The sequence below is a fragment of the Zootoca vivipara genome, chromosome 9 (genome assembly GCF_963506605.1).
Source record: "Zootoca vivipara chromosome 9, rZooViv1.1, whole genome shotgun sequence".
Taxonomy (NCBI): domain Eukaryota; kingdom Metazoa; phylum Chordata; class Lepidosauria; order Squamata; family Lacertidae; genus Zootoca; species Zootoca vivipara.
In genome coordinates, this window is record NC_083284.1 from 73,831,439 (window position 1) to 73,945,845 (window position 114,407).

A 114,407-nucleotide genomic window follows, 5' to 3' on the forward strand; every position below is an offset into this window, starting at 1 on the left:
TCAGAAGTAAAATAAAAAAATTCCTTCAGTAGCACCTTAAAGACCAACTAAGTTTTTATTTTGGTATGAGCTTTCGTGTGCATGCACACTTCTTCAGATTATCAGATAACTTCTTCTTCAGTTATCTGAAGAAGTGTGCATGCACACGAAAGCTCATACCAAAATAAAAACTTAGTTGGTCTTTAAGGTGCTACTGAAGGAATTTTTTTATTTTACTTCGATCCAGACCAACACGGCTACCTACCTGTAACTAGCATAGTCAGAATAATGGCAAGTAGATATTCAAATGTACAATTATTGTACAATTTATTGAAAAATGATTTTTGGTAACTGCACTGGGTGGTGGAGGCTCGCTAGGGTTTCATGCAGGAGCTTTGCAGAGCTACTGGTACCTGGAGATGCTGGGGTCCTTCTGCATGCAGGACAGATGTTCTGCCAGTGAGCCACCACCGTTCACCAAAGGGACTGGCTGAGGTTGACTCACTGGAGCTGTTCTCCTAGTTCCAGGGTTTAAGGGCCAGAAGTATAAAGCAGCATCCTATGTTTCTGAGGAGAGGGAGAGGGAGGGGAGGGGAGGGAGGAAGGAAGGAAGGAAGAAAAGAGGGAGTGGGAGGGAGAGATGAAGGAAGGAAAGAGGGGAGAGAAAGAAGAGTAGGAAATAAGGAAGTGAATAAAGAAGGAAAGAAAAAGAAAGAGGGAGAGAAGACAGAGATAAAGAAGGAAGGAAGGAGAGGGAAAGAAAGAATAAGAATGAGGGAGAGGAAGAAAGATGGGAAGGACGGACGGAAGGAAGGAAGGAAGGAAGGAAGGAAGGAAGAAAGAAAAGAGGGAGCAGGAGGGAGAGAGGAAGGAAAGAGGGGAGAGAAAGAAGAGTAGGAAAGAAGGAAGGGAATAAAGAAGGAAAGAAAAAGAAAGAGGGAATGAAGACAGATAAAGAAGGAAGGAAGGAGAGGGAAAGAAAGAATAAGAACGAGAGAGAGGAAGAAAGAAAGGGAAGGGGGGGTCGCCGCCTTGATTCAGCGCCAGAAAAGAGCGCGAAGGGACCCAGGGGCAAAAAGCATTTCCCGTGCAGCGTGAGGCAGCGGGTGTCCGTTTTAGGAGACGTGCGTAAAGCCTCAGAGTTGCACGTTTGTGAGGCTGAGCTGCTGCTGAGCTCACATTCATGAGGCTGAGCCGCGGCAGGAGGAGGAGGAGGTGAGGCAAGAGGAGGAGGAGGAGGAGGCGGCTTGCCAGGTCGGTGCCCGGCAGCGCCGTACGGAGAGTCCCGAGCCTCTGGGACGCAGCAGTGCTCTGTAGCACTTTGAATCCTCCTCCTCCTCCATACGGCGCTGCTGGGTGCTTTGTCTGTGCTTCAGCAGCAGCAGCAGCCGTTTCCAGGCGCCGAGCCGTGGCAGGAGGAGGAGGATTCAAAGTGCTACAGAGCACTGCTGCGTCCCAGAGGCTCAGGACTCTCCGTGCGGCGCTGCTGGGCGCTGACCCGGCAAGCTGCCTCCTCCTTCTGCTGTGGCTCGGGGTGCTCCACGCAGCGCTGCTCCGGCCGCCTTTCTACCCCCCCCCCCGCCCCCAGTTGTTTGTCGGCGCGGCACTTCAGCGGCAAGGTCCCGCTGCTGGGTCCCACTGGCTGGGGCGCTCGGCGGGCCACATGACGAGGTCTGGCGGGCCGGATTTGGCCCCCGGGCCTTGTGTTTGACACCCGTGGCATACAGTCTAAGATAGCATCTCCTGTTGACGCTGTCACAGTAAAATTTGTTATGAACCCCACAAACTGAGCAATTGATATATCAAACACCGGGTTTGTACCTATGAACCCCAACATTTGGGATTCCCCTGTGTTGAAGTAGCAATTGCTCAGTTTGTTGGGTGCTGTAAAACACGGGGTTTCCGCTGCTAAATGCTGCAAAACAACTGCAAAACTTTGGCACCAGTTTGGAGAGGACCCCAGATTTGGGGGGTTTGTAGTTAATGGGGCCCTCACTCACTTGAATATATTTGCTTAGGCCACTGGCACATTATGAATGTGCTTTTGACTGAATCCGGCCATTGGCCCAAATAGTAGCCCAGTGCTATCTGTTTTTGACCTGTAGCAGCTTTCCAAAACTCTAGCGGAGGAGGACCCTCTCCAGACCAGATGCCTGAAAGCCTCTTAATGGAGATGGCATGGGTTCAACTGGAGACCCTCCTGCCACTGCAGGGGGTTGGACTAGATGACCTTTGGATTCCATTAAATAGGCAAAGCATGTACTTTGGAAAAACTATTGCTGAATCGCAAGGATCGTTTGAAGGCTGTTTTTCTCCCAAGTATCTCCTCCCTGTGTTTGCGTACACTACATTTAAAGTATGATATAAATAATATACTTAATGATTATTATTTTTGTAGTTCTTTTGGCTTCCATATTATTATGGGAGATCACGTGGCTGGTGCCACATGATCCAGCCATCTTCCAGGTTGCCTCCATACCACACTGATTTTGGGATGATTTGAATGTCAGCAAAATTTCCTTCAACTAGCCTTGATTCAGATAGCTGTTTCTCTTTTTTCAAAGTAGTGTATGCAACGTACTCCAAGTGAGCCAAATGCTGTCAATAAATTCAGTCTGCAGCAATCGGGCCCCTTATATGCCTCACCTTGTAAGAGATTTAAAAAAAGAAAAACAAAAAAAATTGAAATAATTAAAGAAAGGAAAAAACACCTAGCAAACGCAACTCCTAAGATGCTAAGTAGGTTCAAGTTCAAATTTCAAATCATAAAGTAAATATCTATGCATGTCAGTTTCTAATTTTGTTCATGATACTTGTTTTATGTGTAAGTGTGCATTAAGGTGGATTTCTAATTAAGGAACTAAGCAGCTAGTCTTAAGTCTGCTGTTTTTGAAAACCTAAAAAAATTGTTTTTTAAACCCATATAAAGTAAAGGTTATTTTGTATATTAACCTTATTTTTTATTTAACTGATCTCTGGTCCTCTTCTTTTGCTGACAACCTTCCTAGAAACTCCATTCTTTGATCCTATCCTATCTATGCCAGTCATAAATGAATAAATGCCAGGGGTGGGAATTTGGCAACTTGTTGATTTTATATGAACCATGAGACCATACCAAATTGGGGTAAAAGTGTCCGTTGTCTTTTGATCCATTTCCAATTTTGCTCCTCCATCAATTTTTCCAACAAGGACACCTGCCAAATTTGGGTGTACTATATATCTTTCCTTCATGGATCACTACCTTGTCGTGGCGAAGGGGCTTGAATAATTCAGAGAAGCTATGAACTATGCCATGCAGGGCCACCCAAGATGGACAGGTCATAATGGAGAGTTTTGACTAAACGTGATCCACCTGGAGAAGGAACTGGCAAGCCACTCCAGTATCCCTGCCAAGAAAACTCCATGGACAAAGACAACAGGCATATAAAAGTTATGACGCTGGAAGATGAGCCCCTCAGGTCGGAAGGCGTCCAACATGCTACTGAGGAAGAGCGGAGGACAAGTACAAGTAGATTCAGAGCTGATGAAGCAGCTGGGCCAAAGCCGAAAGGACGCTCAGTTGCGGATATGCCTGGAAGCGAAAGGTAAGTCCAATGCTGTAAAGAAAAATATTGCATAGGAACCTGGAATGTAAGAACCATGAACCTTGGTAAGCTGGATGTGGTCAAAAATGAGATGGCAAGAGTAAATATTGACATCCTGGGCATCAGTGAACTAAAATGGACGGGAATGGGCGAATTCAGTTCGGATGACCATCATATCTACTACTGTGGGCAAGAATCCCGTAAAAGAAATGGAGTGGCCCTCATTATTTCTCTATACACTTTCTTAGTAGTTTCCTGGATTCTCAGCCATTTTCTGAACATTTAGTGAATGAAAATGTCTAGTTTGGTTGTATAGTTTCCCCAGTGCTTCTTTCAAGCATGGCTGATTTCTGCCATTTCTCCTCCTCCTCTGAACACTGTAAAATTCTGCTGAATTTTAGTAGTACTTTAGCAGGAAGCCTGTTGACTGAACCAGAGAGGTCATTTGAAGGCCTCTCTTCCAAGCATCTCCTCCCTACTGTTTATTTACATATCTGGACTGGAATGTATTGATATACTTAATAATTATTGTTGCTAACATTGTTATGGCTCTTGACATGCCTTTATCATCCCATTAATCCTTACCAAACAATGGCACAATGGTTGTCTGGTGAAACACCAGCCCCATTTGTAGGACATAATGTCCTTTTATTATTTCCTTGGGGCACACCCCAAAGGAAAGCAGCTTTGGGCAAGTCCGAAATCTGGAGCTGGGTGCTTTGAAGATATACTGGATTTCTCCAGTGTGCATGCACACGAAAGCTCATACCAAAATAAAAACTTAGTTGGTCTTTAAGGTGCTACTGAATGAATTTTTTTATTTTGCTTCGACTCAGACCAACACGGCTACCTACCTGTAACTGGATTTCTCCAAGACAAAGAAGGAGTTGAAGTGAGAGCCCCTTGAAGTGCCTTGTGGCACCTCAGGTGCTAAAACAGGCATCCCCAAACTTCGGCCCTCCAGATGTTTTGGACTACAGTTCCCATCATCCCCTGACCACTGGTCCTGTTAGCTAGGGATCATGGGAGTTGTAGGCCAAAACATCTGGAGGGCCGCAGTTTGGGGATGCCTGTGCTAAAACAACAACAACACAGCTACAAACAAGTGTTTCCTACAAGGAGAAAATGTCTCTAAGCTACCTGGCATTTGGGAAGAAAGATAAGCCTATGGGGGAAATGATGACTCGCTAGCATCCGTCATTCACTAGATAACGCTGAGAAGCCATATTGCAGAAAAATCAACCACAGAGCAACCACCTCAGATCAATTATGTTAGATATACCCTTTGGGAAAAGATAGCCACAAATTGAGACCGGTATTTAATCTTAATCTTCCCCCAAACAAGGACACCCATCAAATTTAAGCAAATTGATCCACAGCATGCACTTAAAGCACACCCAACACACCTTTAAAGCACCTGACTTTCCCCAAAGCATCCTGGGAACTGTGGTTTCCCCCTCACTGAGCCACAATTGCTAACATCCTTAGCAAATTACAGTTCCCAGCATTCTTTGGGGGAAGTCACATGCTTCAAATGTATGGAGTGCACCTGCCCTTTTGCTGGCCCTGTTGTACTTTGAAAAGAACAAAGTGACTTCAACTGATGCGAGCTCAGATAAGTTATGATTATTAGAGGTAATATCTTTCTTCCATAACAAAGGTTATTATTAGCTACTGTTCCCTAAGATGGGATTGACCTTCCAGCCCTGTAATTAGATCTTTTATTATTTCTCTCTTCCCCGTTGACACCACCAAATGCTTCATGGGAGCTTCTGTATCCTCATTCTATTCCAAAACAGGGTTTGCATTACAACTTGTCTTCTTGTTGTTGTTTAGTCGTTTAGTCATGTCCAACTCTTCGTGACCCCATGGGCCAGAGCACGCCAGGCACTCCTGTCCAGTGACACATGGTATTAGAGTTAACGGGTAGAATAAGGCCACAACTTTATTGGTTAGAGCAAGTGAGAGGTATTGGCATAGGCATTGGACTCTCTAGCAAGCGTGACTCCACCCCGCTCAGCGGGGGGGGGGGGGTCATATCGGGTTAACACCCCAAGGAAGGAGCCTGTTGATGCAAATACAACTGAAAGCTCCCCCTGGTGCCACCGGGGGTCGTGCCATGGCCCTAGCCACCAGCAGGGCGTCGGACAGGATCCACGACCGCCGGATCCCTTAAGAGGATACCCCTATAAGAGGAGGGTTGTATGATGGCCACAGCCAGTCCTCGAACACACCAGACAACTCCATATTCCAATGCCTACCGCCACCCGAGCCAAAAGGCTCGCCGCCAATACCCTCACCGCTGTAACCAAGCCCTAATGCTTCGTGTGATATCAGCTAGCCAGATGTCGTTTCCTTGATTTGAAAGATGCACGCCATCATCACGGAAGAGAGCCGCCTCACTGAACCGAATTTCAGGGTGCTCCACAACATGGCCCTCCATGCTACGCAGTTTGCGTGCCAAAACGCGATTCAACAGTTTCCTGGATTTCTCCAAGGCCCGGGGGTTACGGCTGTTGCGCCACACTCTCCTCTTGAGCAGTGTGGACCAAAACAAGGTTGTACCAGGGGACAAGGCAGCAAGCCCATCAAAGTCCTTCTTTATATTGAGCAATAAGTCCACGCTCTTCCTGTACGCAAGATCGTTTCCCCCCAGCTGGATAATGATGACATCAGGGGGACCGCAAGCAGCAGCTTGAGCCGTCACAGCAGGCATCAGCTCTTCCCAACGCATACCACGCCTTGAAATCCAGGAAACACGCACATCAGCTGGCAAACCCAGGTTGTTGCCAAGGCCACGATCGCAAGCCCGCACTCGCGCCCAGTGCACGATGCTGTGCCCACAAATCCAGACTTGGACTGAAGGTGAAGCTGCAGAACGAAGGGAGGAGAAAGAGAGGTAAGTGGCTGCAAGCTAAAGATCCTTACGAATGTACCCCTTATAGGCGTTCGACTTCCAACGGCCCAATTCCTTGATCCTGTCTGTAGGGAGGCCTAAATGTGCTGCAGAGGTAGCAGCCCCTATCCTAAAAGAATGGGCGGCATATTCTTTTGCTGGAAACCCGCATGCGTCAATTGCCATACGCAAGACACGCGTTAATTGGTGCCTCATCAGCCGAGAACCGTCCTCATGAATGAATAGTGGGCCAGCGCCAGCAGGTCTCAGGCACAAGTAATGCCTAGTGTCCTTTACAGGACAGGGACCTTGATGCTTGGAAGCTGCTAACTTTAACCAGGCACCCTTGCCACGCTAATCAGTTTTTGAACTCCAAATATGCACTAACAGTTCAGCGCTGGATAGCAGAATGTCATTTAAAAGAAGGCCACAGTAGTTATTGTCTGAATGTTTTTCCACCACCATCTCCCCGACCCTGAGGGCCCCAAAGAAGGAGATGGCATAGGCTGCAGAGAGCAATCGTGCTTCATATCTAGACCAACAAATAGACCTCAATTTTTGGCGAACTAGGCAGAGAATGTCATAAGTTATCGGCCTTCGCCCTTCAACTTTTGTGGGCTGGAGCCTGCCCCAACCATCAATCGCCCTGTGGACAAGGGTCCAGAGAGAATAGAGATTTACTGAAAAATGTGATTGCAGCTGAATGTATTTTTAAAGTTTTTGCTGCCTGCCCCAAAGTGTACTGTTGTTCCAAATATTGTAATACGTGTTCTGTAGTAGGCGGGATGTTGTGTGCGAGGGCTAGAACTTTGCACCGGTAATCCATAAAATTACACCAGACTTTGTTGTAGGACCGAAGGGTAGAGGGGGCCACGGAGGCCAATACTCCCTTAACCCAGCCAGATGGGTGGGGTATTATTAATCACGTTGCGTTTCCAAGGCTCCAGAGGTGGTCCGGGAAGGGTTCTGACCACTGCTGACCTAGAGGTGCTAATGACCAGAAGCGGTCCATCTGAAATCGAGATAAAGCATCCGCTATGGGGACCCAGGTGGTGCTGTGGTTAAACCACTGAGCCTAGGGCTTGCTGATCAGAAGGTCGGCGGTTCGAATCCCTGTGACGGGGTGAGCTCCCGTTGCTTGGTCCCAGCTCCTGCCAACCTAGCAGTTCGAAAGCATGTCAAAATGCAAGTAGATAAATAGGAACCGCTACAGCGGGAAGGTAAACGGCGTTTCCTTGTGCTGCTCTGGTTTGCCAGAAGCGGCTTTGTCATGCTGGCCACATGACCTGGAAGCTATACGCCGGCTCCCTCGGCCAATAATGCGAGATGAGCGCGCAACCCCAGAGTCGGTCACGACTGGACCTAATGGTCAGGGGTCCCTTTACCTTTACCTATGTCATTCTTTATCCCTGGAACAAACTTGGCTGAAAAAAACTATGTTACATTCTAGGCAGAGCATCACAAATGAGCGGAGCAAACTGGAAACCCTATCAGAACGCGAGGAGCAGCGCAAAAAGGGGTCGAACTGGGGGCTGCCGCGCTCTTTTGAAACAGGTAGCCCTGCCCACAGCTGGCCCTATTGGCCAGCCAGGGCCCTGAGTGCGGCAGGTATAGGTGGAGCAGGGGGCCGAACATGCCCCCCTGCTCGGTGCGTAGAGTGGGTCCTGCCCGCAAATTCCCCCCTCTCTGAAGAGGAGGGATCTTCTCCTTGTGCCCTCAATCTTTCCCAACATATGTGTTTTACTCCTGCCTGTGATGACACCTGAAACCTATTTTGCATTTACCAGAACTTCCTGGGTAGCAGTTCTCTGCATGGGAAGGCAGAAAGAGGGCAGCATTTTTATGTGTGAATCTGCCTTGTGTGTGTTGGGAATCCACCCACTCGCCTCAATATGCATACAGTAGTTTCATTTACTCCTGTGCCAGTTCCCATCCAGGAATGACTGGCTTTCTTCCAGGTCCTTCTACAGCCCATACTTCCGAGTCTGGCAGCGTTTCCAGTCTCTTAGGTGTGGTGGATGAGATGCATGGCTAGCCTGTTTGAGGGACCTGTCCCTCCAGGAAGCTGGGCCCTTATGCAAATAAGCAGGGGAAAGGAACGTTTCCCATGCCCAACTCCCACACCAGGAAAAGAAAAGAGGCGAACCTCACAAGGTCTTGAAGGAAATAGCACAAGTTATCAACAACACACCCCTTCATGGATCAATGCCTTGTCGTGGCGAAGGGGCTTGAATAACTCAGAGAAGCTATGAGCTATGCCATGCAGGGCCACCCAAGATGGACAGGTCATAGTGGAGAGTTTTGACTAAACGTGATCCACCTGGAGAAGGAACTGGCAAGCCACTCCAGTATCCCTGCCAAGAAAACTCCATGGACAAAGACAACAGGCATATAAAAGTTATGACGCTGGAAGATGAGCCCCTCAGGTCGGAAGGCGTCCAACATGCTACTGAGGAAGAGCGGAGGACAAGTACAAGTAGATTCAGAGCTGATGAAGCGGCTGGGCCAAAGCCGAAAGGACGCTCAGTTGCGGATATGCCTGGAAGCGAAAGGAAAGTCCGATGCTGTAAAGAAAAATATTGCATAGGAACCTGGAATGTAAGAACTATGAGTGGAGGTAAGCTGCATGTGGTCAAAAATGAGATGACAAGAATAAATATCGACATCCTGGGCATCAGTGAACTAAAATGGAAGGGAATGGGCGAATTCAGTTCGGATGACTATCATATCTACTACTGTGGGCAAGAATCCTGTAGCAGAAATGGAGTGGCCCTCATAGTCAACAAAAGAGTGGCAAAAGCTGTAATGGGATGCAATCTCAAAAATGACAGAATGATCTCGATACGAATCCAAGGCAGACCTTTTAACATCACAGTAATCCAAGTTTATGCACCAACTACCGGTGCTGAAGAAAGTGAAATTGACCAATTCTATGAAGACCTACAACACCTTCTAGAAATGACACCAAAGAAGGATGTTCTTCTCATTACTGGGGACTGGAATGCTAAAGTAGGGAATCAAGAGATAAAAGGAACAACTGGCAAGTTTGGCCTTGGAGTTCAAAATGAAGCAGGGCAAAGGCTAATAGAGTTCTGTCAAGAGAACAAGCTGGTCATCACAAACACTCTATTCCAACAACACAAGAGACGACTCTACACATGGATATCACCAAATGGACAGCATCGAAATCAGATTGATTATATTCTCTGCAGCCAAAGATGGAGAAGCTCCATACAGTCAGCAAAAACAAGACCTGGAGCTGACTGTAACTCAGATCATCAGCTTCTTATAGCAAAATTCCAGCTTAAACTGAAGAAAGTAGGAAAAACCACTGGGCCAGTAAGATACAATCTGAATCAAATCCCTTATGAATACACAGTGGAAGTGAGGAACAGGTTTAAGGATTTAGATTTGGTGGACAGAGTGCCTGAAGAACTATGGATGGAGGCTCGTAACATTATACAGGAGGCAGCAATGAAAACCATCCCAAGGAAAAGGAAATGCAAGAAAGCAAAATGGCTGTCCAACGAGGCCTTACAAATAGCGGAGGAGAGGAGGCAAGCAAAATGCAAGGGAGATAGGGAAAGATACAGGAAACTGAATGCAGATTTCCAAAAAACAGCAAGGAGAGACAAGAGGGTCTTCTTAAATGAGCAATGCAAAGAAATAGAGGAAAACAATAGAATGGGGAAAACCAGAGATCTGTTCAAGAAAATTGGAGATATGAAAGGAACATTTCGTACAAAGATTACCATAATCAAGGACAAAAGTGGTAAGGACCTAACAGAAGCAGAAGACATCAAGAAGAGGTGGCAAGAATACACAGAGGAATTATACCAGAAAGATATGGAGGTCTCGTATACCTCAGGTAGTGTGGTTGCTGACCTTGAGCCAGACATCTTGGAGAGTGAAGTCAAATGGGCCTTAGAAAGCATTGCTAATAACAAGGCCAGTGGAAGTGATGATATTCCAGCTGAACTGTTTAAAATTTTAAAAGATGATGCTGTTAAGGTGCTACACCCAATATGCCAGCAAGTTTGGAAAACTCAGCAATGGCCAGAGGATTGGAGAAGATCAGTCTACATCCCAATTCCAAAGAAGGGCAGTGCCAAAGAATGCTCCAACTACCGCACAATTGCGCTCATTTCACACGCTAGCAAGGTTATGCTTAAAATTCTACAAGGCAGGCTTAGGCAGTATGTGGACCGAGAACTCCCAGAAGTGCAAGCTGGATTTCGAAAGGGCAGAGGAACCAGAGACCAAATAGCAAACATGCGCTGGATTATGGAGAAAGCTAGAGAGTTCCAGAAAAACGTCTACTTCTGCTTCATTGACTATGCAAAAGCCTTTGACTGTGTCGACCACAGCAAACTATGGCAAGTTCTTAAAGAAATGGGAGTGCCTGATCACCTCATCTGTCTCCTGAGAAATCTCTATGTGGGACAAGAAGCTACAGTTAGAACTGGATATGGAACAACTGATTGGTTCAAAATTGGGAAAGGAGTACGACAAGGTTGTATATTGTCTCCCTGCTTATTTAACTTATATGCAGAATTCATCATGCGAAAGGCTGGACTAGATGAATCCCAAGCCGGAATTAAGATTGCTGGAAGAAATATCAACAACCTCAGATATGCAGATGACACAACCTTGATGGCAGAAAGCGAGGAGGAATTAAAGAACCTTTTAATGAGGGTGAAAGAGGAGAGCGCAAAATATGGTCTGAAGCTCAACATCAAAAAAACCAAGATCATGGCCACTGGTCCCATCACCTCCTGGCAAATAGAAGGGGAAGAAATGGAGGCAGTGAGAGATTTTACTTTCTTGGGCTCCTTGATCACTGCAGATGGTGACAGCAGTCACGAAATTAAAAGACGCCTGCTTCTTGGGAGAAAAGCAATGACAAACCTAGACAGCATCTTAAAAAGCAGAGACATCACCTTGCCGACAAAGGTCCGTATAGTTAAAGCTATGGTTTTCCCAGTAGTGATGTATGGAAGTGAGAGTTGGACCATAAAGAAGGCTGATCGCCGAAGAATTGATGCTTTTGAATTATGGTGCTGGAGGAGACTCTTGAGAGTCCCATGGACTGCAAGAAGATCAAACCTATCCATTCTTAAGGAAATCAGCCCTGAGTGCTCCCTGGAAGGACGGATCGTGAAGCTGAGGCTCCAATACTTTGGCCACCTCATGAGAAGAGAAGAATCCTTGGAAAAGACCCTGATGTTGGGAAAGATTGAGGGCACTAGGAGAAGGGGACGACAGAGGACAAGATGGTTGGATAGTGTTCTCGAAGCTACGAACATGAGTTTGACCAAACTGCGGGAGGCAGTGCAAGACAGGAGTGCCTGGCGTGCTATGGTCCATGGGGTCACGAAGAGTCGGACACGACTAAACGACTAAACAACAACATCAACAACACAACCACCACTGCCCCCAGTTCAAACTATTTGCTGCTGTGTCTAACCTGGTACAATATACGGTAGCAGCTCTTCTGTCAGAGGCCAGAGGTACTTCCTGCCCCCTGAGATGCATTTGCAAGTGCTCTGAAGAGCTTATCCCCAAAGACAAAAAAACTTCATTCAAAAGACAGTAGTGATAATTGCCTCTGATGGAGTTGCACACACACAAACACACAGGTGGAATGCTTTTGTAAACACGCCATACTGTTCTCCATCAGCACCTTGTGAGATTCACCTCCTTCCTTTTCTGTCTGTATGCGCATAAGCCTTCCCCCTGCTGAGGCTGCCTAGAGGAGCAGGAGATGGATTTCTGCCACCTCACTCATGGCACAGGATAGTCACTTTGTCTCAGGGGTTATTTCTCTTAATTCCACCTGATCCCAAAGGCAAACATTTGCTTCTTTCCACTTCTGTGCAGTTCTATTGTGTGCATGATGTATGTTAATGCCAGCTTGTTTTTCATTCCCACCACTTTATCAAGACTACTTCAAAGTCAAAGATAAGTGTACAGAAAATAGAAGAACAAGAACCTTTTTTACATAAACCCGGATGAGAGTGATCCCTAAATCCGGGAGTGGAATACTGGCAAATGCCAAGAATAACAGGAAGCAAGAATGTCAGCTGGGGCAAATGCAAAGGGTTTTGGGTAGAAGGGTTTTTCCCTGTGCTGAATGAAACTGGAAGAGACAAAGCTAGCAAAACAGCTACAGTACTTGGGCAAGTATTGCTAGTATTGCTAGAATATCTAGTATTGGGCAAGTATTGCTAGAATATCTAGCAATATCTAGAATAATTCTAGTATTGCTAGAATATATCCATCCATGGAGGAGGGAGAAAGATTGTTTTCTGCTGCTCCAGAGAAGCGGACACGGAGCAATGGATTCAAACTACAAGAAAGAAGATTCCACCTAAACATTAGGAAGAACTTCCTGACAGTAAGAGCTGTTCGGCAGTGGAATTTGCTACCAAGGAGTGTGGTGGAGTCTCCTTCTTTGGAGGTCTTTAAGCAGAGGCTTGACAGGCATATGTCAAGAATGCTTTGATGGTGTTTCCTGCTTGGCAGGGGGTTGGACTGGATGGCCCTTGTGGTCTCTTCCAACTCTATGATTCTATGATTCTATGTATAGTACTGTATAGGAATGTCCCCATTGCGAAAATCTTGAGAATTATTTAAACAATATTGAGCTAGATGCATCAATGCCCTGACTAGGTATTTTTGTTCCCTAAATAATGTTTGATCAATACCATGTAAATGGGACGTGGGTGGCACTGTGGTCTATACCACTGAGCCTAGGGCTTGCTGATCAGAAGGTCGGCGGTTCGAATCCCCGCGGCGGGGTGAGCTCCCGTTGTTCAGTCCCTGCTCCTGCCAACCTAGCAGTTCAAAAGCATGTCAAAGTGCAAGTAGATCAATAGGTACCGCTCCGGCGGGAAGGTAAACGGCGTTTCCGTGTGCTGCTCTGGTTCACCAGAAGCGGCTTAGTCAGACAGACGTCGGCTCCTTCAGCCAATAAAACGAGATGAGCACTGCAACCCCAGAGTTGTCCACGACTGTACTTAACGGTCAGGGGTCCCTTTATCTTTAATAGCATGTAATAAAGAACAAAGACTTGAGAAACCTACACCACCACCCCAAAACCACGTCATATTGTTGCATACCACCCTAATCTCCGAGTGGTGCAAGATTTAAGGGGTCAAGGGCCCCACAAAACCCCACCAAAAAACCCATAACACTATTTTTAAAAAATCTAAGCACACTACCACCTCAGCAAATATTCATAATGAAAAAAATTAACACCTGATAGCTCAGGCCTCAACAACTTGTCATCCACCAAGTGATAATACCGTATAAGATGGGGGACACCTGGATTGCCAGTAGTACATGTGAAGAGTAGTTAGGGAACCACGATCATGAGTTGTGATGCAGCAGCAAAAAAAGCTAATGCTCTTCTAGGCTGCATCAAGAGAAGTATAGCGTTCAGATCAAGGAAAGTAATTGTACCACTTTTGGTGAGACCCCACTTGGATTCCTGTGTCCAGGGCCACAATTTAAGGAGGATATTGACAAGCTGGCATGTGTGCAGAGGAGGGCAACCAAGATGATGAAGGGTCTGGAAACCAAGCCTTATGAGGAACGGTTGAGAGAGTTGGGCATGTTTAGCCTGGAGAAGAGGACCCTGAGAGGAGATATGAGAGGCGTCTTCAAATATCTAATGGGCTGTCACATGGAAGAGGGAGCAAGTTTGTTTTCTCCTGCTCTGGAGGGGAGGACCTGGACCAATAATAATAATAATAATAATTTATTATTTATACCCCACCCATCTGGCTGGGTTTCCCCAGCCACTCTGGGTGGCTTCCAACAGAAATATTAGAATACACTAATTTCCTAAAGATCAAAAGCTTCCCTAAACAGCCAATAGCTTCAAGTTACAAGAAAGGAGATTCCGACCAAACATCAGGAAGAATTTTCAGACGGAAAGAGCTGTTTGAAAGAGGAATGGGTTCCCTTGAAAGGTGGTGGGCTCTCCTTTGTTGGAGGTTGTTAGATAGCCATCTGTTTTGAATGTTGAGGTTCCTGCACTGCAGGGGGTTGGACTAGATGACCCTTGGATACCTTACAACTCTACAATTCTATGAAGTCAAATGTAGCCCACCAGGCATATCTGACGGGCCCGCTGAGCTGCCCATGAGACTACTTAGGAGGATAGGAAGTGCACCGGAACATCTGTGTGGATCAGGGCATGGCTGAGATGCTGGAAGGAGTAGGGCCTCCAGTACCTTACAGAGATACACTTCCCAGTCCCAAGTTGCTTCCTAGTTGGAGCAACTTCTCATCCTTTCAAAGCTCATCAAAGCCACCCTGAAACAGTCAGAAGGGAGACAAATGGGTGGAACTGAGATCACAAATAAAGATAGAGGAGTTCCCACAGGAGATGCTTGGGCTGTGAACGCATTACACCCTTGAAGCAAATTCTTTCCCTAGTTTGTTAAGCATTGCTGAGAATTGTAACTCTGTGAGGCCTTAACTACTTTGCCCAGAACTCTTTGAGGGAAGTAATGTGCTTCAAAGGTATATACTGTAGTGTGTGTACACAGTTTCAGGGGAACAACATGGCCCGCTGCTCCCTCTAGTGGTTAATGAGAGGCTGTGTCATTAAGGAGGGAACCCATGCCAGCCTCTGTGACAACATTGGACTTTTGGCACCTGATGTTTTAAGCAGGCATTTTAAGTAAGCATTCCCATTTTTATGGTTTAAATGATTTTATCTTTATTTTAACCTTACTGTAACCTCTGGTGTTGTGCCAGAGACATTGTTGAAATAAATTAAATAAATCAAATCAAATCAAAATTTTATTGCATTAGCCGGTTGGCCATAGCACATAACACATAAAACAACAACAATAATAATAGCAGTAACCTACCGCTATTATACAGAACATGTATCAAACACTTACAAAACATTGGATATAAAAACATGCAATATAAAACAGAATTTGGTAAAAACTAGGATGCATCATGTGTGTTTTGTCCACTGGGGAATGTTTAGTGAAATCCGCGTCTAGAGAAAATTAGCCAGTTGAGAGAGCTCTGAGTTTCAGGGCCTGCAAGATATAAATGGCCACTCCGTGGGTAACCCTGGGGTTAGTGTCCACCAATAGAAATTGCATGCGGTCGTCTTCCAAGGCGATAAGCAAAGGAATTAGTATGAGGAGCCTTGGTCTTATTGCGTCGCAGAGAGGGCAGTGAAAGAAAAAATGGATAAAATACTCTATCTTTCCCTTGTTGCACGGGAAAGAGATCAGGGGGAGTGTTGGAAAGTATACCCTGTAAAAATGCTGTGGGAATGGACTGGAAGCAGGCAAGTGTGAAGGCCCTTCTTTGTGAAGGGTTCGTCAGGTCGCTCAAATAGTGAGCTATAGTTCTTACTGCCTTCACACGAGGATACCACGTGGATAGGTTGGCCGCATTAGATAGGGCCAGGGCCAGCGCTTCGTCCCTATCTAGAATCCATTTACGGATTTTATCATTGTCCCAAGCGATCAGAGCGGAGAAAGCTGGGAGGGAATAACGTTCACAGATGGCCTCCATGCCTTTTGACCAAATGTGGCTGCCAGTAAAGGCTAGAAAGGCTTGTTTGGCAAGAAGCGAGTTTGGGGCTTCTGCAAGAGATTTATAATAAGTGATTATCCTGAAAATTAAATAAATAGTTCAGTTTATGAGTTTTTAACAGGGACCCAGGTGGCGCTGTGGGTTAAACCACAGAGCCTAGAGCTTGCCGATCAGAAGGTCAGCGGTTCGAATCCCCATGACGCGGTGAGTTCCCGTTGCTCAGTCCCAGCTCCTGCCAACCTAGCAGTTCGAAAGCACCTCAAAGTGCAAGTAGATAAATAGGTACCGCTCCAAGCTGGAAGGTAAACGGCGTCTCCGTGTGCTGCTCTGGTTCGCCAGAAGCGGCTTTGTCATGCTGGCCACATGACCTGGAAGCTGTACGCCGGCTCCCTCGGCCAATAATATGAGATGAGTGCCGCAACCCCAGAGTCGGTCATGACTGGACCTAATGGTCAGGGGTTTACCTTTTTATGAGCTTTGCACAGTGGTACCTAGGTTCCCGAACTTCTTTCTTGACAAAAGTTTTGGAACATGAGCACTGAAAATCCGGAAAGGAATGCTTCCATTTTCAGACGCGCCTCAGATGTCAAACGGTTTCTGCTGCGTGGTTTTCAATTGTCTCAATGGAATTGAGTTTGATATTCTTGCAGTCCATGGGACTCTCAAGAGTCTCCTCCAGCACCAGAATTCAAAAGCATCAATTCTTCAGCGATCTCTTTAAGAACTTGCCATAGTTTGCTGTGGTCGACACAGTCAAATGCTTTTGCATAGTCAATGAAGCAGAAGTAGATGTTTTTCTGGAACTCTCTAGCTTTCTCCATAATCCAGAGCATGCTTGCTATTTGGTCTCTGGTTCCTCTGCCCCTTCGAAATCCAGCTTGCACTTCTGGGAGTTCTCGGTCCACATACTGCTTAAGCCTGCCTTGTAGAATTTTAAGCATAACCTTGCTAGCGTGTGAAATGAGGGCAATTGTGCGGCAGTTGGAGCATTCTTTGGCACTGCCCTTCTTTGGGATTGGGATGTAGACTGATCTTCTCCAATCCTCTGGCCACTGCTGAGTTTTCCAAACTTGCTGGCATATTGGGTGTAGCACCTTAACAACATCATCTTTTAAAATTTTAAATAGTTCAGCTGGAATATCATCACTTCCACTGGCCTTGTTATTAGCAGTGCTTTCTAAGGCCCATTTGACTTCACTCTCCAGGATGTCTGGCTCAAGGTCAGCAACCACACTACCTGGGGTGTATGAGACCTCGATATCTTTCCGTTATAATTCCTCTGTGTATTCTTGCCACCTCTTCTTGATGTCTTCTGCTTCTGTTAGGTCCTTTCCACTTTTGTCCTTTATTAGGTAATCTTTGTACGAAATGTTCCTTTCATAGCTCCAGTTTTCTTGAATAGATCTCTGGTTTTTCCCATTCTGTTGTTTTCCTCTATTTCTTTGCACTGCTCATTTAAGAAGGCCCTCTTGTCTCTCCTTGCTATTTTTTGGAAATCTGCATTCAATTTCCTGTGTCTTTCCCTATCTCCCTCGCATTTTGCTTGCCTTCTCTCCTCATTGGACAGCCACTTTGCTTTCTTGCATTTCCTTTTCATTGGGATGGTTTTCGTTGCTGCCTCCTGTTTAATGTTACAAACCTCCATCCATTGTTCTTCGGGCACTCTGCCCACCAAATCTAAATCCTTAAACCTGTTCCTCACTTGATTTGGGCGCACTATATTTAATAGGGGGTAGATAGCGGGGGTGGATTCACTGTGCTATTAATTGGTGGTGTTAATTGGGTGGGTCCGCTAAAAGGGGCAACAAAGTTTAGTGAGCAGGAAGAGTCTGTGGCAGAGTGCAGTTCAGATTCTGAGGCTAAAGCAGAGGCGGGGGGGGGGGGGGAGAGAGAATAGGCTGCAGAAGAATCCAGGGAGTTTTTACCTCCTGCTGCAACCAACTCCCCTCCCTGCTAGTCTCCAAGAACATGCAGAGAAATGAAAAGAGCAGAACAGAGATTAGTTGTGCACAGACACAGTTTACATAGCTGCCAAGTCTCCCGTTTTCCCCGGGAAACCCCCGTTTTTAAAGGCGATTCCCGCTGTCATCCCGAATGGCAAAATATCCCATAATTCCCCCGGATTTCTTCTGGTGCTGCTCTGACCATGTCTGGGCACCGGAAATCGGGCAGCGCCGGCACTGGAAGTTGCTTCTACGCATGTCCAGACATGCGTAGAAGCGACATCCGGTGCCGGCGCTGCTGATCCCGTATTTTTCTAACCGGGACTTTGCAACTATGCAGTTTGAGACTGCTTGGGAAAAACCCTGGGGAGGAGGAGCCTTATAGAGGGGTGGGAAGGTGGGGACCATCAGTTCTCACAACTGTGACATCAGGGCAAGACCTATTAAGAAGGATTGCTGAGACCACTTGGCCTGAATGGTATTATGCTTTACTTGAGTCAACTTCACTGACATTATTTTAATCCTGATCTGTGTTTGACTCCAGCCCTGTTGTCACGGTCCGGTCGGCGGGCGTCAGGACCAGAGGCAAGATGGTGGTGAAGAAGCAGGGTCGAGGAGCAAGGCAGAGGCGAAGGTCCACGGGGCACGAAGCAAGGCGAAGGCGAAGCAAGGGTCCAAGGAGCAAGGAGCAAGGCGAAGGGTCCAGGAACAAGAAGCAAGGCGAAGGTCCACGGGGCAAGAGCAAGGCGAAGGCGAAGCAAGGGTCCAAGGAGCAAGGAGCAAGGCGGAGGATCCAGGAACAAGAAGCAAGGCGGCAGCAAGGCAAGGGTCCAAGGAGCAGGAGGCCAGATGCAACCAGGCAGCGATAGCGTTGCTGTGGCAAAGAGCTGAAGGGAAATGCTGGGCTTTTATCCCTCCCAGCTCCTGCCACCAGGTGCAGTGAGATCTCAAGTGGCCTCACCTGGGTGACTACTCCTTGCCTCTCCAACACAAGCTGAGGACTTCACCTGTGTGGCCGCGCTTTGCTTCTCCAGCACAAGCTGAGGCATGCCCCAGCTCTGCAAAGCACTACAGGCCCCAGAGCCTGACTCCTGCCCATACTCCTGACACCTGTGTTTGACTCCAGTTGCTGGGAACTTAAGCCCTACTGGAGATATTGGATTTATTTCCAAGTGGAAATGCATAGGATTGTGCTTTTAAATGTTTCTCAACAAGCTGTTCAGGGTAATCCAGAGCAGTGCTGAGGCTGCCTGATGGCCCAGTGCCTCATTTGCTTAGTAGCACCGACCAAGTTTAAGGCATGATTTTAAGGTAACTTTGTGCATCTTATTTTTATTGCTAAATTTAGTGTCTCGTCTCCCCATTTTTCTCTGTCTCTATAGTTCAGTGTCCCACCACCCCCTCAATGCATGCATTGTAACATAACTTCCTCTGGTTTAGGTTTTGATTCCCCCCCCCCTTCCCTTCTGTCATGACTCAATGCAGCTGCAATTTCTGGCTGCCCCAGTGCCCTTGGCAAGCACATCCATCGCCTACATGCAAACTCACTTCACCTCATGTTGGAGGCTGTCACAGAGCCACCCTTTGACAATACCACATTGTTGCACTGAATGCATCTCAAATGGCCATCAGCAGAGAACAACGTGGAATGGTCAGGGACAACATTTCCTACCTACACTTCCTCTTTTTCTCCTTTCTCATGTTATAAGAATTATAAGGTCTCAAATATAGGATAAATGTTCATAAATGCACAAGGTAAACACACATTATATAGAATACATAAACCACATGTCTGAAATAGCAATCCTGAAGCCATCTTGACTCTTAAAAAACCCCAAATATTTCCTCTGCAGAAGGAAATGTCTTGGAGAAACCTTTCCCAGTATATCTACCCCCCCTCCCAGAAATCCTGTTTTGAGGGCATATTTGTGTATGAACAGGGTGGGCCTGTAACCTGGATTCAAGAACTAAAGTATTTACCATTTCAAAAGAATGGTCAGACTGCCCAGGTAATGGAATCCATAAAACATTTTCAGGTATCCTGGCAGGCAGGGGAAAAACCACACCCTCAAATTTCTGTTGGAGACCACCTCTTTCTGTGATCCTTCTATGATGGTTTTAGGGTGGCCTTTGGCTAAGAGCTTGGGCAATGTCTAAAGTCTTTAAAGGTTCCTGCATACTTTCTTCTTGGTCTCTCACCTCCTTCGAGTGAGTGGAGGGTGAGGGACTCTGTTACAACAGAAAAAGAAAGATCTGCCTTCGCTGGAACCTGCCTCCATCCATTCTTCTCTGATCAATCATGGACTTAGGGGACTGAGAGCCCCTTGGGGAGTTGGGCAGTGAAAGCCAACCACCATTTTTTCTACAAAACTCACTTCCCGTTTTATGACTCTCCATATCCTTAAATATCACATAGAATGTTTGGAGATTGGGCATCCTTCCCAATAAAAGAGAGCAAGTTCTCTCTGAATTGGACTGTTTGAAGGTTCACACAGCCTACCAAAAGAAGCTTGATTCTAAGCAAAGGATAAAGACAGATTCTGCAAGCTCACCTGAGTGCTGCTTCAAAAAATCCAAAAACACTAGCCACATTAACCACAAAAGATCTGTGCTTGATTTTGCCGATGAAGAGAACTGCGTTATCTTTCTACTCACTGAAAATGCCCCCAAAACTCTGGCCCAAATTTTGAGTCTCCTGCCTATCTTGCCTAGGACCTCTTGAACAAGGGAGGTGACTTTTGGAAACCTGGCTTTGAAATCAAAGCATAGTGGGTGTAAGGTGCAGTGGCGTAGTATTGGAGGGGGTGGGGAGGTGCCGCCCCAGGCGGCAGGCTGGGCAAGGGGCAGCAGGCTGGACGGGGCTGACCACCTCCGACGGCCGCTGCTGCCACGCGACGTGGCCGCCACCATCGAGGTGAAGCCCCAATGCAAGCAAGACTGCCTCACTCCGCAGTTTGCTCACGGGGTTTGCCACGGCACCGTGTCACATGCCTCCTATGCGCGCATGTGCCTTGACGCGTGACACATGCGTGCGAGGGACACCCTGCCCCTCAGCGGTGTGCCTTCGGGTTTGCCGCCCTGGGCAGCCAGGTGGCTAGCTATGTCGCTGGTAAGGTGAACCAATAAAAATAACCACAAAGCCCTATCCAGGCATTCAAAACAGGGGTTATAATGACCTGAGGGAGGGAAGTGGACTCACAGTCGTCCCCCCCAGGTGCCCCACAAGGGAAGGGAATTAAGAAATAGTAAAGCAAATAAAGACAATACGGTGGTACCTCTGGTTAAGAACTTAATTTGTTCTGGAGGTCCGTTCTTAACCTGAAACTGTTCTTAACCTGAAGCACCACTTTAGCTAATGGGGCCTCCTGCTGCCACAGCGCCGCCAGAACACGATTTCTGTTCTCATCCTGAAGCAAAGTTCTTAACCCGAGGTACTATTTCTGGGTTAGTGGAGTCTGTAACCTGAAGCGTTTGTAACCTGAGGTACCACTGTACAGAAATGGCCAGAAATAAATAATGCAGCAAATAAGGACCAAGGAAATGAAGTCAAGCCTCTCCCTTCATACTATCTTCAACTATTGTCCTAAACTTTCTCCAGCACCGATACCTGAGAGCTAAATCATCCATTCTGAGTTACCAAAATACATAGCTAATACCAGAAAAGAGGGAAAGGAAGTAAGGGGGGGGAGGGCACAGGAGTTGAGTGGAAGTGGCACCCTGGAGGTTTCATATTAGTTACTGGCATACCCAGACCTTTCGTGCTGTGCAGAGGTCAGCTGAAAGAGCAGAAAGAACTTGTCACTGTTTCTACTTTACTGAATTTTATCAGGGGGAAACGTCACCAGTGTCCCTGTAAATTCTCCAAATGTTATGTACCGTAAGCACATTCCGTTTCAGCCTCATCCCATAAACAAATGCCATCACGGCCAGTCCAGTTAGGACATTACCAACTGTTCTGTCCTCAAAGATGGTTTTTTCTAATGCTCTTTATCGGTTAAGAGGTTTCTTGTTCTTTTTATCAGTCAGTTTACTCAGGGCTTTTGCATTCTCACATCAGTCCAGGTAAACAAGGCCTTCTACACAAGCATCCTCTTTGCACATCAAAGGTTTCATTAGCCAGGACCTTCCCACATGATTCCTTTGTCTCATCAAAAGTCAGCCTCACCCACAGGCAGCTCCTAAGCCTCAGAAAATCTGACACACAGCAGGGTTTCCCCCACCGCTATCATTCATACTTGTCCATTGTGACTGCACTAGGATTTGCTGAATCTCCACATTGACAACTTTAAAGAAAATACTTGAGGAGGGCTAGAAAACAACTCTGCCTCACCACAAACTTCAATATTCAGTGTTGTTATTGGCATCTGTCTGTCTAGTCAGCTCCATGAGGTTGACTGGTCTCTATTCTGAACTTAAAAATGGAAAGCGTAATGCTGGTGGTCAAAAAAGAGATTTAATTTGCTCTCAAGGCAAATCTAAAAAATGTAGTATAAACACTGACAATTGGGAAACACTGGCCTGCGAGCGCTCCAATTGGAGAACAGCCTTTGCCAAAGGTGTCATGGGCTTTGAAGACACTCAAACTCAGGCCGAAAGGAGAAACATGCTAAGAGGAAGTCACGCTTGGCAAACCCTCACCGTGATCAACTCCTGCTGGGAAACTTATGTTCCCACTGTGGAAGGACATGTGGATTCAGAATTGGCCTCCACAGTCACTTACGGACTCACTGTTAAGACCATGTTTGTGGAAGACAATCTTACTTAGTTAAGGTAAAGGTAAAGGGACCCCTGACCATTAGGTCCAGTCATGACCGACTCTGGGGTTGCGCGCTCATCTCGCATTATTGGCTGAGGGAGCCGGCGTACAGCTTCCAGGTCATGTGGCCAGCATGACAAAGCTGCTTCTGGCGAACCAGAGCAGCACATGGAAATGCTGTTTACCTTCCCGCTGTAGTGGTACCTATTTATCTACTTGCACTTTGACGTGCTTTCGAACTGCTAGGTTGGCAAGAGCTGGGACCGAGCAACAGGAGCTCACCCCGTCACAGGGATTCGAGCTTCTGATCAGCAAGCCCTAGGCTCAGTGGTTTAACCCACAGCACCACCTGGGTCCACCCACAGCGCCACCTTGGTTAAGAGGGATCACCAAAGAAAAAGAAGTTGGCACTTGTCTGTCTCGTCAGCTCTGTGGGGTTGAATGGTCTCAGAAATAGTGACTGTTCCAGGGGTACTCTGAATTCTTAAAGCTAAAAAGGGACTTGAATCCAACTCTCCCCAAGCCCAAGTTTCTAGGCACGTGGTTGCCTCCCCCCCTGCCAAAATCAATGATGGCTGGCTGCAAAAGTATGCATTTGTCTGCTTGGGGGTATTTTTAGGACCCACCTTATTTCTGTGATAGTAAGTCATTTTAAATTGCTTTTAAATATTGTGTTTTGGGGTAAATGGCAGAACAACAACAGCTGGGGCAGAAGCGTAGGGAGCCCCAGTGACACCTGAGTCACTGTGTCCCTCCCAGGCACCCTCCAGGTGGAAGGCAGATGAAGGGGAGGCAGTGGGCGGCCGCCAGCCCTGTGCTGCTTTTTCCGGAAGCATGGGGCCTGCAGGGCACTCGAGTCAGCACATCACTCCCAGGCGCATCCCGCCCTTCAGCTGGAGAGGGATCAGAAGAGACTTGGTGGCTCGGGTGCACTGCAAGGCCAGTGCCACTCACAGGGTCAGCGTGTGCCAGTTTGTGTCCTTCTTGGCTGACCTCTGGCAGCTGGGGGGGGATGCAGCAGCTTGGTACGCTGTGAGCCTAGCCTCACTTTGGGGAGTGGCATGCTGGGCTCTGTGGTGCCTTGGGATCTTCCGTGCCACCGCCAAAGGTAAGTGCCGCCGGGGGCACTCTGCCCCCTCCAGTTACACTATTTAGGTGGGGAGCTTTATCCTCCAAGTCATCTGAATTAAGTACTCCTAGTTTAATTTTTTTTAATGATAAGGAGTGGCTTTCTCTCTTGTCCTAGCAGAGCTCCGTGAACCTGTGTCATGGAGCAAGCAGCCAGTTAGCATTCTCTTTCTATCTCTTTCTCTCTGTCTCCCCCCCCCCCCCAAAAAAAACAGGTTCCACCAATCACAAGGATCGTTAGAAACAATGTCGGAGGTTTTTGTCCAATCCCAGTTCTCTTGCCACCCAGCAACATTTTTACAAGTTCGTTTAAAGGGCTTGTTTGGAAACAAAGTTCAAACATGGAAAAGAAAGAAAGGTAGCATTGCCCCTCAAATATTTTATTGGCGGGGCAAAGTGACCTGGGCTCCTAGGAGTTGGCACTTATGCCTCTGGGGGTGAAGGGCGCAAGCCTCGGCAGTGTGTCTGGAGGTCCTGGGTTGCCCAGATGACAAGACCCCCATCCCGGCCTCACTGTTGTGGTCCAAAGGAAAGCAGAGCAATACATTTGGCACCAGCTTGCCTACAGGTGTTGCTGGAAGGAGTCGTACAAGGCGCCATCCAACCGTCTTACGGACTCCACTCCAGATATGTGTAGGTAGGGCTTACTTCCTTAGCCTTTTCTTCTCCTGAAGAAGCCTCTGTGAGGCAGTGCTTTGGTATGTTTTCCTTTTGCTAGATGGCTACCTTCCCAGGTTGACCAGCCCCATCTGCCTTCCACTTCCCTCTACAGCACATGCAGAAACCACCTTCTTGACCAATGGACCCACTCTTGTTCTCATCCGCTCAATCTGCTGGAGCCTGTCTTCACAAGCAGGGGAAGTCCGTAACTCCCTCAGAGTTTGAGACCCACCAGCTCCCCTCACCTGGTTTAGCCAGCCAGTCGAAGTGTGGCTACTGTCACCTGGTGACAGGTTCTAGGAGCCACAGGTGAGAGCTGAGTGCAAGATGGGGACCAAAGGTGGACAAACTACCCCAGAAGACAGATTGTATGACCATGTATAAGACAGCATAGTAGTTACCTACTTTGAATTTCTGCTCTGGCTCTTGTGGTGCCTCTTGGGCCTCATTCTGAAACCACTGTTTCCTTCTCCTTTTTTGTAACTTATTCTGTCTCGGAGCTTGGTAGTATTTATAGCTCCTTTGCAATCTCAGGAGCATCTATCAAAACTTGTTGAAAATCCGCATCACACCTGCAGACCAGAAAGTCATGATTGGCTTGCAGTTGGCTTGTAACTGAATTTAAAGGCCCAATGTGAGCAGCCCTGTGGCAAACCAGCCCCAGATAACAAACTCACACCTTTGCTCACCTACCTTACAGATCAATGGTTTTGTGCCAGGGCAGTGCTGGAAAGCACTGGGTCCATAATCATTTGCAATTCAGTCAACGGAGACAGATGTAGTCTGTGATTTGATTTTTGATGGCCCAGCCCATGGGAAACTTCAAGATGGTTTTACTTGATCCAATATGCTCACCTGCATGTATCCTTTCTTAGGCACTCCGTTTTCTCTCTCCCTCTCTTTTTGTTACTCTCTCCTCCCTCCTTTCCTCCCAGCCATTTGGCTTCCTTCCCAGTCTCCCAGATTGTTCCTCTTTCCCTTCCACCCACTCTTCTCTCTGTTCAGCTGCCTGGGAGTTGATCTGAGCCTTGAGAAGCAAATAGAGCTGAAAGAGGGAGTGAGAAAGAGTGTTGCTTGCATCCCCATTTTTCTCCTTCACTCTCGCCACCTTAAAATGAAGGGCATACCTGCCAAGTTGCTGTCAGAGAAATAAGGGACCGGGCTGGAAATAGCAAACCGGAAGTAGCGCTGCCGCCATTTTGGAACTGGGCGGAGCATGCTCAGAAGTGACTTTTAATGCTGCTTTGCCCAGTTCCAAAATGGCCGCCGCGCCAGAATAAACCGGGAAAAACAAAAAAACAGCTGGAAAAATGGGGATTTCCCGGGGAAAACGGGAGACTTGGCAGCTATGATGAAGGGGGTGGGGTGGGGGCTCTCAGAGGCTTCATGGGCACCAAGGGAAGTCCTTAAGGGTGACTGTGCATCTGCAGACCCCAGGTTGAGGATCTCAGTTATGCTGCCCTCCAAGCTCAACCAGCCCTCTAACTGCAGTCCACAGGAGGCTGGTTTGCGTATCACTTAAGAACTTGCACCATAAAAAAGTGATGTCCTTGAGGTGAATTGACATGGAAGTTCCATTTATGGTCTCTGATGCTTGTTGGCTGATTCACATAATGAGTCTTCACCCGATTCTGCAGCCATCAAGAGATGAATATGCATTAAGGGTGTTAACAGAAAAATGCACTTCTAACAGCTGTTGCACAGAGACTGTTTGAAAAAGTCAGCAGCCCTAACATGAATGTATAATCCAGCCCCAGCTGTCCCTAATTCTGTGCAATCCTAATTATAAATGCATTGTAGTAAGCTGCTCTGAGCGAGGTGAAATCAAGGACTGGGTCCAGTTAAAGAGACATGAAATTCTCAAAATGACTTACTACTTCCCGCCCATTTAGGCTTAAACAAAATTATACCATGTTAAAATCTGTAGCAGCTTTTGAGTGATCCCAGCAGTTTTTGTTAATTGCTTATATAAATATAAACATTTAATTATGAAAATATTAATATAAAAATAGTATTTTGATATGGCAGTAAATTTATGTAAAAAGAATTAAGGAATAAATGGGAGGTCAGGTATAAAAGATAATGAGATTTTTATTTTTATTGTAACATGAAATTGCAATCACAAATTTATGTCATAATTTTTATCTTATTAACAGATTGTGTAAATTTTATTTTCTTATTTTTTCCCTCCCCTCTTAAGTTGTACCCCTTTTCGGTATTGGTTTTTTTTTTGGTATGTATGTATGTAATAGGCATGGGACTAAGCATGAAAATAATAATAATAATAATGTGAAGAAGAAAAAAGAATAGTTTCAGGTTAAGAACGGACCTCCGGAACGAATTAAGTTCGTAAGCAGAGATGCCACCGTACCTAGACTTCAATTACATTGCTTCTCTCTGTTGTAAACAAAATCTGCCCTTATTCCCTGATGGGGTATATAAGAGCCCTTATGGAGTCCTTTGTAGGTTCTCAATCAGTAGGAGAAAATAACAGAGGCCAATCAGAGAATATTGAGAAGCAAAGCAGCTAGTAAGCCTGATCTTTATTGAACTGTTGCCACAGGGTGCTCCCCTCACACGCAGAAGAGAGGAGGAGGACCCAGAACAAAGGTGTTCCTGCCCTTATACAGACATTTTAAATTGCCTGCCCTGGAGTCCAAGACCACCTCCAGAAACCTCATACATAGACCACAGAAGGGATGTAGCCCAAATACATCATACCTACATCACAGAAAAGGCGGTCTACAACAGAAATTTGAATCTTGTTGTTTTTCATGTCTGCCAGGTTATCATATAATGCCTTATCTTATTGCCTTTTCTGGTAGTCCAGCCATTCCTTTGATATGCTAATCACTTAATTCCTGAGACAATGGTAAGGTTCACTCACCCCCTCCCTCCTTGCAGAGAAACATTTGGTCAGTTTGGGAGTCAAAATGGTTTTCGGGACTGTCTTCCTGTGCTGCTTCAGACATGTGGTTTATATTTTTATGTATGTGTTTGCTTGGTACATTTATGAACATTTATTATATATATAAGACCTTACATTTTTAAATTACATCTCTTACACCATCAGTTTTAAAGCACATCCAGATATTCTGATATTGTTCCTTGTACCTTTCTATGTCTATATGCTCCCCCCCCCTTTTAACACAGCAAAGTTTTAAGCCTAAATGGGTGGGGAGAGTAATGATAAGTCATTTTGAGAATTTCATATGGAATTCTGCTGCCACCTGGTGGTTAGCCAAGTCACAGACATTATTTATGCTAAGTCTTTTCAAAGACGCTGTCTCTTCCACAGACAGACTGCTTAAACCAAGAAGCCAGGACCTGCATATGACTGTGCTCACAGAAGTTATAAATTAGTGACAAAGGCATCACCCTGGTTTGTAAGCAGGTCTGCTTGGCTGCTTGTGTGCATCTGTTCCTTGTGATGCTGGATCTGCTGCTGTGCAACAATACAGTTGTTAGGAGTTACTTATTCAGAGCAATCCACACCGTGATCAACTCCCACCTGGAAACCAATGTCCCCACTGTGGAAGGACGCGTGGATCCAGAATTGGCCTCCGTAGTCATTTACGGACTCATTGTTAAAACCGTGTTTATGGAAGACAATCTTACTCGGCTACGAGTGATCGCCGAAGAAGAAGAAGAAGAAGAAGAAGAAGAAGAAGAAGAAGAAGAATTCAGAGCAAGAATAATATCACCTCTTCAAAGTGCTTGATGTTAGTTCAATTATACTTACAACCCTTCAAGAGAAACCAGAATTATTATCTGCACATTGCATGTGGGGACTGAGGTTCCCAGTAGTTTCTTAGATGATGCGAGACATGAACCGGGGAGTTCCCAGCTCTCACTTTTAACCACTACTACCGGTATGAAGGTCACTTAACTAGATTAATACCAACATATATGGGAGCGAAACAAGGTTGTGTTCTTGTCCCCACTCTGTTCAACATTTATATTAACTCCTTGGTTAAGATACTTTCTGAAACAAATTCTCATCCACCTAAATTGTCAGGGAGATTCCTATCTATTCTACTTCATGCAGATGAGTAGGTCTGAGACAGCTATTAAGAGCTCTAGATGCCTTTTGTAATAATGAACAGCTGACAATTAATTATGATAAATCAAAAGTTTTAGTTTTTACTTGGAAACGGTGCAAACATCGCTGGCAAATCAATGGACATCTAATTGAACAGGTAAAATTTTAAAAGTATCTGTGTCACAGAGGTGTGTTGGCTACTCCCGAGTAAGCACTCCACACATCCTCTGGATTTTTCAGAGTTTTATTGTGCATGCTATATACAGTGGTGAGATGTCTCAAATCATGTCTGCTCTGCATGGGGCAGAAGCCCGCAATGGCGTCTGGCGGGCCCTGCCTCAGTCTTTAAGACTGGTCCCCAAAATGCCCCTCCTACTGGCGCTACGGATCCCCATAGTGTCAAACCTTTCTCCTCAGCTGCCGTTGATTTTCCCCCCCTCCCTTCCACCCTTTAATGCAGCTGGCTCCACCCCTTCTTCTCTGCTTCCCAACTGCAATTGAGGCTCTAGTATGCTGCTAGAGCCCTGGAACCTCCTCCCTGCCTTGCTGCTCTTGCTGTTGCTCTCCCATCTGATGGAAGTAAGCAGAGTGGGCTGCTCTCTGCTCTCTTACAATCTGGGAATAATTTTTCAAACTACTAGCTCCTGGAAAACTGAAGTGTGCAAATGCACAACAGAGCCATAATTCACTAATTTCTTTCTTCTATGTCAACGGAGGCCAGCATGTTCCCTCAGCAATTCAGGTATTCGTATTGCCACAAATGCTGTACGGAACACAAGCACGCACATTTAACCAGTTTGAGGCTCTAGAATCTGTCTGAACAAAATTTCTGAGAAGTGTTCTTGGCCTTCCAAGATGTGTGCCCAATGTACTTCTATGATTAGAGACTGGACAAATTTCCAATGAATCTCAGATCTGGATATTGAAGACAAAATATCTCGGTAGTGGCGCCTGCCCTGTGGAATGCTCTCTCATCAGATGTCAAGGCGATAAGCAACTATCTTACTTTTGAAAGACATCTGAAGGTAGCCCTCTTTAGGGAAGTTTTTAATGTTTAATGCTGTATTGTGTTTTTAATATTCGGTTGGGGAAACCCAGCCAGATGGGTGGGCTATAATTTATTTTATTTTATTTATTTAAAACTTACTCATATCTAAAGGTCTAGCCCTCTTGACCCTTACTGGCACATTTCAGTCAAGGTGGAAGAAGATAGTAAATGAGAAAGTACTAATTTAGGATTCTTACAAAATGCTATTCTTGCCATGGGTTATGCAAAAGCCAAAGAAAATATACGTCGACGCATTTGGGATATTGCGTTACAAAATTGCATAAATGCAGCTTCTATTTTTCTAACTTTTAGAGACAGAGGGCGGGCTCTTCTTCCTGCTGACTATCTGACCAATTTGAATATCCCAAAATTTAGGAAACCATTTACCCAGGCTAAGTTTAACGTGCTCCCTCCCATCTTGTCTTAATTTTAAATTAATGTCTCACCTTGTTTTATTTTAACCATTTTAATATAATCATTTTATATTTCTCATTGTTTTTAAATATTCTACAATTGTTTTAACTCTACATTTAATTGTTATACTTAAAATATTTTATTGTGTTTTATGTGCTGTGTTTTCTTATCTTCTCTACTGGTTATTGACCAAAATAAAAAGATAGAACTTCTGAGGGGTCTTTAAACACTCAACTCTGCTTGGAGGTGACGAGTTATTAAGGCTTGTGTTCAAGGACAGGGAATGATCAAACTTGGCAGCATTCACTAATGACACCATGTTATCCATTAAGTCCTACCACACCCCAGCCTCCCTGCTAGCAGTGTCTTTCCCCTCTTAGGAGAAACCAGCAACTGTTTTTGCTTCCTCCACTAGCTTGGAACCAGGGATGGGGAACCTGTTGTTGGACTCCAACTCCCATCAGCCCCAAGCCTGCCTGGCTAATACTGAGAGATGATGGGAACAGTGATCCAACCATGTTCAGAGGGCCAGAGGTTACTTATCCCAACCCTTGGAGCTGCTCTGGGCAATCACTCAGTGGTTGCCCGCCCAACATTTATTTTTCCAGAGTACAAATTGGGTGGGAGGGAAGTGGGTCAGATGGCAGGCTGGGAGAGAAATGGCTTATATAAATACACTCCGGGTTTTGCTGTGTGTATGGTGTTGTAATGCCTTGTTTATCCCCCCCCCCCTTCTATCTCGAATAGAAACTAAGGGTAATTCAGCTATCTATACCTGACATTTACATAGCAAATATGCATTTAGCCTTTTTGGAAAAATCTAAGTGTTTTATTTTTACAAGTAGTTCTATGGCTTGTAATTTTCCCTTCCCTTGTTTAGAATATAATTATTTTTTAAATAGTGTATACAAAAGGAAAAGTGATTGGCTCCCTTGTGTGACTAGGAGTCTCAAGAAACTAGTTTCCCATTGGGGCTGGTGAGGACTTTTTTCTAAGATGATTTCCATTCCATCTGCTGTGAATGAGTGAAAAGTCTCTCAGATTCCCACTGTCTGCGTCCAGAGTGGGTAAGGCGATCTTGACCCTGGCCCAGTAGTAAATCGACAAGGGTGCAGATCTCTGAGCACAGGTGTGTTACATGCCAACAAGGCCTCACTCCTGTCAGCAATTGTGCTGCAGCATCCTGCACTAACTGCAGCTTCTGGATCAAGCAACAAGGAAAGCCCCGCATAGAGCAGATGTACACGAAGACAGCAAAGGCAATTACCATATACTGTACTTTCAAATGCAGGTTGAGGACATCTCTGGTGCACAACTAAAGTAGTGCCCTGGGCAACCCGTTGAAGTGCATCTTTCTTGTAAAAGGGTGGCTAAAGGTAAAGGTAAAGGGACCCCTGACCATTAGGTCCAGTCGTGACCGACTCTGGGGTTGCGCGCTCATCTCGCATTATTGGCCGAGGGAGCCGGCGTATAGCTTCCAGGTCATGTGGCCAGCATGACAAAGCCGCTTCTGGCAAACCAGAGCAGCACATGGAAACCTTCCCGCTGTAGCGGTTCCTATTTATCTACTTGCATTTTGACGTGCTTTCGAACTGCTAGGTTGGCAGGAGCTGGGACCAAGCAACAGGAGCTCACCCCATCACAGGGATTCGAACCGCCGACCTTCTGATCAGCAAGCCCTAGGCTCAGTGGTTTAACCACAGCGCCACCTCTGCTTGCAGGTGTCTGCACCAGACCCACAAGAAATCGAGGCTGGCCAGACTTTTGATGGTGCCCCCTCCGCGACAGGGATGAAGGGATGAGGGAAGATCTAAATCGGCAGCAGGGGAGCAATAAAGCTCGACATGGGGATGCTGCCGCCCGAGGCGCTCGCCTCACCTGCCCTCAGGGACTGGCTCCGTCAAAGGGACGTTGCACGGCCAACACGGCTCCCCACCCCCCAAAACGGATGGGCAGACCCGCCGGGTTTGCCTGGGCAGGACTGTCCGCGGCGGCGCTTCCCAAGGGGCGCGCTCGGGGAAGGGAGAGGCGAGTAATTTCCGCTTTTGCAGACGCCTCCCCCTCCCGTGGGTTTCTTGGCGTTCCCCCTCGCCCCCCACCCGCGACGGGGCGCGCGGAGGAAAGCTTCCCCGCCGGCCCTTCCGCGCTGTGCGGCGGCGCCCCGACGGCCATTTGGTGAGGGCGCAGCGGGCGCGCGTCTCCCCCGCTCTCCCGAGTCCCGCCGGCCGAGCCGTGACACGTTCCTCGGCTGCCTCCGACACGGGGCTGGGAGGAGCCGCTTGCGCGCCGCCGCGCCGACTCCGCCGTCCTCTTAAGGTGGCCTCGCGCGCGCGCCTGCCCGCCGCCCTGTTCGAAGAAGAACCCGGCCCTCCGCCATTCATGGGCGGTGTAAATGCTTGTGCAAAGCGGCAGAATGGTCCGTGGCGTTTTTAAAAGGGCGCGCCTAGTCCTCATTGTTCTCGTAACAGGTGCTCGCCTCTGTAGCGGTGCCCTCTCCCTGCCACGGATTATTGCTGCCTATCGATACATTGTCTCCCTCCCTGCTGAGCTTCCCTTCCTTCCCACTCTGCTCCAACCTTGCCATTGTGCAAAGTGCGTCATTGCCTGCCTGCAGCAACTCTTAGCTGGCCTTGGCCTTGGCCTACTCAGCTCTTACAGTACACATCACCGACCCTGCTATTATTCTCTTTTGCTCTGCGCCGGTTTCCTCTCTTGAACCTTGTTCACACATGCAGCAGAATGCGGTGCTTGAAGTACTGGTACAACCAGAGATTCATTTTTGAAGGATTCCCCTCCCCTCTCAAAGACTCCTTGCAAGCAAGACCAACAGGGGAAGAACAGGGGTGGAATCCCACTCCACTTCAAGAGTTTCTGTTCACAGGATTTATTGTACAGTATTTGAAGGGAGCATTCAAAAGAGGACTCTACCATGTGCACAGGCCACCCTACCACCTGCCACTCATGTTGATGCAGGTTTGGAGCAGCCCCTTGTGTGCCAAGGAGGTCACCTGTTTGTACTTGGCATTATGAGGCAGTGGCCATGGCCGGCTCTAGATAGACCCCCGGTGGTGCGGTGTGGTGCGCCGGGCCGGTAGGCAGGGCGCCGCGCGGCAAAGCCATGCTGCACCCTGCGAGGGCAGGGGTGCCGGAGCGATCTCCGCCCCTCAGTGCCAGGGTGGCCGACCTGCTCGAGACTGCCCTGGCAGTGGCTTTCAAACCTTCAGGGATTCTTTCTACACTGACTACTCAGTTATGTTGTAAAAGGTTCAATGCCTATGGTTATTGCTCCCATATGATCTAAAACAGTCCTTAAGATCATTCCTAATACCTACCTTTGGCTGTACAAGGCTGAAGCTGGTTACTAGCTCCCCTAGCTCCCCATTGCCCAAACAGTTTGAATGAAAAACAGCAACAATTTTCTATGTCCCCAGATAAATACCATTCAGCCTTTGGTTAAACATACCAATTATCTCCTCCAACATATTTTTAAATCGGCATTTGGGGATTATTCATCTCAAAATAAGCATTGGGCTGCTATCCTAAATAAAATATACCACAAGGAGAGTCTCATCAGACACCCTAACATCACTTTTGGCCTAAAGTTTTGTTTTGTGATAAGGTGTTCAAGTGGCGCTGCACTCAGATCCACAACTATAGGTATGGGGGGAACAGGGGATGGGAACCCCAAACTAGGTTTCTGCTCATCCCAAACCACAGACCACTTGAATATTGGTGAGGGTCTTCTTGGTGGACCATGTAATCATTTGTCTGTCTCTTGAAGCAATTGTAATGCACTGTGAGATGCTGTGTGATTTTTAATTCAATTTTTATTGCTGATTTTTTATTGTATAGCATTGTATTGAGTTACAATTTGAATTCCATAGACTTTATCTAAGAAACAAAAGCAGCAATAGAAATAAAATTAAAAACCAGTATGAATATGTAATGCAAATACACAATGGACCACCTGAATGAAGCTTGAAGACCAGTTTGAGAAACGATGTCCTAGGATCTAGGCCTCCAAAGACAAATTACAACTTGTGGAATGATGCCTTTGTTTAAAAATTTAAAATAACTTGAAAGTGAAATGTAATTAAATAGAAATTTTGTGCTTCAGTGGGGGTGGGATGGTTGAATATTGAGTGTTGCTTATTGTATAAATATGTGATAATAATAAAACAACAAGCTATGAATATTTTAATACTTTTATTTTTGATAAAGTCCATTTTGGCAAGTATCAGTGAGATGGCTGAGCTTGCATTTTCCCACAAGTAGTTCAATGTCAGATCTGATGATTGTCAGAGAGTCAATGGTGAAAAGCCTGTCTCACAAAGATACGCAACAACCGACTGACACGTGTCCAAATGACGTGATTGCGCACATGCACATGGCACTGAACCCAGAAGTGATCCTAACACGTTACTAAACACATCACTATAAGGGCAGAATAGGTGGTGTGGTGGAACATGGTGCACTTATATGCGCATGAGGGCTGGGAAAAGAACCCCTGCGCAAAATGGTAATTGTGTAGACCAAATGGCAGCATCACAGTTATAGCTTTGTCAGTAAGGTCTGGCTACTCAGTCGTAACAGTAATTTTGGTATCACAAAGCCAAAATCTGGAGAACCACACTTGCAAACAATGCACCTTCCAGGGCCTTGCAACATGACAGTCCAGAAAGTTTTTGTTCTTTTTGCCCAAAGACAACTTTGAGTGACATCAGTTGCAAATGGGTTTCGCACCCTCACAAACTTCAGCAAAAAAGTACCGTAGTGGGCAAATGTTGACTTAAGGCTAAGCAAATGCATCAAATCACCCTTAAACTATTAGCTAACTCTGGCCGCAGATCTGGTTATGGTTTGCTACAAGGTGCTCCTGCAGGGAGTGGTTTTTGCTTCCCCTTTTTAATGGAAAGACAAGACAAGTACTTTCAGACGCGCAGTCGTCCCCGTTTTCTCTTTCCGAGAATGGACCAACCCGGTTCTGCCCACAATGAGATGGTGCATTTCCTGCCCCGTTATGGGCAGAACTCCGAAATACGGCAAGGACTCAGCTTCCCCCCCCCCACACACACACTCCCGACCCCACATTTGCACGTTTCAAACTTAAGCCACCGGGGAGCCGAGTTTACTCGCAGGAAAAGCTGAGGGGAGACACCCGGGGGGGGTGAGGAGGGGGAGGCGACGGCGGCAAATCCGGAGCCCCCTCCGCCGCCTGGCTGAGGGGGGCACGAGCGGTGGAAGGGGGTGCCGGCCGTTGGCGCTTTTCGTGAGGGGAAAGGGGTGTTTAAACACACACGGGATCCAGGGCTCCGAAGGAGGCGACGAAAGCGCCTCCGTGAGGAGATGGGGAAGAAGCGGGCTGGTTTCTCTGCTGCGCTTCTTGGCTTCCCCTCTGCCGGGGCCCCGCCACCTCCTCCTGCGAGAGGAACCACCTTAAGGCGGGGAGGCGGGGGTGGCGCGGCCTGGAGGGAACCGGGGGAGGCGGAGCGGAGGCCGGGGAGGAGCCGGGGCCTGCAGTGGAGCCGCAGCCCCGGAGCACACGGAGCGAGCGACAGGCGGCAGGAGCAGCAGCAGCATAGCAGCAGGGAGGCCGGGGCCTGCAGAGGGTCTGCCTAGCCGCCGCCGCCGCCTCCGCCCCGCTCGGGAAGACCCCCGGGAGCGGGCCTCAGCTCGGGCAGCAGCAGCAGCAGCGCCAGGCCCAGGAGCCGCCGCGGCCTCCAGTGGCAAGCGAGTCAGGAGGAGCGAGCGAGCGAGCGAGCGGCGGCGCCACCCCCGCCCCGCGCAGCCCTCCCGCTTCCTCCCTCCCTTCCGCCAGGGGAGAAGCAGATCCCCGGCTCGGCCCGGGGCTTGTGGGGGGAAAGATCCCTCCCTGCGCAGACGGAGGGGGATCATCTCGGGGGGAGGCGGAGGCCCAGGAGGAGCGCCCCCACCGCGCCGCCCCACGCCTCCTTCCCCCGCAGAGGCTGGGTCTGAAATCCGCGGCCAAGGACAGAGAGCGCGCAGCTAGGCCCCGCTTCTGGGTCAGTTGTCCACTCCCCGCAAGTTCTTCTTGCCCACCTCGGCCTCAGACCGAGGATTTAAAGGCCACTCTCGGCATAATGGAAGGGAAAGGAGCCCCGGCCGGGAAGGAGAGCTCGTAGCGGCCGCCAGAGGGGAGGGAGGGAGGACCGACCTCGTCTCTTGTGCCGTGGTATTTTTATTTTAAACCGCCGCCCCCTCCTCCGCCGCCGCCGCCACAACAGCCACAGCCACCACTTCCCTCTTAAATTCTCTCCTGCAACTTAAAATCGGTACCTACCTGCTCGCCGACAAGGAAACAAAGCAGATTTTCCACTGGCCTGTTGGAGTCGCCGACTTTATAAATAAGTTCCTCCAGCTAGTCAAGCAAGAAGGAGCAGCCTTCCCTCTTGAGAGCAGGCCCCCCCACCCCATTTTGCTGTCAAATATCAATTGTGAAGGGGAAGGGGACGCTTGACAGGCCTAGGAAACGGGATAGTATCAAACAGCTGTCAGAGAGGAGGACCCGCAGCAGTTTAAAAGGAAAAACAAATACTCCTTGGGATAAACGAAAAAGATGCTTGTTTCCTAAGATTTCTAATAGGGTGTGTGCTAGCTTGAAGAAAATAAGGAACTCTTAATTACCAAAGGAGGTGAAAGTTGTTCCCATTCTTTGTTCTCACCAACAAAGAAAAAGAACAGAGGTGACATCTTTCTAGCCTGGTCAACAGGAGAGAAGAGGAATATACCTGTAGCTTAAGGGTTTGGAAGCCCAAAGCTGAGCTCTACCTCTGTCGTCCACAACTCAGAAAAACCCACAGCAGCATCACTTTGAGCATGAGGCCTATGTGCAGAGTGTGAAGGACATCTCTCTTGTTGAAATAAGTCCAGAGGCATCCACTGCAGAAAATCTAAACGTGAGTGACAATATTGCATCACATATCTTGCCTTGTCTATTTTTCTGTTTTTTTCCTCCCCAGCATTCTTCCTTGTTATATTTTCTTTCTCTCAATATTCTGACTTAGAAGCCTGTATGCCTCCTTTCTCTGTATGTTTTGCTGCCTTGCTTTCTGGAATACGTTGCTTGCCATTAAAAATAAATAATTCACCTGTTTGATTTTTCCAGTGGAGAGCCTGCCTCAAGGAATTGTAAGCAACACACTGTTTTTCAGCACTTTGGGTCTGGGTAGGGGTCAGAGGTATCTACGGTATATATCTTACCATTTAGGAGTCAGTGAGGAAAGATTCACAGTGATTGAAAGTTCATGGGCGGAGTGTGTGTGATTATTTACTTCAGAGGTAACATCACACCATTAATGCAACTGTGCTCGGATGGTGTCAGCATAATCCTGTACTTGCTGAACTCTGTGTGAGACATAAGCTTCAGATGATAAGACTATGTTAAGTCTCTCAAGTGTGAATCTTGTTTTTGGTGTATGTTTGGTTAATTCTCTTTCTTTCATTCTTTCAAAGGGTAATAATAGGCATTCTAATGCATGTTAATGATTGGGAATACAGAACCCAGATATTTTAGCTAATGCTCATTGATTTGTGTCAGAGTATGATCTTCTGGATTTGGACTGAGAAATCCACCTGCAGGATGTGAAATCAAGTGCATTTGAAGGCCTTGCATTCATTCCACCAGTGCTGTCCTTGATTTGATCTTCCTACTTTACTGAGTATTACAGACAAATTTTGGTGCCCATGTCCTGTGATGGGGGAGTTAAGTCTCAGGTCGTGGAATCCTTTTGGCAGCAATGCGTAGAGCAAGTTACACACTGCAGCTGCTCCTGGTAGGAAATAGAAGCCTAAGGGGCGACCACTTCAGATAGTGCTTTTTATAGATTCCATTGACAGTGATCACTTTGAGGAAAAAATAGGAATGCTAACTCGATGTGTACCTCTGACATCTCAATCCACTTTGGGACTAAATCAGTTGAAAAGCAATCTTAAGCTCAAAAGATTCCTTGTTGTAATTACTGCTAGAGTATTCCCAGTAAAAGTATTCAGAGGAGTTGTTATGGAATTCTTCTGAATGTAATTGATGTAAATTCAAAGCTGCCCAGTCGTTTAAAATTTATTGCCCATGCCTGATTTTTTTTAACCTGGAGTATTTTAATTGACTAATAGTTAGATTAATAAACAAAGCATTTTGATAAGTAAACATAATTCCTCTGCTTAATAGGGAGTGGATTTTAGGAACATAGTGTTTTTGGTTCAAGTAATTATTTTTAAAAGGCCACATGACAAAAAGGTATTCCTTTCTATGTGAAGGGGGGATGCCTTTTTTAGATGATGCTTGCTGTGACATAAGCAATTGCATCATCTGAAAACAGAAGGTATGTCAGAAAAGACCTCAGAAGACATCTAGCCCTAATCCCTGCTACAACAGGAAATATATGGCTGCAGTGTCCTTCATAGGGGGTTATCCAATCTCTCTCTGTAAGAGAGGCCACCACTTTTCAAAGGCAGGCTGTAACATGCTTTTTTTCTTTAGAGCTGCTTTTTCACATGTGCAGATTTTATGCAGATGTCATTAATGAGCTAAAACACATGAAGTTAATGGACTCAGATTTCTTTAGCTGAGTAACAGCCCTACATTTAAACTTTCACAGAGCATTCCAGTTGGACAGGTAGATTTTTCTGGAGAACTAAAATGCCTAATAAATGGCATCTAAATAGTTCACTGCAAATAAAATAAGAATTTGTCTATTATAAAATTTGGCTGTGAGGAATGGAAAATCAGGGGGGACAGTTACCTGATCAATGCCTTCAGTTGTCAGTGGATTCAATTGCCTGTATTTTGGTGGAATGGTTCAATTGTTGTGGCCCAGGTATGTAAGCAAAAGGTGGGAAAAGGAATGGGAGGAAGAAGCTTGGGCCATCTCACAGTGTTCTTCTTCATAACTTTAATTATTGTCCCACAACTTGAAAATCAGGCATTTCCCCCCCCCCCAAAAAATATCAATTTATAGATCTAAGAAAATTAATTAAAAGTCACCTAGATTCATCTTCTTGATATGTCAGAGTAAGCAATCGACTTCCTCTGGCATCTCTTACATAGCACTGAGAATTGTGAACTTGCAAGTTAATGATGATTAGCAAGGATTTTGAGTTTTAATTTCATAAGCTATGCATGTTAACTCAAAAGTAAAACAAGTCTGTTTAGGATCATGGCCCCAAAGTCTAAAAAGGCTAGTTGTTAAATAATGGTTATAGGAGAAATTGCCTAAGCAATAATGAAAGATAATTGGAGATGATGCTGGTTCTTTGCAAGTTTATTTAATTAGGATTTTAAAAAAGTAATGTGTCTAATGCAGAGGGATCAGAATAATGGGCTATAAAATTGAAAAACAATTTGAAAATCTGAATATTGTTACTTTGAAATCTGTTTGTGATTACCTCTGCCTCTTGTGAAAATTCTTCCAGTTTATATAGGTGGATGTTCGAAATCAATTTTTAATTGAATTTTGTCTATTTTCATTAAATTTGTAAGTCCTTTAGATCAGTGGTCCTCTTGCCTTCTGCCTAGAGGGTTTGAAAACAACCTCTTAATATCTCAAATATGTGAATGAATAATAAAGAGGAGTGCTTTTGGGCTGGGTCAGAGCCTGCTCTGTCACCATGAGTAGCCACAACCAGAGCCTACATACCTGGAATTTGGGGCCTCACAGTCAGATGCCACTACCTGACACAAGCAGGATTGAACTCTCATTGTACCTTTCTATTCAGAAGTTAACGTTTGTCTCAAGCTTGTGCAATATGTGTGATCTGCTAATGTTACTGAGGCCTAAACTTTCCATTTTAAAAATACCCTTTTAACTTTTTATATCACACTTTTTCAAATGTTATTCCAAGTTACTTAACAACAAAATGTAACTTATTCTAGTTTTGAGTACAAATTATTCATTTTGTATATAATAGTAAATCAAATATCAAGCAAACTTTAAAATGAGTGTGATAAAATAAAATAGTATTTAGTAAAAGTTTTCTCTGTAGCAGTGTTAGAAACTCAGATATACAGGGGTATCTCCGGTTGCAGACAGGATCCATTCCGGAGCTCTGGTTGGATTCCGAAGTTTCCGCAACCGGAGGGACTGCTGCTGCGCATGCATGGAGCGTGGTACAGCACTTCTGCACATGCGGCGTGGCAAAACCCGGAAAAAATACTTCTGGTTTTGCCGTGTTCACATCCTGAAGGATACACAACCGGAGGTGTGCGTATCCAGAGGTACCACTGTATTAGCTAATTGCCAAATAGCATCTTAAACCTAGGTTATGGTCACCACAACAAAATGTCTAGGCACCATTTTTTCCACTGAAAGTTGTTGTTGTTAGTGATTATTAATAATTTCATTTCTATACTGCTTTATATTTTAAATAAAAAAATCTCAAAGTGGTTCACAACACATTAAAACATCGAATAAAACAATCCAGAATAAATCAAATTCAAGTTTCAACAAAAATATTACAGACTTCTCGAAGTGACATTCTGCTTGCCCCATATTTACCTACTTAATTTATAGAGATGCCCCATAGCAGAAGTACTCTAGGAAGCCAGTGTGGTGTAGTGGTTAGAGTGTTGGATTAGGCCCTGGGAGATCAGGGTTCAAATCCCCACTCAGTCATGAAGCTCACTAGGTGACCTTGGGCCAGGTACAGCCTCTTAACCTACCTCACAGGGTCTTTGTAGAGATTAACTGATGGGGGAGGTGAACCATGTACTCCATGGAGAAAAAAAGTGGGCTATAAATACATTAATATGCTCTTCCGCTTACCTGCTTAAGAAACCTAGACGGGCCAGCCAGATGGAGATGTCAGTCGCCCATCTGGCATCTAGAGATCTAATTGAACCTGTGCCAGTTGCAAAATGAACCTGGCACCTAGGGAATTTCTAATGCTGCTGCATAGATAACTACCGGTAGTTAGTTTTGAGGATGGGAGAAAATGTTGTTTGACCTAATTGATTATGGTACATGACAATGGTACAAGCCTGAGTCTACATCATCTTTGGTTCCTTCATGCAAGGCAGCTGATTCTTCATTAGATCCAAGGTGATGGTAGAAATCCTGATAGCAGTGCAGGTTTACACCCACTTGACTAGCAGAGTTTAGAACATACAATAGTGTAGAGGTTGGCCCGTTTCCGCATATGTATAGTAAGAAACTTTAGTTTTGGCCTGGAATTTGGTACAGAAGGGAGATCTTTACAAAGCCACCATGGATTCTGAATGTGAATGGCATCCTGCCCATCTGCAGAAGATTTTCTCCCCCATTTCTCTGTCTGAGAATATGAGGGAAAGTGCAGGCAGTTCATAAACATATAGGAAGTCCTTTGTATTGTTGTGTGCTGTAATACCTTGACTGTCATTTGAAGGTATCTGCAGGAATGACAGTTAATGTTTAGGGATTTATGGGTTGTAATCCTTAAAGAGGCAGATAGAAATTTGAAGCAGGATGCAGTTCAGTTAGCTAGGCTTGTCAGCTTTTTTTTAAAAAATGGCATGACATGGGGAATGGGCAGAAGCTGGGGCAGAATCCATTGGATCAGGGGTCAGCAAACTTTTTCAGCAGGGGGCCGGTCCACTGTCCCTCAGACCTTGTGGGGGGGCGGACTACTTTTTTGGGGGGGATGAACGAATTCCTATGCCCCACAAATAACCCAGATATGCATTTTAAATAAAAGGACACATTCTACTCATATAAAAACACGCTGATTCCCGGACAGTCTGCGGGCTGGATTTAGAAGGTGATTGGGCCGCATCTGGCCCCCAGGCCTTAGTTTGGGGACCCCTGCATTGGATCATGTGTTCTGATAGTATCTGGACTTTCCTGGCTTATCAAACTCTAGTAGTAGTTACCTGTTATTTATTATTGTTATTTATCTAGTAGTAGGTAAAGGTAAAGGGGCCCCTGACCATTAGGTCCGGTCGTGACCGACTCTGGGGTTACGGCACTCATCTCACTTTATTGGCCGAGGGAGCTGGCGTACAGCTTCCAGGTCATGTGGCCAGCATGACAAAGCCACTTCTGGCGAACCAGAGCAGCACACAGAAACGCCGTTTACCTTCCCACTGTAGCAGTACCTATTTATCTACAGTGGTACCTCGGTTTACAAACACAATTGGTTCCGGATGTCTGTAGTTAACCTGAAGTGTACTTAACCTGAAGCGAACTTTCCCATTGAAAGTAATGGAAAGTGGCTTAATCCGTTCCAGACGGGTCCACGGAGTACTTAAACTGAAAATACTCAAACCGAGGCGTACTTAAACCGCAGTATGACTGCACTTGCACTTTGAGGTGCTAGGTTGGCAGGAGCTGGGACCGAGCAACGGGAGTTCACCCCATCGTGGGGATTCCGCCGACCTTCTGATCGGCAAGCCCTAGGCTCAGTGGTTTAACGCACAGCACCACCCACGTCCCAATAATAATAATAGTTACCTGTTAGTTATTATTATTGTTGTTATTTATTAGTGTATATCTTTCCCCTCACCCTTGTGTCTCCTGGGACTTTTAACTATTGTGCTCTATAGTCAAATAAAACCTGGCATATAGTGCTCTGGAGCAGTGGTTCCCAAACTTTTTGATATGGTGAATCACAAGTCCAAATTTACTTGATAATGGTGACCCATCAATTTCTTGTCTCATAAACCCTGAACCTTATGGCAGCTGTTTGTTTCATGCAGTTTAACTTCAGCTTTGCGTATTCTATAACCATTGCTCAAGGCATCCAAGCAAAATTTTCCTTAATGTGCCTATTAATGTGGAAATTGTGGAACTATGTATAGTACAGTACTTACAAAGTTACACACAGTTTTTTAAAAATGGGAATGTAAGAACACTAATCATAGGATTGCAGGGTATTGCTTCATAAACTATAAAAAATTGTTCTAAAAACATACGGTTACAAAATCTGTGTTTGATACAACAAACAAATGAATATTTTTAATATATTCATGATAAAGTTATTTTATCAGTGGGATGTTGGAATTGAATTTTGCCAATGAGCAAGTCAGTGCAGTTTGTTGGTTGTTACACATAGTCTCAAATCTTTATTGATACATAGTTTGCTACTTTTTTTGTCCCCATGGTAGTCATTGCTGAAAAACCTGTCTTGCATGTACTACCAAATGGCAGCAACACAGATAATTGCTTCATCAGGAAGCTCAGGATACTCAGTGAGTGGTAACTGGGTAATTTTGGTAACACGAAGCCAAAATTTTGATAATTTCAGTTCTGATAATTTACGTTTGAGGGTTGTTTTTCTTTTTGCACAGATAAAGGCAACTTTGAGTGACATCACTCAGATTTCTGGTGTTTCTTCAGCAGAAGGATAGTGGACAAATTTTGACAAAGCAAACTTCAGTTCACCACAAGGTGCTCGTACAAGGGGTTGTTGTGAGCGACTATTACAGCTTGCCTCTGATGCCTCTGGCTGCTTAGAACACCTTTGTGGCAAACTGTTGCTGGATCTGTCACAATAGAATAGTTCCCAAGTGTTAAAATGTAAGACTTTAGCATTTCCGCTGTTCCGTTAATAAGTACCAACGCAGCACTATAAAATGCTAGCAAAATGTTGTAAGAGGTATTCCTTGTACTAGTTAAGAGGAATAAAAGTAATAATTATTTTGGGATAAATTACAGAGCCTGTGACTCACTTGTGGGTCATAACCTACAGGTTGGGAAACAGTACTCTGGAGTGAAGATTTTTATCGTAAGTGTTGCTCTAATTATGGTTCTAACTTTTGAACACTTGACTCTAGTGCGTTAATTTGCCATTGCTGTGAAGACATAGGGACCCTTTCATTCATCTCCTTGTTATGTTTAAACTGTCCTTTTAGATTTCAGAGTAAATGCTCATAAATATCAATTGTTTGAGTGTTTACTAACAGAAATTAGCTACAGTGGTATTTCTTCCAGTGTTAGAGATACAGTAAAAGGTAAAGGGACCCCTGACCGTTAGGTCCAGTTGTGACCGACTCTGGGGGTTGCGGCGCTCATCTCGCGTTATTGGCCGAGGGAGCCGGTGTACAGCTTCCAGGTCATGTGGCCAGCATGACAAAGCCGCTTCTGGCGAACCAGAGCAGCGCACGGAAATGCTGTTTACCTTCCTGCTTGGAGCGGTACCTATTTATCTACTTGCACTTTGAGGTGCTTTCGTACTGCTAGGCTGGAGCTGGGACCGAGCAACGGGAGCTCACCCTGTCGCAGGGATTCGAACCGCCGACCTTCTGATGGGCAAGCCCTAGGCTCTGTGGTTTAACCCACAGCGCCACCTGCGTTGTACTCAGTACTCAGATATATAAGCTAGGCACCAAATGGCACCTTAAATCTAGGTTTCGGTTGCCACAATGGAATGAATGTCTTTTCGCCAAGGAGTTGGACTAGATGCCCCTCGGGCTTATTTCCAACACTACAGTTCTATGATCTCAACTACATTGCTTGACTGTAGTGCGCTCTTATAACAGTTCACTTGTCCCAGTATGCAAGAAGAAGAAACATACACAGTGGAGACTATGGACTAAGGCAGAGGTTTCTAAACTGTGATTGACAACCTGGCACCCAGATATCTCCGCATAGTTGCAATTGGACCCACACCAGTAGCAAAATGCGGCTGGAGAATTTCGAACACTGATTTCTGCAGTTGCATACTTCAGATGCCTGTTGCCCCTGATGGTTGTTTTTGCAACCATAGTTCTCTGAAATCAGATATCACATTTATTATGTTTCATATAGATTTTTTGCAACTTAAAAAAAATGAAAACCAACCAAATGTATCTTTACAAAGCTGAAAGTTTAATTCGAGGAACTTGGAGTAGGGGCCATTTAACCCTTTACCTCTGGTCATTTTCCCACTCAGGGTTTCCCCCCAACCCTAACCCACAAAAAAACACAGCACTTCCCATTACAAGTGGAAAAGTAGCTTGGGAAGGTATTTATATTTTGAGTGAAAAAACAGCTGATGGGGCTAGAGTTAAGCAGCTCCCCAGCATCACCATTTCACTACTTATAGGGTGTGTGTTTTTACTTTAAAAAATGTAGGGGGAAAGTTACATACACCTGTGTGTAGCATCTAGTTTGGCCACACTCTTCAGATGCAAGCCAGAAATACTGGAAATTTGTGATAAAGTTGCAAAATGTGTGTGCAAAAAGCCATGGTATAGGTTCTATCACTCATTTTAGTCGCTCAATGACTAAAGCTTTCTATCCGAATATTTTATAGTTCATTCCCCATGGGGCATCCAAACTGCAAATACTGTGCAATAGGCATAGATAATTGTAGATTTGCTGGGGTTTTCCCAGACTGAACTGCACGTAGTAGTTTTCTTTTTTCTTTTTACTTCCATGACACATTGAGGTTCTCTAAAGGAGGGAGATCTTTATCTTCATCTGCTTCTATAGTGTCTCGGTTCAAATGTCAGCTCCCCCTTCAATTTAGTGGGGGTTTTATGTTTATTGCATCAAGTTCAAAATCCTTACCTGAATCTTTTGGGTCTTGTACTTTCTCACCTCCATCATTATTGTTCTCATTTCTTCCTACATTGTTGTGCTTCTTCTAGCTCTTTCCCTTTGTCAGGGTTTTTTTTCTTTGTGTATGCTTGTGGCATTCATAACACTTGTGTTTTAGAATAGTCTTTTTATTTCGGTAACTGTAATTCTCCTTCCTACTATCCACTTCTCCCAAAAATGTTTTCCATAGTTTTTTGTATCATTTTCTAGGGCAGCCTTCCCCAGCCTGCTTTCCTTAAGATATTTTGAACTACCGTACAACTCTCATCAGCCCCAGCCAGCCAGAGAATGAAGATGTGGAAGACTTATTTAGCCTGCGCTAACACACACTTGAGGCTCTAGTGGTCTTTATTTTTGAGTCTGTTTTACTTCTAGTCCTGCAGAGGTTGCAGGTGCCCAGTTCACAATGAGTGCAAAAACATTTTGGCTAGTCTTAGAAGGTGCAGCATAGCTAACCTCACAACCCCATATCAAAGTACTTTAATCCTAATAAGTTCTAAGGGGGCAAAATAGTTCATTTACTCTGAGCAGAAACTGGGACAAATGCTGTATATTCCTGCGTATAAGACTACTTTTTAACCCAGGAAAATATTCTCAAAAGTCGGGGGTCGTCTTATACGCCGGGTCGTATTTCTTATACGGTGAGTATATCCCAAACTCTATATTTTAACTGGAAAAGTTGGGGGTCGTCTTATACACCCAGTCGTCTTATACGCCGAAATATACGGTAGTAGTAAACATTCTAATCTAGTCCATCACAGTGAACACAGGACAGTGTCTGATGACATGGACTTGTGCTTCAATGAATCTGTTTGTCTCTAAGGTGCCATAGAACATAGACGAAGCCTATGCAACCAAAAAAATTACCCCCCCCCCAAGCCGCACCCCCCAGCAGGGAACACGCAGTGAAGGTACGGCACTAGGAGGATGAGGGGGTGGGAGTGGGGGTGGGGAAGGGTTAGGGTGGGACAGGGCGGGGATAAGAAGGGATTAGGAAATCAAGGAAACACAAGGAAAACGACGATCCAGCAAGCCTCCTCCTCCGGCTCCCAGAGGCTCGGGGCGCTCCGCGCGCGCTGCTGGGCGACAACCCGGCAAGCCGCCTCCTTGTGTTGTAAGAAGACTAGACTCAGCAGCAGAATAGAAATAAATGCAAAACTGCTTGCACACACCAAATATTTTCCTTATTTTGTGTATCACTTTGCATCTTACTTAAGACACCCACCGAAAACAAGCCACCCTGTGGTTTTTTTGAGGAAAAAAGTTATAAGACGGTGTCTTAAAAAAGGGGAAACACGGTATACGGGCAACTCTCTGTGCAGGGGTTGTGCTCTGGGTCATTGCATGTGTAAGGGGGAGGGCTTAGAGAACCCCCCCCCTTTCATCCGAAGCAGCCCATCTCCAAGCAGTCATGAAAGCGAAGGGACGGATGAGGAAAGTCAGGAGACAGAAAGGGAGTGCCAGACCTCTGGCAACATCCAGGAGCCCCTGCTCCACAGGCAGGAAGAGAGGGAGAGGGAAAGAGAGGAGAGGACACAGGCAGAACACAGACCCTTCCCCCCAACTCCGGAATTGAGAAGTGCTTTAGTTTAAGTACTCCACAGACCGTCTGGAACGGATTAATCCACTTTCCATTACTCTTAGTGGGAAAGTACGCTTCAGGAACCAATTGTGTTTGTAAACCGAGGTACCACTGTATATTGTTTCCTGGGCAGCAACTAATTGCAAGCGGCTCCCAACTTAGGCAGGGGTTACGTTCTGTGGGGAACCTGCTGCAATACACATCTCTTCCCACCCAACAGCTGTTGAGCGGGTTCCAAAATGGTTCCCATGTGCCATTTTGGAGCCCTCAGAGTCTTTTTTTCTGGACTTTAGGCTCACTGACGTCCACTTCAGGCTCAGGGAAGGGCCTCTCTCCTGCTATCTCAGGTTAGAAGCAAATTATTTATTTATTTCCCGGCACCAAGCATATACACGGTTGCACGCAATTTGATCACACGTAAGTCCACACGTCACACGTAAGCTTGCTGATCAGAAGGTCGGCGGTTCGAATCCCTGTGACGGGGTGAGCTCCCATTGCTTGGTCCCAGCTCCTGCCAACCTAGCACGTCAAAATGCAAGTAGATAAATAGGAACCACTACAGCGGGAAGGTAAACGGCGTTTCCATGTGCTGCTCTGGTTTGCCAGAAGCGGCTTTGTCATGCTGGCCACATGACCTGGAAGCTATACACCGGCTCCCTCAGCCAATAATGCGAGATGAGCGCGCAACCCCAGAATCGGTCACGACTGGACCTAATGGTCAGGGGTCCCTTTACCTTTACCTAAGTCCAGGGAAGCCTGTATCTTGGAGGGCCAAGCTGAGAAATCTGTGAACACCTCAACCTGCATTTCAGAATGTAGCCTGCCAGCTAACTATGATGCCACTGACACCACTAACTTCAAATTCATGTTGGAATTAGATATTGTCCAAAAATGTCTTTTGAGAATTGTCTTGCATATTCTTATTTTACTCTTGACTGCGCCAGTCACCTCATGACTGCCACAAGGGTTTGGCATAACACAAAATTAGAGAGAGTACAGTGGTACCTTTGGTTAAGAACTTAATTCGTTCCGGAGGCCCGTTCTTAACCTGAAACTGTTCTTAACCTGAAGCACCACTTTAACTAATGGGGCCTCCTGCTGCTGCTGTGCCACCGGAGCACGATTTCTGTTCTCATCCTGAAGCAAAGTTCTTAACCCGAGGTACTATTTCTGGGTTAGCGGAGTCTGTAACCTGAAGCATTTGCAACCTGAAGCATTTGTAACCAGAGGTACCACTGTACCTTGGTTTAAGAACAGCTTAGTTTATGAACAACTTGGATTAAGAACACTGAAAAACCTGAAAGCAGGTGTTTTGGTTTGTGAACTTTGCCTTCGAAGCAGAACATGTTCCACTGCCTGTTGAGTGTGTTCCATTTGTAAATTGAGTCCCCCACTGCTATGGGAAAGCACGCCTTGGTTTAAGAACACTTTGGTTTAAGAACGGACTTCCGGAATGGATTAAGTTCGAAAACCAAAGTACCACTGTACAGGCATTGCTGCTTCTGCCCACCTCATACAATCTCATTCTTACTGTGGGAAGGCAGCTACGACCTGCAAACTTTTAGGACCTTTTTCTTTGTCTTATCTGTATATACAGCTATATAATATAAGTTCACATTGCATTCTTTAATTTGGTGTTGCTAATCTGAGATTAGTATCAGTGTGTCTTTTGACCATATCTGAAAGATCTTGCATTTCTGCTTTCATATTCTCAGTCTAAAATTAGGAGTTCTATAACACTAAGAGTCACGAAGAGTCGGACACGACTAAACGACTAAACAACAACAACAACAACAACAACATAACACTAAGAGTATGTACCGTGTTTCCCCCTTTTTAAGACGTAGCCATAATATAAGACATAGCAGGATTTCTAAACAGTTGCGCGATATAAGCCATAACCCGAAAATAAGACATAGTGATAGACCCTTCCCCCCTCCCGCCAGCCAACTCCCCCCCATAAAAATCTCTCCCCATTTTACTGTCGCTCCAAAGACACGTATTTCTTTTAAAAGCTTGTAAAAATGCACCGTAGAGCCGTTCCTGCAGCCTCGTGATTCCCCCTCCTGTTTCTGTAAGCATTTTTTAAAATACCTGTAAAAGGATTCCAAAATATTTTTTTTTAGCTAGGCTGTGTGAGCTCTGCTTGCTTGGTGAAGAGGAGAAAAGTGGCATTTGCGGTGGGGAGAAGATGAAAGCACGAGGGAAAAAAGAGGGGCGATTGAAGACGCTGCCTTCCCCTTTAGGGAGAGACTCTGTGTGCGCTTCTCTCTCCCCCCCCCCCCCGCCTCTCTCTCTCTCTCTCTCTCACACACACACACACACAGCCCACCTCTCGCTTCCCCCCACCTTTCCCCCTTTTAATAGCCTTTTAAAAAGTGAGGATTCTTTTTTCTTTCCATTGCTTGTCTGTAGAGCTTCCCCTTTAAGGATTTGTACCGGTACCGGGATCGCTGCCGGTGGCGCAGTCCTTGCCTTGGGGATTAAGGACTTTCCCCTTCTCGCTGTTTAGGAGCTGCTAAACACTGCCCTACACCCTACACAAAAGTTAACATTTTGTGGGTAAGAGAAACACGGACGGGTTGTTAGGACCAGCAGATTATCTCACCCCGCTTTCTGCTGGCTCAATTGCTACTTAATTGCTACCATTTACCATCTTAATTGCTGCTCAGCTGGCTTCTTTGTTTTCTACAGTATCTCAGCCAAAGTGCTACATTGTTGGAACTTTCGCTCTTAAGTCTTGGGCAGTTGGCTGGCTGGTAGAGATCCTTATTTGCTTTAGTATAGGCTACTGCTACGACTGCATCACACAGATAGATTCCATTATACTGTACTGGTTTAAATTTAAGAAGCTCCAGTGTAGCAGATTGCTATTAAGTGAGTCCCCACCTGGGAGGGGAGAGAGAGAGAGCAGCCCTTCGGAGGAGCTCCTTCCCTCCCTCACGAACATCCCAGGGCCGGGGAGAGAGGGCTGGGCCAGCGATGCACACACCACCCTTCCCTCAGACTCCCTCTCATGGAGCTTGGTGGTGGCTGTTGCCCGTCATTTTCTTTCAGTCAAGAGTCCTGCCCCGCAGGGAGACAGGGAGCAAGAGGGGCACTGCTCCTGATGTAATAAAAATACCGGTAAGACATTCCCTGAAAATAAGCCACCCAGTGTTTTTTTGAAGAAAAAAAGTGATAAGACGGTGTCTTAAAATGTGGGAAAGACGGTACTAGAATCCTAGGATGGTGCATACCCATGGTCCTTTAGAACAGATTAGTTACCCATAACTCATTTTAAACATGCATTGTCCTCACAGTGAGAGTGGTTAAACAGGACACAAAAGGGTTGTTCTTTTTTCCATACTACTTGTGGCCAAAGTGCATTTATTAGTTGTTAATACAGTGGTACCTCTGGTTGCAAACGGGATCCGTTCCGGAGGCCCATTCGCAACATGAAAAGACCGCATCCTGAAGTGCCGTGTCTGCACATGCGTAAAGTGCGATTTAACACTTCTGTGCATGCACCCACGCCGAACCCGGAAGTAACCCGTTCCAGACTTCCGTGTTTGATGCATCCGTATCCTGAAGCGGATGTAACACGAGGTATGACTGTATGTATGTGAGAGTGTTTTTCGTCTAGAGTAAATGGCTTTAGATGCAAAATAAGGATATGAGACTCTTTGTCCCTGCCTACTTGCCAGGCCTCAAACCATTGATTCAAGGGTTTATTCTTAGTATAACTTGTAAAACAACCTGAAATACTTTATGGTTGACTATTTAAAAATCAAAAATGATGTTTATTTTTATTCTGTGTTGTGGATATCCAGTTGCTTGAGCATCCTACACATAAAGGAAAGGAAATTTGGAAAGCCACTGGAAAGTGGCCTGGAACCCCCTTGTTTTACCTCTCCGTTGGAAGAGGTATGTCTTTCCGTGGTACCAGCGTGCTATCTCCATCAAGTCTTGACGCAAGTAGAGCTAAAATTCTCTTTGGCATCAGCATCTTCATGGATGAAGCAACTACAGGGGTCTTTGCCTAGTTGCATGTGACTGATGTGTGTGTTCACAGGCAGTAGAATACCAGTGATGAAAACTGTTATTGCCCAGCCAAATGCATTTTAAGGCATTCCCACCCAGAGACCAGTTCTTTTCCTCAGTTGTTGTCCAAATATTTATATGGTGTTTTTCAAGTCTTTTTCCCAGTGAGATCAGTGTTTGTAAAAAGAGAGTTTGAACTTTATCTCTCCCCCACCCTGACCTAAACCCCCACCTATAGTATTCTTACTGTTAGATGCAATTGGCCTGCTCAAGCACTTATAACCTCTTATACCATTCAAAAACAAAAATAAAGACTTGCATCCTCAAAGTTTCCTAGAAGTTCACAGGATGTTGGTACGTTGTACAAATAGTTTTCTCTTAATTTACCTGGGAAATCCCCCATTATGTAGCAAGTACTACCATGATTTTGGGTAATTCCATTTCATTTCCACACTTATAAGTGTGGAAGTGCCCAATATTGGAGGGGAACAAGAGGGTGAAAAATAGGAAACAATGTTTCAGTCTGTTCTCAGCCTCCAACTGTGCTGCATTCAAGCTGCCAGCCAGCCAGCCAGCCTTGTAGTGCTGTTAGAACTTTCAGGAGGGGAGTTTTCAGGAACAGAATAGGAAAAGAGAGAACATTTTTTTCTTTCCCACTCTTTTAAAAGCTTCCCCGCCTATTCTGGAAAGGGCTCAGGTTTGTGGCTGGTTGTCTTCCAGCCCTGAAACTGAGCAACTGATTCCACTATAGTGCAGCAAGGTTTCTGCATAATGGGAAAGGACAAGAAAAATGTTATTTCCTCTTCCCATTTCCTAAATAGCATTGGTAGGACAACCCCCTTCCTAACCATATATCCATATGTTTCCAATTTTAAAAGTCTTCACTACTTGTGGGATATGATGCTTGTCTTTTATCCCATGTGTCGTCGTCCCCTTTCTCTCTTTTAAATTCACCTTGTTTAGATGCCATCGTTATTTTCCTTTTCAAATATTATATTTTTAATATTGAATATGTATTTGTAAAGTCACTAGTATAATAAAAATTAAAATTAAAATTGAAGAGATGACTGTATGGCCCAATAACTGTATTAAAAAATGCAGTTAAGAAAGAAGATTTGGGATTAAGTTTATAGTTAGTGGGTAACATGTGTAGAGCTGCCAAACTGAGTTGTTTTACAAATATTTGGATAATTGACTCATTTACAAAATGTAACATTTTGTAAGGGCTTGTTTGATTTATTAGATTGCTTACCCATCTTTCACCATAAGGTCCCAGGGCAGGTTTTATCATCCTCCTGGAACAATGCGTTTCAAGGTAACGTTCAGTCTTATACAGTACCCAATTTTTCATGAACATGAGAAGAAGAATTTTTTTCTTTAAAAAGATAAAGCTATCTGGTACTTGGAACTGCTATACTGGTTGCTTCTTGATCAATGCTTTTTAGAAAAATGCTTTAGAGTCGGGGTGGGCAGGAGGTAGATCAGGATATATCGATGGCTTCCTGAATGATGACTGGATGATCTGCAGTAGATGAGCAAGGATTTCCGACTCCCAATTTTTAAACTATAGCAACAACACAAGTTTCTCATCCCCCACACATTAGAATTTGAAAATCCCTGGTCTATAGTAACTCAGGTATAGTTTATACTTTGTTCAGGTCATCCAAGTGTGTGGCCTGTTGGGTGGAGTAGGTAATTGACTCCCCTCAAAGCCATCATTTTGAATGGGCTCTGCCACCCCAGCTACTGTTTTGCACCTGGCTGCAGCTGATGAACCTCAGGGTTTCAGTAAGAGGTGAAGTACCAGTATATCCTGAATGCCTGCATTCTTTCTGTGCCTGCTCTAAAACTTAGGGTTTTTTTACAGCATTAAAAAAAATTACACCAATTTTTGTTTAGCACTTGATGCTTTTGCTGTGCCATTTTGAGAATCTGCTTTTCTCAGAATCTCTGCACTTCCTTTCACCTATATATTACACATTATTTCTTGGCTCTCCCATACTGAGCCCTTATATTCACTTCTATTGTGATATCTACAGTAAGGTGGCAGTGGATGAAGAAGGGAAGAGAAATAGATGCTAGATAGGGGTAATTGCTGATCATACAGATTTAGAAGTGCGTATAAGGTTAAAGCAGCTAGAGTTTATTCTGAAAAAAAATTAAATGGACAACTTGTCATATCAAAATAAAATTTGGCTTACAAAATTTACTTGGTCAAATTTCAGAAAAATCTGATGATGGATGCCTGAGTTACAGTAGTTTAAAATATTTGCATTCAGATGGGATTGTTAAACATTTCAGTCTCTTTATCTTAACTGAAACCCCTCCTTTTGGTTTTGACCCTCAAATTATATCCACTGAATGGGGCTCACACACATTGATGTTGATGTTCTTCTCTCCACCAATCCAGCTGGAAATACAGTACAGTGGTACCTTGGTTCTCAAACTTAATCCGTTCTGGAAGTCCGTTCCAAAACCAAAGCGTTCCAAAACCAAGGCACGCTTTCCCTTAGAAAGTAATGCAAAATGGATTAATATGTCCCAGACTTTTAAAAACAACCCCTAAAACATCAATTTAACATGAATTTTACTATATAACGAGACCATTGATCCATACAATGAAAGCAATAATCAATGTACTGTACTTTAAAATTGTAGTACTGTATTGTAGATTATTAAAATTATTATTATTTCCTTACCTGCACTGATGATCGTCATTGTTTGGATGGGGGCTTTTATCCATTTTTTGCAGTCACACAATCAATCAATCAATCAATCAGTAGCTGAACTGGCTTCCACATAGTCACAAAAACATATTAACCGAAAAAGCCTCAAAAACAAAAATGGCAAACTTAATCCGTTCTAGAGGTCTGTTTGACTTCCGAAATGTTCGAAAACCAAGGTGCAGCTTCTGATTGGTGCAGGTGCCCCGGAAAGAATAGCCGACAGCCGCACTGCACGTTCAGCTTCCCAAAAAGGTTAGAAAACCAGAACACTTGCATGCGGGTTTTCGGCGTTTGAGTACCAAGATGTTTGAGTACCAAGGTACCACTGTACTACTTTTTAAAAAAAGTAAATGTAAATGTTAGCATTGTTAGCTGAACTTTACATCCAATTCCAGTTAACATACAGATGTGAGCCCTTCCCCCCCTCCCAAATTGTGGGTAGCATTTGTAAGAAAATCTACATAATAAGAAAAATTCATAGTAGGATGGGAAGTCTAGTCTATAGCAAGAAGACTTTTTTTCTAATTTATGGTTTTGTGATTATTAGTTGGTATATTATGGATTTGTGTTAGGTATATTATTTAGTATACAGTATTATGGTTCTTTATTTGGTATATTACTTTTTTCTCATTGTGTTGGTGGATATGGATAATTGTCTTTTTTGTGGAACAATGTCAACAACAATAAAGGAATAAAAAAAGAAAAATCCATAGTAGCAGGTGATGTTGAAACTTGCTTCATCAGCCTTGTGCCAGTCAAAGTCTCAGGCACCACATTTCAGCATGATTCCAAAATGGATATTTTAGAGTTCTGCCACAGAGCACATTCAAGACAGAAGTCTGTCCTGCTTATAACCTTAAGGCTCTCATCACTGCATGTGAAAAGCTTCTCAAACCCTGTTTGTGTGAATTCAGAGGCATGGCTTGCCACAGCAGGATGAGGCAAGGATGAAAGAATTTAGCAGAAGAGCAGGACAAGCAGAATACCACCTTCTACCAATCAGTGGCATTCACAGTGCCGGGAATCTGAGACTAGGGGCTGGATTCAGTTTTCACCCTAAGGTCACACGTTAGTCACTGCACTCCACGATTTCTGGAGAGCAATAGCAAAATGGCACTTGCATTGAAATGCAAGTTGTTTCGTGCTGAAAGGTAGCGGCATATTTCTTTTTTGTTCCATTGCCTTTCTGAACCACACAAATTGCCTTGTGAACAGGGTTGTATATATGCTAAATTCCATGCAAATGTAGAAAAATCACAGAATGTGGTAGATGGCAAAGGATTTGGTTCCCCTCAAACCTTGTCATACGTATTAAGGGTTACCTCTTTCTTTGGTTGCAAGGGCTATCAATTGCCTTCTCTGCTCTTCACTTTCAATCCTTCCAAAACAGCCTCTCTGACTTAGAGGAAGAATACTGTAACATTGAAAGCTAAAACTGCTTCTAGAATGATCATGGGAGAGCCAAGAATGTCCTTGGCTCTTTTATGGGGAATTAGTAAGAGGAATAACCCTATTACAATAATTCGTTGGAAAGAGATTATATTTAGCTTAATGAGATAGCATTGCTGATATCAATAGGCTTGGATTGATATTAACCTGAATACGTTTTAATATTGGCATTTGCCTCTGACAGATAGAGGAATTAGGGGTGATGGACTCGAGCCCCACTAGACCATTTTAGAACTTGGCACCATTGAAATTACCGTATGATTTGGTAAATCATCGTAAACCTTTTAATCCTGTAGTAACTTACTTCAATGCTGATACGGCTCAAGGGGTATACATAATGATTGATTGCCCAGTGGTACTCATACAGTAAGTACACCATTGTACTGTCAAATTGTCCACTGACCAGTGTTTTTACTGTATGTACCCCTAACTCAGAGGCAGTAGCACCAGACCACCATTCTAAGGTTGTTGTAAAGACTACTGATAAAACATATGTGAAATACTGTTAAAGGTTATGAGTGCAACATGCAGGTCTAAGCTAGCAGATGCATACACATTTGAGAGCGTAATGAAACAAGTACTGTTGAACTCTTGTGTGAGTCCTTCAAGACCAGATAGGCTCATTTTGTGTTGTGAAAGCAGTGCTGTAGAATATACACTGAGTGCATACATGTTCGGATTGGGGTAACTCTCCCTGTCATCCTAGAATACCAGTTTTTTTAAAAAAAGAAACAACTAATTGCTACATTCACTATCTGATGGGTGTTTCCTTGTCTCAGCTGGACTGCTCACACGAGCAATAACCTGCAAGGGAAACTAAACCTTCCCCTCCAGGTGGTCATTCAGTTACTACTTGCCTGCTTATTAATTAATCTGTTAGCTGAGCTTGTTAGTTGCCAGTCTTTTAAATGTCTATGACAGTTCTGTACTGGAGGGAAGTGTTGTTACAGAGCTATCCCTTTTCTTCCATCAAGGTGCCCTTCCCCAAAATTAGCTGGGTAATAGCACAGGTTGCAGAGTCCATCTCAGAATCTTTGGGTGAGCGCTATCCCTGCCTCAGGCAGTAGATTTTATTTATCACTAAGGGCAACAGAATGAGAGCCAGACAGATCCAGCTCATGAGGTAGAATCTAGCAGGCAGTGCTCTTGTGTAGCTGCCGCTCATTTCATGAGACTTGTGCAAGAGAACATACCAGTGCTGAATGCACTCAACATGGTGGCTTAACCTTTCAAGGCATATTTCACTCCTCTCATGTCAGAAGCACTGTAATAAGAGTGGTTGTGGTATTCCCCCCCCTCTTTTTAATTGTAAAACTAAGCAATCATGATATGCATCAGAACAAAACAATACTTACAGGCAGTGACCATTTTGCATGTCCAATTGACGCATGGGTCCTTTTGGACCCAGAAGAGGGTGGAATTGGCCTAGGGTATGAGTGTTCATTTGTGATTGGCTGTGGTGATCTTTGTTTCGTGTGTGAGTGGGGTGGGTGGGTGTTTTGGATCAGGATAGCCATATTGATATGTATGCTCAAAAAAACCCACATACATTAAGTAAAATAGAAACATCGTCACCCGACCCCTCCCCCTCCCATCTTTCCCCCATCTACCTCTTTTCCCCCTTTCTTCCCAATGTCTCAAAAATGAAACTGATTTGTAAAAATGTTACAAGAGACATTGCACATACTTTTGTAAATCAAGAAAATCTTTAATAAAAAAGAAGAAGAGGGTGGAATGGGGGCAGTGGTTTAATGGGGTGGGGTGGGCTTATGTGTGCTGCACTGATGCACACGGGGGCCAGGAATGGAACTCCCATGTAAAATGGTTGCCGCCTGTATCCAGGACACCCCCAAGAAATACAATTTAAATGTCCAAATACGGGCATTGTAACTAACCCACACAAAATGTTCGAGCTTACCTGTGCTCACCTGCATGTTGCAATAATTTGTGGTTCAACTTCTTTAGCACTTCCCTTTATTGTTGCCTGGAGAGGAATCATACTGTACTCTCCATTGGTAAGGAAAAGAGTGGCTTTTATACAAGCTTGTGTTAACTTCTCTAAGTCTGGCTCAGAAAGTTGTCTGACCTATATACAGTAGTTCTTACACAGAACCAAGCAAATGCAGTAATATCTGTGGCTTTGGAAACTGAGCTATTGGTGATGCAGCTTTTATTTGGCCATACTGAGGGGTTTTTTTCTTGTAGGAATATAAAACCATATAATGTGATCATTTTTCAACAGCCCCATTTATCTGTATCTCTTTCTTTCTCCACAGCAGACACTTTTGCCTCCAGCATCATGGCCTCTGATCTGGAAAGCAGCCTCACTTCCATTGATTGGCTCCCACAGCTCACTCTGCGAGCCACTATTGAGAAATTAGGGGGTGCCTCCCAGTCAGGTCCCCCGGGGGCCGGTCGGAAGTGCTCTCCTGGCTCCCCTACTGACCCCAATGCCACCTTGAGCAAAGACGATGCTGCAGTTCACCAGGATGGGAAGCCGCGCTACAGCTATGCCACTCTGATAACTTATGCTATCAATTCATCCCCGGCCAAGAAGATGACCCTCAGTGAGATCTATCGCTGGATTTGTGACAACTTTCCCTACTATAAGAATGCTGGCATTGGGTGGAAGGTAAGTAGACTTGGGCATTCTCAGAAGTTTATTCATAGGAGCAGAAGTTCCAGCTCCTGCTCCTATGAAAATCCATTCCCATTTAACATATTGTATGATCATGCCATGAATGTGCATGGTGTTTTACAGACTGAATGTAACACAAAAACACATCTCCTCTTCAAGGTACTTGCGTTCTAAATTTTGACCAGAGGGGAGGTGAAACTTTCCCATATGAGTATTTCAGTCTTCAGCTTCAATTCTGCATGCCTCTTCTATACTCTTGAAGTCCCTCCTGTATCTTTAAAATAGATAACATTGATGCCATTTATTAATTTCTTCCCATGAAACATCCTGAAGCAGTCAGCAGTAAAAACACCAGCAATAAGTACATATATAAATATAGTTTCTAGTTCAAAGCAGATAAAGAGTGGAATAATAATCTCCATTTAGGAGGCTTGGTGGAATATGAGCTACAGATTCATATTTTGAGTCAGAGGCTCTCTTCTGTGCCAGTGGTAGCCAGCCTTCTTGGGGCGTGTGCCACAGGCTAAATCAGAGCATGCGATAGGCTAGGTAGGTGGAGGTACACACCATAACTACCACTGTGTGCTGCAGATTAGTCACATGTGTTTCATACAGCCTTAATTCTTCCTGCAGAGTAAAGGAGAAATTTAGCTTCCGAGGGTTCGGTGAGGCAGTCTGTGCTGTAACTTTTGTCTGAGGAGCTGTGGTGGGGGGACTTTCTGCACTTTACTCAGTTCCTTCATGGGGGACCTTCTAGAGGCCACTTGCCAGGGATGTTCAGGGCTAGAGGAAGAATTGGGCAGAGAAATGCACAGTAGGCTATATTTTAGCAACACAAAATCTAAGGGTTTCTACAGTCACATATGCCTCCATCTTCTGGGCCTAAGTTTCCCCGTCCCTGGAGTAGAACATTGGTTCTAAGTCTAAGAGAAGACCTTGCCTTTTCTCTGTTCAGAAATTCCCATTGTGTAGGTAAGTGATGCAAATCTGCGTCCTGGTGGGGAGATTGGAACTGCTGTTTGGGCTTGTAAGCTTGGCTGCTGCTTCTCCAAAATACCACAGGTGGGATGATTTGCAGGGGAGCTGTGGTAGGTGGGAAGAGGCTGCTTAACCCTCGCTGTTCCTGCCTGCAACATCCTTCCCATCCCACCCAGTACTCCATCTTCTGCTTCCCCCATTTGTGGCAAAAACAACAACAACCATAGCTGAGGGGAAAGCAGCAGTATTTGGGCTAGGGAGGTGATGAGGGCATGGGTGAGCAGCCTGCCTGTTAGCTATGTCATTTTTTTTCCTTTCTAGAACTCCATTCGTCACAACCTGTCTCTGAATAAATGCTTTCGAAAAGTGCCTCGCCCCCGGGATGACCCTGGAAAGGTGAGGGGGATCAAGCTAGACATTTGACCATCATGGTGGGGAGGTTGTTTTTTTTTAACCAATGTTGCATTGACTTCTAAACCCTCACTCCTGCTTTTGGCAGAAATTGGACTAATGTGAATGAACAGATTAAGTGAGGACATAAAATATGCAGGCAAGTCGAAAATTCTGCTGCTCCTACTTCAGGCTAGTGCAAAGGTTTGTGTAAAAGTAGGGCATAGGTATTTACTACTCAGCTGAAGAAGCAAGGAAAGAACATTCAGGTTTTGTTCTTCTGTATCTCTCAGTAATAGTAATATTAATAGTAATAAGTAATCAACTCTGGTGTGGATGAAATAGCTCTGACCTCTTTGGTATGTGCACATTTGGGAAAGCTAAGAGAAAGCAGTGGGTCTTTGTATCCCAGACTGCAATATGTGTGTGCAAGACCCCAGAACTATCCTGCAACAGGAGCAAAACATCATTTTTTTTAGATTTTACTGCATTTCTGCCCTGGTCATTCTTTTTCATACTTTTACATCAGAATTGCTGTTCTTGTCCAACCTGTTCTTCCCAAGAGTTTATTGGAGACTGAAGGATTATTGGGATTGTGACATCACAAAAAAGTATCAAGGATGATGTTGCAATGTAAAGAAAGGACCTGCCTTGTGCTGCAAGAGTAATTGATAAGCTGTGGCAATGTGCATGCTCTTTGGCATTATGGGTTGCACTGCTGCTGTTGCTATTGCTGATACAGTATAAAGGGTTGGTTTTATAGTCCTTTCACCAGTAGATCTTATTCTTTGCAGGGTTCTTACTGGACCATAGATACCTGTCCTGATATTTCCCGGAAGAGGCGTCACCCACCAGATGATGATGTGAGTGTGGCTCCCCATTCCTACCCTCAAAATCCAAAGCATTTGTGAGATGATTAAGAGACCCAGTTTTTCCAAAGGACATGATCCTACATGGCACAGAAGTAATGCATTGGTCATAAAAACTCAGGCTTCTGCGAGCCTTCACTTTCATGTTTTTTAAAAGCAAGTTTGTAGCCTTTATTGCTTTGAAGCAATGTTTGTCAGTGCGTGAGCAATGTCTGCTGAGATTTGGAAATAAGAGAAGAGTTGCATAAGATTTGCAGCAGCCAAAGGCCCCCTTTGCCCTCTCTTCCTCAGCCTGCTCCATTATTAGCAGAATCAGAATTATTCTTATTTAAATAGCAAAATGCATAATAAATTGTACACACGTGCTTAATTTATATGACTTAAATTTTGCTCTTTTAAATTATTAACCTAATCTAATATTTTACAAAGAAAGTCAACCAGATTCCTTTCCTAGATGCTCTGATATAACAAAAAATGATTAATAACTGCATTACCGGTAGCTATATTGTTCCAAAAACACCATAGATTTATTAAATCATTCAGTAGGGCTGCAATGTTTTGCTTGCATTCTTGTGCACACATGCCTTTGAGTAAACCCCACTATACAGAGTAAGACTGGCTCTAGAGTTAATATGCAATAATACATTAAATTAATGGGTTTAATTAATTAATTTTAAAAACTTTTAATCACCCAAAGGTGCTGCAGTTAATTGTACAGCAATTTAATGTTTATAAATATTATTTTTAATACAAGAGCTTTAAAGAGGCATTCTATCTTTTTTTGCGCTCTGTGGGTGTGGGGGATGCCTCTTCTAAGATGATGGCTGTCCAGGAACCCTGGACATGTAAGTCCAGTCAAAGGTGACTATGGGGTATAATAATAATAATAATAATAATAATAATAATAATAATAATAATAATAATTTATTATTTATACCCCGCCCATCTGGCCGGGTTCCCCCAGCCACTCTGGGCGGCTCCAACAAAATATTAAAATACAGAAATCCATCAAACATTAAAAGCTTCCCTAAACAGGGCTGCCTTAAGGTGCCTTCTAAAGGTCTGGTAATTGTTATTCTCTTTGACCTCTGGTGGGAGGGCGTTCCACAGGGTGGGTGCCACTACCGAGAAGGCCCTCTGCCTGGTTCCCTGTAACTTGGCTTCTCGTAGCGAGGGAACCGCCAGAAGGCCCTCGGCGCTGGACCTCAGTGTCCGGGCAGAACGATGCGGGAGGAGACGCTCCTTCAGGTATACTGGACCGAGGCCGTTTAGGGCTTTAAAGGTCAGCACCAACACTTTTCAGGCTGAGGGAGCTGGTGTTTGTATGCAGACAGCTTTCTGGGTCATGTGGCCAGCACGACTAAACCGCTACTGGCACAAGGAGGACTGTGACGAGTGCCACAGCGCACAGAAACGCCTATTACAACACATACACGCGTCATCTAAAAACAAAGTGCTTCGTGCTGCAGAAACACTGTTTTAACCCATATGCAGATTTAATTGATAGATCAGTTAATTAATCAATTAAATCTTACAATTAATCACATAAAAATTATTTAATTGGTTTGCAGCACTAATGGAAAGTTCATGTGTTATATTTCACAAGAGGTTTCTGAGGTTCGTTCAATAGTTATGTCTTGGCTGGTGATCTTAAATGGGCTCACTGGATGTGAGTCCGTTGTTTAACCGCTGGACATGGAGTTTTAATTTCCCTCCTGCTCTAGCACATTGCGTGGCAGGTGACACTCCCCATGACTGCCATACTTTACTCTACCTAGTCCTAACAATTTTCTGTCGACTGTAGAGTGAGTTGTTTCACTGCAGTTTTACTTCTCTGCCCATGTGTTTCTTATGCACATATTTTCCATCTCTTCAGCTATCGCAGGATTCCTCAGAGCAAGAGGCAAGCAAAAGCCCCCGGGGGCCTGTTTCTGTTGGGGCAGAATCATCACTGTCCCCTGAATCCACCCAGCAGCTATCCTTGCAAAGCACACCGCCTATTGGCAATTACAGCCAGGTGAGTCGAGGGTAAGAAGAGGTGCCTGTGTGAACCAGGAGGGAGAAGTGGAAAGAGAAGGCTGCTGAGTGGCGGGGGGGGGGGGGGGGGCTGGGAGGAGGGAGGAAGAAAATGGGAGAAGGCTATTGAAAAGCAAAAAAGGACATGGATGATGAAGGGAAGGGAAAATGAGCTGCGGCACAGTGGCATGCCTTGAGTGTGGGCCAGAGCTAATAGCTGTGAAAATGGGGGAATTGTATATATACAATCCCTGGTTGCAAAAGGCTAGAATTCTATTTAATACACCTGTTTCTCTTCAGCAGAGCACAGGGCCTGTGGATGTGGCAGCAACAGTGGCTGGCGGTCAGGGCCGTGAAGGTACAGATGTGCCACCTCCACATTACAGTACCAGCAACGACTTGAAATTCTCCTATTCTGAGATCAACTTCCAGGACCTGAGCTGGTCCTTCCGAAATCTCTATAAATCCATGCTTGAGAAATCCTCCTCATCCCAGCATGGTGAGTAATTGTGCCAGGTATGATTGGGGGGTGGGGGTGGGAGAGAGAGAGAGAGAGAGAGAGAGGTGTCTGCAACCTAGACAATCATCTTAAAAAGTAAAGGGACCCCTGACCATTAGGTCCAGTTGTGACCGACTCTGGGGTTGCGGCGCTCATCTCGCGTTATTGGCCGAGGGAGCCGACGTACAGCTTCCAGGCAAACCAGAGCAGCGCACAGAAATGCCGTTTACCTTCCCGCCGGAGCGGTCCCTATTTAGCTACTTGCACTTTGATGTGCTTTCGAACTGCTAGGTTGGCAGGAGCTGGGACCGAGCAACGGGAGCTCACACCGTCACAGGGATTCGAACCGCCGACCTTCTGATCAGCAAGCCCTAGGCTCAGTGGTTTAACCCACAGCGCCACCTGTGTCCCTAAGACAATCATCTTAGAATCATAGAATTATAGACTTTTGAAAGGGACCCTTGGGAGTCCTTTAGTCTAACCCTCTGCAATGCAGGAATCTCAGCTAAAGCATCCATGACAGATGGCCATCCAACCTCTGCTTACAAACTTCCAAGGAAGGAGAGTCTGCCACCTACCAAGGGAGTCCCTTCCACTTCCAAACAGCTCTTACTGTCAGAAAGTTCTTCCTGATGTTGAGGCTAAAATGAGGCCCCTACACTTTTTAAGAGTCCTTCTCAATTGAAGAAGTTGGCCTGCCCTAGAGAACAAGTTAGAAATCCTATGTCCCTTTTTCAGTGAAACCTCCTTTTTTTGTAGAATGCATACTGAATTAAAAATAGGTACAGAACTATGTGCTCAATAATGGATTGAGTGTTTTTAGCTTACCTCTTGGGTTAGGGACATGCCTGCCTATGCTGTAGGAAAAGGGGATACATCAATAGCTAGAAACAGGTTGCAGAGAAAGATTACCGTAATTCCCCGCATAATTGCAACAGATTTTATGCCTTTTTGCCCCAAAGTGGGGTGCAACCATTATGTGAAGCAATAATTTTATTATTACTAAATTTTATTATCACTAAGCTATCACAGGAAGATGCAGGTCTTATCATACCACGTGCCTCACTCAAGGCAGCTATGCCTGCCTGCACACTTCACTTGCACCTTATGGAAAGACAGTATACTGACACATGCACTGAGAATGCTAGGCTCGCGGCTGGCAATGCGCAAGAGAAAAATGTGTATCCATATCCCACTGGTGGATACATTGCTTCTCTGTTTAAGTGGTAGGAAAAACAGAATTAGACCATGTAACGATTACGCAATGAAAGGTAACCTGATTTTTGGACTGAAAAAGCTGGGTGCGATGATCATGCGGTGAAATATGGTACTGTGCTTGTTTCTCAACTCCAGAGTAGGGTTGGGCAATCAACATTGCGGTGTATCACCAGCCAAACGTTGCGGTTTGGTGATATACTGTGATGTTGAAACTAGCTGCAATGCCTTTGGCCTGCGAGGGACCGGGTGAAACTGCCACAGCTGTCACTGTGGGAGCTGAGACGCTTTCACCCCAGGGCCAATGGCAGCTGGCCCCAGCCTGCTGCTCAGCTGGGGGGCAGGAAGGCTCCAGCTGAGTGAGCCCCCTGACTCCCCAAGACAGAGGGAGGCCTGCAGTGGAGACTGACAGGACTCCGTTTGCAGGGCTCCCTCTGCCTTTCCTGGTGCGGGGGGCCATTGCAGCTTGTTGCTCCCTTGGCGTGCTGGGTGCTGGTAGCAGAGGTTCTCTGGAAGCAGCAGTTTCACCCACAATATACCACTGAGTGAAGCCCCGTCATCGCGGTCTGCTCCTCATATCAATATATCGCCCAGGCCTACTCCAGAGTACTTTGCATTCTGTTAATCAGTTACAGCCACTAGGGGGCAGCATCTCATGAAGCTAATCTTGTCTTTTGTGTTGATCGTGTAGAAAAGGGGCGACAAATTCTGGACCTAAGCTGCTGTTTAGAGAACATTGCTAGAAATGTGGTCACTGAAGCGCTAATGACTTGTTTTATAATATTTGGGATACTAGCCTCATTGGAAAGTTACAGAACCAATGTTTCGGCTACCTCTGTGTATTTTAATGCAGGAGTGGTTAACCTCAGTTCAAGGGCATGATTTGCCCCTCCTATGCACACACAGTTTTTTCTGGCTGTCCCAAGACCTTGCCAGTGTTGGCAGCCGCAGCAAAATGGTGAAATAGGGATTAAAAAATGTGGAGTGGAGCAGAGCCCAGTTCCCAGATAGAGGTGTTCACTACCCCCTCTGCCAGTCGTCAGATTGATTCATGAGGAGCAGAAGGAGGGCCGTAATATGCCTGTGTGTGTCTTGTGTGTGTATGCATAAGTGCATGTACCTGATAAGAGTGTGGGTGGCCATAGCCACTGGTGCCATGTGAATGTGGCCCTCCAGGCAAAAAAAAAAAGGCCACCTATTTTAATGCTTTCCTCTTAATCCTCCCTTCAGATTTCTCTTCCCTCCTGGGTGACATGCAGCCCTCCAACCACAATTACTATATGTACCACCAGCAGCAGGTGCCCTCCTCGGTGGGAGCTGCACCCCCCCTCCACACTCCAACCTCAGAAGGCTGTCCATCCCAGGGTGGCAAGCAGCAAGGAGGTGACAGCTATGGCCCCCCACCTGTGATGTCCATTCACCCCTCTTCAATGCAGCATGGAGGATATCACCAGCATCAGCACCACCACCCGCACTCCCATTCACAGCAGCAGCAGCAGCAGCAACAGCAGCAGCAGCAATCACAAGCTTCCATGAATAATGCTAGCTTTGGTGAGTTAGAGTGGGCAAACTGACAGAAATATTCATTGAATTAAGGACAGTTGCTAAGCTCCTTTTCCTGAGCAAGGTTCTGTAGCTAGTGGTCAGAGGCCAGATCCAGGCGCTTTCGGAAGAAAATGATTTTCCAGATCCATTTCAGTCGGGGTTTAGGCATAGAAACTGCTTTGAAAACGTGCCCCTGTTAATTCTTCTTGACCTCTCAATGGCTTTTGATACCATCGACCATGGTATCCTGGAGCGACTGTCCGAACTAGGTGTGGGTGGCACCGCTTTGCGGTGTTTCCAGTCCTACTTGGATGGTCATTCCCAGAGGGTGTTGCTTGGGGAAAGCTTTTCTTCAATGTGGGGTTCCACAGGGCTCAGTCCTACCCCCCATGTTGTTTAACATCTACATGAAACAGCTGGGTGGGGTTATCCACAGGTTTGGGGTAGGTTGTCAGCAGTATGCTGATGACACTCAGCTCTATTTCTCCTTTACATCTGCATGTGAGGCCAGTGGAAGTGCTGGAGCAGTGTCTTGCCTTGGTAATGGACTGGATTGGAGCCAACAAACTGAAACTCAATCCAGATAAGACTGAGGCACTGTTAGGGGGTGATTCCCTAGACCAGATGGCTTTAAATTTTGCTTTTAACTGCTGGGTGTTTGTGTTTATATCTATTATTTTATTAGCTTCGATTTTTGTAAGCCATTATTGATGATAAAAGGAGCTTGGAAAGCTTTGAATGAATTAATGAATAAAACAGGGAGAGGAGTGGCTGGGTACAGAGAAGAGGTACATTGTCATGAGGAGGTAGGTTGTTCAGTTCAGGATTTTAGAGAGAAATGTCTTAGGCATGTATTTGGTATCTAATATAAGGTATGGGAGTATACCCTGTTGACTATTTTGTGTCCCCCATTTTTCAGCATTTCCCCCTGAGTGGTGCTCCAACATAGATTCCCTAAAAGAAAGTTTCAAGATGGTGAATCGGCTGAACTGGTCTAGCATTGAACACTCCCAGTTCTCAGGTGGGTCATGTTTTGTTATTTCCTTATACCCTTCACTCTGGTAGAGGGGGAAAGGGGCCCATCGAAGGCTTAGAGTGGGAAGTAGAGATGTAGAGAAGGATCTCTTCAGCAAGAGTAGAGAACAGTGACGCCTAGTTTCTCACCTCTCTCTTTCTCTGGACCCTGCAGAGTTGATGGAGAGTCTGCGCCAGGCTGAGCGTAAGAACTGGACTCTAGATCAGCATCACATTGCCAACCTCTGTGACTCCCTCAATCACTTTCTCACCCAGACCGGTCAGCTCCCTCACCTGGGAGGCCCACAGCAGCTTCCCCGAATCTCCGAGTCCTGTGCCATGAATAGTGGCAAACAAGAGCAGCCCATGAACCAAGGTACTCAGCAGGGCTTTCTGGGTGGGGACCTGCCATGCCAGGACAGTAGGTGAGACGGAATCAAAGAGGTGCAGCCACACCCCCTCATGTGGCACCGTTTCCAAGGATGGGGATAAAAGGTTCAACCAACCATATGTTTTTGTCACATCCGGTCTCCGTCTCTGAGATTTTCCCTAACCTTGATCTGTTTTGCATGATACCTTAGTATGCAGGGGGGAGAACAGAAGAGTGTAGTTTGAGGTGCCTGTACCATTGCCAAAAATTCTGAATGTTTAGTGCCCAGACTGTATATCTAAGCAATGCAAAGATAATAATAATAATAATAATAATAATAATAATAATAATAATAATAATAATAATTTATTATTTATACCCCGCCTATCTGGCTGGGTTTCCCCAGCCACTCTGGGCGGCTTCCAACAGAAAAATAAAACACAGTAATCTATTAAACATTAAAAGCCTCCCTGAACAGGGCTGCCTTCAGATGTCTTCTAAAAGTCTGGTAGTTGTTTTCCTCTTTGACATCTGTTGGGAGGGCGTTCCACAGGGCAGGCGCCACCACCGAGAAGGCCCTCTGCCTGGTTCCCTGCAACTTGGCTTCTCGCAACGAGGGAACCGCCAGAAGGCCCTCGGTGCTGGACCTCAGTGTCCGGGCAGAATGATGGAGGTGGAGACGCTCCTTTAGGTATACTGGACCGATAGCAAACACATGCTGCAATGTTGGCAACTGCCATTACTATAAAGGAGTTTTTTGCTACTTATGATAGGCTCAGATTTGCACAGGATGGATGGCTAAGCATGTCCAGTTCTTTGCCACTTACACAGCTAGCAAGTGTGTGTCTGTGCATACTGAGAAATACTGTGTTTTACTGAGAGATGAAAATGTACCTCATGAATGGGTGCATGTGTGTCTGTTTCAAAAGGGCCAAGACATAGTTTATCAGCCTACCTCAGCTTTTAGCATTCCGACTAGTGTGAAAGACTCAAGGAAAACAATCAGGGACCTGATGACCACTTCTAAGCAACATGCTGCGGGTTTAAAACAAGTTATAAGGAAGCATTCTGCAAAAGCTTATTCACAAGTCGCCCATGAAACACAGGGAGATAAGAAAGGAAGGCTGTAGCCTTTGCTGAAAAGAATAAGAAGAATTCACAGAGCTTATACAAATGCAAAGACATATTTGCAGTTATCAAAGGATGTTCAGGTTGCCTCATTTTTCACTGCTAGAGTGAGATTGCATGGTATGAAATTGTTCCACAATTCAGCCATTTCCAAAGAGTCTTCTGTTGTCCATAATCTATGAATACTGGGCTGCACATGCTCATTATGTTGCATGGGTAGAGATCTGATGACACATTGTGTGAAAACATCTAAATATTTTTACCTCTTCGACTTCAGATTGCACCCCACCACATTTACTCTAGTGCAGTAAAGTCATATGAGTAGCGTAGGTTTGTAAATAACCGCTTACCTGTTCTTCCATCATAGGTAAGAAATGCCTCCAGGTAATCCAGGATGGAATTAATTATACAGTGGTGCCTCACTTAACGAATGCCCTGCTTAACGAAATTTCCGCTTAACGAAAGGATTTTTCGAGCGGAGGTTGCCTCGCTAGACGAATTTGTTTTATGAAAAATTCGTCTAGCGAATTGCGGTTTCCCATAGGAATGCATTGAAATTCAATTATTGCGTTCCTATGGGCAAAAAGAAATTAAAAAAAAATTCAATGCATTCCTATGGGATTTGCTAGACGAATTTTTTGTTATAAGAAAAGACCCGTGGAACGAATTAAATTCGTCTAGCGAGGCACCACTGTACAATGAAAGACTTGTAACATTTTTCAAAAATTACTGAACTGGTGTATGAAGGCCTAGTGGGCTAGTAGTTTTTGTGGATTTATTTGCAAGGCTGAATTAGTATGCTTTTGAAAGAGCATTAGGATAAAAAGAGGAAGTCTTTAAGAGTTGATCTAGCAAATTTATGTCAGCTTTGTAACTATAGTGTTCAGACATGGCTAGTAAGGTAGATGAAACCTGTCACAGTGGCCGGAGTGGACTACTTCAGAGTAACGACGCTACGCAGCTCTGCATTTTATTCTTTTATTGGTGCTGCGTATTTACAGTGCTCAAGTCATTGCTATTTACACGGAGTGATGTTGTCAGTCGGTTTCAGAACCTCCTAATGGCTTTTGGCGCGTCTTTCTCCAACACAAAAGCTTTGGCAGACCCATCCTCTTTCCCCTCCTCTTTCTGCGTAATTCCGGAGTTGGGGGGATGGGTCTCCCGCCCTTATTCGCCCCTTCCTGTCCCACCTGGGACCCTGGCTCCTCTACCTTGCCTGAGCCTCGGACACGACTTCCTGCTTCCCCACTGGAATCGGAACTCTCTCTGCTTCCCCCTGTGCTCGGGGATTGGCTTGAACTTAGGAGGGGAGGGACTTCGCGATATCCCCTGTCCCTCACATCCACCCCCCTCCCAAGCTCTCCTTCACCCCTCCCCAGGTCCCCCCCAGGTGTCGGTGACGACTGGAAGCCTAAGAACTCAGTGCTTTCCGAGCCCGTTGGCGTGAACACCTCCCCCCAGTCCTGCAAGCCCCCCCCTTCCGCCTGGGAGGACGGGAATCCCAAAAAGTCTGTGGCGTCAGAGCTGGTGGGGGTAAAAATGTTCTGCCAATCTGCTCCTTCCTCTGACTGGGTGGATCTCGGTGACACCCATACCTCATCCTCTGGTTCCTCAAACTCCGCTTCCCAGCGCCATGGTGAACTGCTCTCCCGTGCTTCCTCCCCCTCCCCCTCCCTTTCCATGTGCCAGGGCTTGGGTCTATGGGGGAAAAGGGCGTGAAATTCTTCTACCAGGAATTCCTCCTGTATCTGAGTGGCTGGGACCCATTCATTCTGGGACGGTGGAGCATCCTCCCATGCCATGAGGTACTCCAGGCCCCCCACCCCCCACCTTGAATCCAGGATGGCTGTGGCCTCATTGAGTTGCTCCCTGCCTTCCCTCTCCCCCCCTCCCTCAGGGGTTTGTTCGCTGTCTCGGAGCCTGCTGCTTTCCCTGTACGGTGACAGCAGCGATCTATGAAACACTGGGTGCACCCTCATGTCCTCTGGCAGTGCCAGCCTGTATGCCACCGGGTTGACCTGTTGCGTGACCGTGAAGGGGCCCAACCTTCTGGGCGCCAGCTTTTTGCATCGCCCTCTGATGGGAAGGCCCTCCGAGGACAACCAAACTTTGTCCCCCACCCTAATGACCTCCCCCGGTCGCCTGTGGCGATCTGCCCCCCTCTTGTACGCTTCCTTGGCTCTCTCCAAGTGTTCTCTGAGCTGCTGGTGCACCGTCTCCAGTTCCTCTGCCCAATCCTCAGCCTGTGGGCCCTCCTCCTCCTCCTCCCCCTCCCTCTCAGGGAAAGATCTGAGGTCACGCCCGTAATTGGCCTTAAAGGGCGACACCCCTGTGGAGACGTGCACCGCATTGTTGTAGGCAAATTCTGCCAGTGGCAGGCGATCCACCCAGTCCGTTTGCCTCTGGCTGACGTAGCATCTCAGGTACTGCTGCAGAATGGCGTTGACCCTCTCCGCCTGTCCATTGGTCTGCGGGTGTCTAGCCGTCGACAAGCTGACCTCCACCTGCAGGAGGTTCATGAGCCGCCGCCAGAACCTGGAAACAAATTGGCGGCCACGATCCGAAATAACCCTTAAGGGTAATCCATGCAGTCTGAATACGTGATCCACAAACAGTTTGGCTGTCTCTTCTGCCGAGACCGCCCTGGCACACGGTATAAAGTGGCACATTTTGGACATGAGGTCCACCACCACCAACACTGCGGTCTTGCCCCTGGAAGAAGGCAGATCTGTGATGAAGTCCATGGACACCACTTCCCACGGCCTGTGTGGCGTGGCTAAGGGCTCCAGCAATCCCGGTGGCGCTGCTCTGACCACCTTTGCCCGCTGGCAGGTGTCACAGCCCCGTACATAGTCTCGAACATCTTCCCGCACCCCTGGCCACCAGAAGTGTCTCATGACTAGGTGAGTGGTTTTGTCCCTCCCAAAATGACCCGCCGTTGGGTTGTCGTGCATCTGCTTGAGGAGCGTACGTCTAAGCTGGGTGGTGGGCAGGTACAGTGCACCCTTGTAGAAAAGCAGCCCCCTGCGTTCTGCAAAGTCTTTTGCCTGCTCCCCCCCCCTTCTCAGTTCTCTGCAGATGCGGTTGGCAAATTCATCCGCTGCCGTCAGTGCTGTGAGTTCTGCCTCGCTCACCACTGCTGCTCCGCAGGACCATGCTGACGGGGGGAAAATGTGCCTGGGTGCCGGTGGCGCCTCCTCCTCCATGTATTCTGGCTTGCGGGAGAGGGCATCCGCCCTGACATTCTGCTCTCCCGGGATGTAGTGTATGGAGAAGTTGAAGTTCGAGAAGAACTCTGCCCACCGTATCTGCCGCTGGTTGAGCACCCTGGCAGTTCTCCAGAACTCCAGGTTCTTGTGGTCTGTGCACACCTGGATGGGGTGCTTGGCGCCCACCAGGAAGTGTCTCCAGTGCTGGAACGCAGCGTGGATCGCCAGAAGTTCCCGATCAAACACTGTGTAGTTTCGCTCTGGCTGAGTCAATTTCCTGGAGAAGAAGGCACAGGGTCTCCACTCTCGGTTGGCGTCCAGTTGCAACAAAATGGCGCCCACAGCTTTATCAGAAGCATCTGTCTCCACGCGTAGGGGCGCGTCCTGAACCACGTGGAACAGGTTCTGGTCTGAGGCGAACACCCTCTTGAGGCTTTCGAACGCTGCTTGCGCCTCTGGTGTCCACCTGAACTTCTGCTTGCCTCTCAGGCAGTCAGTGATGGGAGCCGTAACGCGAGAGAAGTTCTTGATGAACTTCCTGTAGAAGTTGGCGAAGCCTAGTAGGCGTTGGGCATCTTTGCGAGTCCTGGGGCTGTGCCAGTCCAGGATGGCCTGCACCTTGTCCTTGTCCATCGCCAGCCCCTTGTCTGACAGCTTGTAGCCCAGGAAGTCCACCTCCTTGGTGTGAAACTTGCACTTCTCCAGCTTCACATACAGGTGGTTCTCCTTCAGGCGCTGCAACACCTCCCTGACATCTTTCACGTGCTGCACTGGGTCGTTGGAGTAAATAAGGATGTCATCCAGGAAGACCAAGCATTTCCTGAAGAGGAGGGACCCCAGGACGTGGTGCATGAAGGCCTGGAAGCATGCTGAGCCCCCTTGCAACCCGAAGGGCATCACCAGATATTCAAAAGAGCCCAGAGGCGTGAACATCGTGGTTTTCCATTCATCGCCTTCCCGGATCCTGATCAAGTTGTACGCCCCCCTCAGGTCTAGCTTGGTGAAAATCTTGCCCCTGCGTGCCGCTGTCAGGAGATCATCCACTCTGGGCATGGGGAAAGCCACTGGCTCTGTCACTGAATTCAGCCGTCTAAAATCCACCACAAGACGGCGCTGTTGCGTGTCTTTCTTGTCCACCCAGAAGACTGGGCTGCCCCCTGCTGCCTTGCTTTCTCTGATGAACCCCCGCTTGAGGTTCTTGTCGATGAAAGCGCGCAGATCCTCCAGTTCCTGGTCTGACATGGCGTACAGCTTGGCTGGGGGTATAGTTGCCCCTGGCACCAGGTTGATCTGGCAGTCAAAAGGCCTGTGTGGGGGTAGGTGGTCGGACTCCGCTTCGCTGAAGACCTCCTGCAGGTCCCAGTACGGCTTGGGTATCGCTTCACCCCCTTTGACGTGCATGGTGGCCACCGTGGCTATCGGAGGCCCCTCCCCTGGTTGGTGCTGCATGCAATGTTCCAGGCAAAAGTCCGATCCAAAAGTGATGCATCTCTGGTGCCAACTTATGGAGGGGTCATGGCGCGCCAGCCAGCTCATGCCCAAAACGATGGGGGGGTCTGAGATGGTGGTGACGTTGAATGCCAGTGTCTCTGAGTGCCTTCCAACCGTCATTCTCATGGGGGGGGGTTTGATGCGTGATGGCCCCTCCCAGCAGCTCTCTGCCGTCAATGGTTGCCACGTGCAGAGGAAAATCCAGCTGCAGAAGCTGGATCTGGTGCTCTTCTGCAAAGTTTCTCGAGAAGAAGTTCGCTGACGCCCCACTGTCAATTAGGGCGAGGACTGTCAGGGGATAGCCATTTGGAAGCGTGAGCGTCACTTCTAGAACCACTCCTGCTCTGGGAGGGGTGGGCTGGCTCTGCTCCTCTCTGTGCGGGTGGGTGGGCTGGGGCTGTTGTCTGCTGACTGTGCCTGGCTGCCGCCCCTTGTCTCCTGCAGCCAGGCTTTCCCGTTTCCCTGCTGTGGTGCTGCGTCACCGTTCCCGCCTTTCCTTGCCACTCCCTGCGATGTGGGCAGTCTCTGACGAGATGCTGGGGGGAGTTGCAGAGAAAGCAATTCCCACCCCTTCCCTCCTTGCGTCTTGGCGCCGCTGGGGTTTGAAAAGCCCGCGCGCGCGCGCACGCTATCAATCTACATGGGTTCCTGGTCCTGACTGGCCCCAGGCGTGGCTTGAAAGGGTTGTTGGGGGAGTGGCTTCTCCTGCGACCGTGGGAACCAAGCCCGCTTTGCGCGCGTTGCTTGCTTGTCGCTCCACCGGGATTCCTGTCTCACCCCCACCGCCAGAGCCGCTTTGCTCAGCTGATCCATATTACTGGGCTTTGGACCTCTCGAGAGCTCATCCTTCACCTCCTCATGCAACCCCAAGTAGAACGCCGCTTGCATTGGGGGGGACTCAAGTTCCCACCCCAATCTGTGCACCAGCATGGTGAATTTCGCCCAATACGCGCGAACTGTCATATTTCCTTGGCGTAAATTATGAAGTTCCTCCTTAGTCTGATCCATATGACTATCGGACGAATACATCGTTTTCAAACCTTCTAGAAATAGTTTGACATTCTTCATGCAAGGATTCCTTGTTGCAATTAACGGTCTTAGCCACTCCCTGGCTGCCCCGGTAAGGTGCTCCACAATAAACGCTACCCTGTGCTCATCATCAGGGAACTCATCGTGGTGCAGCTCAAGAGCATACACAATCTCAGTCTCAAAGCCCTGAAATTCCCTCGGGTCTCCATTGAACTTGCTTACTAGGGTCCCGGCTCTCCTTCCTGGCAGCACTTGGACTTGGGGTGCCCCTCCCGCCTTGTTTTTCTCTGCATCCAGCTTGTTTTGGAGGTCTACCGCCACCGCCCTTAATTGCTGCTCTTTTTCCTGAAGCGCTCTCACCTGTTCCGCAAGTTGTAGCCGGTCGTCCTGGACCTTCTTAGTCTCCTCTTTAGCTGCCTTCAATTCCCCCTGCGCCTGCAGCGACAGCTGCTGCAGTTCTTGCTGGGCTTGCTCCGCGATCTGCCGCCATTTCTCCGCCTCTGACACGCTCATCCCGGCAACTCCAAAGTAGCCCAAAAAGGATTAGGAGGTTGCTGTCACAGTGGCCGGAGTGGACTACTTCAGAGTAACGACGCTACGCAGCTCTGCATTTTATTCTTTTATTGGTGCTGCGTATTTACAGTGCTCAAGTCATTGCTATTTACACGGAGTGATGTTGTCAGTCGGTTTCAGAACCTCCTAATGGCTTTTGGCGCGTCTTTCTCCAACACAAAAGCTTTGGCAGACCCATCCTCTTTCCCCTCCTCTTTCTGCGTAATTCCGGAGTTGGGGGGATGGGTCTCCCGCCCTTATTCGCCCCTTCCTGTCCCACCTGGGACCCTGGCTCCTCTACCTTGCCTGAGCCTCGGACACGACTTCCTGCTTCCCCACTGGAATCGGAACTCTCTCTGCTTCCCCCTGTGCTCGGGGATTGGCTTGAACTTAGGAGGGGAGGGACTTCGCGATATCCCCTGTCCCTCACAAAACCAAAAACAGATTTCTGTTTTGTAGAAGATGCAAATTATCTTTTAGATTTTTTTTATATATTGAGGAAGTTGCTAATGGTTTTTCATATTTATATCTGGCAAAGAAGCCAAACCAATTGAATGATAGGAACCATCCCCGATTTTCTGTATCCAAGATGATGCTACAGATTAACATATAGGAAGACCTGAGGACATGTGTGGAAGTCGCATATCCCATCTTAGTCTTTTGTGTTTCCATTGTTGCAAGCAGGTAGCTGGGGCTATTGATGGTTCTTTTCCCCTTTTCTCTGCTAGTGAACTCTTACGGTCAGCCACAGCCTCCCCATCTCTACTCTGGGCCATCTCCTATGTACCAGATTTCCACCCAGGACACGCCAGGGTATAATCGTCCAGGTAAGGCTGAGTTTTGAGATACTCTTTGAACATAAAAAGTTGAATAATTTCATTTCTGGCTTGCTTCAGGGTCTAGCTGGCAAGTATAAATCATCTGCTTTCTGCTATCATTTCTTTCCCCAAACATATACAGATGATTTCTAGCAAATGTTTGAGTTAGGTGCTTATTTACACAGGCTAAACCACCCACACATTGCTTGGCCCATATGCTTAGTTACTACAGTGGACCCTTGTGTTACGTTACCTTGTAAACACGGCAAACCCAGAAGAGTATACTTCCGGGTTTCGCCACATGTTCAGAAGCACTCTATTGTGCTGCGTGCGTGCGTAGAAGCGGCGCCTCTAGATGTGGACTTTTTGTTGTACGTACGGACCCTCGGAACAAATTAAGTTCATATCTGGAGGGTCCACTGTACTACGGGTGTAGAATGGAAAGACTAAAAGTGTATGGGACTGGGAAATTCAGAAAACAGAAAGAAGTACGAAAGTTGAGGTGCTAATATTTACCTGTCATGTGGTTGAAGGAACTGAGCAGTCTTACTTATTAGTTCCAGTGAAACCCAGTGTCCCTGCAGACATTGTCTCTCTTTACCTACCGGACAGCAAAATCCACCAGGGCCTTGCAGAGTCTACTCAAAATCCTTCTTTCCTTGCAATTAATCTCCTGTTTTATCCTGGGTTCTTTCAAACCTTTCAATTCATTTAAACATAGAAAGAATTATCCTTTGGGAAAGGGGCCTCTGCATGAAGGAGTCCTGAATAATTCTGAAGGAAATGACAAACACAGTTCAGATACAAGGAGTACGGAGAAGATTGAGACAAGGAAAGGATCTAACTTAAGTTAATGACAGGGAGAAAAGCCATCTTCCACAGGCACCTATAGAGCATCTGAAAGTAGAGCAGCCTTCTGGTGTGATCCCAAATAGCTGTACAAACTATGAATACAGTACATCCAGTAACAGGGAAAACTTACCAGTAAACCTCACCTCAATCTGAAGCAGGCTTTTCACAAAGGTCCAGTCTGAGCATGAGTCATTATAGTAAAAAGACACAGGTAATGTGTTTTCCTGGGTCTGCCTAAGTCATGCCAGCTGTTTTACCACAGGGTTAAAGCAACGTCCACGACTCAGATCTCATTCTAATGAGGTGATCTCACCTTTGCTGAAAAATAGTTCAGCTTGGCCCTCTCAGGAAATGCAGGATATGCTTTTTGGCTCAATCCATTCACTCACAAGAGATAATAGACAAAGAGTTGCTTGCATTAGATATGACATTGGATTCTGGAATTAATTGAAGCAATTGCAGCCTCCTGTTTAAGGGCCTGAATATGTTGACAGTCTCATATGCCACCAGGACCAAGCCAAAAAACACAATTTTGAGGCATGTGCAGAATTTCAAATGAACTGAGCTGCTCTGCAATGGTCTTAGTAGTTTATTATCAAGAATTCTACATAATAGACCACTTGTTTCCTGTTTTCTTCCTTTCTGCAATGCATTCAGGTCATCATCTGGTTCCACGGCCGCCTCCAGGTGCCAATGAGGAAATCCCTGATGATTTCAACTGGGATTTGATCACCTAGCAAGTTACAGACTTGATAGCACATCCCTCATGTAGGGTATGGGAAGGGGAGTCTGGAGTTTGGGTCACAAGACCAGCACCTTCAGCCTCTTTCCTTGCCTGTATATAGATATATATTCTCTACTTCCGCCAGAGAAGCTGCCGCAAGATGCTGCCGAAGATAATCCTTCCTTGCGCTCCCTGTTTTACCTTCTTTTCTTCTTCTTTATTATTATTATCATCATCAATAATAGTGCACAGCCCTTCTGCTCCATCTTCCTGTTTCGGATTTTATGTGTTTACTGGCACCCTGTGTGGGATGGAGGGTAGGAAAACTGTTTTTTGGTGTCATGAGAAGACCTCGGAAGGAGGAATTCTTGAGGGCATCTTTCTCTTCCTGCATCACCTGCGTTTTAACAATCCCGCTTTCCCTTCAAGGTGGCCAGTGACTCTGTTTTATTGGCTACAAAAGTGAGAGAGCCCTGTGAATCTTGAAAGTCTGTAATAATTATGTTCTTTCTTAAATGTTGTAAACGGGGGAGGGGGGAGGGGGAGGGTTAGACTGGCGTTGAAAGGAGGTCTGTGAACTTTCTCACACCAGCATGGACAGCAGGATTAACAAGTGCACAGAATATGAGGTTCTGGGTGTGGAGAATAGCTGGAATATTGGAGTTTGACAGAGACAGGCTTGCCTTAGTGGAAGGTGAGAACTTCTCTCTAGCTGAAACATTGTGGCTATGAGTCTGCTGCTTGGTAGGGACTGAGTGTCTGGGATAGACGATGGGGGCCTTTACCTTTTTTCTACACTGCCTTTTTCAATCACTGCCATTTTGCACTTTCCCCCTCAGCAGATGAAGAAAGCTTGACAGGTCTGGCTTGTATCCGCATCATGTGGCTTGGGTACCAAGATCGAACCAGAATCCTCAGGGCTTGTCTTATCACAGTTCCGCCCCCCCCCCCTCCTGCTGCCTTCTCTCATAATGCAGTAAGGCTCTTATTTGAATATGCGGATAAGACATAAAAAAATCAAGAAGTAACTTCTCTACCCTGCAAGGTTTGTTTTTTTTAAACTCCTGAATTTGACTTCCTCTCAATTCTCTAGAAAGTGTTGTGGCTTGTGATGCAAGAGTAGGAGCTGAGGGTGTCTTGTCTGCCTTATATAAAATAAGCAACTAGTGCTCCCTGTTTCGTGGATAAATTTAAGGTGAAAGGAGGAATGTAATGCTGAGCAGAGCTTGGTGGGTGGAGGGTTTAAAGCTTTCTGGTAGAGGCTAAGTGATTGTGGAATATCTCTCTGAAGAAGATGCCGAAAGTGGAAAAGGAGGGAAAGTTGGAAGGGCCCTTCCAAGTCAAGTGGGGTCAGGAAGGGCAGAGGTTCAGTTGTATGGCAGTCCTTAGGAGACATGGAAGAACAAGGGTGCTAGTGTAGGGTTGAATTTTGAACTGGATCTGGCTAGGCGACCTCTTTGCTGCTTTGTTTTCAGTTTCTAGTGTGACTCTCTTTTGCCTGACCTCTTGTTAATCTGCATCCTCTTTCAGCTGCAAGCCTGCTTTGTGTGAAGAGGAAGCCAAAAACATCATAGGAAAGTGCTGTGCTAGCGGGTGGGAAGGTTCTGTAGCATTGCTTTTAACTCACTGTTCCATTGGATTTTGGAGGGAGGGAATTTTTGGTTGTTGGGGAATGGGGCCATCATTGTGTGTACTGAGAGGAGTAGAGAATCCCTGAGCTGAATTCCTGGAGGAGTTTTAATGGTTGCCTACACTGTCCCAAGATGAGAATGACGTGACCAGGAACAGAAGATTCTTGTTGCTGTGTGTCTGTGGAGCACACTGTAGACATGACTTCTCCTCCAGACGCCAGCTGGTGCTTTTTACAAGAAGTTTTCAAAGAATAAAATCCACAGAAGGTGGAGGGAATAAAAGATCACTCCTATAGGTATTTAAAGGCGCCTTGTTTGCATATGTAAATATATGCCAGTCAGTGTGCAAATTAGCCACATCCTCCCTTTTGCCTCTGAATTAACTGCATCGTTCTCAAGTGGGTTAGTATTGGAATGGACACATGAAGTCATAGACTCAGCACTGGAATTCTGCACTGTGAGCAGCTGACACAGTCTGTCCTGGAAAAACAAGGGTCAGCAGCACAGAGGGCTGGCCGGCCAGCCTGCCTGCCTACCTGCCCGCCTGCCGTGGAGAGAAATCCCTCGTCTGCCCACCCGCTTCAGTGCAGCCCACAATGCTTTATGTCAAGGAGATGGGAGAGGGGTGTGGCCTCACAGATTTATTTTTTTGCATGCTTTCTTAATTAAAAAAGTGAATGTTTATGGTTTAATCCCTTTGGTGCCCCTGTTTTAATTTGTTTGTGGCAACTCGTAAGGTGCAACTCACATAATTGGGCTTGGAATCATGGACAAAGGAAATACAGCCTTGTTCTTACTGAAACAAAGCCTGCCGTTTTACATACTGCTTGATTCCAGGTGATTCCTTGCATTTGTACCACCTCATGTTACAACCAGAGCCCGAAGCCATCCCTTTGTGCAGAGTAACGTCTATACTGGGAGTTTTGAAGGAGCACATCTGTTCCGGCATCTTGATTTCCACAGTGGCCAACTAGATTACTCAGGGAAACCCATAGGCAGGGCATGGAGGCAGCAGCTCTCTCTCTCTCTCATTCTCAGAGGCATGCCAGCTCTGGTCATGGAGTTTCTATACAGACATCATGACTAGCGGTCACTGATAGAATTATTCTCCCATGAATTTATCCAGCCCCCTTTGAAAGCCATCTAAGCTGACAGCCATTAGCACATGGTGTGACAGTAGATTCCATAAACTGATTATGCATTGGGTGAAGAAGTACTTTACATTGTCCTCAATTTATTGCCTTCAGTTTAAATGGATGGCCCTGGTTTTTAGTACTGGTAACTCACAACATACACATGTTTCGCTTGTACACATTCAGCTTTGCACACTTGGATATATATATATATATATATATATATATATATATATATATATATATATGGAACGCACTCACTGTTGAACTTAGTGTGTTTTGACTGTTCACTCGTACTTTGGAAGTTGAACAGAATCTGTTCCGGGAGTCCATTCGACTTCCAAAATGTTCAAAAACCAAAGCAGAGCTTCTGATTGGCTGCAGGAACCTCCTGCAGCCAATCGGAAGACGCAGAAGCCCTGTTGGACATTCGGCTTCCAAAAATAGTTTGCAAACCGGAACAATCATTTTTGTGATTGTGTTGTTCGGGAGCCGAAATGTTCCGGAACTACCAGTAAGGTGTTTGACTTCCAAGATACGACTGTACACGATTTTGGCCTTACCCCTGCGTGAGTTGAGAGTCATCTGTATTATCATAGAGGATTACATACTTTTATAAATATTTATTATGGATCTTATGTTCTAGGGCAGGCATCCCCAAACTGCAGCCCTCCAGATGTTTTGGCCTACAACTCCCATGATCCCTAGCTAACAAGACCAGTGGTCGGGGAAGATGGGAATTGTAGTCCAAAACATCTGGAGGGCCGAAGTTTGGGGATGCCTGTTCTAAGGCATAGAATTAGGACCTTATTAGCCCAGAAGTTTTTTTTTTAATAACATAATGAACACCGCCTTGGCTAGGTGCAACAGATCTTAATCGCAGTGTGGAAACAGCCCTACCCAGATACTTTAAAACTGAGTTCAATCATTGGTACTTAATTTCAGGTTCTTGTACGTACGTTTGTTTGTTTGTTTTTGACATTTGTATCCTACCCTTCTAAGGAGCTCGGGCAACATATTTGGGCTAACCCCGTTTTCTTTTCACAGCAACTGTGTGAGGTTCAGAGAGTGAGGTGCCCAGGGTCATAGTTGAATGGTCCAACACTAACAGTTTTCATTGCACCACAATAAATTTCAGTAGAGGAAATTCTGTTGGGCGAGTTGATGTAAGAGCCAATCAGCAGTCAGGAGTTCTAGCAGCCATCAGTGCAGGAATCTATTTTTTTTTCCTTAAATCTTCTTGTATACAGTACAACTTCACAGCTCAAAGACCTTCAGGTCCAGTGCTGCAGGAAACCTTTAGATTAGTCAGTGATGGGTGCTTCCTTGTTTCAAAGGAGTGACAGAGTGTGATCCAAAATAAAAGTCATGAGTGGAGACTCTTTTTTTGGCACATTATTTTTGCTGAGCTATGCTATACATTGAACAATTTTGACTTTCAAAAGGGAACTGGTCTTTTGAGCATAGTTGAGAAAGGCTGGATGCAGTGATTGGGTAGAGTGTGATACACATATGGAAGTCAGTTGACTTCCTTGCTGATTCAAGTTTAGAAATACTGTAGACAATTTGAGCCCAAAGGGCTTTTCATCAGACCTGCAGCATTCAAAGGGAATCATGTTTTGCACTTAGCTACTTTCTCCAGGACACGAGCAAAGGCTTCTTCAGCCCCCTTTTCTTCAACATGCATACCAACAGGCTTTCTTCAAACCTATCCTTTTAGGTATATCTGCTGCATACTGGTGGGCCTGGTGTACACACACAACAAATGAGGTGGCAATGATTGGATTGCATCGTTTTAGAACTGCCAGGTGAGGGAGCACCATTTTTGTATGTTTCCCCGGTGCACCTGCAGCCCCAACTGGGTCTGCCCTGCTGCTGGATTCAAAGGTTACAAGAGACTTTGACCAGGCAGACCTGGTTTGAATGCTTACTCAAAGCTCACTGGGTGACTGGGCCAGTTGCTATCTTGCAAGCTAACCTACCTCTCAGGGTTGTTAAAGGGATGCCCATAACTTTGACCTCCTTGGAGGACGGGTGGGGAAGAAATAGTAGCTTCTTGCCTATGCCCTGCCTGATGCAGAGGTATCACTCAATTCAAGGCCATCCTTAATAGCTTGATCACCAAGCTGCTAGGTGCAGTTTTGTATACACCTAATAGAATATATCCCTGTAATTCCCTGTTGTATCCTATGTCTTCCCCTCACATAAAACCATAGTTCCATGTTCTTGCTTGGCATGCAGTTTCCCTTAATGTATCGGGGAAAGGAGAAATTTTCTCCCCAACAAGGAATAAGCTAGGAATCATGAGGCTGCTGTCAAATGCTTTCAAGGGAAGATGGAAAGGAGGCCACTTCCTCCTATCTCTAGCTGTGGATGGAAAACAAAAACAACCTATCCCTTGGGAATAGAGGGAGAAAAGACTGAGAGCAATGCAGCGTCCTAGTCTTTATTGGGTCTTCTGATCTGGCTTTTGGTGAAAAGTGCCTGTAAGGGTTCTGCTACTGAGATGCCAAGAGACCGATAGAGCCAGGCTGCTTCCTGGGTGCTCAGGCTCTCTGTCACACCCCCTGGTATGAGGCAAAAGAAATAAGCCATACATCGGCAACCTCTGGCCCATGGGCCGGATACGGCCCACGGAAGCCGTTTATCTGGCCCATGAGCCGCCCGCTCGGCAGGTCCCTCGCGGGCTGGAAATCGCATCTGCAGACGCTGGAAATTGCACCTGCTCCTGAGCAAATGCGCAAGTGCAATTTCCGACATCTGTGCAGCCGCAGGTGCAATTTCTGATGCCCCAGACATGGGCAGCGCGGCACCAGAAATCACTTCTGTGCATGTCTGGCCCGTGTCCGTCCGTGGGAATACTCCGGCCCATGGCCAGAAAACGTTCCCGACGCCTGGAATAAGCGGTTCCAAATTAAAGCCACCTAGTGTTGCTAAGAAGGGAGAGTAACCATAGGAGAAATGTGAAGAGGGAAAAATCAAACCAGTTTTAATTCGGAGGGTTAAAAGCAACTTCTTAGTACATGTGTGCAACCTACCCCAATCCAAATACGTAACAGCAAAAAACGGGGGGGGGGAGCAATGCATCCGCAGCTGAACAGAATAAATTGTACCCCACTTCTCTTAACTCACTCTCCTGGTGCTAGTACTAAAATGTAGGCCTTACAGTGCTTCTGGAAAGGTGCCTGGGTTGGGTGAATTTGCAGTTGGGGGGGGGGGGAATTTGTTAACTAGGCAGCCCCTAAGGTATGCTCTGGAAATAAGCGCATTTTGAATGGAGTCTCCAGTAGCCCTGAAAATGGACAAGATACTCATAGCTGATACTCAAGTCTGCAGGTACTATTTGGCTTGGTTCTGTAGATTCTCACACAGAGCACCCTTCTAGCCATGCCTGTTCACCACCACCACCACCCCTTTGACTGTACCCTTTCCTCTCTATTGAGCAGCCGTTCCCACCTAAAGTTAAGGGGCTTTCCTCCTAGATCTGCTTGCAGAACCTAGGCCTCAGCCCTTGCCCTACCTCTTCCCTGCTCTGCTTTTAGAAATTAAGCACTGCCTCCAGTTTTCTTTGACAGTGTTTGGTGAACGCAGACCACTTACAAAACAAAGCTGCTGGCACTTTTTTGCAAGATTTCTGTGCCACCAATAAAGCTTATACTGGCTCGTCATACATGGCTATGCTACTTCCTTTCATCAACAGGGAAAACAATATATAACAAGTCAAGTAATACCATAGGGCACATTTGCAGTGCTAGAAAATTTTGACAAATTTGGATACCACCACCACCCATGTTGCAAAGATAGGCAGTTGTCCCCATCTCCCCTTCTGTGGTGTAACCCTAGAACTTCATTTGACCCACTCACACCGCAGCACAAAGGGGATTCACAAGGTGTGGCTGCTCTCTCTATATGCAAGCGCTCCAGATACTAATTCAAAGTGGCCACATCTGTGCCAATCAAGAATCCACAGTAGCAAGGATAGTTTAGTTGCCTGGAAGCTCCGTTTTAGAGGACGGAAACATCAATATCATGGTCAACTGTAGACTTGCTTCTGTCTTGGGAGAAGGCAGTGGAGCATGTGACTTCCTCACTGAACGCCCCTTCCAAAATCCCTTGCAATGTCTGGCGTGCTTTTTCCCTGAATTTTTTCCCCACAAACACATAAAGAAGTGGGTTAATACAGCTGTTGGCATAGGCCAATGCTGTGGAAACATGGTTCCACAAAGCCAGTGTTTCATAAAGTGCTGTGCTGGGGTTAGCCAGGAGATACAGGACACCAATGACATGATAAGGAGCCCAACAGAGAAAGAAAGTGGCTATCACAAGCAGGATCACCTGTAAAGCCTTCACGCGGGACTTTGCAAATCGGTTTCTGAGCATCTTGAGGGCAATAAGTAAGTAGCAGGCAGCCATGATTCCGAAGGGGAGGAGGAAACCAAAGATGCTTCGGGTGACGGTAATGGACACAAGAACGCTTGGTGGCTCATCATGAAAAGGCATTGCCATAGAGTCATTGCTAGTTGGGAGACTGCCAGAGTAACTCTCATAAAGAAAATCGTCGGGAAGATCGGAATAAATAACATTGGATATGGCAGTAGCTGGGTGGGAAGATTCATGTGATACGTATTTAGGGCTGGTGACTTCCACCGTCAATGAATCTGTATCTCTATTAGTGCCAAGAGTGCTTGGTGTGCTAGAATACCAAGCCTTGCTTTTGTCTGTATTAAGAATATGGTACTCGGAATACACATCCAAAATTCCGTCTGTGAAAATATCTTCATGGCTACTAGCCACAAAGGTAGGGCGTTGACTAGAAAACTCTTCGTTGTTGGGAAATGAATAATCTGGCCATCCATCCTCATATTCCTCACTGTGCCAATTGTAGACACATCTGGCACTGCCGGATTCATCAATGGAGATTTCGCGATAGAAGAAAGCAGGAAAACACATAATGAAAGCTAGGAACCAGGTAACGCCACAGACTACGGATGCGAATCTTACTGTCCGGTGATTCTGACACCAGACAGGCTTCATCACCACAAGACACCTGTCGATGCTGATGGTGGTGAGGAGGAAGACACTGGCAAACATGTTGAAGATGATGGCAGATGGGATGATCTTGCAGAAAAACCACCCATAAGGCCACTGCTGATGCAGAGCCAGGTGGACAATGGAGAAAGGCAGGGACAGGCAGCACACAAAGTCAGCCACGGCGAGGTGCAGAAACCAAACCGTGTTCACCGTTCGCTTCATTTTCAGAGCAACGACCCAGATTACCAAGCCATTTCCGGGGAGGCCCAGGAGAAAGGTGATGGAGAAGATGACCAGAGATCCGATAGACATGGAATCCATATGTTGTAACGTGAAGGAGTCCTCAGGTTCATAGAAACTCCCGTTAGCCATGAATGGAGGCATGTTCTTTAAAAGAGAAAAGAAAGGAGGGAAGGCCTGAAAAATGCAAACAAACAGAAATTATTAGATGCTGTTCTAAATGGGGAGAGTTTGCAGCCTCAAGAGGGTGGATCAGGCCACGGGCAGTGGGAAATTATCCAGCACAAGCTGCTGCTGAAATGCATGGGAGCTTTGCAGGGGTGCCTTTGGGCTCTTGCATCACTCCCATTTATTTTATTCCCACTTGTGCAGAAGAACTTCCTAGTGAACTATGCCTCCTGTTTGTGGTGCTTAGACGTTCCACTTCAAGCAACCACATATCTGGGGTTAACCCTGCTAGGGATAGTTCACACATTCAACAGAGTCAATTACAGTAACAAGATTTTTTTCTGGGCTGAACTGCTTCAGGCTACAGGTGGAAGCATTTCCTTCATGCGGGAAGGTGAATTTATTTAATCCTTTACCTGCAGCCTAAAATAGCGCAGTCCAGGGAAAGCTTGAACGATTGGTTTGTTGCTTGTACGCAGCGAGATTCATTGTCAGTTAAGGTCGAAAGAAGCCTCTCTTTGTGTTGCTGCACTTGATGGAAGGTCAAGAAAAGACATGCAAACTCAGATGACATCTGGAGGACAAGAGGGTGGGACCACAAGGGGCAGGAACCCAAAGCTTGTGGAAGGCCCTTGACCAACAGGTTGGTGTCCTGATGTATAATTCATTTCAATTATACCCTAAGAAGTGGGAATGGTTGTCTTCCTGTTCTCCAGTAAGCAAGGGGTGGGTGGAATTCTGTTCTAATTTGTTTATGGGGATGTTGTGCAACTTCCATGAATCAATGGTTATCCCGGATTTTTTGTTTCTGTCCCTTTCCTAACTGGGAAACATCCAGGTTTCTTTTTTAAAAAATAAGTGAATTAATTGGACTCCAGTGCAATTGTGCAAACCTAAATTTCTGATATGTGATTTAATCCCTCCCACAAAATGGTGACAAATCTGGTGGCCACCCCGGAGATTCTTTTGTGCTAAGCAATTTTCTTCTCTTTACCCCTTACTCCTTGTACAGGATTAAAGAATACGAGGGCTCTACCCTGCTTCATGGGTGCAGCGAAAGACATCTTTGCCCTATGCCAGGGGTCAGCAACCTTTTTCAGCCGTGGGCCAGTCCACTGTCCCTCAGACTATGTGGTGGGCTGGATTATATTTTGGGGGGGGGGGGAAATGAATGAATTCCTATGCCCCACAAATAACCCAGAGGTGCATTTTAAATAAAAGGACACATTCTACTCATGTAAAAACACCAGGCAGGCCCCACCAGGCTCCTACTCTTGCATCACAAGCCACAGCACTTTCTAGAGAATTGAGAGGAAGTCAGATTCAGGAGTTTAAAAAACAACAACCTTGCAGAGTAGAGAAGTTACTTCTTGGTTTTTTATGTCTTATCTGCATATTCAAATAAGAGCCTTACTGCATTATGAGAGAAGGCAGCAGGAGGTGGGCGGAACTGTGATAAGATTGTTGTTGTTTAGTCGTGTCCGACTCTTCGTGACCCCATGGACCAGAGCACGCCAGGCACTCCTGTCTTGCACTGCCTCCCGCAGTTTGGTCAAACTCATGTTCGTAGCTTCGAGAACACTGTCCAACCATCTTGTCCTTTGTCGTCCCCTTCTCCTAGTGCCCTCAATCTTTCCCAACATCAGGGTCTTTTCCAAGGATTCTTCTCTTCTCATGAGGTGGCCAAAGTATTGGAGCCTCAGCTTCACAATCTGTCCTTCCAGGGAGCGCTCAGGGCTGATTTCCTTCAGAATTGATAGGTTTGATCTTCTAGCAGTCCATGGGACTCTCAAGAGTCTCCTCCAGCACCATAATTCAAAAGCATCAATTCTTCGGCGATCAGCCTTCTTTATGGTCCAGCTCTCACTTCCATACATCACTACTGGTGATAAGATAAGCTCATGTAAAAACACGCTGATTCCCAGACCATCTGTCGGCCGGATTGAGAAGGCGATTGGGCCGCATCTGGCCCAGGGGCCTGAGGTTGCCTACCTATGCCATAAAATCCAAGTGGCTCTACTTTCTCTCTACATGTGTGCACATACATTAATTAAATAATACTATCTTGCCTGTTGCTACTCTTTAATGATGTCCAGAAATCGAGGCAGCCACCTTCCCATTTCAATGTAGGCCTGGCTTTGTCTATATTCTTGGAAGAAACTTCTCTCTACAGGAGCAAGGACCCTCCCTGGTCTGGCTAGTTCTGCACTGCCCTGTTCCGCTTGCTTACATGGATGCACATCGCCAGGATGAGGAGTGGGGTTGCCATTGCATTTCCCCCACCTCGAGCCCACAGCACTCACCATGGGAAAAGGGATCAGTAACCACGTTCTACTTGCACCTTCTACTTGGGAAAAGGGACCCAGGTGACGCTGTGGGTTAAACCACAGAGTCTAGGGCTTGCTGATCAGAAGGTTGGCGGTTCAAATCCCTGCAACGGGGTGAGCTCCAGTTGCTCGGTCCCAGCTCCTGCCCACCTAGCAGTTCGAAAGCACATCAGAGTGCAAGTAGATAAATAGGGAAGGTAAACGGCACCTTCCAGTGGGAAGGTAAACGGCATTTCTGTGCGTTGCTCTGGTTCGCCAGAAGCGGCTTTGCCATGCTGGCCACATGACCTGGAAGCTGTCTGCGGACAAACGCCGGCTCCCTCGGCCTATAGAGCGAGATGAGCGCCGCAACCCCAGAGTCGGACACGACTGGACCATAGCTGCCAACCCTCCCTTTTTTGCGGGAAACTCCCTTAATCTAAGCCACAGCTGTCAACTTTTCCTTTTTTTGCTGGAAATTTCCTTATTCCAGCGCCATTTCCTGCTGCTACCTTGGATTGCTAGCTATACCGTACTGTCCCCAGGACAGGTGAGGCTGCTGATCCCTTATTTTCAAATCCGAAAGTTGACAGCTATGAACTGGACCTGATGGTCAGGGGCCCCTTTACCTTTACCTTTTAACCATGTTCTTCTGCATTAGTCAGAACTTTAAAGAAGCCCAGTGCTCCCCATCCACACAGCGGCAGTCTCAGGAAATTACTGGTACATTAAGGAAAAAAGCTCCAGGGAGAGCCCCCGGTGTACTTCTAATTGCCATGATAATCCTAGCTGTACCTTGAAAGGCTTTTTTGTTAGTGGTGGCGGTTCAGTGTATCCTTTTCTATAATGACTTGAGCTTAGTTCCTTTTTTCCCCCTTTGCAAATGATGTGGTTCCCTTTGTGGAAGAGGAAAATTTGTGAGTGGACACCATTTTTGTCTCTTGTATATTTTTATGACTTGTGCGATGTTGCAATTATAACCAATGTGTCAGCCATGCAGCAGTGGCAATTTGTGGTCAGTAATAATGAAAGCCCCACCCCAAACATGATGGAATATATATAAAAAAGAATATATACAGACCGTTTGGTTGCTTATGCGTTTTGACAGTAGCACTCTTGTAACCATTTGTTATATTTATTCACAAACCATGAGGTCTTCGAACCTGGATTTCTTCAGAAATTTAAGAGTTTCCTTGTCTTATAGTTACGGGTCTGGGGACTACTTTTTTTTAGGGCTATGGACCTATTAAAACTGCAGTCATTGAAGCAGGGCAGATATATCCGTGGTCAATGATTGTGTGGTTATTAGGACGTTGCAACCAAATCCTTATTTTATTACATTTTTTTGTAGGCAGACAATATCAGACAAAATATTGCAACTACACTATAATAGTCGGTATCAAGGCACACTGTGTGTAAATGATTGAAAAGGGAGTTGACAAGAGTGGTCATGATTTGTAGTCCCTGATATAGCAGTTTTAGTTTCCAGAGTATGCCTCACACAATATAAGCCTGTGCATTATAAGCTACTGATTTTTTTTTATTAAAAACAAAGAGTCTTGTGTCACCTTGAAGGCTGACACATTTGTCTGGGCATCAACGTTCATGGACTATAGTCGGATTCCACAGATAACCATACCATGCATTTGATGAAGTGTAGTCCATGAATGCTTATACCAGCATACTTTTGTTAGTCTTTAAAGTGGCTCTTAGTTCTTGCTGGAGCAAAAAGAGCAAGCACTTGATCCTTATTAGAGGGGGAGCATTTGGTGGCTTTTTGCTTTCCTTAGCAGCTCCTCCCTTCTTCACATTTTTCAAACTCCATCTAGAATAAGATCTCTCTTATTCTGGACAGAGCTCTCCAACTATGAATAATCATTAAAACGATGAATTGCTTTTCTCCCCACCCACCCCATTCAAAACTTTCTATTTTCCCTCTCCAGATCCTGGCTATAGTTTATATGTCTCATATAGGAGCCCGCAACCCCAATCTCCTCCCCCAGCTACGGTAATGCCTACCTTTGCTGTAGGACTGGCTCCACGCTAGTTTCTGCTGCTGCAGTCTTTGGTCACCAGCTCCTTCTGTCCGACTGGGTCAAGAATAGGGGAAGAAGAAAAGGCAGCTACGGGCAGGAAGTTGCAGACTGCACTTCTAATCACTTTTACAGGGAGAACATGCTAGTTCATTTTCTTGATTGCTCTGATTAGGAGAGTCCCCACATAAGGCTGAGCAAGCTTTTAAGAGCATGTTAGTTTTAGTTTTTAAGGCAAAACAGCAGAGATCAATCTGGAGAAAGCCATATAGCATAAATATCCGAACATCAGAGCTGCTCGGAATAAATGCACATCAAAAAGTCCAATTTTAAACAAGATGAAATTGTTTATTTAAACATTGGAAGTATTTATAAGGTGCCCTTTAAGGCCAAGCCCTCACAAAGCAATATACATAAGATGCAATGTGTGTAACTTATAAGGACGTGGGTGCCACCTGAAAATGAAACAAAACACTTCTTTGAATCGCACAAGCCATTTGTGCTCTCAAAGAAAGGCAGTTGAAAAGAGTTGTGCTTTCAAGTTCCTTCTAAAGGCCTAGACTGAAAGGGCAAAGTGTAAGTTAACAGAAAGGAGTTCCAAAACTGGGGCCACCACCAAGAAAGTCCTGCTCTCGCACACACACTCCCTAACCAACCTTCTCAGTAAAGAGGCACAAGAGCAGAACCTCTCTAGTGGCATAGGAGCAGCGTCATACAGGTGAAGGTGGCCTTTAAGTTAACCTGTGGTATAAATAAGAAAATTATTATTATTATATTAATTATTATTATTATTTGTAACAAGTGCAGTTGGTGCCAAAAATAGTGTCACGTGTTCAGATGTCCTGGCGTTCGTTCACATCTGAGTAGCTGCATTTTGCACTAGCCTGTAGTTTCAAAGGCAGCCCTATATGATAGGGCACGATAGCAGTCTTAACTTGGAGGTTCCTATCCTGTCCTAGCCACTCTAATTAGGTTCACAGCTAGAAGGTGTTCCTGTATAATCTCAATCCAGAGTAGCCACTGTCCCAACTGTCAAAACCTGTTTTTACCCAGCTTAAATTTCAGCTGCTTCTTTATCCATCTCAGGCACCTGGTTCAAGTGGTCCACAACCTTCATGGTGAAAAAGAGAGGGAGAGCTGTCTGTCTGTCTGTTGTCTGCATATTAGTGACATCGCAGCCTAAACCTCTGGTTGGCTTTGTTTAGATGCTGAAGAGCATGATGGATCATGGATAAGATGGGAAGAAGAAGAGTTTGGATTTGATATCCCGCTTTATCACTACCCAAAGGAGTCTCAAAGCGGCTAACATTTTCCTTTCCCTTCTTCTCCCACAACAAACACTCTGTGAGGTAGGTGGGGCTGAGAGACTTCAGAGAAGTGTGACTAGCCCAAGGTCATCCAGCAGCTGCATGTGGAAGAGCGGAGACACAAACCCGGTTCCCCAGATTACAAATCTACCGCTCTTAACCACTGCACCACACTGGCTCTTGGGGGTGCACATGGGACCATTATGCACCCCCAAGAGGCCATGGGGTGGGACAGAAGTCACCCAGCACCACCTGAGACCAACCACCAAGGAAGGATTGGAGTCACTGTCATGCTGTACCACCTAAACTGGACAGGTGAGGACATGATGGTCACCACCCTAGTCTCCAGCACACATCATCCACCAGGGCCTGTTGCAAGTCTGTTTTCACCCAAAAGCCAGGTTAGAATGTAGTTTGGAATGGAATTTGATGTGTTGTTGTTTAGTCGTTTAGTCGTGTCCGACTCTTCGTGACCCCATGGACCAGAGCACGCCAGGCACTCCTGTCTTCCACTGCCTCCCGCAGTTTGGTCAAACTCATGTTCGTAGCTTCGAGAACACTGTCCAACCATCTCGTCCTCTGTCATCCCCTTCTCCTTGTGCCCTCAATCTTTCCCAACATCAGGGTCTTTTCCAGGGAGTCTTCTCTTCTCATGAGGTGGCCAAAGTATTGGAGCCTCAGCTTCAGGACCTGTCCTTCCAGTGAGCACTCAGGGCTGATTTCCTTAAGAATGGATTGTTTTGATCTTCTTGCAGTCCATGGGACTCTCAAGAGTCTCCTCCAGCACCATAATTCAAAAGCATCAATTCTTCGGCGATGGTCCAGCTCTCACTTCCATACATCACTACTGGGAAAACCATAGCTTTAACTATACAGACCTTTGTCGGCAAGGTGATGTCTCTGCTTTTTAAGATGCTGTCTAGGTTTGTCATTGCTTTTCTCCCAAGAAGCAGGCGTCTTTTAATTTCATGACTGCTGTCACCATCTGCAGTGATCAAGGAATTTGATGTATTTTAATGTTTGTTGGCTCCTGCCAACCTAGCAGTTCGAAAGCACGTCAAAATGCAAGTAGATAAATAGGAACCGCTACAGCGGGAAGGTAAACGGCGTTTCCATGTGCTGCTCTGGTTTGCCAGAAGCGGCTTTGTCATGCTGGCCACATGACCTGGAAGCTATACGCCGGCTCCCTCGGCCAATAATGCAAGATGAGCGCGCAAGTCGGTCACAACTGGACCTAATGGTCAGGGGTCCCTTTACCTTTACTAATGTTTGTTGGAAGCCGCCCAGAGTGGCAGGGGAAGCCCAGCCAGATGGGTGGGGTATAAATAAATCATCATCATCATCATCATCATCATCATCATCATCATCATCATCATATTCAATAAGTAATATGATTTTCCTACTGTGTTTCAGGGAAGCTTATGAGGTATTCCTCCATGTGAAGGGTCAATAATGATGGACTTAATGAAAGGCAGCTTTAGTTCTGCTTTGAGAGGTCTCTTGGGAGGTAACCACTGTCTGCTTTCCACTCCCATTTAAAGAAACAAAACAGAAACCTAAGTTGCTAGTCTTAAATCTGAAACAAAGACTGGAAGGGAGTCTGGACGTGTTTGTGTGCATACCGGGAAGGGGGGGGGCAGTAAGACCCAGCAGGCTTGGCCAACCTCCCCCCCCCTCCCCCAACAAAAGTGTGCATCCTAAAACATGCACCTGCAGTCCATAATGCAGGGATGGCTAACCTGAGGGTTGGGCTACAACTCCCCTACTCCTCCTTGACCAATGGCCACGCTGGCAAGGGCTGCTGGGAGTTGGGAGTCCAGCATCATCTGCAGGGCCATGCAACTTAAGACATGACACCGAGAGTCTGGGCTCACAGCTGTGTCCAGCAGTGCTGCTGAGCCATCGCTCCTGGTGCCACCAGACGGGGAAACTGCCTGTCTCAGAAAGGGGATCAATGATGTGGACCATCAACTTGAACTCACACCACAATCTGAATTATGCCGCTCCTGCCCTGGACATGGGTGTGTGTTGGGAATGGGCTTGGCACAATTAAGATTGCAGCATTGTTAAATTCAAGCGGGTGGCTCAGAGCTCTGCTCACTGCTGCTGCTGCCGCCGCCGCTATTATCATATTATAGGCAGAAGACCCGCCTGCAAACAAATACAGTGGAACCTTGGTTTATGAACACCTCGGTTTATGAATTTTCGGTTTACGAACGCCGCGGACCCATCTGGAACGGATTAATTCACTTTCCATTACTTTCAATGGGAAAGTTCGCTTCAGTTTATGAACGCTTCAGTTTATGAACAGACTTCCGGAACCAATTCCACCCATGCTTCGGGTTAAGTATGCTTCAGGTTGAGTACTCCGCGGACCGCCTGGAACAGATTAATCCACTTTCCATTACTTTCAATGGGAAAGTTCGCTTCAGTTTATGAACGCTTCAGTTTATGAACAGACTTCCGGAACCAATTGTGTTAATAAACCGAGGTACCACTGTAAGTGCTCCCCCCCCAAAAAAACCTTGGAGCCCAGATTGTCCACAGAAGAAAAACTGTTGGGGGTAAAAAAAATTCCCTGAGGGTTCCCCCCCTTAAATTATACTTCTAGAAAAAACTTATGTCGGTCACATCTATTAAAACACAATAAAAATAGCATTTAAACTATTTGTGGCATACTTCTTGGTTATTTTTAGAGTAAGATCAAGCCAGTTTCCACACACATAGCTTAATGTTAAAACAGGAGTTCAAATAATATTAGCTAAAACACGAAATAATATGCAGAGCTCACAGATATGGTGTTGGTCCTTATCAATTATGCAATTACCCTTATCTGGAAATGAAAGGCATACACAGTATTTTGCAATAGTTTAGTGATACAGAGAAGCCCAATCCCACCTGTCAATGACTGAAACTCAAAACCACCACTTTGATTTGATATTTTTATAGAAGCAATAATGTCCTCCCAGAGACAGAAACTCTGGGGGTGAAACACTCAGGTTCCTTCTGAAGTGAGGTTTTTCTGATGAAAATCCAGGCGGCAGCAAAGAAAAGGGAAGCCTTCCGATTTCTAATGCTAGTTTTGTATGGGGTGGGGGTGGAAATAATATGATGGTGATGTAATTAAATACCCCAGACTGCACAAGAGTGACACGCATCATGTATTGAGGGCGTTGTGGCTGGTAAGAGGTTGGGGGGCTCAGGGAGAACAATCACAGCAAGGCTAAAATATTATTTTCCAAGGACAGTTCTCAGTTACGTCTCGGGAGGACTTAAAAAAACTGTGGTCCAAGTATCCGCATAAATCATCCTTTCCCAATGTGGGTTCGTTCTAAGCGGTTTATCTCTATGAGCCCGCAACTTTGCTGCCAGGGCGAAAGATGGCTCCCTGCGTGACTTCAGCAGCCCAACTTAATCACCGCCGCTGAGTAGAAAGACACAGAGATAAGAAAATAGAGAAACGCATACAAGTGACTGAAGGCAGAACTTTTTGGTTCCTTTCGCCCTCCCCCTTGTAAAAAAAAAGGGGGGTGGAGAGGCATATATCCAGGATTTTAACACACAGTTGTGATTGAATCGCAACGCGCCCTCACCAAAGCAAAAGGTAGCAGCAAAAAGGACCCAGGCTTATTTGGGTGAAAAAAAAGTGTGTGTTTTTAAAAAAAGTTGTAAAGGTTTTTTGTTTTTAAAAATGTCAACACAGCGTCTTATTATCTCAATATTGCGTTGTTTGTAAATGTTGCAATTCAGAGGAACTCGGGCCGGTTTGGATTTCCAGCCAGAAATCTCGCATGCAGAGCAGCCACCTGGTTGCAGTAAAGATCCACCCGCTTGAGATGCCCTCCTCTCAGGTCGCCTCGCGGCACCTTGAAGGCGAAAAGAGATCCATTGCAGCAGCACGAACTTTGGGAGACAGCGCTTCAACTTTTCACAAAGTGGCAGGTATAAAAAGCGGTAGACTACGTCGTGCTGAGTACGATCCGAGGTCTGCGTCTGCCGAATGGTTGTCTGTCTGTTTGGAACATCTCACCGAGGTGGGGAAAAGATCTTTAAAGATCCGGTAATTGACGACTTACGCGACTCTATCCTTTGATAAGTCTACGCAGCGAGGCGGCCGAACCTCGCCCCCCTCCCCGGCAGCCCAGAAATCCAAGATGGCGCCCCCCCCCCCGCGGGTCGTGACTGCGCAATATGGCGGCCTCGTTGCGTAAGAGTGCGCCAGGGGGTAAGATGGCGCCCGCCAGGGCTTCGGCGAACGTGATAGGCCGCGTCCCCTCGCCCGCCGCGCCGCTGCCCCAATCAAAGGCAAGCGCGCTCGGCTGCCGGCCGCCCTCCTTCCCTCCCCGCTTCGCGTCCCAGAGTCGCGAGGATGGCGGCGGCGGCGGCGGCGCCCGAGGTGGAGTACGAGTCGGTGCTGTGCGTGAAGCCCGATATCAGCGTCTACAGGATCCCGCCGAGGGCCTCGAACCGGGGATACAGGCAGGAGAGGCGGGCCGGGGGCCGGGCGGGGAGGGGAGGCGGGCCGGGCGGGGAGGCCGCGTGGCCGCCAAATGCTCACCTCGGGGACCCTCTTCCTTCCTTCGCGCACACGCGTCTGTAGGCACACGGGTTCACACGCGGCTGTTTCCCCGCGGAAGTGCGGAGGTGAGGGTTACCTTGCAGGGTTGTTTGTGGTGGTGGCCTGCATTCATTCAGCGCACCTGTCCGCCTGTTTATATATCTATGTATATCTATATGAGATATAGTGGGAATAAGGAGAATAAGGTAATAATGATTAGACCTTGCAGGGTGGCTGTGGTTGGAATCCATTTGAGTTTTATTTTATTTTTTAAAAAACACATTTTAATTTTCCTCATTTTACAGTAATAATAACCATGACAGTAGGAGCAGCAACAGCACTGTGTTCTCTGCAGACAGAAGTGGCAGTGGTCCATTTACTCAGAGAGTAAAGCGGGAAGGGCCAGGGAAGGCGGCCCAATGCAACCTCTGGGGGAGCCTATTACATAAGGTGGTCGTGATCCATTTCTGCTCGCCTCTCAGAGCGCTTGAAATCCTGCACCTGCTATCCTGGGCTAAACCTTCCTTGGAGATGTAGCAGCCTCTTTTTTTTTGTGCCTCGGCACCTCTGCCCATGTCCCCCACTTTACACGCCCTGCTTTTAAATGACGATTAACTCATTCTTTTAATGACACTGGAGAGGTTGACATTAAAATAGTGTGCATTTATATAAATGCATTTATATTTTTTAAAGACCTGAAAAATCAGTAAACATTAAAAGCAAACAAACACATTGTTATTATTGTTACTAAATTGAAAGGCCTGTCGTAGATCTTCATGGCTGAACCCCTCATTTGGGAGCCTCTGCTCACCAGCTTTCATCTGCCAGGCAACCTTTCCTCTGTTGCGTTTTTTTGTGTGACATCTGCTGGGTCTCTGTGTGTGTCATTCCCACAGGGATGTTAAAATGGAGAGCGTTGCTTCCTCAGACTTGCTGCTCCACCATTCAGTGTTTAGTTGCACAGGTGCATTTCTGCTGGTGTTGGCTTCTGGAACATCATTTTCTTCTGTAATCCTCTCTTCCCTTCTCTTTCCCCTTCCCCCACCTCTTGTTCCTTTGCAGTACGTGTGTTCTGTGAGTCATCCTATCCCGGTTCTCATTAGTGACAAATCCACTCTTCCCCTTTTCCTCTTGTCACTAACAGCCACAAAGGGAGCTGGATTATCTTCCAGATTGTGCATCAGTGCTGACCACGCTGGTTAGATGAGCAGAGAGGAAGGGAACGTGGATAACCGCTAAGCAATTACACTTGTTTTTCTGCTGACACATCCCTGCGTAGGCACACACCGTTGGTTTAAAATGGTTCTGAGCCCAGTTACTTGTTCAAGGAACAGAGCAATCAGAGGAGTCATTGATTTCCATTAGCGTGGCTTCCATTAGGCTCTGCATCTCCCCAAATTCAGGGCTGAAATGCCTCTGAAATGAATCCCATAGAAGAAGTTCTGAATCAGGTAATTGGGGGGAAATAAAAGTGAGTCATGTTAGTAGTATTCTCAAGGATATGCTGATATAGACTGATATAGACCAGGATATAAATACATTTGGGGCCAGGATAGCTAATTGTCTGTACTGTTACCCACTCTGCTCTTATGCTTACATGCAATTCCCAATTATTTCAATGGCACTCGCTCACAATTACTTACGGTATGCTACTTCTTAATTACATTATAGGAGTGTTTATTTCCTGGGCCTTTTCTTTCAATATACAGTACTCTGTTTCTGCACAAAACCTACCAAAGCAGTGTTCAAGAAGTTAAAACACAAATTATATATATCCACTAAATGAAAAGCAATGAAAACATTTCACTTCAAAATAAAACCTTGTTTAGTTGATTACATTTTTGTTGCACCTTAGAGACCAACTAAGTTTGTCATTGGTATGAGCTTTCATGTGCATGCACACTTCAGAAGACAAACTTACCGTAGTTGGTCTCTAAGGTGCTACTGGAAGGAATTTTTTAATTTTTATTTTGTTTTGACTGCATTTTTGTTGGTATCACTTTTCAAACATCACCCCTGCCCCTACCCACAGTCCCGGTCTTCCAATAATAATAATGATAATAATTTATTTATTTCCCCAGCCACTCTGGGCGGCTTCCAACAGAAAAATAAAACACAGTAATCGATTAAACATTAAAAGCCTCCCTGAACAGGGCTGCCTTCAGATGTCTTCTAAACGTCTGGTAGTTGTTTTCCTCTTTGACATCTGTTGGGAGGGCGTTCCACAGGGCAGGCGCCACCACCGAGAAGGCCCTCTGCCTAGTTCCCTGCAACTTGGCTTCTTGCAATGAGGGAACCGCCAGAAGGCCCTCGGTGCTGGACCTCAGTGTCCGGGCAGAATGATGGAGGTGGAGACGCTCCTTCAGGTATACTGCACCGAGGCCATTTAGGGCTTTAAAGGTCAGCACCAACACTTTGAATTGTGCTCGGAAACGCACTGGGAGCCAATGTAGATCTTTCAAGACTGGTGTTATGTGGTCTCGGCGGCTGCTCCCAGTCACCAGTCTAGCTGCCGCATTCTGGATTACAGGTAGTTGTAGTTTCCGAGTCACCTTCAAAGGTGGTCTAAAACTAGTGGTCTAAAAACTCAGATACACTTTAGAATCCCATCTTTAACACTGATATATTTGTAATTTTTTGGGGGGGACACACACACAAATGTATTACTGATTTTAAATCTCATAGATATATCAAATATCCAATTCTAAATACCAGGTTATATACATTTTCATGATCAGTAAAGAAAGGTGAGTTTTGACCAGAAAGTGAGAATTGCACATTTGCACTATTTCCAAAAAGTTCCGCCGCTCTGCCCCCCAAGCAGGAGGAAAATCCATCCATGGTTTCAAATTCCTTGGAAACTTTTGCATTTCTTAAACATCTTCACCAAAGAGATTTGCTCCACTAAAAGTTTACTACATGTCCTTAGGTAAAGGTAAAGGGACCCCTGACCATTAGGTCCAGTCGTGACCAACTCTGGGGTTGCGCGCTCATCTCGCATTATTGGCCGAGGGAGCCGGCGTATAGCTTCCAGGTCATGTGGCCAGCATGACAAAGCCGCTTCTGGCAAACCAGAGCAGCACATGGAAACGCTGTTTACCTTCCCGCTGTAGCAGTTCCTATTTATCTACTTACATTTTGACGTGCTTTCGAACTGCTAGGTTGGCAGGAGCTGGGACCAAGCAACGGGAGCTCACCCCATCACAGGGATTCGAACCGCCGACCACCTGATCAGCAAGCCCTAGGCTCAGTGGTTTAACCACAGCACCACCTGGGTCCCTATACATGTCCTTGGCCATTGCTTTTAAAAGTTTTGAAGCCTTCATTCATTAACTGAACTGCTTACAACCTCCTCAGGAAACCCTGAGCATCCAGATAAGGACTCCTGCCTAGACACACAGGGGAATATGCTAGCTGATGTTTCTTTTTTGAAAGCTGTTGCCTACAGAAGAACCTTGTTAGATTTGAAAGCTTTTCAAAGGCCAGCTCAGCAGTTGAGCATTTTTTCAATGCTTTTGAGGACTGACTGTCTAAGATGAGTCTGGTGGGTGGCTCAGTTCCTCCTCAGATGTCACAGGCTCTGGAAGTGGTTTGAAAGTGTATTCAGAGAAATCTTTCTGGGAAGGCCACAGTTGTATCTGTGAAGAGACTGTTTCACACTGTTTCACATGTTTAGGGAAGTTTTTAATATTTGATGTTTTATCATGCTTTTAATATTCTGTTGGGAGCCGCCCAGAGTAGCTGGGGAAACCCAGCCAAATGGGTGGGGTATAAATACTACTACTACTTCTTCGGATTCTCTGTAGATTTGTCTCTGGGGCATGTTGACCTCATTGTATGGAAAAAATACTGTTAAAATGTAGGTATGGTAGGTAAAAGGTAAAGGACCCCTGGATAGTTAAATCCAGTCAAAGGTGACTATGGCGTGTGATGCTCATCTCACTTCAGGCCGAGGGTGCAACAGGACACTGTGACGGAAGCCAGAGTGCATGGAAACACCATTTATCTTCCCACCACAATGGTACCTATTTATCTACCGTAATTGCACTGGTGTGCTTTCAAACTGCTAGGTTGGCAGAAACTGAGACAGAGCAACGGGAGCTCACCACTGTCAAGCAGATTCAAACCTCCGACCCTCCGATCGGAGGCTCGGTGGTTTAGACCACAGTGCCACCACATCACTGTTAAAATGTACAGCCCAAGTAGGTCATGATCAAAATATCAATAAAACATCAAAGCATGCCATATGCTCTTAATACCTCTTAGATCTAGAAGGGTGAGCCTACAGGAATTCCACCTAATTGATGTTGCCAGACAGAAGGACCTCCTGTGGGACCTCCTCCACCTTTTCTCTATAGATAGAACGTGTTGTTTGGCCACATTTGATCTCGGCAGGTGTGGGGCTCAAGTGAGTCATGGTGGATTAGCCAGAGAGATGCTAGCTGGCCCAAGGTCGCCCATTGAGTTTTATGGCTGAGTGGGGAGTTGAAGTTACTTGCAACACTTTTTTGTGATAACTTCTTCACATAGCGCGTAGTTAAACTATGGCACTCGCTCCTACAGAAGGCAGTCACAGCCACTAGATTGGGTGGCTTTAAAAGAGGATGAAGGAGTGGGCTGCATAGCTGTCAAGTTTTCCCTTTTCTCGCGAGGAAGCCTTTTCAGCATAAGGGAATTTCCCTTAAAAAAAGGGGAAAACTTGACAGCTATGGCTGTCACTGACTCCCAGCCAGGATGGCTCTGCCCTGCCTCCACAGTTGAGGCAGCAATGATTCTGAATCCCAGTTGCTGGAAACCACTGCAGGGGAGAGGATTCCTCTTGTGCTCAAATCCCCCTTGCCGGCTTCCCACAGATAACTGTTAAACCGTTGTAAGTACGTGATGCTGGAGTGTCCTTACGATAGTATCATCTTTCCATGAAGTGCTTCCCCTTCTTCGTTTTTGTCTGTCTCCTTTTCCTTTTGTGCTACACGTAGCTTTTAGTTCCTATATAAACGTTGTGTTGGTGATGGTCCTATTGAAATAAGAGTAGCCTCAAACAACGTCTAATGATAATCATACTGTAATAGCTTTCATCCTAATTATGAGTTCTGTTCAGCAGCAGGCTGAGAAGCAGGGTGGATAATATTGGTGGTGAGGGAACAAGGTGGGATACTCTGTGGCTGGATTCTGTCCTGGAGCATCTAAAAATGCTGCTTGTGAGTTAGGACCTTGTGCCCTTGGCCACAAGGGAGGTTAAGCTAAATCTGCCGTGACCCAGGATTGTGGTGAAATCAGCAGGGAAAGCCCACAGCAGGATGGCGTGGGGAGCTGGTTGGGGGTTTCTTATCGGCGAATATCTCCCTGTTGGTTTACCCTGCAGGGCTTCTGACTGGAAACTGGACCAGCCGGACTGGACAGGACGCCTCCGCATTACCTCGAAAGGCAACGTTGCATATATAAAACTAGAGGACAAAGTTTCAGGTGAGGAGATCACAGGGTGGGCATTATGTAGTCCTGAAGTCATGGTTGCCCAGGTTATGGGCTCTGGTTGGGGTGGATTCAAATATTTCTCTCACGTCTCTGTCATGAGACTGCTCCGCTTAATTTCTGCCATTCAGCATCATTTTCCTTGCCTTCACTCGTGCAGGTGATATTACCCTGCATGGTTTTTTATGTAGCGCCTCACTTGGTGTTGCTTCGGATTGGTTCTGCTCTTAAAGATGTTGTAAGGAATACGGATGCTCAACTTACCACGTGATTAGCGTGGGGAGATTTGCCTACATATTAAATCTATGATAAGGTGTGTCAATACATATGGCTCTCTGGTTGCTGGTTGCACTTCTCCAAATTTTGCAGAGCAGGTTTCTAGCCAAGTAATGTGTACAAAAATGCATTTACTAGGGTAAAGTATACAGTACATAGGAATGCATTCATGGCTAAAGTGTATTAGAGGAGGGATGATTGCTTTGCAACAATGTGTACGTTAGACAGAATTATGTACGGGGAAGGCGATATTACTGATAAATAGTGTGTTTTCATCAAAACATGTTCCTTTCTCCTTGGAGGAGTTACCTTTGTCTTATGAAAATTTTCTGGCCTAATTTTTGTGTTGCTGCTTATCACTCTGTTCTGTTGTATGTTTTTTAAGCCTCTGGGGCAGTGTTGGGGAACCTTTGCCCCTCCAGATATGCTGATCTACAAGATCCATCAGCCTTGGCAAGCCTTAGCCTGGCAAGTAGCCAGGGCAGATGAGAATTGTGCAGTAGTTCAGCAATACCTGGAGAGCCAAAGGTTCCCCACTCCTGCCCTGTGGTGTTAAGCCCTCTGTTGTATGTTAGTTTAGATTATCCATGGGGTTTTTGTATCCTTAGCTGTGCACACTTGGGCATATTACAATTGTAACCAAAACAGATGTAAGGCGAAACAAAGAAAGATGATGATCAGCTACAGGTTAAGTGATAGTCAGCTCAGTCTTACTCAGAGTGGACCCATTAACATGAATCCACATGGCTAAGCTGGGTTTACTAATTTCAGTTGGTCTGTTCTGAGGAAAACTTGCTTGCCTGCCACCCAAAAGCAAGATCATCCATATCTCAGCACAGTTTTTATGCACAATTGTATCACTTTGTTACTCATGTTAAATCAGAGTTAAGGGAGATCCCATTAGAATCCAAGTTGTAATTCAAGGTGGCAGAGAATGTAGCATTTTTCTCAAATATGTAACATTTTTTATTGTATGCAAATGGTTGATGAACATCAAGGTACCACACCAGTTCACGCATGCCAGGAATTGTTTCTTGAAAATGAGATGCTGCAAGCATTAAAGCTCTTACTTAAGCAAAATCTACATCTGTTGATTTTCATAATCATTTTAGGAGCGATATACAGTACTGTATTTTTCCATGTATAAGACAACATTTTTTCTGAAATTTTTAAGTGATAAATTGGGGTTTGTTTTATACAGCTCAATAGCTCAGCTCAGCAACTGTTTTTGCAATTTCCCCAAAATAGCTCAAGAACTTAATTTTTAAATTTCCTAATTTGGGGCTCCCAAAAATAGGGGTCGTCTTATACATGGGGGCGTGTGTTATACACGGAAAAATACGGTATATTAACAAAAAAATGGTGAATCCATGGTCCTACAGTCGTACCTCGGGTTACGACCACCTCGGTTTGCGAACTGTTCGGGTTACGAACTGCGCAAACCTGGAAGTGAAGCGGCGCGCGCGCGATCTGCGCATGCGCAAAGCGTGAAAATCGCGCTTTGCGCATGCGCAAAATGGCGGCGCCCATCGCGTTCGGGTTACGAACTATTCGGGTTACGAACTGCGATCCGGAACGGATCGCGTTCGTAACCCGAGGTATTACTGTATTAGTAAATGGGCTTACTGAGCAGAATTAAAATTTATTTGCAATATTTAATCTTGTGAGCTAAAGTTTAGCAGTAAAAGCTAGTGTAACTGGTGTAGGATAGGTGATGATTCAAAAGCAAACTCAAAATGTTTGGAAGTCTTCAGATACTGTGTGACTGACAATGCAGCAATTTACTGTGTTGTACTTTTTGATGTTTATGAAAATGATAAAGATTGTTTCATGGCGTTTGATGCTGAATAAGTTGGTTATTCCTTTGTTTGAACAAAGAATATAGTGTCTCCAGTTTCCTTGTAGTGATAAATCTGTTTGGGTCTTGAAAGTGGTGCTCTTCTTCTGTATCCTTAGGTGAGCTTTTTGCTCAGGCTCCAATAGATCAATATCCTGGCATTGCTGTGGAAACAGTGACTGATTCCAGTCGGTACTTTGTCATCCGGATTCAGGATGGGAATGGTGAGAGAATTAAGGGTTTATTACTCCTTAATTCAACTGGGGTGTAACTAAATGCTAAAGTGGTTCTTGGGAGTGGGAGCACAACAATCTGGTGCCCTCCTATTCCAGGTCTGCATCACCCTGACCATTGGCTGGAGCTTATAGGAGTTATGCGCCAACATCATCTGGAGGGCACCAGCTTGGCAAGTCTTGAGCCAAGTATAGGGCCCAACAAACCTAGGTCTAAGGCTTCCTTCTGTTCTGCTGCCACCTAGGAAGCATGATCCAAAATGACTATTCTTACAATCATAGAATTGTAGAGTTGGAAGGTACCCTGAGAGTTATCTAGTCCAACCCCCCTGCAATGCAGGAATCTCAGCTATAGCATCCATAACAGACGATCACCCAAATTCTGCTTTAAAACCTGCAAAGGAGGAGAGTCCACAACCTTCTGAGGGAGCCCATTCCACTGTCAAAGAGCTCTTACCATCAGAAAATTATTCCTGATGTTTGTTCGGAATCTCCTTTCTTGTAACTTGAAGTCATTGGTTGTGGTCTACTAAGACCCTCTAGATTCTTCTCACATGTAGTACTGGCAAGCTAGGTGTCCCTCTTCCTATATTTGTACAGCTGGTTATCCCTCGCTATGTAGAGAAGCCTCAGATTTGCCTGTATTGCAATTATCTGGCTTAATAAGGCTGTAAATTGAGGCATGATAAAAGAAATCCCTTTGAAAGGACAACTTAGCAAAAGGCAGTCTGTAGCTTCAAATATATTGCAAATGCTGGTGATGTGTTGTTGTGCCCCCTCATGCCTGATTCTACCAAGACAGTCTAATAGCAAGGATGAGTGGTCTGAACCTTTGTCCTCATCCCTTCTGCTGACTGGTTTCTCCACCTCCCTTGTCATCAGGGCGAAGCGCTTTCATTGGCATTGGCTTTGGAGACCGGGGAGATGCATTTGACTTCAATGTTTCCTTGCAGGATCACTTCAAGTAAGTTTTCCGCTGTGCCCTGGGTGGGACTTTGATTCTCTGATAACTTCTTTCCCACTGAACATTTGAGTCACAGGACTGGTCCATCCAGTTTGTTATTGTCTCCTGCAGCATTTCTCAGCCTTGGCTCCCCAGATGTTCTCGAGTGACAACCACCATCCTTGACTAGCTAGGAATGATGGGAGTTTTAGTCCAGCAATATCTAGGGACCCAAGATTGAGAGAGTCTGGTCTACTGTGATTCGCAGCACAGTCCTCTTCAAGGATTTAGGGCAGAGAGACTCTTTTCCAGTCCTCCCTGAAATCCTTTTTAACCAGAGATGCCAAGACTTGCATACAGTTGTCAGATTTAAAGCATGTGATCTACTACTAAGTTGTAGCCTTGGCCCTGGGATACTGTCGAGAGTCACACTTCAAGAAGGACACTTTCACCTAGCAAAGCTAAGTACCCTGTTTCTCCTATTTTAAGACGTAGTCATAAAATAAGCCATAGCAGGATTTTTAAGCATTCAAGGAATATACTGTGGTGCCTCGCTTAACGAATGCCCTGCTTAACGAAATTTCCGCTTAACAAAAGGATTTTTCGAGCGGAGGTTGCCTCGCTAGACGAAGTCGTTTTACGAAAAATTCGTCTAGTGAATCGCGGTTTCCCATAGGACTGCATTGAAATTCAAATGCGTTCCTATGGGCGAAAAAAAAATTCAATGCATTCCTATGGGATTCGCTAGACGAATTTTTCGTTATAAGAAAAGACCCGTGGAACAAATTAAATTCGTCTAGCGAGGCACCACTGTAAGCCATACCCCAAAAATAAGACATAGTGATAGGCGCAGCAGCAATGCCAGCCGCGGCAGGAGGAGGAGGAACAAAATAAGACATCCCCTGAAAATAAGCCATAGTGTTTTTTTTTTTTAGGAAAAATAAATATAAGACGGTGTCTTAATTTTGGAGAAACACGGTAGGAGCTAACTGAAAGTCTCGAAGGTGCTGAGCACCAGTAGAACATTTGATGGTGCCTTTTTCTGCCGCCTTCTTGCTTTTCAGATTGCCTAATATCCTCTATTGAGACTGCTCTTTAAGATTGGTGGAATTGTCAGTAGCATAAAATTTAGCTACCCATTGGAGGTGGGTCTCCAGGAATATATCAAACTAAACTATTGCTGATCCCGCACTGGCTTCTGGTGTGCTGCAGGGCCCAGTTCAGGTCACTGAATAACTTGGCCCTTTTATATTTGCTGAAGCATCTTCTCTCATACAGACCTTGTGACCTCAGCCCCCTACAGTCTTTAGGAAATAAGATACTGTACTTGGTCCTTCCGGGAGCATCTTCCCTGGGCAGGCTCAGTCAGACGCCTCATTATATATCAACAATACACTCTTGAACTTGTTTTGGGGTGCTTTCTAATGTGGCGTTGTTGGTGATTTAGAAAATCTTAATTTTAACCCTTTTTTAATGGTCTTCATGTATGTCTTAAGGTATGAATTCATTGTGTTGAGTAGTTGCTAGACCAGAGAGAATGCTAATGCATTTAAATAAGTTAAAAGTGGGATGGAAGAAGGGTATATATGTCTGCACTGAAAGGGGGATGACGGATGATGTATCTGGCACAGCTGGTGAGGCAGCCATCCCAAGGTATGGGTCCCAGTAGCAGAACTTTGCTCTGCCTCCTGACATTCTTGTATCCTGTTTAAAAATGCCCATTCAGACGAATGCATTGGTTGAGGTTGCTAATATTAGCTGGCTTCTTTAGCGTAAAGAGCTTGTCAAGTGTACAGCTTAGAATGTTGGACCCGAAAGTGGGCTTAACCCAAGCGTAGGATTGTGCGGATTAAACAAAGCAAACTTAAGTAAACCACCCCTGTACTCTTCGGAGGGAAAATGTGATGCAGATGTCTGTAAAATAGGAAGATATTTGAAGGAGTGGCGAGTACTCATGGGGCAGGAAACCAAAGTGCCAGAGTACTTACTAGAGAATCCTTGGTAGGCTTTTCCTTGCAATCATTTATCCTCATCTCTGCAATTAATCTTTCTTCCTCTTGTGTTAATTTGTTTGTCTTTGTTCCCCACTCCACAATGTAGGTGGGTGAAACAAGAGTCGGAAATCTCCAAGGAGTCCCAGGAATTTGACAGCCGTCCCAAGCTTGACCTAGGGTTTAAGGAAGGACAGACAATTAAATTGAACATTGGGGTGAGGATCTCATAGGTCTTACTTCTTGACGTGCTATGGTAAGCTGTGGTTAGTGTGAGTTGTTTGCCTCAGTGCTGTCTCTCTCTTCACAGAACATGCCAACGAAGAAAGGTGGGTCAGCCAAGCCACGTCCATCTGGATCAGGGGGGCTAAGCCTGCTCCCGCCACCTCCCGGGGGCAAAATTGTACCTCCTCCTGTGCCACCTCCTTCCTCGACTGCTATTTCCAATCATGTCACACCACCGCCGGTGCTGAAATCCAGCAATGTGGGCAATGCAGGTAACTGCCACCTAGCTTGTAAAGGTTCATGTAGCAAGCACGTTTCCTCACCTGGCTGTATCATACAAATACACGTTCCAAGAAGCCAGAATTGGTTGTGGCTCCCTGCTATGTGTATAGTCAGTGGCAGGTGCAAGATTGCTATCAAATAACATGGGTCACAGATCTAGGATATGGGTACAGTGTTTCTCACATTTTAAGACTTGCCTATAAAATAAGCCATGGCACGATTTTCCCAAGGCAATAAAATATAAGGCATCCCCCCCAAAATAAGACATGCTGTGGTACCGGTACTATACCGTGCTGGGAGCAGGTCCGGATGGCGCTTCCGTAAGGAACAGGAAAAGGAAGCAGGACCCTGCGTGACCCGCAGCTCGCGCCGCGCCAAGTCCTGACCCAGCGGGAGCCGGCAAAGGGACCCGGCAAGAGCTGCAGCACGCACTTTGCCGAGCCCCGACCCGGCGGCGGGACCCAGCAAGAGCCGCAGCGCGCACCGCTTGGAGCCCCGCCCCGGCGGGACCCAGCAGCGTGCCCTGCTGAAGCGCCAACAAAGCGCACAGCAGCAGCAGCAGCAGCCAGTTCCGGGCGCCAAGCCGCAGCAGGAAGAGGAGGTAATTTTTTAAAAATAAGACACCCCCGAAAATAAGCCATAGGCTTATTTTCTTGAGTAAAATAAATATACTGTAAGACGGTGTCTTAAAATGTGAGAAACACGAGTAGGTTCGGGTCTCTGGAGTGGAGAGCAGTCATTTCTACAACGTGTCCTTTTTAAAAGCCATATCCAACAGAGCTAATGTGGAAGAAAGATGCTGGTTGTTTATATTTGGGGGCTGGGGGGAGACCCAGTGAATGTCGGGTAAACGAGGGGGCGGGGAGAGGAACGATCCCCCAGGCAAAATGCAGGAATGTTTCCAGCACTTCTCCCCAACCTCTTCATGACCCATAAATCTTGCAGAGTAAAACGCAAAAGGACTGAGGCAGAAGTGTGTGCTACAAGCTACGTTTATTACTAAGTATAAGGCAGAACAAAAAAAAAGCACGTCTCCTCTCTCTGAGAGAAGTCCGAAGAAAAACAACAACAAACGGAAACAGGATCCGCTCCCGTGATTCCAACACTCTTTGCTAGAATGCATAAACACAGTCTTGTGGCTGCACAGTGAGAGGAATAGAAACCTAACAGTGAATGGTCCGAATGTACTTAGTGCAATATTGTGGCTTAATCAAAGCTGTTTGGATGGAAGACTGCTCGGGAACAAGGATGTAAACTGCTTTGAGAGTGTAGTAAATGATTTTTTTTTAAAAAAGGTGTGTAATTGTGTGACTTATAAATTCCTGCTGCCTTATGGAATTTTCACTACTCCATAGTGTCCTCTCTGATTTCTGCTTGGAATGTCTGTCCTTTGTAGCTAATCATATGAGCATAGGGATGCCCTTTATGCCAATGTTTTTGTAGCTCAATATTGTCTCTGCTGATTGACAGTGATTTTCCTTGGGTCCAACCAGGGGTCTTTCCTATTCCTACCTTGGGATCAACGCCACTGAGCTACAGCTCCTAGACAGATGCAGTTAGAATCATAGAGTTGGAAGAGACCACAAGGGCCATCCAGTCCAACCCCCTGCCACGCAGGAAACACCATCAAAGCATTCTTGACATATGGCTGTCAAGCCTCTGCTTAAAGACCTCCAAAGCAGTTTCTCTGAATACCTTGCTCCTTACATCATCACCAGCTACTGAGGGCCAAGAGACTTGATCTAGTCTTTGGCCGAGGCCTCATGCCTTTCTTAAAAGAGCTGTCTGGGATGTTGGATCATCATGTAAAAGTTGCAGAAAAGCAAACCTTCCTGCACCAGGAAACGAGAGGCAAAGCCTTGTCTGGCTGCTAGCAGATGTTGCCCCCCTTCACGATGGTGCACTCTTCCTGTGTGCCTTTTTAGCTGTTGCCCCAAGAAGGGACAATATTCTTCCTCATAATAAAAAGGTAAAGGTAAAGGGACCCCTGACCATTAGGTCCAGTCGTGACCGACTCTGGGGTTGCGCGCTCATCTCACATTATTGGCCGAGGGAGCCGGCGTATAGCTTCCAGGTCATGTGGCCAGCATGACAAAGCTTCCCGCTGTAGCGGTTCCTATTTATCTACTTGCATTTTTGACGTGCTTTCGAACTGCTAGGTTGGCAGGAGCTGGGACCAAGCAACGGGAGCTCACCCCGTCACAGGGATTCGAACCGCCGGCCTTCTGATCAACAAGCCCTAGACTCTGTGGTTTAACCACAGCGCCACCTGGGTCCTCATAATAGCAATGCTGTATTCCCCCTCCCCAAACAAACAAATTGCCAACCAGAGTGTTGTTGAGTGTGTGTGGTTATTGCTGTCTCTCCACTCAGGTTACTGAGAATCAAGGCAATTCCCAAATATGGCCCTGATCAGGAGCTGGGGAAAAGACCACAATAGGAATCCTGTGCAAGTTCTTTTATAGAAGTTTAATAAATAAGCATTTCCCTCTTTTGACTCCCAGATATCCTGCTAGACTTGGATTTAACACCTCCTGTTTCAAAGGTGCCTGCGCCTGCTGTGGTTCCAGCCACTACAGATCTCTGGGGAGATTTCAACACTGCGTCCAGGTAACCCTTGTGAAAACCGGGTGGTGGTGGTGGTGGTGGTGGTGGTGGTTTGCCACAGGGAGATCATGAGAGGTGCACATGCCAGAGGTGGGTTACAAGGCAACTGAAGGACACTTCTGGGTGTGCTAAGGCCAAATCTACTTGCTTTGATATATATTTAACAAACACTGACAAGCAATCCAGCTTCTAAAAAAATCCTAAGTAGAAACTGTAGAGCTCTAATAAACAATAAGACAATTGCACTGCTTCCTAGACAACCAGGTCAGCTACTAACCGTTGGTCACATGGGCGCTACAGGTTTTTGTTTCAATTTAATGGATGGCATTCAGCTAAGTTTTACTCAGAGCAGACCCATATAAATTAATGGCCTTAGCCCTGTCCATTCATTTCAGTGGGACTACTTGGAGTAAAACTTAATTGAATACCACCGTATGTCTTCCTAAAGCAGCCTGGACCTAGGAATGCAACTGTAAGGGGGTGGGCTTACAGGGAACAACCACCCCCATCAAATCCAGCTCCTCTTAACGGCTCGGACGGCAGCGGAAGGACAGGAGAAAGGAAGGAGGAAGTGAGCGGAGGGGGCCGGGGCTCAGGCAGCATACAAGAGCCCTTCCTGCAGCCTGGGATATCAGCAAGGAAGGAGGGGCCAGCAGAAAGTTCCAGCGGGTAAACAGCAGAGGGGCGTCCTTTCAAATTCACCCCGGAACTGAGGCGATCAACGGCTCGCAAACTCAGGGGGAGGAGATTTGGGGTCCCCAAACTACTCTGCTGTGGGAGGAGCCGAACGCCATTGGGAGAATCTGATAGCACGGAGTAGACATGTTTGCATGAAGCTCTTGCATTGTAAATAGCTTTCACAATAAAAGCATTAAAGACAAGATGGTTTGGAGTGTTGTTGCTCGAGGGTAGCCAGCAACCGCCCTGACAGCAACTTTGCCTCCTCCTTTGCCAACCATTGGATTGTAGCAGCTGCTGAGGGAGAGGCAGAAATCGAGAGAGAGAGAGGCAGAGCCCTGGAGCCCAGAGCAGCCCCTTGACCAGCAGCAGAGGCTGCCGCGTTCCTCATTAACACTGCTCTTCCTTTCTTCTCCCCAGCACAGTTCCCAGCCAATCGCCCCAGGCACCCAATTGGGTCCAATTCTGAAACAATCGTGAGTTGGTGACGTAGGAATGGACCAATGACCGAGACTCGAGGCACCTGAAGTGTCAGGGGAGTGAGCTGACGTCCTTGGCTCTTCAGTCAAAACTTGACTTCTGGACAATCTTCCTCTTTTTGTTAATGTTTCCCATTTGCATTGATGCGTTCAGTTTTTCTCTCGTGCCACAGAACTGCAGAGACGTGCTCTGTGGTCACTTCAGAAGAGTGGGGGCTCTGACTGGCTCCTATAAATAATTCCCGCCTGCTTAGTGGCTGCCTCTTCGAAGGAGAATTAAGCTGACACTGTGAAATGGGAGAAGATTGCACAGAATTGGCTTTTCTAGGTAGGCTCAGTTCCCCTTTTCTTCTCCCAGCTTCCACAGCAGCAGGTGACCTTAGCTGGGGCAGGTTGATTTTGCAGGCTGATTGCTAATCACCCTAACCGTGTAACTGACACTAATTTGTACATTTCAACCAAGAAGGAAAACAAAAGCCATTCTTGAAGAAGCCACCCTGGAGTTACCTGGGACAGGCTGCTTTGTCATAGCATCTTTATGATGGAATTAATTTAATCCTTCCTCAAATGTTCCTTCTCCCGTCAAATCTGTAGTAGGGGAGGGATGATGGGGTTCTGTGCAAACCTGTCTGCAGGGCAGCCTTGCTGTTAGGCTCCCACAAATCCCTCAACTAACCCCCCAACCCCACCCCAAAGCACTAAAGACAGTTGGCGGCTTTAAAACTGGAGATGTGTGGAAACGGCGCTAGCATGGCAAGGCGTTCTCCTGTTTCCATCCTTACTGGGAACAAGAGCAGAGCCATCTGCTCACCAGTTGGTAGGAGAAGGAGCTCAGTGTCTTCTGGAAATCCTGTCTCTGGGCAAGGCAGCTCTGTGCTGATTCGCAAGTTTGTTGGAACTTCTGCACTTTCATTGTGTTGCTTAATGTGAAAGAAGTCTAGGCACTTAACACATACAGTAGTTTGTTGCCAATGGCAGGCTGCTGTCACAAGATTGGCCAAAGCACCAGAGGGGTCTCCGCACAGACTTCCAAAAAAATGAATTTCAGGTTCTGAAATTGTACTTTTTGGCCAGTGTGATTTACCTTGTTATATCGTGATAGTCTCTTTCCCCGCAAATATTAGTGGATCATGAAGTTATCTTGGGCAGAGTCTCTCCCTCCTTTCACTCTATTGGCTGGAAATAACTTTTTTTTTAAGTTAAAAAAAACCTTTATTTTCTATTGCAGCATTACAAATCATACAAACGCAAAAAGAAAAAGAAAAAAGAAAAAGATCAAAAAAGTAAATAAATAAATTTTTAAACATTGATCAATAAATGTAAATGATACACTCTATTGGCTGGAAATAACTTTTAAAGCACCTGCTTTGCTTGACCTTCTAGCAGCAAGATGCACTTCATTACGGAACACTAGATTTGTATGTTTCACAGTGGTTTCTTCTTGTTCTGCCAGTAGGCAGTACTCGCTGTCCTGTAATATCAGCTAGAGGCTTTGTATGTAGACCCAATCGGTGTCCTCTGTGACCCTGTGGTTTGGTGCTTCTAGGTGGGCGTAGTTGAATCAGGGCACTTCTGAACAAGTATCCTGATGTTTTCTCCTTTGATCATGTCCTTGCAAACCCTTTTCTGAATTCTTTGATACAAGAATAGCTGACAGAAATTCTGTTTGTTAGTAATTGGGAAGTCTTCTAAGGAGTTTTGTAAAGCTGTATGCACATCTCGTCTCTGATTTCTAGCTACTTCACTTGTGGGATTTGGGGGATGGAGGCCTGCTTTTTAAGGCTTCCCATTCATTAAATACCCAGATATTCATCTCACTCACTGAGACGCACCCTAAGCTTATCTGCTTCTTCAGCTTTCTATTGTTTCACTGCTGGTTATAAACTGTTTTCAAGTTCCTTTCCTTGTGCTATCGTATAAGCCAGCCCAAGAATTCTCAAATTTGGCTGAATATTCCATATCTGTAGCAGGTTCTATCATTTCAGTAACTCTGTTCAGACCTCAAGTATTTGGTAATATCTCAAAGAGACTAATCAGGAGCCTCTCCCTCCATTGTTTTTTTTTTAAGTTGTTATTCTCAAGATAATATACTATGTATTGGCAGAAACTGAAGTAACATTTCATCTATATGTATATAAAGCATAAGATGTACTGGTTCAATATTAGCAATTAAAATCAAGGATAAAATTGGAGATGGATGTGTTTTTGGTGTGTGTGTTCGTGTGTAAAGCGATGTATTAGTAAATCAAATGATACTAATACATGCCTGGCACCCTCTCAAGAATTCACGTGTCTCCTTGTGGTGAAACGGTCTCTCTTGGTTCTTCATTGAGTAGGCAAATGAAGAAGGACCTCAAATGAGGCTCTCAGGGCCTGGGTCTGTTCATTTGGATAGAGGTGACCCTTAAAAGTATTGTGGTCCTGAACCATTTAAGACTTTATAGGTCAAAACCAGTATTTTGAATTGGGACTGGAAACTGCCAGCCAGTGCAGTCAGAATCAGTGTAATGTGCTTAAACCATCTTTCCCTGATGAGCAGCCTGGCTGCTGAATTCTGCAATAACATGCTCATCATTTGTGCACCGTTGAGTTTCAAAGTCTCTCTTTTCTTGCTCTGCACCAAAATTCAGCTGGCCACTGAATTCTGCACCAGCTGTAGTTTCAGAACCGTCTTCAAAGGCAGCCTTACATATAACTCATTGCAGTAATCTAAGTCCAGTCGCAGATGACTCTGGGGTTGCAGCGCTCATCAGGCCAAGGGAGCCGGCGTTTGTCTGCAGACAGTTTTCCCGGGTCATGTGGCCAGCATGACTGAGCTGCTGGTGCAACCAAACACTGAAACCAGAGCAGCACATGGAAATGCCGTTTACCTTCCCTCCGGAGCAGTACCTATTTATCTACTTGCACTTTTTGGCGTGTTTTTGAATTAGGTTGGCAGGAGCTGGGACCAAGCAATGGGAGCTCACCCCGTCGCGGGGATTAAAACCACCGACCTTCTGATTGGCAAGCCCAAGAGACTCAGTGGTTTAGACCACAGCACCACCTGCGTCCCTTAATCTAAGAGATTACCAGAGCATTGAAGGCAGTAATTAGGCTATCTCTGTCCAGATAGGGACACAGCTCAGCCACTAGCTAAAGCTGATGGAAGGTGCTCCAGGCTGCTAAGCGACAGCAAAGGCTCCAGAAATGCCACCGAACTGTGTACCCACTTTTTCAGAGGGAGCGCAAGCTTTCCCGGTTGGCAGTGACTGCCAAGACCTTCAAGATAATAAATTATTATTATTATATTATTATTATTATTTATATCCCGCCCATCTGGCTGGGTTTCCCCAGCCACTCTGGGCGGCTTCCAACAGAAAAATAAAACACAGTAATCTATTAAACATTAAAAGCCTCCCTAAACAGGGCTGCCTTCAGATGTCTTCTAAAAGTCTGGTAGTTGTTTTCCTCTTTGACATCTGTTGGGAGGGCGTTCTACAGGGCAGGCGCCACCACCGAGAAGGCCCTCTGCCTAGTTCCCTGCAACTTGGCTTCTCGCAACAAGGGAACCGCCAGAAGGCCCTCGTTGCTGGACCTCAGTGTCTGGGCAGAATGATGGGCTCTTTATTCTCCCAACTCCTTATTTATGGAGAAGGAAGGATTGCCAGATGAATTTGCCTATAGTAAAGGGAAGCAGGGGGGGGGGGGAGGTAAATGATAGAGAAGAGTTTAAAACATTAATCTGGGTGCTATGTTGAGTTTAACGGTGGATGGATTCTCAATCTGAAAAGGCTGGAGGCTAAAGCATTCTTCAGGTGTTGTGATGCAGTGCATGGGAAACCTGCAATGGTGGGGGGGGGGGGGGGATGAGCGCTGGTTCTGCCAGTGTCACCATCACACTCGTGACAGTGTGAAGCAGCGCACCTCTTGGGTCTCTAGAGGCTTCTCACACATCCTATATTTCTGCAAAAAAAGGAAAATAAGTGGGTCATGCAGAACAAATAGTCACATCCATTGCACAAATCTTGGAAAGTTCCCATGAATCAGGGAATTTGCACCGTGGCGGAGGAATGACTTAAATAACGCCCTTTCTCTGCACCTGTCATGTTACCTTCCAGAGGACACTGTTTTAATGATGTGCTGCCATCTGGTGGGCAAATGTGATGCAGTTTAATCCTTTCTGCCTAGTACAGTGTTGTTTGCCTAGTACAGGGGTACCTCAGTTTAAGAACAGTCCAGTTTAAGGACGATTTGGTTTACAAACTCTGCAAAACAGAAAATAGTGTCTTGGTTTGAGAACTTTACCTCGGTCTAAGAACGGAATTTGAACGGTGGAAGGGAGGCCTCATTAG

At 45.9% G+C, this 114,407-nt stretch overlaps 3 protein-coding genes across 6 annotated transcripts; 2 read left to right on the forward strand and 1 right to left on the reverse strand.

Annotated features, from left to right (window-relative positions):
* Nucleotides 1-35,509: 35,509 nt before the first annotated feature.
* On the forward strand, nt 35,510-78,972 carry FOXJ2 (forkhead box J2). Of its 3 annotated transcripts, none has more exons than XM_035112305.2 (11): nt 35,510-36,940; nt 57,589-57,944; nt 59,250-59,324; nt 60,113-60,181; nt 62,064-62,204; nt 62,507-62,702; nt 65,148-65,468; nt 66,382-66,483; nt 66,652-66,852; nt 74,984-75,082; nt 76,583-78,972. In XM_035112305.2, exons 2-11 carry the CDS (start codon nt 57,612-57,614, stop codon nt 76,660-76,662), a joined length of 1,617 nt encoding a protein of 538 aa, XP_034968196.2. In that variant the 5' UTR covers nt 35,510-36,940; nt 57,589-57,611; the 3' UTR covers nt 76,663-78,972. The 3 variants fall into 3 exon arrangements, with proteins under 3 accessions (XP_034968196.2, XP_034968195.2, XP_034968194.2); XM_035112304.2 differs by having other exon boundaries at nt 57,592-57,944; nt 62,504-62,702; XM_035112303.2 differs by having other exon boundaries at nt 35,511-36,940; nt 62,504-62,702.
* A 3,878-nt stretch (nt 78,973-82,850) lies between these two features.
* On the reverse strand, nt 82,851-89,249 carry LOC118084514 (C3a anaphylatoxin chemotactic receptor-like). The gene is made up of 2 exons (XM_035114122.2): nt 89,178-89,249; nt 82,851-84,861 (listed from the first exon to the last, which is right to left on the reverse strand). Exon 2 carries the CDS (start codon nt 84,826-84,828, stop codon nt 83,419-83,421), a length of 1,410 nt encoding a protein of 469 aa, XP_034970013.2. The 5' UTR covers nt 84,829-84,861; nt 89,178-89,249; the 3' UTR covers nt 82,851-83,418.
* A 5,568-nt stretch (nt 89,250-94,817) lies between these two features.
* NECAP1 (NECAP endocytosis associated 1) lies at nt 94,818-112,268 on the forward strand. Of its 2 annotated transcripts, none has more exons than XM_035112359.2 (8): nt 94,818-94,977; nt 100,419-100,519; nt 102,758-102,862; nt 103,754-103,835; nt 105,915-106,023; nt 106,116-106,302; nt 108,817-108,922; nt 110,023-112,268. In XM_035112359.2, the coding sequence occupies exons 1-8, from the start codon at nt 94,868-94,870 to the stop codon at nt 110,075-110,077; spliced, it is 855 nt and encodes a 284-aa protein (XP_034968250.2). In that variant the 5' UTR covers nt 94,818-94,867; the 3' UTR covers nt 110,078-112,268. The 2 variants fall into 2 exon arrangements, with proteins under 2 accessions (XP_034968250.2, XP_034968252.2); XM_035112361.2 differs by having other exon boundaries at nt 94,821-94,977; nt 110,018-112,268.
* Nucleotides 112,269-114,407: the final 2,139 nt, after the last annotated feature.

Excerpts from the sequence above, each read along its gene's own strand:
- FOXJ2 (XM_035112304.2), top strand. The coding sequence starts at position 57,612 with ATGGCCTCTGATCTGGAAAGCAGCCTCACTTCCATTGATTGGCTCCCA. Across the intron at positions 62,703-65,147 it reads ATCCTCCTCATCCCAGCATG|ATTTCTCTTCCCTCCTGGGT; the intron begins GTGAGTAATTGT and ends TCCTCCCTTCAG. Across the intron at positions 75,083-76,582 it reads GCCAGGGTATAATCGTCCAG|GTCATCATCTGGTTCCACGG; the intron begins GTAAGGCTGAGT and ends CAATGCATTCAG.
- LOC118084514 (XM_035114122.2), bottom strand. The coding sequence starts at position 84,828 with ATGCCTCCATTCATGGCTAACGGGAGTTTCTATGAACCTGAGGACTCC.
- NECAP1 (XM_035112359.2), top strand. The coding sequence starts at position 94,868 with ATGGCGGCGGCGGCGGCGGCGCCCGAGGTGGAGTACGAGTCGGTGCTG. Across the intron at positions 94,978-100,418 it reads GCCTCGAACCGGGGATACAG|GGCTTCTGACTGGAAACTGG; the intron begins GCAGGAGAGGCG and ends TTTACCCTGCAG. Across the intron at positions 108,923-110,022 it reads GATTTCAACACTGCGTCCAG|TTCCCAGCCAATCGCCCCAG; the intron begins GTAACCCTTGTG and ends TCCCCAGCACAG.